The sequence below is a fragment of the Aythya marila genome, assembly GCF_965140915.1.
Source record: "Aythya marila genome assembly, chromosome: 1".
Lineage (NCBI taxonomy): Eukaryota > Metazoa > Chordata > Aves > Anseriformes > Anatidae > Aythya > Aythya marila.
In genome coordinates this window covers 158,657,883-158,802,061 of record NC_139042.1, presented here as the reverse complement: position 1 = coordinate 158,802,061, position 144,179 = coordinate 158,657,883, and the positions used below count along the sequence as shown (strand labels likewise).

The 144,179-nt window shown below is 36.2% G+C and overlaps 2 protein-coding genes and 1 long non-coding RNA gene across 3 annotated transcripts; 2 read left to right on the top strand and 1 right to left on the bottom strand.

The window, feature by feature from the left end:
• Positions 1-13,847: 13,847 nt before the first annotated feature.
• KERA (keratocan) lies at positions 13,848-19,234 on the top strand (the record flags this gene model as incomplete). The annotated part of the gene is made up of 2 exons (XM_082758738.1): positions 13,848-14,733; positions 19,062-19,234. The coding sequence occupies 2 exons, from the start codon at positions 13,848-13,850 to the stop codon at positions 19,232-19,234; spliced, it is 1,059 nt and encodes a 352-aa protein (XP_082614864.1).
• Positions 19,235-46,480: 27,246 nt separating this feature from the next.
• On the top strand, positions 46,481-67,119 carry EPYC (epiphycan; the record flags this gene model as incomplete). The annotated part of the gene is made up of 6 exons (XM_082753147.1): positions 46,481-46,648; positions 58,103-58,256; positions 61,992-62,150; positions 63,649-63,851; positions 65,397-65,492; positions 66,949-67,119. 6 exons carry the CDS (start codon positions 46,481-46,483, stop codon positions 67,117-67,119), a joined length of 951 nt encoding a protein of 316 aa, XP_082609273.1.
• A 1,868-nt stretch (positions 67,120-68,987) lies between these two features.
• On the bottom strand, positions 68,988-87,686 carry LOC309874704. Its single transcript, XR_014316890.1, has 4 exons — positions 87,625-87,686; positions 85,342-85,525; positions 83,060-83,137; positions 68,988-69,108 (listed from the first exon to the last, which is right to left on the bottom strand). It is a non-coding gene; the product is annotated as an uncharacterized lncRNA (long non-coding RNA).
• Positions 87,687-144,179: the final 56,493 nt, after the last annotated feature.

Below are 144,179 nucleotides of genomic sequence, written 5' to 3'. Positions count from 1 at the left end.
GCTCTTGTACTTGTGGGGGACTTCAACTTCCCTGACATATCCTGGAAGCACAACACAGCCCTGAGAAAGCAGTCTAGGAGGTTTCTGGAGAGCGTGGAAGATAGCTTCCTGACACAGCTGGTTAGTGAGCCTACCAGGGGTGGTGCCCCGCTAGACCTTCTCTTCACAAACAGAGAAGGACTGGTGGAGGATGTGATTGTCGGGAGCTGTCTTGGGCAGAATGACCACGAAATGGTGGAGTTCACTATTCTTGGCGAGGCCAGGAAGGGGACCAGTAAAACCGCTGTTTTGGACTTTCGGAGGGCTGACTTTGAGCTGCTCAGGACACTAGTTGGTGGAGTCCCTTGGGAGGCAGTTCTGAAGGGCAGAGGGGTCCAGGAAGGCTGGGCGCTCTTCAAGAGGGAAATCTTAATGGCGCAGGAACGGTCTGTCCCCAAGTGCCCAAAGATGAGCTGGCGGGGAAGAAGACCGGCCTGGCTCAACAGAGAATTGTGGCTTGATCTTAGGAGAAAAAAAGAGGGTTTATAATCTTTGGAAAAGTGGGCAGGCCACTAGGGAGGACTTTAAGGATGTAGCGAGGCTGTGCAGGGACAAAATTAGGAAGGCTAAAGCTCATCTGGAGCTCAATCTGGCTACTGCCGTTAAAGATAACAAAAAACGTTTCTATAAATACATCAACACAAAAAGGAGGACTAAGGAGAATCTCCATCCTTTACTGGATGCGGGGGGAAACTTAGTTACAAGAGATGAGGAAAAGGCGGAGGTGCTCAATGCCTTCTTTGCCTCAGTCTTTAGCGGCAATACCGGTTGTTCTCTGGATACTCAGTACCCTGAGCTGGTGGAAGGGGATGGAGCGCAGAATGTGGCCCTCACTCTCCATGAAGAACTGGTTGGTGACCTGCTACGGCACTTAGATGTGCACAAGTCGATGGGGCCGGATGGGATCCACCCAAGGGTACTGAGAGAACTGGCAGAGGAGCTGGCCAAGCCACTATCCATCATTTATCAGCAGTCCTGGCTATCGGGGGAGGTCCCAGTTGACTGGCAGCTAGCAAATGTGATGCCCATCTACAAGAAGGGCCGGAGGACTGACCCAGGAAACTACAGGCCTGTCAGTTTGACCTCAGTGCCAGGGAAGCTCATGGAGCAGATTCTCTTGAGAGTCATCACGCAGCACTTGCAGGGCAAGCAGGTGATCAGGCCCAGTCAGCATGGGTTTATGAAAGGCAGGTCCTGCTTGATGAACCTGATCTCCTTCTATGACAAAGTGACGCGCTGGGTGGATGAGGGAAAGGCTGTGGATGTGGTCTACCTTGACTTCAGCAAGGCTTTTGACACCGTCGCCCACAGCATTCTCCTCAAGAAACTGGCTGCCCTAGGCTTGGACTGGCACACGCTTCGTTGGGTTAGAAACTGGCTGGATAGCCGGGCCCAAAGAGTCGTGGTGAATGGAGCCAAGTCCAGTTGGAGGCCAGTCACTAGTGGCGTCCCCCAGGGCTCGGTGCTGGGGCCGGTCCTCTTTAATATCTTCATCAATGATCTGGACGAGGTCATTGAGTGCACCCTCAGTAAGTTTGCAGATGACACCAAGCTATGCGCGTGTGTCGATCTGCTTGAGGGTAGGAAAGCTCTGCAGGAGGATCTGGATAGGCTGCACCGATGGGCTGAGGTCAACTGCATGAAGTTCAACAAGGCCAAGTGCCGGGTCCTGCACCTGGGGCGCAATAACCCCAAGCAGAGCTACAGGCTGGGAGAGGAATGGTTGGAGAGCTGCCAGGCAGAGAAGGACCTGGGAGTGATGGTGGATAGTCGGCTGAATATGAGCCAGCAGTGTGCTCAGGTGGCCAAGAAGGCCAACGGCATCCTGGCTTGTATCAGGAACAGTGTGACCAGCAGGGCTAGGGAAGTGATTGTCCCCCTGTACTCAGCTCTGGTGAGGCCGCACCTCGAGTACTGTGTTCAGTTTTGGGCCCCTCGCTACAAGAAGGACATCGAGGTGCTTGAGCAGGTGCAGAGAAGGGCAACGAAGCTGCTGAGGGGCCTGGAGAACAAATCCTACGAGGAGTGGCTGAGGGAGCTGGGCTTGTTCAGCCTGGAGAAGAGGAGGCTCAGGGGCGACCTTATCGCTCTCTATAGGTACCTCAAGGGAGGCTGTAGCGAGGTGGGGGTTGGTCTGTTCTCCCACGTGCCTGGTGACAGGACGAGGGGGAATGGGCTTAAGTTGAGCCAGGGGAGTTTTAGGTTAGATGTTAGGAAGAACTTCTTCACTGAAAGGGTTGTGAGGCATTGGAACAGGCTGCCCAGGGAAGTGGTGGAGTCACCATCCCTGGAAGTCTTCAAAAGACGTTTAGATGTAGAGCTTAGGGATATGGTTTAGTGGGGACTGTTAGTGTTAGGTCAGAGGTTGGACTCGATGATCTTGAGGTCTCTTCCAACCTAGAAATTCTGTGATTCTGTGATTTATTTGGAAATATCCCAATACACTTGGCAGAAGGAATCAAATCTATCTGACTGCTTGTGGTTATTGTGACTTCTTTACGTTCTCTCAAGGTGTTATAACTTTGTGTACATTTCTACAGGTATGTACGATCTACCAGAAAACCCTCGGTTTTAACAAAAGGGGAATAAATGTCTGTTCAGCATAAACTAAATTATTTTGAAAAAATGGGGACAAGAAAGTAAAACATCTTTAAGAAAGGCAGCTTGAATTTTTGTACCTATAACTGCAATAAACATCCAGTGAAGAGGCTAGGAGCTGTGAGGTTGTAAAAATAAATAAATAAATAAATAAAATTCCAGTAGAGAGCCACTAAGACAGAAAGTGCCTGTAAGAATGTCCCTCAGTCTACTTTTTTTTTCTAAGCAATGTGAGTTCACTTCCCTTTGTATCCATGAATATACTATATACCTCAGACCAAGAATCTATTTCAGTCTTCCACTGGCAAAAGAACACTGTAGAACAATGGACCAGATTCAGGGGTGCACAAAGGACAAGAATGCAAAGGAAAAATTTCAAAAAGAGAAATTCAGGCTGGACAGATGAACAAATGCTTCAAAATGAGCGTATAAACACTGACATGGATTGCCCAGGGAGGCTGTGGACTCTCTGTCCTTGGAGGTTTTCATAACCTGTGTTGGCATTGCCCTGAGCTTTGAAGATGAGGTGGAGCTAAATGACCTCCAGAATTTCCTTCAAACATATTCTTATTGTATAAGAATATGTGATTCCAAGAATGATGGTAAATAATAGAGAAAAAATATCAATTTTAAGAATCATCACTACAGTTGAAGAGTTTTGTTTTAAATTCACGTGGAAAATTTATCATTTCACATTCCAGTCTATAATTCAAACTCCCCTGATACTTGCAAAATCATAACTCAGCTAACATTTGGATATATATTCCATAGGTAAGAACTGTGGAAACTTTCATTTGATAGCCAGATGCCTACATTTGGCTTGTACAAATCTGTTCCCATTCTGACACTTGTGAACTACTGAGCACTAGCAGTGAAGTCAGGGATCCAGGCTATCTAACTCTTACATGTGGGACAGCACTGTCAAAAATGCTTAGATGTATATACAAAATAATGTTGTGAGTCTTAAGAGCTACTGCCCCAATGGGCAAAGTGCTCATGGGAGACATTCCAACTGAACAAAAGGAAAAACCTCTTTACTGTGAGGGTGACAGAGCAGTGGCACAAGTTGCCCAGAGAGGATGTGGAGTCTCCTTCTCTGGAAATACTCAAAAGTTATCTAGACAAAATCCTAGGCAATGTACTCTAGGGAACCCCCTTTGAGAAGGGAGGTTGGACTAGATGATCTCCAGAGGTCCCTTCCAACCTCAATCATTCCGCGATTCTGTGACATTTTGGTTCTCACTTTTTTTGCAGATTTAGATTTTGGATAAAAAGACTCTCTATTGTAAGAAAATAACTTAATCAAGAAACTATATGAATTTCATGGATAAATCTTTCTTAAAGCTTTTCTACTTAATGTGAATAGTTGAATACTAGCTGACACAAGGGAAAAAAAGATGAGCTAAATCTGTGCTTCAGGGCATTCACCTTGAATGAAGGAATGTCAGATTGGATGCCTGGGGCATTTTATTATGGAAAGGAAAACAGTTTGCTGTTATGGGCTGTGACAGGAAACAATTTTGCCCATATGTCTACATGCTGCAACCAAAAGAAAGATTTCTCTCTGAGGCAAAAGGACCTTCCAAAATTGCCCAACTTGAGCAAGTTCAAGGTTGTTTTTTTCCCTGAATCACGTAAATACTTTGCCATGAATACTTCAGTTTGCATTCTTTAAATTCTTTCATTTAATCTTACTTTAATCTTACTTTGATAGCTTTTGTGGAACCCTAAGGTTCAAACTGTTTTTTTTTGTTTGTTTGTTTGTTTGGTTGGTTGGTTGTTTTTTTTGTTTGTTTGTTTTGTTTTGTTTTTTAAACATATATATATATATATTTTTTTTTTTTTTTTTGGCTGGTATTTACATGCCTTTGTCTAAATGTCCAGACAGATGTAGATATATAAACAAGAGAGGAAGCTTTATTTAAAAGCTTTATTTAAAGAAAAGTTATACTGTTCTTCTGGCAAAAGAAGGCAAATCATACTCATTGCACAAGGAAAATTATACATATCACAGAGTTTTTTATTTTCTCCAAGAAAACAATCATCAACAATGTTTTTAACGAGTGTCTAAATTCATCACTAAGACAATACTAATAATACTTTTAGCTGTTAATAAAAAAAAAAATACACATGACTTAAAATGGTTTATGAATGTTGCCTGTGCCTTCTGTCATATTTAGTCATAAGAGCTTAAGCAAACATAGATTATTCTGGTTATCATATAGGCCATGTTTTTATTGTTGCAGAAAACTACCTACTATAGAATCTCTGCAATGGAGGTTGGAAAAATCAAATATTTTTTCATACTCAGACTCTGTTAGTCTTTTTTGTTCCCAAGAGACAGGCACGAATTTTTATGAGGGAAAGCAGTAATGTCTAGGAAAACAATGAGAATGGCAGCACTATTTTTTTTATTACTTTTTTTTTTTTCCAGAAAACATAACCACCTCCTTAAAATGATATGACATTGGCTAACTTTAGGTTTCTATCATTCATTAGATGTGCAAAAACTCACATATCTTATATCTCTTAAGAATATCCCTTGAGGAGCTGCTTGCTAGCTGCATCTCTGAGGACAGTCTCATTGCCTGCAAGGTAGCACAACCTTCCTTTAATCATATATTTTCTTAATAGATAGACGGGCTCCTTGCAGCAGTTGTTCTGCCAGCACTCATCAGAGAAAGACACTACTATACTACAACATTACTGACCTAGACAGCTTCTGTTTCAGGAGCTGCTAGTATGGAAGTTGCAGCTCCTTGTATCATTTCCACTGTAGCTCTAACAGTTCTTGTATCACTTAGTAGCACAGCCACAGAGATTGGCACAGTTGTCAGGTAGCCTTTGGATATGCAAAGAAAATGGGCTGTTAGATTTAACTGTATGGACAGTTATGCTGTGCAAAAGAACATTTTTGGTGTCTCCTAGCATGGGATAAGTTGTGCAAGAGAGCAGTGTTATCTGATCAGCCTGACTAGAGAATACATTCCAAAAAAATTATAAAGACACTTTGGAATGTACTGTATAATATCTGTAAAAATATATTTCTATTGAAACATATATGAGATTACAGACAGAAGCACTGGAAGTTTTTATAAATTTCATACCCTGTAAAACAATTTATTAGTAAGATTAAGATATCTAGAAGATAAACAAGGCTGAGCAATGTCTTTTAATTTTTATTTTTTTTTTCATGAACTTTCCAGTACCTCGCCACGTGAATCTGTTGTACATCTTACTTTATAGACTGGTTTCCAAATGGAATAAAAAAAAATGTTTCGTGAACTTCACATTTAGTTTTCACCATGAGGACCATTTTACTGCCAAAGAAATAAACATCAAAACTAATAAGTTCTCAAAAGAATGCCAAAATTATATGCAACTCTGTGTTTATTCTGAAAAGGAATTGTGATTTTGTGTATAAAAATAAGATTGATTGATTGATTGATCGATTTATTTATTTATTTATTTATTTATTTATTTAATGCAGGTTCCTAAATGTGGGAAAGAAAATTCATCCCCTGCAGGATTTTTCAGTCCCACTCTAGATTCAGGATGACAGGTATCCAAAACCATGGCATGAGTTGCGTATACCTGTATAGTACAGAAAGAAACTAGTCAGTTAGCTCTGGACTTCACAGAAACTGTGTGATGAGTGGGAAATCAGCTAAGATAAAGAGTAGGCAATGATGGAACATGACCATGCTCCTTTATGATCTCTGGAATGCTGCAGCGTGCTTGGATAGTGAAGGATGCATTAATTCTGGCATGGAGCTGGGCTGTGCATCTTTCTTCAGAGAAGAAGATGTTGTTAATTGGCACCAAAGTACTTATTGAGGAATTTCATCTACAGTATATAGTTTCAACACATCTTGTCTGGAAGGATGATTAACAACTGGAGTGGTCATGGTGAGTGAGATTCTAACTTCAAGTTAGGACTCTGGAAGATAGCATGAATGCCTTTGGAAATGCCAGTTCTGGAAAATTACAATCATCATGACAGTTAATTTCAATATTTTCCAGGGAGTATCTACATTAAAAATTAGACCAAAATATGTTACAATTAATGGAATATAAAATTTGGGCTAGATTTTCATACAGCTTATACCATCTGGATTTTCTTTTTAAATGTTAAAAAATCACCTGATCCTTGAATTTCTAATTTGGCAAAATAAGTAGAGTATGGTTTTATTATAAGAGGACTACTATATATATACATATATATATATACATTTCAATAAGCTTTCTCAAAGAAAGATTTTTCTTTCTTTGAAACTCTTGTTATTCTTTTCAGAAGACAAATCTTTCTATAGGTCTAAGCTTCTCAGAATTAGGTTCCCTCTTGTGGGAAGCTAAACGTAGAAGAATTCAAACAATTTGCACTTCTTAAACAATAGAATTAAATAAGGAAATGAAAGAAACACTACTACAAAGATTCTCTATCTGTTTTCACTATCTATTTTCACTATCTTTGTGATACCTTCAAGTATTTAATCAATGATAGCTTACTTTTCAAAACTGGAGATATACAAAATAGTCATTGAGTGACTAATTCATGTTTTATTTTATCATTATTTTCCTATTAATCATTTAAAAAGTCATATGGAGGGCCAAGAACTCAGTGTATGTGTTTAACTAATAAATGTATAATTTGGGTACTCAATTTAAGATACACTTACCATAGTGTTGTACATCTAACATTTTAAAAATCAGGTTCCTGTTATTAATGTAGGATAGATTTGTCTCAGTATTGAAATTGATGAAAACTTGAAAACAAACTAAGGTAAGAGATTAACAAGTACTTTTACCTGGTAGGTAATCTAAATTTACCTAGCCAAGGTAAATACCAGATCTTGGCATTGTGTTGTGGAACTTTTGTTGTGTGACTGTGGTAAAGAGCTTAAAATATAGAGAGAAAAGCAACAGAGAGACAAATCATTCCTTAATGAAGCATATTCAGGAGAGCTTGATATTTTCAATAAAAGCTGAGCTACTGTGTTCTGAATTTTGCTGCTCTGCAAGGATCTCTTTAAACTGAAATATTCATTTCATAAGGAAGTGAGGGTGTGCAGAAAGTAAACCATCAAAATATTTTTCCAAACTTTTAGGATAAAACCAGATCTTCCTAAATCCCATATAAACCAAGAGTCAGGTGATATTTGCATTTCACAACATAAGCCAGCTCAACAGTTTTCCAGGATTCCCTTAACCAGTGCCTCCTATTTGAACCTGAGAGCTCACCAGGTAAACTTGGTGTAATTCATCTGAACATATATGCACAGAATGCCTGTTTAAACAAGAGACATATCTCCTAACTGAGAGGTCTAGGCAGGCAGTTCTAGGTTCTATTTAGCCTTTGGAGTTTGATCCTACCTTCTCTGTAGCTAGGAATGTAGGCACCAGTGCCCCAGCCTTCTCTTGAACCTCTGTACTGTTCAAGAAGGCTGTTTGAAGGACTGTTGCGGAGAGGAAAATTACGAAGTCTTGAAATTACTTTAAGAGAAGGATAGGGTCAGAGTTCCTGCTCCTAAATCTGTTTTTGATATATGTTTGGTTTTGGTTGTTTTTTTGTTGTTTGTTGTTGTGTTTTTTTTTTTCACCAGGAATGATGTGAATGATGTGAAGTACCATGTCTATAGGTGCTGGGTCTGGCCGCTTGGGCTAACTGCATTGTCCTTTGTGCTATACTGATGCCCTCACCCATCTTCTTTATTTTATACTGCTTGGTCTTGCCAACCTGACTGCATATCTTTTAAGATAAGTAGAAGCTATTATTAATTGCAATATATCATGCAGGGTAATCTTTTGTCCTTCTGACTCTGAGAACAGCCTGAAAATGAAAGCTTCTTCTCTATGTTTTAAGCAACAATGCAAAAAGAGAAATATATCACCACTAAGTGCCAATCTGCAGAAGTGAAAGAGGCAGAGTGAACCCTGAATAAATATAAACACCTGGATTAAATGGATCACACGGCTGTCTGGAACTGCAGAATATATGATGAAAGGTGCTTAAACTGTGCACAGACTTTGTTTCGGCAGATTTTGAATCATCACCATTTCTCCAGTCACCCTGAAGAGAGTTTAAGAGAATTTTGGGGAAGGCAAACTGATTTTCCTTTTAGACAAGAAACCTAAAATTTTAGTAAAGTAGTACTCAAATTAGGCACACGGGATTGCAGTCTTTGTTAAATGGAGCAGTCCACAGGGCTGGTGAATTAGCTCTGCTTGCAGTGTACTCCTGGGTTTGCTGGTAATGAACTATACACATGCTTGATGTTTAACAGACCTTGCTTCATACTAAATCTGAATCATATGGCAGCCATTATTGAAAGAAAGCAACGCATTTCTTCCCTGTCAGCAATGTTGATACTGAAACAGAGCAACTGTTCTTACAGCAGTCTCAGTTGTCCATGTCTCTTATTTGTGGGTCTTTCTAGTCTTTGACCTTTTAGCCATTCCAGTCTTTCTTAATCATATGGGCTATTCAATTCCCAAACAAGTACACCACTCTGTTCAAGGAGATTTTATTGCCCTCTGTGGTTATTGGTGTCCCTCAATCTCTGATTTTTTTTTGACAGTGACTCTTATGACATTGATTAGCAATGTGGACCAGTGGGAGAAATATGGAACAAAAATTCTGTAATAGTTTCAGACATTCTTCTTAAACTAGGATAATTTCAGCCATATTTTTTAAAAGACGTCTAGGATCCATGGAAAAGGTATTTTCAGGATTTTTATTATATTCATATTTGCACTTCCTTTTATTGTCATGCAATAACATTGCAAGCACAGGGGGTTGGACCCGACGATCTCTTGAGGTCCCTTCCAAACCCTACAATTCTGTGATGCTGAAATACAGTTTTAGAGATAGTTCACGATGTCAGAAACATTTTGTGATATTTGTCTTTGATTGCTCAGCTTTGCAACTTAAAAGTGACCTTGTTAACACAAAACTTTCAGTCCCCTCTTACTGAAAATAAGGCTCTGGAAAGTCTCTCAGGTTGGATACTCACATTGAAAAGCCTCCTAAACCATTAGTCATTTTTGGAAATCTTGGCTATGGCCTTTTATTAGTCTGTAAAACTTTATCACCATATATTTCACCCTTTAAATAATAAAGATGATGGAGAGCCATACAAAACAAATGCATGAAGGAGAATTTGTGGGTAATCTTAATGGCTTCATGGAAAGTAGGCTTTTCTGCAACATCTGCTTGGGCACCCAAACAGTCACATGTTCCTGAAGAGCTCTTTCCAAAACTTGGGAGTGCATGTGAGAATACATATTGCAGCCATCACATTCTTGATATATTCTTGAAAATATTATTGATCTTGAGGACTTTTGTCTCTATTTATTTATTTATTTATTTATTTATTTATTTATTTATTTATTTATTCCTACAGTTTGCATCAGTAAAAAAAATACACCTTATAAAGAATCTCTTAGCAAATGCTTTTGTTCTTTTCTTCTCCTAGTGAGGAACTGCATCTTTAAAAGGGATGGCAACATATGTGTTTGATAAGGATCAAATTTATGGTCTCCAGATCCACAAAGGTCTCATAGTGACCTGCTTCTCCTTTGCTAAACAGTAGTTCACTCAAATAATACCACCACCTGTCACAAGGTAAGGCAAAAGTCCCTTGTCCATGACTTCTGTGATAACATAATGAACATCTGTACATGATTAGCAGGTTAAAGGGTAAATTCAGACCCTCCTGAAGTATAAGATAAATTCTTTCTTTTTAAATGTGCAACATCTTGGAACTTGTATTTAAGTGTGTCACAGAAGATATCTGCCACCAGTACTCACTGTTTAAAACCTTTCAGTATAACATTTGTGAAGGTCTTGGATTGTTCTTTAATGGTGAACAGATCGCAGAAAGTCCATATCTTCACTATGTACTCCATGAAGATTTAGCACAAATACAAACCAGATTTGCATTGTACTGTCTGGCTTTGACAAGAATCATAGATACACTTTTCATGTTGAAGCCTCCTTAAATCATTTGTTACTGAACTCACAGCTATTGTAACATTAATACAGTAGCACTTTCTGCTTTTACCCACCTCTCTTCTGTGGAGTCTAGCTGACCATCTTTCTTGTAATTAATATGCAGCACCATGACTGCTGCAGGATGTCAAAGGTAACATTTTAAGGCCTAGGTGTTTAAAATGGCACACATAATGAAAAATGGAATGTTGTACATATAATTTTTTGTTTACAGGCATTGCATCGACTCAAAGATAGAAACTTTAATTTTGAGGTATAGGTGTAGATTGTTTTCATATAATTTAAGATTTTGAAATGTTCAGCATAGCACTCATGAAGGAATCAGTTTTATCCCTTACTTACAAGAAAGCCCTAATAATTTGTATGCTGTATGTTAGAAGTCTGGACTTCTAACAGGGTGGAACACATAAACACTTGTTTCGTTTTTAAGCACATACTTACATGTAAACTATGTAAAAATAACAGGTAATGAGGATGTATTTTATTCCTATACAAAGTAGCACAAATATTTACTCATGAACAAATTTTTGTTATGTGTTTAACATTAACCTTACTGAAGTCACTGGAAGCTGAACACATACTTAAGAGTTGATTTACACCTTTTTGTTTTGTTTTGTTTTTGCAAGATAACACAGAAGAGTGAGGATTAAAATGAAGATTATATTACTAGATATTTCTTTCTATTCTTAAATGTTGTTTTTTTAGACATTCTCAGGAATCAAAGTATTAAACATTATGATATAATTTGTTAGAGATTTTATTATTAAAATGAATTAGACTAAACTCTAATACATTATATGAATTTTATAACTAATATAAACATCAAAGTTATGAGGATATATTTTGTTTTTAGAGTATTTTCATTAGCTTTTTCCTTAAAATACTTAGGCTCTGTCTTTGAATGTCTAGTTTTTCTTATATTCATCTGTTACTTTAAGTTTGTACCAGAAAAGAAAATAAAGTACTTAACATCAGAAATATGTGTCTATGCTTTGGAAAGCAAGTTGGCTGGAAAGTGTTTACTTCAGATCGATGATAAAACAAGATAATTAATATGTGCCTTGATAATTAAAAACAGAGATCACTGCAGGAGGCACTGGAGAGCATGAAGTCTTTGAAGAAATATATGCAAAAATATCAAAAAAAAAAAAAAAAGCATGTTTTAATCCTTAGAGAAATAGAAATAGATGTTATTAAAAAATTCTTAACAAATGCTTTTGCTATCTTCTTCTCTTAATCAAGAATTATGTCTTTAAATGGCATGGCAGCATCTGCATTTGATCAAAATCAAATAAAAGATTTCCGTAGGAGCAGATGGCACTGTTTTTCATTCATTGTGGCCAGTTCAGGTATCATGAGAATGAATTATGATGCAAGCAAGCTTTGCATGTAAAGTATCATTTGACAAAAATGTTGAATAAAGGTACATTTTGTGTTACCTGTTTCATCTAGACCAGTTCCTCTCATCTGCTAAACTATAAAAATCAAACTACTTCAGCTCTGTGGCTGTTTGACATTAAAACCAGTATTTCCTGTCTTTTCTTGCTTAGGTGCTGAGGTGCCTTAGCTATTTTAGGGGTTAAAAGCTGTAGTCACTGATGCGTATATATTAGGCTGTATTCATAGAACACAGCTTGTAGCCTGAGTCAGGCTATTACGGTCTAACAACAGTGACCAATAGAAAGAAAAGAAGATCCAAGAAAGCTGAGGTAAGCCCAAATTCTGAAGCAATGTCAAATTAGAAACAATAGCTAATAAGGTGTGTATGGTAATGCAGCTGGGAATGTTAGCATTCATTTCAAGTTTTATATGCTATTAATTCTTAGAAGAACAGGAAGCAAAACACAGTGATTAGCAGCCAAAGGGAGCCAAACACTGATTTTTAACTGGCTTCAGATAGCTCCAAGAACTTGACTAACAAGGTAAATTACTTTATATTTCTTTTTTAAAATGTTATTAAAGTACTATTTCACTGTGTAACTTAAATATGCTATTCTTCAAATACTTGGAATATTTCCAGATAGCAGAATGTAGGGCTGGAAGATCTGTAGGATACTGCACTTGTTACTGGTAATAACAAAAATGAAAACTATTAAATGACTACATATGGTATGCAGAGATTAACTGAGCTATTAACCTTACTTTTTCATTAACCATATGAGAGAATTCCTTCTGTATTTAAATATTATTTTTGCTAAAACTAATCTCTTTATTTGACCAGAAATCTCAGCTCTCTCTTACCTCTTCATTGCAAAAAAAGAAAAAAAAAAAAAACAACAAACAACAGAGTTTGTGAAGCCTTTGTGCTGCATAGATATGTCCTGTTGTAGTAAATTATCATTGAAAATGTTGCTCATTTTTTAATGATAGAAGAGTATAAACAAAGCAAGTAATTAAGTAGGTAAAACTGATACAAGAAGCATGAATGTATATGATATACTTTCTTTAGGACTTACTTTTTCTGTAATTTAGATCAGGCATTTATTTTGGCTGTTTGCTTTAGAGAAAAAAAAAAAAAAAAAAGAAAAAAAACCAACAACAACAACAAAAAAAAACCTTTGGATTTGAAAGAGGGAGGGAGGGGAAGGGATTACTCCATATTCCGTCCAAGCTGTTTAAGAACATGCCCAACAAACAGCTGTTAAAACACTCTTTGATCTTTCACTTTTCTGTGATGACAAAAGACCTGGAAAATCTGATCCAGATGCCATTATAATTTAGGACAGAGGAAAAACAGAAAAAGATTTCATGATTAATTTTAAATGGAGTAACACTTACTACAAAGGCATAAAGATCATCATAGTATTGATAGCATTATTGAAAATAATACAGTTCCTTAACTAGCTTATGCAAAACAGCTCTGTATAGGAAAACTTAAATAAATTTATAAGAAGTAATGATTTATTGTCAGAGAAATGATCTGTGTTTCCAGATTCTTTGAAATTATATCTGAAAGAACATCTGTTAAATTGGTAGTAAATGTAAAAACTAAGTTGAATCAGGAAAATGTTTAACATTTAACACTTGTATTACTGTTAAATTTGTCCTGAACATGCTATACTAATTCCATAGGTAACTGAATTTGGCTGTTCATAAAGGAAATATTATTTGCAATGTAATACAGTTTTGTTAATCTGGTATATGGTTAGAGAATTGTGTTAAAACAACTAATTGTTTTTCTCCCCTTCCAAGGCAAAAGATGACTCTAAAAGTCTGTCCAAGCCTTTTGCTCTTATTCTTAGCCCATTCTGTGTGGACTCGAACTGTGAGACAAGTTTATGATGACCTGGATCCTGAACATTGGTCTCACTACACTTTTGAGTGTCCACAAGAATGTTTTTGTCCTCCTAGTTTCCCCAATGCATTATACTGTGATAACAAAGGTCTTAAAGAAATACCTGCAATCCCAGCAAGAATTTGGTACCTCTATCTTCAAAACAACCTAATTGAAACAATTTCAGATAAGCCTTTTGTGAATGCCACTCATCTGAGGTGGATAAATCTGAACAAGAATAAAATTACCAACAGTGGAATTGAGAGTGGTGTGCTGAGCAAGCTGAAAAGGCTGCTTTACTTGTTCCTTGAAGATAATGAATTGGAAGAGGTGCCTGCTCCATTACCAGTGGGCTTGGAACAGCTAAGGCTGGCTAGAAACAAAATCTCCAGAATCCCAGAAGGAGTCTTCAGCAACTTGGAAAACCTTACTATGTTAGATCTGCACCAGAACAATTTGTTGGACAGCGCTCTTCAAAGTGACACCTTCCAAGGACTCAACAGTCTTATGCAACTCAACATAGCAAAAAATTCTCTTAAAAAGATGCCTTTAAGCATTCCAGCTAACACACTGCAGCTGTTTTTAGACAACAACTCCATTGAAGTGATACCAGAAAACTACTTCAGTGCAATACCCAAAGTGACGTTCCTTAGGCTGAACTACAATAAGTTATCTGATGATGGTATTCCCCCAAATGGGTTTAATGTTTCATCTATTCTAGACTTACAGCTGTCTCATAACCAGCTCACTAAAATTCCACCTATCAATGCTCGTCTTGAGCACCTTCACCTTGATCACAACAGAATCAAAAGTAAGTGTGTATTGTCATTAACATTAATTCTTTGAAAATGACTGTTTAACTACAAAAATTACTATTTGAAAACAAAGAGTAAAAATGTGCCACAGGCTATAGGGAGATGAGCAAAAAACCTCCCATGGGCTAATTTTCAAGTCAGTTTTAAATATGACAACCAAATATATTTATGTAAGTAATACCACATTTGATTTGTTAATTCTGATACTGAAAATAAATAAATAAATAAAATAAAATACAAGCAGATCAGAAGGTCAGAAATACAGGTGGCTTAAGGAAATTTTTTCCCTTCACATTTTGATATATACATACATATATATATATATACATATATATACATACATATATATATACATATAGACTGCTAGTTTTCCAAAGCTCATGAGCATCTTAGAAGCTTCACTAAGCTAACAGAATCAAATATCAGCTGATTTGAACATCTCTCTTTTACCTGTTACCTAAACAAAAAAAAAGGAACCTAATGTGAGAGACCCTTAAAGCAGAATAAAATGTTATCTGCAGTCAAAATGGTCTTTTTCTAATAGAACATTGTGGCTATTGAATATTTCAAGCTTGAATATCCTACCCATGTTTTATTTTTTTTATGTATGAAATGCTGGTATTTATCATTAACCTTTCTTCCTGAAAATTCTTTTAACTAACTTTACAGAAACTTCATTCTACTAATGCTTATCTCCTCAAATGTCTTCTTTGTATAAATGACACAAGACTTTATTCTCAAGGCAATAGAAGCCCGTCATGACATAATTTTGCTTCTAGCAATGTTTCAGGCATTCATCCTTGTACAGCAAGAACATGGTAGTTAGGTATATAGGGTAGAGAGAGCATCTGCTCACAAGTTCTGCAGATCCTTATAAGATCCAAGTTCTTAAATCCCTTAGTTTACTTATCTGTGGTTGCCTTTTGCTAGGCAGTACAGTAAGCTGTTTCATGTCAAAATCAAAGTAATCACTTTCTAATCATCACTTCACAGAATATATTCACCTCTCCACATTTTTCATCTTGTTACACTGATTTAATTGAATAAATGGTTCCTTACTTCTCTGTTGTATTAACTTAGTTCACAAAGATACTAAAAATAACAATTTGGCTGCTCTATCAAAGAAAAACATACCAGAAGATAACTAATAATAATTTAATTGAATGCAGCAAATCAAATGTATGAAACCTCATAAAGACAAATAAATTTTGTACAACCCAAACATATTTAACTGGCCTGCAAAAAGCCTAACAGTTAATTAAAGTTAGGGCTCATGACATGCATTGTCACTGAACATGTTTCATTGCCGCCTTGGCAGCAAAGAGATTTAGCTTAATTGTTTCACTGAATGGCCTCAGGAGTAGACTTTATCTCCTGTCTCTTTAAATGGATACTAAATTAAGATCAATGGAATATAACTTGCCCAATTAAGATGTGTTTTGTGTCCAGGTAACACAGACCCTCTGAAAAACCTACCAAATTATTTTATTTTCTTTAATAAGATAAAAAATAGGTTAAAACCAGGAAAAGTCACCCATTGAGACTAATTTTCCAATTAGTCTGTCATAATAATTTTCTACAAGATTTACATTACTAAATGTGTTTACCACTTTTCAAAATGGGACATTCATTAACTGTTTAATCACTTTGAAAGGTTGCTCTTTTTTTTTTTTTTTTTTTTTTTTTCCAATGAGGATTTACTCTAAGTAGCTGTGTATAAAATGGTCAAATAAACTTTTTTAAAAAAGAAGTCTTTGGGCCAAGCAGCAATACTTTTCTATCAGAATCCATTATATAGTATTTGGAAGAAAATGATAAAATGGTTCAAGTTCTAGATTCTGACCTATTGTCAGACCCCTGAGCTATAACTGCTACTAGCTTCTTTGCTGAAAGAACCCAGAAACATACAATTTGCCATGTTTGTCCTTGGCTGCTGTAGTTAATATATAAGAAGGAAAAAGGAAGTCCAACTATTTGAGCTAGACCACAATGGGTGCAGCTGTAGGTTACAAGACTAAACCAGAAGCATCTTCCTGATCATATATGTCATAACAGATTAATCTTCTATATAAACTCATTTTCTAAATGTTGAGAGGCTATGAGTTTTATTGATAAAAAAAAAAAAATAAGATTCTTTCTGGTTCTTCAGCAGATACACAGTGTTGGTAAGTAATGAGGAAGCTTTCTTCTATAGCAGCTCCAGAACCTCATTTTTAAATATTCTACTTATCAATACTGTTGACCACGTATGGATTCATGTTATTTGAATAAATCATCCCAGATTATAGTATCTATTTTGAATTAGTCATACAGTCTTCCAACTTAGGAAATGGAAAGTGATACACAATTCCAGAGGGAAATTCAATCCATCTTAGGGAGATCTGAATCACCTTTTGAATGTATCCATCTTTCCAAAGTTTATAAACAGAGTCGAATGATTTGCTTAGGCTGACACTATTGTCTGCATAGATCAGTTTAGGTGGATGCATTCCATACAACTGGATTGCCCTGTCCCTCTTGCGTCTGCTGGTAAAATTTATCAATATACCTATGAACCCCAAGTTTGAACGAGAAGAAAGAGAGACTTTTACTCTTCTGATAATTTGGCAGGATTTGTTACTTACAGGAGGAAAACAGTAAAAGACCAAACCTCTTCATACCACACACCATCAAGAAATCATTTCACAGGTTGCTTGTTACATAATTTCTTGCTCACATTAAGGTTGGAGTAATTAACCCAGTGAAGACTATTATACTGAGATATTCTCTAGATCAGAGAACACAGAGGTTTAGAGTTCATTTGAAGCCATCTTGTTTCCTAGGGACAGCATTTTGACTTGAGAAGATGTATTTTCTGCTACATAATGTTGATTCATTTGTAAAACTTGGAAATACCATGTAAATATCATTTCCATAATGATAGTCTCAAGCTTCCTGCTTCATTTTCACACATGAAAAAAAAGTTGTACCTTGTTTCTTCCAAGAATATCAAATGCCTTCCCAAAATATCTGATGAATTAATAAAATTTCACAACATAGGCAAAGAGGATTTGATATAATGTTTCTGATAAAATATTCAGTCCTTGCCTGAATAGATGTATTTATCTAGTTTCCATGACAAAGATAATGTTTGTTTCCAAGATGTTGCAAACATCTGTACTATGTTATTCAGAAATATTATTTTTCTTTTGATCAAATCAAATCAAATCAAATCATGTTTTATTTTAAATGAATTTTGGGGTTTGTAATCAGATATTGTGGATATACTATTATTGATATAATATGTGGATATTATTATTACTAAATACATGTATAAGGGAGAAAAAATGCAAAAAGCTTTTCTTTTTCTATTTCTAGGGTACTCAGAAAAAAAAATAAAAATCTGTTACATTCTCTATTCAAGTAGTTTTTGCAGGTGGTCTGGCGCCAACAAGATCTTCATGCAGTCAGATTAATCACTAAAGACTGTAATTTGGTCCAAGGAATTTGACATCTTTAATAAGCAAACACCGCCAGTATTTTCTAGAATAAGGCTGAAATAGGTCAGCTGTGCTATACAATAACTGAAGACAAGATGTGAAAAACATTTTTGTTAAGTGATGGAAGTAATTTAGGAGAGACAATGTAAAGAATCCAATCTATTTAACCCATATGAATATAAGCAAATTCAAATTATTGTTTTATTATTATTTTATGAATGTTAATATATGTGTGATTCATAAAGAATTTTAAGCATGTCTTGGCTTTTAAATTAGGAAAAAGTATATTCCGTTGCACATTTTATTACTGCAATTAAAGAGAACTGTACTGAGGAATTTGAAAGAACAGGAAAATACAGACATATGAACAGGTCCTCTGATTCAATATTGTTATCAGTTTGAATATGACATCTTCAGTGAAGTATATCTGCTAAAAATTGTGCAGTATAATTGCAGTAAGAGGTTTGAAATTCCTCAGCATTAGCCTTGTTTTGGTCCCTCTGAGGTCAAAGAGCTATGTCTCAATAAATACAGACAGTTGTCTAAGCTAGTCTCTGTCAAAGAAAAATCTCTGTCCAAGAAAAAATTATGTATCTAGTACCTTTTAGTCATAATTACAGAACATTAAATATACAATTCACTGTTCTGGATTACGTTATTTAACATGTTTTATTACATTAACAACAAAGTAGTTAATTGTTAATTCTGTGTTTTTCCAACTCTGACAACAAGTGACTCCCATAAAAATACTGGTGAAAGGCTGTCATATTTGTCTTCTAAACACATTTTATCTTCATGAATCCTTCCCGTGGAAATTACCTAACATGTTTAATCTATATTTTCAGGTGTCAATGGTACTCAGATATGCCCAGTCTCAATTACTGTAGCAGAAGACTATGGTTTTTATGGTAACATTCCTCGCCTCCGCTATCTACGCTTGGATGGAAATGAAATTCAGCCTCCAATTCCATTGGACATCATGATATGTTTCCGACTACTGCAGGCTGTTGTCATATAAACATATTTCAGTGTCAGTCTTGTGCTGTGAGATCTCTAAGATACAAGTTTTGCTGGAATGAAACTTGTTCCAACTCATAAATCAAGAAGTAACAGTTTTATTTTGACTTTAATTTGTTCTTTGCTTGCATCTTTTCTACAGCTGAAAAGATTGTTCTTCTTTTAGAAGAGATTTTGGATCTACATAAGACATGCTTAATACTTTACCTAAGAATTCCTAATGCAAATATGTTGAAAAACATCTGTAGTACTATTCAAAATATTCCAAAAAGAATTCTTACCTACTCTATCTCTCTTGTCAAAACCTGTGATATCTAACCTATTAACATCATTATATCTCCATGTAGTTGTTACCTAGTAACTAGCATGAAGAATGTGGATACACTTGGCTAAATATTTGATAGAATAATCATGTTTTACATGAACACTATCTATCAAAACTGTCAGTCTTTAGGATAGTCACTGTCTAACAATGAACAGCTACTTATCATGTAAATAATTCATAAATTGTTGTCATCCCTTGAAGATGGGAAGACTGATATTGGTATTTTAAGACATGAAATGTGTGAGATGTAGGCCCCAAAACAATATACCAAATATATATTGATATATGACTTATTCAGTGTGTGATTTCAAAATTGAAATACACTTATCCAGCTCAAATCCTTACAAGGGAATATGACATGAAATCTTACTCTATCAAAGTGACAATTTTGTGCTGTTTCTTTCTTCGGTATTCCATTTCTAACGTTGACATAATTTCTTTCTTCAGTTTTAGGACTGTCATTGAGTATTTGGTTTATATTTTGTTTCCCTAGAGATAAAACCAAGTAAAGTAATGATTCCCTATCACAGAGTAGGTTCTTCACAGAAATTAAAATGTCAAGTTAATATAACAGTAATAAATATAAAATTAGGAAATTAAGAGAAAACATTCCCTTCCCCAGCTACTCACAACTTACTTTCTGAACTAACCAAATATTTGTATAGGAAGAGTGTCAGTTTAAGCAAATACAACAAACTCAGAGCAGTATTTAATTATCATATATATGTACATAACACTGGATTTTGGAGAAGTATTTATCACAGCAGAATTTTGGAGAGGTATTTATCACAGCAAATTCACAACTCACTAACAAGAGAGATATAAGCAGACACCTTTATTATTATTATTAATTATTATTATTATTATTATTATTAATTTTCTTCTCTGTTAGGTTTATGGTTTTTTGTTTGTTTGTTTTGTGTTTTTTTATTATTATTATTTTGTTTTGTTTTCTAAGATATACTGGGATTATATACTGAAATTTTAATACATATTTTAATACATATCTCAAATATTTGACTTAACTGTTCACTGGGACAATATGACATTTTTGTTATTTCTGATAGCCAGCATAATAGACTATCCATCAGTCATATTATTTCAGTCTTCTTGCATTTGTAGATAGGAACAATTAGTTGCTCTTCAACATCTTGCGTATATTTTTAACATTTCAAGACTGGCCTTTATAACAAACATTTTAAACTATGCATGTGGTATACTTTTTCTTTGAAGATAAAACATTTACTTAAAAGTAGGTCCTTAAAAGTGCTGAGAATTGCAACTTTCAGAGTCTTTTTTTTTTTTTTTTTTCCCCCCAAAGGCCTTTCAGAGGCCTCAGGCCTTGTTCTCCTCCAGTGCACTTCTGTATATAATCCAGTATAGAAACCCAACATAGAAATAATCTCTTTTTCTGAAATCCTGTTATGAAAACCTTTATTATTGCGGTTCATTTTATGTGATTTCTGGGAAACTTCTGCCATTTTAGCAAAATATTTTCTGTTCCTCTATGTTCAATCTATATGAAAAAATACAGAAGATTTAAAAATTCTCTACAGTATATATGCATGTTTACCTATGTTCTTTAATTTAGTAATAACATAGTAATTTATTTTTTGAAAAGAAAATTTTGTGTGACAGTGTTACTAATTAAATTATAACGATCATCTGCTTGTACTTGGAAATTAATTTCTACTTACAACAAATAAAAAATATACATATTACAGTGTGGGTATTTAGAGGTATATATGCACATTGTTATAAGTCCTAATGGGCAATATCGGAAAGCATCCTAAAGTTCCAGCCAAAGATTATGACACTTTAGACACTATCTGGTTTTAAAACCAACCAACAAACAAAAAAGACTAACCCTTCTCCAAAGAGATTTCAAAATTATCTATTAGATAATTTAATCTATTAGAACTAAAAACATTCAGGGACAATGGAATGTGAATGTACTGAGTTTTCTTGGTAGGGACATTATGTTTTCTATAATAAAATTGTTGTTAATGGTTGCTTTCCCTCAGCTGGGTTGATATCAACAGATTTTTTTCCAATTGATGACATATGACTGTAGGATGGATAGCCTTATGAATTCTTCAAAGGTCTTTGTCTGTCTTTGGAACAATCTTTGTACATATGCGGATTGATCCTAAGGACTTTTAATTGGCAAATCCCAGTTAGTCTCAATGAAGACAAAAGTTCACGATACTTCCTTGGACAAATTTATTAAGTTGAAGAGCTGTTCTTACCAACTGCTTTATGTCTTACACCTTTGATACAACCAGCTGACTTCATATCTGGAAACAGTTTAACAAAAAGAAAACCCCAAGTATCCCCATTTAGGCTAATTTGTCCCATCTTGATTGCATAGTAGAATGAAAAATATCTATAGAATTAAATAATTCAATGTAAAATGAAAAATAGGTTTGTTACTGCACTGATCTTCACAAGATAAATCAACCTTAGTTGAGGGTTGAGCAGTTTTATTGCATTCATAACTCTATTTGCAATGGTCTTGATGTTCTAAATATTCTGGGAAAGTTGGTGAAATTCCCTCTCAGATTCCAATAACAGGCCTAAATCACATCATTTTTGAATCACATGACTATATTCATGCTCAAATCTTTCTGCTACCACAGATGAATCAAACAATATAAAGGAAATGGGAAACTAAATGATGTAGGCTTTCAGCCACATCTCACCTTATTCATTTGTCATGCCAGAAGACTATAAATGAAACAGTAAAACACACTGCCTTTTTCCCTATGAAGAGGATCTCTAAAACAATGTAAAAAGCATCATTGTGCTTGAAAGTCTGATGTTAATTTTTCCTAACCCATGGTTCCTTTAACTCTCACCACTGATATTTTATGGTTCAGAAAAAGTGCAGCCTCTTCCACTGCAAGGAGGGAGGAGCAGACCACTCATCTGTCCAGTCTGAATGCACAACTACCATCATAAAGTTGACATGTGTTTCACTTAATTACCAAAGTGCATTACAAACTGATTTGAACGGATTATCATGTATAGAAGCAACTATGTCTAGAAGAAGTATGTAAAACAGAATAAGTCAAGTCACCTTAATAACACTGCAACTATGGTCAATAGCTAACCAAGCCACAAATACCTAGTGCTTTGCCAGAAATGCATATTAGGTATGAGTTAATTTTGAAATGATGACAGTTAACACAGATGTGTTAACACCTCAGCTCAGCGTATGGATGGTTGCACTGTAAAGAAAAGCATTAAAAAAAGTGAGGCTCAAGAAATGAGAAGTACCCAGACATTTCTGACATATCTGCCAACTTGATTGAAGTTTGCATTATGACTTCATCAAAAGCCTGTAAGTGTTTTTTAATGTATCTGGCTCTGCAGAAATAAAAATCCTTTATAGACGCTGCCAGCATAATTTAAAAAAAAACAAAAAAACAAAAAAACAAAAAACAAAAAACGAATAGTTGACCAGCTTCATAAACTTCTCTAGCATTTTCTGTTTCTTTCTCACTATTCCAAGCAGTTTGTTACCACTTTCTTCTTCTTCATTTTTAATGAAAAACACCACAACAACAATCATCTGCAGAGATTCCAGTGACCACAGAAGCTTGTATGAAGCTAGAAGGAAAAAATACAAACAATAAGAGGTAAATTTTTTGAAGATGACTAGCAAGCCAATTTGCATGTTTGTGATTACAAATTCCAAGACATATCCAGTGTTATGCCTGCATTCAGTGTGCCTTGCTGCACCCAAATGGTTTCCAATTTTTGTCACATATACTTGCTCTCTTTTTTCAGCCTAGAAAATATATTTCCTAATATTATGCTGTAGTTAGTTACATTATCTATCTGGAATTCTATTACTCTAACATATAAATTGCTATGTTGGGTGTTGAACAACTAATATCCTATTTCTGCAATGTGTGACAAAGAATCTTTGGCATTGTTGAAGTCAGCGAGTAAATATCTTCCTCTTCTCTGAAAGTCTCCTCCATAAGTTTTTGTTTGTTTGTTTGTTTTTGTTTGTTTTTGTTTTTGTTTTGCTTTCCCCAGAATCACTTTGGGGAGTAAGGAAGGGTAAGTCTACATGCCAAAACCCTGTGTGAATAATGATACACAGAAGCATTGCTAGCCATTTCACGTCAAGCATCTGAAGCAATATAATCCCATCTGCATAATATTCTGCCTTAGCTAATTTACTTTCTTCCTCATTAGTACAGTTAGCATTATTATCCTAAGCAAGCATACTCTATGCTTGCTCTGTCAGTGCTAGTTCAAACAAATCTATACTGCAATGAATTTTAAGAGTTTATCAATACAGTTGTTTCTCACATCCTTGCACTGTTACAAATAGCATGGGTATTCTTGCTGTTTTTGTCTTGCTTTCTGTAGCATATACATTTGACCAGCCTACCTGCCTCTTGATCAGCTAGATACAGTATTGTTTCCTCGGTGTTTTTTAGGTTAAACATGTTTATGCATGCTGCAGTAGTGGCTGTTCTGATTTTGCCTGGTTCCTGGCAGCTCAGTCATATCTGTTTTTCTCTAGGGGAAGCACTTTTTTGACTGCTGCTCATGTTCCACTGCACAGCAACATGCCCTACTGCTCACAGTACTCACACCTCCTCCTACACACATGCACGAACCCAGGCTGATGCTGTCATGCAGAGAGAGTATATCTGGAAATGTCATTTCCAAGGCTTTTGTTCCCCCCAGTCTTTTTCTTTTATAGGAAAAATTGTGAAGAAACTGGAATCACATCTTCCACAAACAGATCTGTTCCTAATTAGGGACTGGGGCAATAAAAGTCATACATGCAATCAGCAATGCTCAGTGAAACCAGGCTTTTCCAATAAAGCATTTACTCATGAAAATATCAGTTTTTCTGAATTATTAGTGAATTCATAAAAAATACACAAATAGCCACAGGGAAAAAATATAACAGTGTTCATGCTTCTCAATAATCCTCTAATGAGACACTAAAATAGCATGCTAGTGCCCTTCTCTAGGTAATAAAACCCTGGAATTTGCCTTAAATTTTCCTCCTACTACTAGGAAGCTTATTTTCAAGAAGGGTGATCTCCTTGTGATTCTCTGCATTGTTTCAGGACTTGAAATAATCCACTGAAACTCTACACTGGCAATGAGGATAGCCTTCATGGTATTATAGGATCTAGGCTCAAATCCACCAGAGAGTGAACTGGAGTGTAGATTTTTTTTTTTCTCTGAGGAGGCTGTTTTGATCACCAGACAGGAGGTTCACTATTTTATGAATCTGAGCATTTGCTTCTTTTAACAGATGGAACTGCACCAATTGAAAAGGAATGATAGCAGTCCTTCTAGATACAGCCCAGCAGCATGAAAAGCAGGAGCTACTCTGCTCGAATACACCTAAAATTCCTTGTCTGAGAAAGTGGCCAGGCACAGGACCCCTACAACCCCTGTCTCTGACTTACTGGACAAAAGAAAAAGCTGTTGGTGAAGCTTTTATCTGAGAATGAAAGTGTTTTGGATCCTTTAAAAAGCTAGTAATTTTTGTGTTTGAACTGACTCGATACAAGTTCCTAAACACTGATTTAAAGTGCAACATAAAAACATGGTGTGAGGTTTATTTTCTGGTTCAACAAAGAAAAAGAAAAAAAAAAAAAAAGATGAAAATGTTTAATTCTTAGTCAAATAATTTTTTTTTATTGGTCTGACCATCAAATAAATCAACTGAAAGAAAAAAAAAAAAAAACAAGCAACAACAAAAACTGTTCCCTACACAGGATTTCTGTGCTTTCTTTTTCTTTTTTTTTTTTTTCTTTCATTGTTATTTTTAACATTTTCTTTTTGTCTGAGATCCCATAACAGACTTTTCAGGTGTTGAAGAACATTGAGAATGATTTCTAGCAGCAATATTATGCATGCTTCTTATTCTTCTCAAGGCACTAATATGAATTATGCCCGTATTTTCCTACTTTTATGAGCTCTGCATACATATCCCCCTTTGTGTGCTGTTTCAACTGTCATTGGTGTCAATGTTTGTGCAAGATGTCTGCATTGGAAACTGAGTATTTCCAGGATTCAAGGCTGCCTGTGGTGCCTGTTTTTTCCATATCCATATTTTACTTCTTTGTTCTGTTAAATACACTCTCTTCCTTGCTGTGGACTGTACATTATAAACATTACAAAGAATAATGTGAAGAGACCTTGTTTTCCTAACATTACTTGATACCTTTCTTACTCAAGCTGTCACAATGTTGTTGTACCCACAAGAAGGGCTTCTGTTCTTCAGGCATACAAGTTAGTTGCCCGCTACCTCCTCCAAGCAGATCTCTTTTACAACTTGTGCTCTTGTAATAGGTGATGGATAAGAATAATAACTGTCTTTATCAGAGATCCTCCACCTACTTCCTGAAGCCTTGGTAGCCCCTTATTCCAAGTTTAATATTATCTCTATACTGGGATTTTTCTCAGTGTTGGTATTATGAAGGATGGAGCACAATAAGTCCCGTTGCTACTGGGCAGTGTCTAACATGGGCAAACTGGGCTTATGGAGTAATATCAGCCCGTGAGCCTTGTGTCTGAGGAGCCCAAGGTGACTAGCAGCTCAGGGTTATAAATAAGTTGAATCAAGTGGTAGGAATCAAGGCAAGAAATTAGTTCTGCTGTTAAATGAAGTCTCTTTTATCACACTCAGAGCAGAAAATAATCTAGTGCAAGACAGGTTGAGACAAAGATGTAATTGAGTCAAACTGTCAGACAAAAATACATGTAATTACTTGTATAAGTGAAAAACAGACAACAATTAGGTCTGTCTAGCATAGAATCAACACTGATTAAAAAAAAAAAAAAAAAGTTTTTAAATTTATTTCAAGCTCTAGGAGCTTGGAGGATCCTAACACTAAAGTTAACAAGCCAACCTGATACATTCTGCTTGGCACGTTACACCTCTATAACTACTTTATCTAATAAAATAAATAAATAAATAAATAAAAATAAAAGAAAGCCTGGTATATCTGTACTGCTTTCTGTTAGCAGTTATACAGAACTATTCCCGGAAATACATTATCTTTTACAATAGATCTTAATGTGCTAAGAAGAGGAAATTAGTAGACAACTCCACTGCCTCATCTATACAAATATCAGCAAATAGTCACATTTAGGTGGAAGCTGTATACATTTTGGAGAGCAAATATACTTCTAAGGTAAGTGCCTCACACGTTTTCATATTTCCTTCAAGGAGCTGCCCACACAGATTGAACCAAATTGTAGTTTAACCCAGTAAATCAAATCCTCTAGAGGTACACATCACAATTCCCCATCCTTCCACATTACTCAGCAAGTGCATCCAGATCCTTGAGCAAAAGCAATCCCACAGATTCCAAGACAGGAATAACCCAGTCTGTCTCTCCTAGAATGTTCTTTTTGTGCACTATGCAGACTTACCACCTTTTACAGTATGTAGGGTTTTTGATTTGTTGGGGCTAGCTCAAATGGCAGATTCCCTAGTGTTGACTAACCAGGTGGCCTTTGCCAAAAGTGTATCCCAATGCTAGAATGTCCCAGAACCCATTGCTCTCAGTGTAGTCTTTAACAGCTCATTGTATTGTTTGTTTTTCACAGAGGTTGATGTATGATGGGGGATGTGATATACCTACTCGATGCTATGATCTTTGGTCCAAATGTCTATGAGGTTGTTTTGGAAATGAGTCCCCTTGCCTGACTCAGTTCTTTATGGGGTGCCATGTCACTATTTTGTCTTATAAATTTGTCTTTTAAGACCCAGATAGTGTTTTGGGTAGTGGCATAGGGTATGTTTCCAGCCATCTGGCAGTTGCTTCTGCCATTGTAAGCACAAGGCACTCGCTTTGGCATGTTTGTGCGGGTGTGATATAATCAATCTGCCAGACCTCACCATATTGGTATTTCAGCCATTCTACTCCAAACCAGAAAGGCTTTAACTGCTTGTCTTGCTTGATTGCAACATGTTTCACAATCATGGATAACCTGTTCAATAGTGTCCACGGTCAAGCCCACGCCTCAATGATGCATTTATATGCCCATCTGTATGTTGCATCTGTTCCATGATGGCATGAAGTGTCATTGACCAGGGGTGAGTTTGTGGCATTTTTTTTTCATACTGACCATTATGATCAGGACTAAATAATCATCAATCAACTCTTCCAAATCTACAGAAATTGTTTAAACATAATAGCTCAGACACAGACCAGCAATTAAGTCTCACTGAAAGCTCAAGTAAGCATCTGTTGTTAAAAATAATAATAATAATAAGTAAAATAAAATAAATCTCTTCTTTGAAAGCTGTTACTCTTTTCAAGGGAAATATGTCAAATGCTCTTACAGATTTACAGTTTTTAATTATCTTTTTTAATCATTTCAGAAAGAATTTCCAAAATAGTTTTGATTAATTCATTTGCCTTATTTAAAAGAAAATAAACTTTGAGCAAGTCTGTCTTATCATTAACAATTTAAAATGTTTTAGATTAATCTTGTCTGTGAATATATTAGTAGCAACATTTCACATTCAATATTTTCATCCCATTGAAAGGAAAACACGTAAAATTTATATCCCTGATCCATGTATGTGTAGAGAGACATATTTTAATTTTAAGATTGGTTTGAAATTCAACAAAATGTATGATGAACTGGGAATCACCTGAGCTAGTGACCTCAGTCTATTTGTTTGCTGGGAATGGAAATTCCTAGCCTTTCAAGAGAGTAAGCCCTTTGAACAAAATGTCTTATAAGAAAAGTTCTGTCTATCCTCTTTCAGTGGTAAGAACAGAGCAAAGAGTTTTCCAAGCTGAAACTATTTTCAGAAATGAAAATAAGTTAAAGAGGAAATACAAAGTGACATATCACTTTCCCCAAAAGTTCATAAACTGACAGTAGAAATGTATGTGATGTTGGACAATGAAGCTCATTCAAATGATTTTCTAATGCATACATTTACTCTAGAGAATTCCTACATTGATTTTGGAAAGTTCCCCAAAAAAAAGAAAGTGAAGGTAACTCAGAATTTAGTATATTACTGAAATAAGTTAAGGTACAGGAAGCCTTCCTCTAAAGTAAGAACTAAAACCAAGTATTTTAAGTGAGTTATTTTTGATGGCTTTATGGCAGAAGAAGACAAAAAGACAATTTTTGGCAGAAGAAAAAAATTGTAGTGGAAAAAAAAGCTGTCTGTTTATGGATAATTCTTAGAGATCTCTAAAATCTGTGCAGTTATTTCAGGCATAGTTGGTAGCAGTATAACCAGTACTCCCAATTATATGAAAAGGCTTTTGTTATGGCTGACTGTATTTGTTATGTATGTATGAATATAACCACAGCTTGAAAGGAAAGGAAAGACAAGATGTCAAATACTAGATGAGAGAAATGAAAAAGAAGACTAAGGAAGAAAAAGAAGAGAAGGTGTTTAAGAGAAGGAGAGCAATAGAGTGAGAAGGAAAATAAGATTATTTGGAACAGAAAAAAAGCTTGAGAGATGCCTACTTGGGCATCCACTTTGCATAAAAATAAAAATAATAATAATAATAAAAAAAAAAAAGCAGGAGGGAAGAAGGCACAAAGAGCTCAGATGCTTTCTGGAATGACAACCAAGAGCCTGGAAGCTTGGAAGCTCCTGCTCCGCAAGGACTTCTGTAGTGGTTCTGTGGTCTTTCCTAAAACCTAAGACTCACAATGTCTCAGTGTAGTCTATCTTTACTTCTTTGAGAAGTAAGGCAAGAGCAATAGCTTTCAGTAACAGTGTCTCATATTTGCAATAATGTCTAAAATTCTGTGATTAATATGTAATCCAACATTTGAGCCCTGTACAAACACAAAGAAACTGTGCCGATTTGAAAATGACACCTCTGAGCTTTCTTCAGATCATGCATTACTATATTCTGTGTATTGTTTCATGCTGATGTGGAATTGTCTTTTAGAATGAATTCCAGAAGGAATATGGTAATATGCCACAACTATGAATTTTGCTAAAGACTTGTTGGAAACCACGGGAGGAAGCAATGTCAGCTGGCAAATCAACTCCGCAGTGCTCTCTGGCTTAGCCCTTATTCTGTAAACCATATGCTTCTCCATGTGCTTCGTTTTATCAGCTAATGTTTCAGACACTGGCTGATACAAGATTCACAGTCTACTAATTTTCAGTGGCCCTCTAACGTTTTTTACAGGAGTGCTTTGGCCCTTTAAATGCTTTCAGGTGCTGAATCAAGGCTGAGATGTACTACAAGCTGTAAAGAAACATTTTGCTTCTTGCTGGTCTCTGCTTAACAACACGCAGTGGAAAACTCCTCATTTTTTTTTTTCTAGGAATATCAGAGGGAAAAAAAAGTTTCATGTTGAATGGGAAAAGTCAACGTTGGATAGCTACACAAGAAATGTGTAAAGAAGTTCTAGGTACAGACGCAACATTAGTTAATCACAAAATTTTGGGCATCTCTACTCTTGTAAATAGGATAGATTTGTAAATTTATCTTAATCATGAAAGGCAAATAATTGGGTAGTTAAGCTTGACTAATATGGATCAAATTCAAAATGAAATTTAGATTGCAGAATATCAGAAATTCCTCTTGAATATTTATTTATTTATTTATATGTTTATTTATTTTCACTAGAGGACTGGTTAGCTTTTCAGATAAATATTTTTCAGGCTTTATTTATTTATTTATTTATTATCAGTCAATAAACCTATGTTCTTACATCTTTGAGGGTTTCAGGAATCTAAAAGTGAATTGCTTGTTGCATGGATAGGTGGAGTTTTCACAGCAGTGCTGTGAAATGGCCAGAACAGCAATAGCAACAAAATATCTGTTCTGTCACCCGGGACTATGAAGTCAGTGAAGGAGTCATTCCCAGATAGTGAGCATGACCTTATGGGGTCCTGTTAAAGCATGAAGGGAAAATAAACGGGTAAAAGGAAAATCATGTGAATTTCCCTAGGTCCCTTTCTCCTTTAGCAATATCTACAACTTTACTGAATTTCAGTGTCAAACAGGAGTGAAAAATTGAGAAGAATGGACTCATCAGATCTCATATCAAACCTCTCTCTACCCATGGTATTACTTTTTGGCTCTGCCTTAATGCAACAGCATTTTTATTTCAATACTTAATCTAGTTAAGGGGAAAAAATGTTCTGGATCATGCATTCTCTCTTCATATCTACAAATCTGATTGCCAGAATCCTACAGTGGTAAGGTTGTTCTTTGTGTCGATAGCACATAATAGAGATATGCATATGCTCATTTTAGTATGTTATCTAATTATCTATATGTCTAGTACACAAACTGCATACATATAAGACAAATGGTAGAGGAAAAAGAACAACAATAAGTATGAAATGGAGGTTTTCATCAAACTGGTTTTACTTAGAGAAAGAAAAAAAAAAAAAAGCTTTTAACTATAATAAATGCTTCAAGCTATTCCTGGAATAATCCAAGAGAAATGAAATGAAAATGAGGTACATGAAAGCTTCTGGGTTTGCAATAGTAACAGCTGTGTCTCAAGAACCTGGGCAAAGGGGTTTGTTATTCAAGTACGTCTGTTTTAAATAGCATTTTCAATTCAAGCATACATCATTCTCCATTAAAACAAAGAAAAAATCCAGGGTTATGCACACAGTACAAACACTATATGATCTTCACTAGACAGTCTTATAATCAAACACCATGTAATTAGTTTAATAATTGACTGCCAAAAATATGCTGTGATTCTATTAAATGTACCCTTACAGATTTGTGAAAAAGAATAAATATTCTAGGACCAATGCCCATTTACCCTGTTCTGTTCCACATGAAATAAATTATATTAAATCAACTGAATATCTGGAAAGAATTAAATCATCATCCCTTGTTGGCAAGCCTAAAGGAAAAAGCACAAGAAAGCAGTTTTATATAATAAAAGTTCTCATGTTTCATGGAGTAAAAAAAAAAAAAAAAAAACTGCCAAAGGGAAAGGGGTTTTTGTTGCTTTTGGTTATTTTTCTTTTCAGATAATATATTATGGATTTCTCTTTTGTTCCCTTTTATTATCTTTATTCAAAGTTACAAACATAGTACCCAAATTTATTTAAATTAAAATAGTTCAAACTCTGTCACAGAAAGTTCTATAGGAACAAACTTTTCTCACAAGCAGCTGATACAGTGACAGTCACTGGCATTGCACAGTAGCAATCTAAACAGAATGGCCCCCTCAGCAGGACTCTTTTTAATGACAGAAATGTCTAGAGTTTTTACTACTCTCAAGGTCTGTTTAAAGTAGCATGTGGGTCGAAATCTGCCTTTGTTAATGGTGTTTCAGAGGTGTAAATGAAAAGACTTTCTCCAACAGACCAAACTCACCACTGTCTTTAAATGATTTACCTCAGAGCTGCCTTTGGTTCAGTGCTGGAGTGTTACAAGCCTCATGACACTGTGTTTTAATTTATATTTAGTTTTGGTATAAGATTCTTGTATATTAGCTATTATCATTGAACTCCCATAAAATGTTCAACTCCCAAATCTCATTTAATCTGTACTCTGATGTGATAACATGTTGACTTTCACCAGCTAAGGCTGTGTCCTTCAGCTTTTACTAAGGAGAAACCATAAACTATGAATGCTATAGATTACAGATGAGATGTATATATCCACATAACAGATAGTAACTTAAAATTCTAGTTGCTCACAGAAAATCTCATTTCTGGTCTTTAGCAACTCCATTCATTCATGGGACTCCTCTTACATCTCATGTCCTTCTTCAGCAGGTTTTAGTGCTTCTCTCAGTCTCTTCTATGTCCTGCTAATCTCCCATTGCTCTTTTTCATTAAATAAATCAATTTGTTCACACAGAGGTTTTTAACCTCTGTGGTGAGGATTCCCCAACCTTCTACTGAAGGCTGCATTAAAGAAACCTCACTTTGAAATGGAAAAATATGGAACTTTTCCTTTTGTAATTCTCCACTGTGCTATATATACTTGTTCCTTCCTGCTGTTCACTTCTCCCCAGTTCTGTTTTAGGGCCCCTCCTTTCTCCTGCTGTGATCTGAATTTTGTCACCATATCATAGAATATCCAAATTGGAACGGACCCATGAGGATCATCGAGTCCAGCTCCTGGGTCCCCAAAGGACCGCCCACAAAATCAAATCTTGTGTCTGAGAACGTTGTCCAAATGTTTCTTGAACTCTGGCATGCCATATTATTTCCTATGTTTCTTGAACTATTACTCTTATGCATAAGTTGTGTAAGGATCTTTGTAAAGCTCATTATTAGAATATCTTCCTTCTGATCTCCTTGACAGAAATTCCATGGTTTTTTGTTTTGTTTTGTTTTGTTTTTTCTCCCTTCTATCTCTTGACACACATGATCATTTGCATGTCCTCATGCACTAAAAATTTAGAGTTTCAAATCATCTTCCTTGCCTATTATTTTGAACACATCACACTGTATTTGATTGTTTTTACTGACTCCCTTTCCCTAGTTGATAGAATTCAAGATTCTGATCTTCAGGTAGGGCTAATTTATTTGAACCAAAAGCCACAGCTACATGATCAAATTCATATATTTCTGTGATTTTGTGCTAAAAACTAGGAAAGATTTTTATCTCATGTTTCACTGGACAGTTCCTTCATAATCTATTTCTCTTACAGTTAGAAAACTTTGACGTTTCCACCTGAATTTAAACATGGCCTATTTAGGCTCATTTGCTATGGTGCTAGCTTTTTTTTTTTTTTTTTTTTTTTTTTTTTTTTTTTTCCCCTAGTTATTTACAGTGAATCCTCTGACTACCAAAAAGAATCAGCAAAATAGCTGTGGGCATCTGGGCAAACAGCACTGTAATCACCACATTGCTCATCAAAGGACAGAAACAGAAAGAAAGCACACAATTTGTACAATGCAATTTGACACTGTTTCCCTTGTGCTTGCATGGAGAATTTTCCTCTGCACCAGAGATGGAATAATTCCCTCAGTTTAAAGCTGGATGAATCTGGATTAATCTGGGTTTCCTGACTTCAGGAAACTTGCACAAGCTGAAACTTCCCCATGAATGATTCCTTTACACATTCATCAGCACAGCTTTTTGTGAAAACAGAACATTACTGATCTTGAAACAGCACTGAGTCACACTACCTCTGCAGTTACTTTGAACACTGAATTATTCCTTTTCCCTTCCATGTCTAATCTACAGTTTGTGCACTTACCCAACACTTGGCACACTTGCTTAGATGTGTTGTTTAAGTTCAGGTTTGTCTCTTTTGGACAAAAGACAGTACTAAAATTCCGTTCAATGAAGAACATTACCTGAATTTTAGCTGTGTTGGTTATGCTCGATAAAAGGTCATTTATCAGTTAATCCAGATCCTGCTTCTGTTAATGGTAACACAGAGATGACAGAGCTCATGCAGCTAAGACCACATGGTAACTTGTTGCAGATGGTGGGCTGAGCAACTACTGACTGAGGTTTAATTTTAAGCGGTGAGAGTCACTGACACGTTGTGCAGGCAATGAAGGAAAACAAACAAACAAAAGCCCCTCAAAAGACTATCCTGTAAATCAAACTTCTAAAAGACTTCTGATTGCACAAACTTGAAATTCTGTCAAGCTACTGGGATCCCATATGTGCATGTCTAAGTCTGCAAGAGTCTCGGTGTGGCACATAAAATAGACTTTTGGAAAATGCCACATACGTTTCAAATAGAAAGTGAAAAGCAATGTTTTCATACATCTGTTCAACCAAAAAATAACCAAAAATATTAATGTAGTGTTTGTTTTTCTTTCTTTATTATTTTTTTTTTGGGGGGGAGAGGGTGAAAGGAATATTCCCCTTTAAGCATATGACTAATACCTGACCTTTAAAATGGTAGAGAAATTCAAAAGTCACTCTTCAACCAATATTAGTTTCTTTTACTGCCATGCTAATAGCAATCTGCACTTTTGCTGAACTGTTATCTGGGCTGATATTTCTGAAAACTAATTTTTTTTAAGATGTTTTCCAAATATTTCATTAATAGAAACAGAGGTCTGACTAACATATTTCTTCTTGTTTACAGCTACATTATTTTGCAGATAATTTATAAATCACCATGCTAATTATAACAGCTAAAGAAAATTAATATTTCCCTTAGAGTCTATGAGAAAAATCTTGTGTGATACACTAAATTCTCACATTCTTTGTGCATTAGTGTCTCACAGGACATGTTCCCAAGTCTGCTCAGAAAACAAACAGTTTAAAAGAGAAATTAAAAAACAAATAAACAGAAATATTGGCTGACGGGTGGTGCGTCTCTCATTTGCAGTGCCAGAGGTCCTGGAGTCAGGCTGTGGCTAGCCGCATCACAGCCTGGCTATGTCTGTCTCATTTTGCACAGTTGGCTCAGTTGCTTCTGACCTGCACTCCCAGCCACAGCACCCATGGGGAGCCCATGCTCCCCACTGAACACTGCCATGCCTCCTCCTGTACCTCTCAACCCAGCTGCCTGGCAGCTGTCAGCTGGGACCAGGCACCCAGAAGCAGATGAGAACCTGCAACTGTTTGTTGTAGTCTGAGTGGATCATCAAACAGGACCCATGGTCTTTCTGAAGTTCTATGAGGAAATAAATCTTTAGTTATAGCCTGGTCAGTCCCTCATCAGATGACCTAATGAAGGTGTTGATATATGCATTGTGTCACTCAAGCCACCTGCACGCATCTGTCAAGCAGCATGGTCTTGTCTCTGTCCACAAACCAACCTGTGAATACTGTCTTTTGCTAGGGAGAGCTGTAAGGAGGGCTACTAAAGCTGGTGTATCCCCTTGCTTACCCTGTTCCCTTTTCCTGGTGCTGTTGGTCATCCCAGGGACCATGGAGGAGAAGCTGTTACCTTTCTCTACAGACTGCCTAAAACTCCTAGTGCTATTTTATTATATGACTATAGACGGGACCTGCCAGTGAATTGTTCTGATGTAAAATTTGAGATACTGCAAGTAATTAATACTCATGCATTTTCCTGCAAATTCAGTGAAAGCAGAGATTGTTTTCATGTTACAAGCAGAGTTACATAACAACATTCAAATGCAAATAATCAAACAATTATTCTATTCTACTTTCAAGCATATTTTAGAAGCATATTTACAATTTCATATCCAAATATCATAGGAAAAGGGGTTAAATTTATGCTAATCAGGGGAAAAAACTTAAATCATAGAATCATAGAATATCCTGAGTTGGAAGGGACCCTTAAGGATCATCAAGTCCAACTCTTGACACCTCACAGGTCTACCCAAAAGTTCAGACCATGTGCCTAAGTTCACAGTCCAATCTCTTCTTAAATTCAGACAGGCTCGGTGCAGTGACCACTTCCCTGGGGAGCCTGTTCCAGTGTGCGACCACCCTCTCTGTGAAGAACCCCCTCCTGACGTCCAGCCTAAATTTCCCCTGCCTCAGCTTAACCCCGTTCCCGCGGGTCCTGTCACTGGTGTTAATGGAGAAAAGGTCTCCTGCCTCTCGACACCCCCTTACGAAGAAGTTGTAGACTGTGATGAGGTCTCCCCTCAGCCTCCTCTTCTCCAGGCTGAACAGGCCCAGTGACCTCAGCCGTTCCTCGTACGAAATGTTCTCAATTTCAAATTTGCTCAGGATATTGAGGACAATATGACACCCATTCTGCTATATAAAATCTTTTACTATTTTTATACATGACTTAAGTACAGTATGATAGTTTTTGTCATTTCTTTTGAATAAATGGGTAAATCAACATTTAATACATAATACAAATACATAATACAAAGCCTCTGCTCTACTGAAATCCAAATCTTTCTCTTATTGAGCCTTGTTTCTGGTTTATTTTTCCATCCCAAGCAAAACATTATGCATCTTTTAGTGATAAATATGATAACCCAACTCTGAACTGTACTTGTTTAGCCAAGCAAAAACATTCTAAAGTTTTCCATCTCTGTGGCCAGGAACAGACTTTTCCTGAAAGGGTCTAACACCACCAGTCCACAGGCTGGGTTGGAACAGCAGACAATAGCTTGGATGTTAATAAAAAACATTCTGCTACACCACATGCTTGCATACTCAGCAGTGCTATCTTATGTTCAACTATGATTAAAGAAAGAACAGAGATTTCTTTCCCAACCCCTCCTCAAAACTGATGAAAATTATACCTCTTAAAGAGCAAACTGTAAGTTTGGTTTTAGAAGAAAGGCAGCCTATCTAATGTGAATAGAATATAACCCAAGTATGTCAGTCTGAAGCTCTGACTCCAGCCTTTGGGCTCGGCAGGATTTTCTGAGACTGTTTTCATTAGTGAACTGCATTATACTCTTCATTTGACTGTATGCTTACATGTAACTGATAGAGAAACTAAGCACAACAAGCACTGTTGTCATCACCTAATTAATTTTAAAAGCACAAAGAGATTAGTAACAGGTTAAAAAACCCTAAACCATTATGATTTATCCAGCAAAGTCTTCAGAAAATGCATCTCTCCACCTCTCTTAAAGTTTCCATGGTGCAGTTATCTTAGGCACCAATCTCAATATAGATTACGTTTCAGCATTACTTGCCAGTTGTGTCCAAACTGAAATTATTAAATATCCTGAAAAATATATATTCTCTTGAGACTTGTGAGTCAAATAAGGGGAAGAAATGCAAAATACAAAATTTATCATAAAGCTTATTTCAGACCTGTTTTAGCTGAGTTTGAATAATCAGAGCTTTCTCATTTCTAAGTGCTTTTCTAAGTTAACCATATGGTTTATTCACATATAATATACAGTAATAATCTGACAAGCTTTTCATCTCCTTGAAAAATTATAGCATACAGAAAGATGGAATAGCATATTGTGATGGATTTAACTTATGGGCTGATTGTACGAACAAATGTCAAAAAGGTAAAATTGGAAATGGAATTAATGGACAAACTTTGAATTTTACAGGAGAGTCATGCAAACAAGCCAGCTTAAAGATGATTAAAACTAATAGGTTTTGGACCATGCTTATAGTTTTCAAGAACATTTAATGATTTCAGAATTAGATATTGCAGGTTCTAAATCATCCTTTCCAATAGAAAAGTGTGAACCATTCATTATAATTATGGATTTAGTGTTTAATTTTACAGTAAATGTGCATAGTCCCTGTTAAAGCCAGTTTATAACTAGGAAATTCTAGGTCTAAATAGATATGATATTTACATGTGCAATAAAACCATATTCTGGGTTCTCATTTAGACAAGCATCATAGTTTGGCAGACCAGACTGCATGAAAATGTTCAGAGATCTAACTAGTAACAATCAATGCTACCCATATTTGGTATACAAGTGACAACTTTCAAATAGACGTGATATTTTTATTTTTATGGAAGTTATATGAAAAGGAAAACAACAACAACAACAACAACAGGACAGGCTGTACAAAATAGTGAAAATTAAGATTTGAATGACAGGAAGAAGCTACATGATGTGACACTTTAATCTGCCTACATCAAGCACAGAATTAAGAGATGACAATAAAAGTAACTTCAAAGGAAGAGACTAGCAACTGTCATAGAGCATGTAACTTGAAAGAAAATTTGAATCAAATTTTGACCAAAAATGAGGAATGATGAAGTGAGAAATAATACATTTACATTAATACATATATAATGGGTATTTAGTTGTATCTATGACTCATTAAAAAGTTATTTCCTTTCCTGCATGGACTGTTTATGCAGAAATAATTAAAACTAAACAGGACTTTACTAGCAAAAACAATTGTAGCTATCTTACATTTTATGTATAACTCTATTTTCCCTCATGTTTATCGTGATTTCCACAAAGGATGAAATATTTGGAGCACTCTAAATCCTTCTTTTGTACTCTGTTTAACTTTGATGAGCAAAATGGAAATGCTAATCCCTTCTGCAGACACATGATTTCCTTCCTTTCTCCTTCTCTCTTAGACATTTGTTTTTCTGTGCTCCAGCCTTTGTTCTCTAGTCCCAGTGAGGTTCATACGATGCACTCTTTTTCCCAGGGTCCTAGGGTGAATGAGGTTCCACAGTACAGCAATTCATGAAATTCAAGTGATACTGAGACAGGCAAAGGATGTGTCAAAACAGCTTCCTACCTCTCCATCCTCCCCCTATGCCTTTGGAACAAACAAACAAAAAGGACAGCCAGGGCATTCAAAACGTCATGAATGAACACTCTAAAAAGAAAAATGGGCTGAATTTTAGCTCTGCCTTTGACTGCAGCTAGCTTCAATGATTCCAGGATTTCATGCTGTGGTCTTCCTTTGATCTATATAATTCTGACCACATATTTAGAATTTGAAAATAAACAACAAACAAATATTCAGGAAATAAAAATGTCATATACAAGAACAAGAAGAGGAAAACATTTGTTTGGACATGAAGCAGACTGTCTAGTACAGTATGCACCTTAGTAAAGTTCTTCATGAACGTTCAGTGGAAACAAAATGTAGTGCCAAATACTACTTTCATTTAGAAAATTAAAACCTGTCTAATTGGATTTTGTTGAGGTATATATAAGCAGGTTAGAGGGCATTGGTTGAGAAATCATATTATGAATTTTAAAATATATATTTTTAAAGTTCACAATAACAGCTGTCTTTCCAAATAATCTGGAGTGCATGTAGAAGGAATTACACCAATTTATGGTCTCTTCTCTATACAGAAATTAAAGAGAACAAGCAATCACTGGGGGCATTTTATTATAAAGGGTACATGTGCTACCAAATAATCTGAAACCTGACATAAATATGTAACAGTTTACAGTTATTTTAAAACAGACTGAGAAGTTCAAACATAAAGCTTAATATATAAATCAGTAATTAAAGTGATACACTGTGTAATATTTTATTACTTCAATCATTACTTCTCTTTTAGTACATGAAAAGTAAGCTACATATTAGACAGAACTTTTAGGGAACTAATGTAAACTTGTGTTTTTGTTGTTGTTGTTGTTTATTGTGTTTTTTTTGTTGTTGTTTGTTTGTTTGTTTGTTTTGTTGTTTGTTTTAGGAAAAGAAAAAAAGAAAAAAAGCATAGGTTCAAATATATAAAGAATCTGCCAAAGAGATCAATTTTAAAGTTTAAGACCAATGTTTTCCATATCCACTGAGGTGACATACTTGTAACTTTATTTAGAAAAGATGTCTCTTGCCTTTGCTTGGCTACCCTATAGCCTTTGTCTTAGACCTAGTGCTCAACATCATTCAACCTGATTTTTTATTTATTTGTTATTTTTTCTGCTTTCTTTTGTAAGGGCCATACAGTCCCTTCCTTATACTAATGTTAATGTTAGCAATCTAGTGCTAACGTTAACATGCTAATGTTACCTGCATTTTGATCACTTAACATAGCATATCCTGTGAAATTAATGTCTATGGACCTTCCACACATGAGTAAAACACAAGTGTCTCCCTTGACATAAATAAGCATGTGCTTACCACATAATGCAAGTGACCCGGATTTATTCATGTGGCTGATGCACTTCTGATCACAGAAAATGATCACATGGAAGAGTTGAGGGAAAACCAGTATGTCTTTTTGAGAGACTGTGTACCCTGAGCTGTTGAAGTTACTGTTAACAGTATATAAACACTCACGTAATTCCTCTCCTGTATGTAGACTAGTCCCTGACCCAAAGGAAGGTGGCCTTTCAATTTAGTACGATTGTTTTTTATGAAGGTACATAAACATCTTCATTGACTGTTCTTACTCTATTGTTTCATACTGGGAGTATCTTTTAGTCAGGAACTAAGTAGAAGCAATCAAATGAATGACTCATTTTGGGACTCTTGTGTCACTCCTTCCAAAGCTGGACATCCTTCCCTCCTTGTTTAAAATCAACAAAAGATTTTACCAGAATTGAAGTAACAGACTAAAGATCTGTACTTCTGTCTAGGCTGGCAGACTGAAAACATGATGATAGAGAATCTTAGTACTATAGATAAACTCTGTTTCTGAGGAAAAGTTAGGATTTTTCATTCCATGGAGAAGCTACTATTTTTCTCCCACACATTCTTCATTATCACAAGTTTCTGGGGATGAATCTGTGAGGCCCAAAGCAAAGCAAAGAAAAAAAAAAATACATTTATAGTAAATGGATGTTGACTGTCTGAATCAAAGGCTTTATAATCAAGGTTTTGGAAAAACAAGAGTAGGACAACCCTGAGGCTTTGGCACTGAGTTCAAGAACACAGTTAGGAGTCATTGCACCTCCAAGAGCTGGGAGAACTGAAATGGAAACAAAGCAGTCTCAAAAAACCAAGGGAATAAATTAATTCATTTAGCATTGCCAGCAATTATTCAATGGGAATGCATTTTAGCTGGGAATGTGTTAGGCAATGACTGCAGCTGGATATGCTTCTAGCTCAAGTCATGCTTCAAAAACTACTGAATGCAATGGAACTCTTCATTAACTTTAGTGAGCTTTTAATTAAGCCCAATTTACTAAGTCAGACAGAAAGATTTAGAGACAATCGGATAAGTTTGCAAGACAGTAACTTAAACTGCACAATGAGGCCAGAGGATCTGGAGAAAAAACAAATGTCTGTGAAGCAACTAATGAAAGGACATGTGAAGATCACTCCCAAATGTTCTTCAGTCAGACTCAGGAATTTCAATATCTTCTGTGATAACAGAAATCAGAAATCACCAGGCAGTGATCTGAATCAATAGATATGCCACTCAGTCTCCAAATATTGGTTCTTTAAATCATAAATTGTGTTCCTCCTGAAAAACAAACCCAAGCTTTTTTTTTTTTTTTTTTTTTAATTTTTATTTTTGATCCTTTTATTTTAATTTACCAAACTTGAAAAAAAAAAAAAAAAAAGAAGCAAAAATTTGCAAAGGATTAATTTGCAACATTTGTTCAGAACTTTGCTGTATGGTTTGTATGAAATGTCACCATCTTCAAGTAAGCTTCTATTACTCTAACAAAAAAAAATAGCAATAGCAATAACAATATTTATAAATTAGCATTTGCCTTCAAATTCATTTTATTTGCTTATTTGAATCCTTTTTTTTTCTAGAAAAAACAACCAGCAAAGCATATTGTAGTCTGATAAGAATACAGGAAGACATAAATAATCAGATTAAGTTAAGATCTGTTAAGTCCAAGTGGTGTGAACTTTATTGGTTTAAATAATAAATAAATAAATAAGTAAAACTACAAACCAAAAGATGCAAAAGTTTCAGGCCCTAGATTATGATATGTCTAAATCAACTTAGTTATGTAAGGGATTGAGAAAAAAACAACCAAACAAACAAAAAACATTAATATAGACCTGAAGTTGCTTCAGGTAAGATAATTTTTCTTCAGCAAAAATATAAGATTGGAGTCTTTTGTACAAGAGTAATCAATGCACACTCAGCCTATACAGTCAATATATTTTGCAAATTAAAAAGACAAATTGAAAAGGAGTATTTAAAAAGTAAATCTTTTTTATACTTTTAGCATCTTATTTGTTGCTGTACTTCATCATTTAAAAGATTTACTTTCTAAATGCTGGCTCTCAATGTCTTTTTCATTTACAAAATATATCCTGTCTATGTGCAGAAGCATAAAAATTACCAGTAGTAATAAGAAGATGAAATGATGCATTTTACTGCAGAAGGTATAACTATTTATTTTGTTGCGAGGAAGGAATATACATCAGCTCTGAAAACAACTTGGTCATTAACTTCAGGAGTAAAGTACAGTACCTTTAGTAGCTACCTCAAGAGCTACCTCAAAGGTATTGACATGAAGAAAAATAGCAACAGGAAACAGTACTGTGATATTCCTGCTGTACTTATTGGAGGAAAGAATGTGAAGAAGGAAATGAAAGATATCTGATTTAATGATTTGAGGCCCAACTTTTTATTGAATCATGTCATAATGAATCTGTCATCCAGGAGTAGTCATAGTATTATAAGGTACTGCAGACTTGGCTCAATTGACAAAACAACAAATAATACTTAGTGCCTCACTATATACTCACATGGCCTAAAATATCACAACATCTATAATTATCTGCTGACAGAGGTGTTACTCTTCTACAGATTCTTTGACCTATCTGCTAAACACTTCAAATGTCTCAGATTGCCTAGACTAGCATCAGAAGTTTGATGTTGGACATTCAAATTATTGAGAGATTGCTTAAAATTTTAATCATGTTTTCCGTGTCTCATACAAATTTGGGTTTTCAGGTTAGTCTTATTTGAAATATGCATGTATATATGTATATGCGGTGGAAGTTGAAGAATATATGTGGTGAAAGCAAAGGCAATAAGGTTTCCTTAGTACATTGAAATCTTCTACATTACCATTACATTCCTCCATAGATAAGCAATGTTTTCTAGCTTTTCTGAACTTCTAGTATATATAGTATATATCTATATGCTAATGTTATATGTATATCTATATATACATATATAGATATATATTAATATATCTATATATGTATATAGATATATACATATCTATATATGTGTTATAGGATAATGTTATAATGTCTATCTATATGCTAATGCTAGTATATATCTAGGATATTGATAACATTAGAAGGTACATTTAAAAGAAGACATGGAAGAATGATGAAAAACTTCAGATGAGTATGTTGTACAAATTAACAGTAATACAAAAGTAAGCACAGCATCAAGCAGTAAGCGATAATATATAAAACACAAGCAATATAGAAAAGAGGTAGATAACTTAACTTTTGCTAAGATTGTAAAGCCTACCCTGGTGTAATAAAGTGCATGCTACTACAATACATACTTATTATTTACAGTATATTATAGCTGTTTGTACCAATTAAGGAAGTGTTATTTTCCCTTCAAAATAAAAAACATACTGGAAAGTGTAGATCATGTAAGTATTGCCTCAGAAGTACTTAGAAAAGGAAGAAAAAAAAAGTAAAAAAAAAAAAAGTACCTCTAAATACATATTACCAACAGCATATGGAAATACATTAAACTATCATATTCAAAAAATGCCATAAAAATATATATATTTCATATTTGATTCAGTTTGTTCAAATCTTAATTTTGGAAGTTGGAAAATGTATATTTTTAGATGATCAGGACACCCGGAAGATTGTTTCTGGAATGCAATTAAGAGTGTTATTTTTAATATTTTAAGTAACAGTGTGTTTTTCTAGCTAACAAAAGGCTAAAGGTCAGCCTTGATGAAACTACCATAAATTCATGAAAGTTAAATTGGGAGTTGTCTCAAAGTCTCAAAGTTCTGTATTGATTTTCTTACCAATTGGTTACATTCCTTTATACTGCCAGTTTTATCCTGTGCTTATTGTTTACATCTGCATACTGAGACTGCAATAAAGAAACTAACCGTAAATATATACAGTTCTTCTTTGTCTAAGCATTTTATTGCAAACTTTTTAATGTATTAAAACATCCCATCTATTCTGAGCGTTGATCATACATTGCACATATGTTCTTCATCCTTCCTGTTATTACAGAATCTATAATGGATGAAAATGGATGAATTAAAAACAAACAAACAAACAAAAATATTTCTTCTTTTTAGTCAGGTTTTTGAAGATACTGGTAGAAGCAGTGAGAAATTTTAGTGGAAGAGGTAAAAATCTGTGATGTGAAACAAATGTTATTTGCATACAATAGATCTTTGTTTGATCTCACTAAAATTCAGTTCGGCAGAATTAAATAGAAAGGTGTTTAAAGCCTGAGAAACTATCTGGGCTGAGGTCCCCAGTTGAGGGTAGAAGCTGTACCACCTCCCACAACCCCAGAATGCCACTGTCATTGGTCAGGGTCTAATACCTCTGGCTCTGCATTCTGCGTAACTCCATGTCATTTGAGAGATTGGAAGGAAAAGGTAAGTTTTGGTACTTCTTTCTTAGAACAGTTAATTGGATTTTTAAGTTTGGAAATAATTTTATAGTATTTGTTTGAATTTATCATGTAAAATACAGATTCAAATGCTGCAGACTGAGGAGACTATTTGTTTTTCCCTGGATATGTTCCTTCCTGTGAGGATGGAACACAATCTTCATCAAAATATTTGATCTTACAGCTACTGCAGATGCCAATATCATTACAGCATGTTCCAATATATTACACATAAGGGAAGTAGAGAGAGACACTAAAATTGCTCAAGTTAATGCAGATACTACAGGTGTACATACATAGCAATATTTTTTACAGAGATTAATATTAAGTTTGCTGATTTTGTCTATATTTATAAAATTATATACTTATAAAGCCATGTGCCCTTTAAAATCTTTTATTCCAAGGAAATGTAAAATGTAAACAATTTTGAATAATGGATAATTTTATATTCAGGGTTTGTTCAGAGAAAAATTACACTGAATACGTTATTGTTATATTTTGGAATTAATATCATTTATATGATATTTATATGATCGTTTGAGTTAAATGACATGTAAAAAGGAAACAAGACTAAAAACATTCCTGTCAAAAATAGGCAGAAGAAAATATAGATAAATGTATGTGTATATATATATGTATATATATATCAGTATGTTTCAGAGATTGGATGTATTTTATTTTATTTTATTGTAAGGAAACAGAAAACCTTTAATAATCTTGGAAGCTAATACTGAAAGGTGCAATTCAGCTAAGTCTGCTCAAAGACAAGCCAATGTGATTCAAACTACTCCCAGCAGCAACTGAAAAGTCTTTTTGAATAAAGCAAACGAGGGAAAAATGAACGTCTTGTGTTGCTGACCATCCCCAGAGGAATTTCATATCCTCATGCCTAAACCAGATTCATAAAGACCTCTTTTCACAAAGCTAAAATTCAGGCTCTTGCTCAGCACACATTTCAAAAAAATGTCTCACGCATTTCTTAATCTCTTTTAAGTTTTAAAATGAAATATTTATGTATGTGTATAATGGCATCACAACAGGACTACAGTTTATGAGACATGCACTGCTTATTTTCATTGTCTGCACTTTTGGTGAAATTAGGATAAATCAAGGTGTAAGTAAAGAATGTTGAATAGACCCTTGTGTCAGGCAGCTTATATGATATACATCACTTATATGGAAAAGAGTGCATGAACAATAATATGTGTGATTAGTGTGATTTTTTTATTTTATTTTTTTGCTATTTTACTAAACTACGGAGCATCTTAATGGGTGACAATTCATTTTTGTAGTTCTGGCCTCCAAGGAGAACAGGTGACTGTACTATGCTGCCATTACTCACTACTTTAAAAATTATGTTGATTCAATGAAAGAAGGAAGGCTACTCTCAATTATAGGGATGGCAAGAAAAGTGACTACTTTTGATTTTCTTTCCCAAACCTTTGCAGAGGTCATGTTCCAAATATGTCACATCTTCTCAACACATAAAGTGATATTCTGGCAGAACAGCTATTGGGTGAAAACATACTTTGATTATGCTCATCCAGAGGCAGCAAGGAAAGAGGTACTGATGTCTTCTAACATTTTGGTAGAGGAGAAAGACAAAATTATACTGGACATTTCAAAGGATGGTTTATTGTGATAGAGAGAAGAAAATATGTCTAGCTAAACTTTGGCTAGGTTCTCAAAAGGTCTTTTCTCATCATGCATATGAAATAGTTGAAGAGGAAAGGGGAAAGTGGAAAAAGATCAATATACCTTTTACCTTTTCATATCCTTTCTCACTGAGGCCAGTTTATTTTTATACTGTTCTGATATAGCAAAATTCTATAGGTCCTTCCTCAGTTTTCTAAATGGTAGTATGACAAAATTCATCTGCAGAAATTCTCTTATCCAGGGACTCTTCATGAAACAAACAAGAATAATCATTTGAGTTATCATGAATAAATATGAACATCAAAATCATTGTTGAATGCATACATGCATACAAAATCATGTTGCAAGCATTGCAATTGTAAGAATAAATTTTCATAGATTCCTTGCAATTACCACTTTACCCACGTTTTGTCCATTTTCTTCTCATTCAGGAAAGAAAGCAGAATGAAAACCTTCATAAATATTTTTATGGGATTTTTTATCTTTGAGACTGTTGGAGCTGTGCCTATCACGGACACTGTAATTTATGATTCTGAGTTCTATGATGTGTCACTTGGAGAGCTGCCTCACCCATTTGTCTATGTTGAAAATGAGCAGTCTGACCAATCAGAGGTAATCATATATATATATATATTTTTTTTTCTATTCTTCCAAAGTGCATAAATGCAGTGGCTACTGATGACTTTTGTTGTCCTTAAAAACATTTATCAGACAAACCTACTCATGAAGTTACTATTGCCATTTGTTAATCAACAGTTAACAAATAACACACTTTAGCAGTACTTTACATACTTTTATAACATACTTTTAACAGTACAAATAACACACTTTAGCCCATTCATAGTTTCTCCAGCCTACAAATGTGAACAAATTATTTTCTGGTTTGTGTGTGTGGTAACCTTTAAGAGAGCAGAAAAAGCTTCCCTCTGATCTCCTTGCTTTGCCACAAATTGTGTTAGAGACTGTCCCTGTGATTTATTTGTCTGGATGAAGGACTGAGGCAGCTGACTTACGACATCCAGGAATTCCCATGAAATGCTGTTTCCTGAGGCTATTTCTCATAATAATAAATATGTTAAATGCATATTTATTTCAGTCTATAAACACCAGTGATTTCTATTTCTATTAGGAAAGTGGGCAAAAGAAAGTAGGAAAGGAAAAGGGAAGGAACTTGAATTGAAAAACAAGAATAGAAGAGAGATTACTGAAGAAAAACCATTGAAATTTTGTTGTACTCTAAGACAGTGGAGCCTCTAAAAGGAAATGACTCAATTTATTGAGTTTAATGCTCTTTTCCCCTCCCAGATTCTTGTATTTCTCTACATTACTAAAAAGCTCAATAAATGCCAATCTCACTCTGCTTCTTAAACATGCGTAAAACGTCCGAGAAAATGATTTATGCACTGTGTGGTTCTGGACTGAGTGGGAAGAGGATGTTCATAATAGAGTGAAAAATATTTCATTTTAATAATAAAAATAAGGGGGGGGGGGGTGTTTGTTTTGTTTTTGTTTTTACAAATAGTATTTTTGTAGTCACTCACGTAACAGTACATAAATTGTGAAAATGTGCTCCTCTGAGTGATTCATCAAGGTGAGTGTTTCATCAATGTGAGCTCAACATTGTGCAGTAGCCTTGAAATCAAAGTATTAAGAGGGCATTTAAGAGTGAACATGTCCCAAAAGAACTGGAAAAATAAAAATCATCTCAAAGGCTGCATTAAGATCAGAACTTCACTCTTCAGGGGAAATATATTTTCTAATCTTAGAAAGACTATGAAGAACTCCAGACCAGAGGAATGATTGTGCCTTTGGTCTGCTTCCCAGTGACATGCAGAATCAAACACATTAATACATCTGGGCTTTCCTCACTGAAACTGTCACCTTTTGTCAATGTATGCTTGTGCTTTAATTTTTTTAGAGACAGTGATTAAGTAAGAGTTCCCAGGCTTTTCTTTCTATTTGAAAATGAACCCTGTCCTATGGATTTTTCAGTAATATATTGAATATTAGGTGTTATTATCCTGTGCTCTCTCTGTGAGATTCTGACACTGAGGGAAGGTATGGCCCGAGTTTCTTGAGGGACAGTATGGCCTAAGTTACTTAGAGAAGGATAGAGATAAGGCAAGTTTTCTGTGGTTCTCTTCCAGTTGAAAGGAAATTCAAGATGATCAATATTACACCCAAAAAGATACATCAGGTCTTATCTAAGGTTGCTTTATTTAGGAAAATACAGAAATGGAACAAGATTAATAAATAAATAAATATTTAATTTATCTTGTAAATTTCTTTTCCTGAGGAGGATTTTCTCCCATTGCTGAGCTTTTTAGCCAGCCTTCTTAAAATTCTTCAAATGAAGGTCATCCATCATAGCAGTAGGAAGGAATGTTACTTTCCAGATGAATGGACCTCCCTGTGAGAGCTTTTTTTTTTTTTTTTCCCAGATCTTTAGCCAAAATCTTTCTTTGCTTACATTCCTTTTAGTATGTACCACCCAAAAGAAGCCTAAGCATTCATAATTTCCCAAAACCCAAAGGAGAATTCAGAGTGGTCAGTGTTGTAGAGATCATGCAGCTTTTATTAATTTTCATGCCAGTGTTTAAAGTGATATTTCAGACACTCTAAACAGTATTGCTCTCACTTATTTTAAACACAATATATTTGATTTCTCGATCATTGTTACAACTTTCCTCCCTATGATCCTGTTACTATAAAGATACAAAAGTCTGGTCCCTATGTGTAGCTCTATGTAAAAAAAATCAGTATTTATGCAAGGTCAGAGTTAATTTTTGTTATGCATAGTTTAAATGATGAGCAATACCACAGAGACCCAGAAAAATAGCAAGCCTTCATTTGCTCCAACTGCTCTGTAGTAACTCTTTAGCATCTGATTTGCATTTTGTTTTAGAGATCTCTGAATCAAGTCTTTAGCTTGCCAAAATAACGGAGAAAGGCTGAAATAACATTTTCTGTCATTGCTAACTGAATTTTAAGATTTTAAATTGAAGACATGCAAACATAAATCATTCTGTATAACAGATTTTTAGACTCACAGAACTGCAAACTTTTCCTAACACATTTTTAAACTCATAACAGAATTGCAAACTTACCAAGCTCATGTCCAACTGGTATGTTTCATAGGAGACATACCAGTGTTTGGACTTCAAATGAGTTCTATGAGCTTCTGTTTATTTCAGAGAAGTGAGACGCCTATGTATCTCAAAGAATTGAACTAAAGTGATGTCATTTACGTCCTTTCCAGAATATTATCCGGTGGGTCCTGTAATCCAACACAAGATGTTCAACCAGCAAAATGAAAGAGGTAGTTAGGAAAGGATTCCTCTCACTCATTCTGTGTGGTTAAAATTATATGTTGCAACCCAACACCACCCTTCAAGATACAGATAAATCATTTTTTTCAGGATATCTATCTTGGTCATCTAACTTTAGATGAACCCTAGGTACCTGTCTCAGGTTGAGCTCTGAAAATTTAAATTAATAAAGTTAGGTGAGAGTGATTTTGGGTTCATGACTTCTTTTATATTTCTGACACACTGAAAGTTTTTTTCTTATGAAATATATATGCCAAAACTAAAGTCTATGTGTATGTATATACACACAGACTTCATTGGCTTGTGAACAGGTATCTGAGCATACTTTATTGAGATAATGGTTGTTTGCATTTTTCCACATGAAATCTGCCTGTGTCTCTTTTGCTCATAAATTTTGCATCAGCTTTAGGGTTTGGAAAAATTATACTTAACAATGTAAATCAGAGGTTCTCTAGCACTGCTTGTCAACATCAGCATGTCTATTTCTTTCAGTCTTATCATTATATACAATATATATACAGGGAACACAATTTTTAGTGCAAAGAGTTTGCAAAGGGAAAGTGCTTGCAGATGGGAATTAGTTAGAAGACTTGTATTGAATCCTGAATCAAAGTTATGCATTGACATCATTATCATGTATTAGATACATCAAATTTAGGCTACGAAATCTGTGGTTTCCAAGTTTCTAGCTTAGTGAGATATGGAAGTCCTAGCCAACACTTTGCAGCCAAAGAGCATTTGTTACCAAGAAAACCTTAGAAACACATCACTTGGAAAGAAAATTTTTATAAAGACTTTAAGGAGAAAAGTATCAACCATATCAACCACAGATAATGAAAAAAAAAAAAAAAAAAAAAAAAAAAAGAGTATAATAAGTAAATAAATAGATCTATATAAATAAATAGATCTATTACCAAGGTCCTGAAGGAGAAAGGGACTGCAAAGGCACATCATCACTGTAAGGTTATGTACAAGCGTTATGTTGGATTTATCTTCTGAAATTGACAGTTACAACTGCATAAATATGAGTTTCTGTTTTGCCCCTTTCCTTCATAGTATTTTTTTAAAATTATTATCAATGAATATTTATATCATGATTGGATCCAGGTATCTGATTAAATAAGAGACTTAAGAGTATCCACTTTTATAAAGTATATGCTATATCTTTGAGGAACACATCATATAGTCTTTTTAAATAATTATGAATTTGTAAAATTAAGGTATAATAAGCTAATAGCAAAGCTTGTAAGGGAATTAAATTTGAAGCTTTATCCAAATATAGGAAATTGTCTACTTTCTGAAAAGTTTTGAATACAGCTCTTACTTTTACTCAGCTGTTTATAACTGATTACATACATGTCTATGGAGATATTTCCACAACAGATAAAATTTTCTGTGGATTAATTATTATGAAATACCTAAGTATTTTGCCATATAGCAAAAGCAAAGAGCAAAAATAACACAAGACAAGAAGGAAGGATTTGAAATATTATAATAATTCCTAAGTTCTACCACAACAGCCCACAAAGAGCTAGTCTCACCTGGTTAGCTACATGAAAAGATATAAATATCTGGTATACTAGCTAAAATATCAAGTACTTAACATTTTAATAACGGACATGCTAATAGTTATCACTAACATGGCTAAACTGAGAAACTGCATCCTTTCTCTTGTCTCAGACTGGGTGAGATTCTCAAAGTAGTTGTCCTGGTCTGAAGACACCTAATTTGGCCAACTTGGAGTCATTACTTAAACATAACTATCACCACATTTGAAATTTCTGTGTGAGAGGTGTCAGCTGAAAGATCACAGTGATATTATACCTTTTACAATAGATGTTTGCTACCTTGATATCTTTGATCACTTAAACATTTTCCCCCAGACATCCAGCCTCATGGCTTCTGGCTTTCTCTACAGCTTGAACCAGCCTCCAGTTTCTGCTTTTCAACTTCCGGTCCCAAATTAATTTTTATTAATAAAAGGGGAAATAGTAGCTGTGGGTAAAACAGTGGCAGCAATTGATGCTGGATATAGAGCTCAGACTACAAGTTCAAGCAGAAGTAGGAAATATATATTTTTAAAAAATGTGCAGAAAAGAAAAAAAAAAAAGGGAAAGAAAAAAAAAAGTTCTCTATTCTCTTTTTGACATTGGTGTCCCTTATTTTTAGAGTTATGTAGCAATAACTATTGCTATCATGTAGAATGTCCCTCTGAATGGCAGGGAATGCATAACTGCTGTGCCTTTCTCCTCAGCACTTTACATATTCTTTACATATTCTTTACAGCATATTCTTGTTCTAAACATGTCACTAAATGATCGTTAGCTGATTTTGCATACAACAGGACATTCTTATATAGATGCACTTGAACAATTAGAAACTTTTATAGATTTGAAGATGCAGCAGCTTGTGAGCATTGCATCTGTATCACTGTGGGTGGGCTACATGCAAGTACCAGTTTGAAGATATTCAGATGAAATGTCTTAGCATTGTAAGCTGTAGGAATGAGAGGAAGCACAAATCTGACACCAGACTTTGGCTCTGATATCTGCTAAAAAGTATGACTGTCTCTATAAGGTCTCCTGTGCAGCCAAAGGAAGATGGACAGGCACTTCAGGAAGTTGGTCCATGATATATGTGGGCTGAACCACACTTTGGTTGTGATTCTCCTTTCACTGTTTACACAGGGAGTTTAAGGAGACAGCTAAATCAGCTAAACCAGACATTTTAATTCTACTTCTGAAGTGGAGAGAATACAATCCTTGTTAATAAAAGCAATCACAGTGCATTTAGGAAAAGCCAGGCCGGTGAATTGAACAAAAGCATGCTCAGCTCCAGCAGTGCCTGATCTTCCTGAAATGCATGAGGCAATGTGCTTGAAATGCTGAACCCTCTCCATGACAGGCAGCTCTGGAAGTCAGGCTGAGGTAGCTTCTCACCACAGGTCCAAGAGTTGACAACATTCCTAGTAGAAACTTCGACTGTCTGAGAGACCTCCTACTTTATTTGTATGTGTTTTGGGTCAGCAGGATCTCCTACGGAAGACTTCATTAAGCAGCTGGGACTAGTTTTCAGATCTTTTGTGCCTTTTAATAGTGCAATGAGTCCTGTTCTGATTTCTAAAACTGGCATTACATTTCCCTGCATTTTTATTTGTCTTGCAAAATTTCAGCACTGTTCCAAAGAATAATGTCTGCTGCAGGTTAGCTTAGGAATCTCATAGCTTTCAAACCAGAAAGGTAAAATAAAATCTAATTTCAAACAGTGTTGGAAAGAAAGTTTGACAATTCATACTAATGGAAATCCAGATTACTTCCATTTATAAATTTCTGCCTTCTCAGACAACAGAGTTGGTAAGTAAAATCCCTGTACTAATGCTGTGCAGCATGAATATTTTACTCACTTAAAATCAGACATAGCATAGCTACACTTGCTACTGATACAAGAAGTTTTAGGATACTCTGTGGTTAAAATGATAATAAGGTTACTTTTCCTTCTAAGATTAATTAAAAGAGCCTGAGAGACTACCTACATTTTCCAGGACAAAAGCCATAGGTATAAATTTCTATATAACTGGGTTACAAGTGCAGAGCTCTATAACTTAGTTATTGACTTTTCTGAACAAAGTATGAATAGAAATGCATGTGTGTATGTGCATATGTGCATGTAAACCTCACTAGACAACAAAAATACTTTTTTTTTTTTTTTTTTTTTTAAATAAAAGGGAAAAAAGAAAAGGTTAAGGGTTTAAAAGAATGGCCTGCATTGATAATGAAAGATATTGTACCAGACTATACCAGTTCCAGAACCCTGTTACAAGCAGCAAAACTGAGAATGTGTTTTTTATAGCGAGACTGAAGGTCCTGCACTCTGATAACACTGCAGTACAGACAACCTCCCAGTGAAGACCAGCAGTAGGCAGGAAATAACGTCTTAGAATATAACATACTATTCTTTTCCATGTTAGCCATCACGAAAACACATTAAAAATGAGGAAAACAGGCAGTCTGCAGCAACCTGGCATAAGATTCTTTGGTGGTCTCACATCCAAGATGATAAGGTAAAAGACTGCCCCATAACAGTTGACTCTTAAAGGAGTCACAAAGGTTAGTTTTCAATGCTGGTCAAGAAGAACATTGGCATGATGAGGAATCAATAGCTTGTGTCCCTTGTTTTCTGTGTGGAACAAAGTGACCCTGGCCAGACCACTCAGCATAACCATATAACCATGCAAGTGATTAAAATCTGAGGGAATGAATGTGAGCAAGTAAAATCCATTTACTTAGAAATTTTGTAAACAAATGTCCCCTTCCCTGGATCTCACACAGATTTCTGTTACAATAATTTCCCCAACCTAACTGTTATCTCTGAAGTTCTGTAAGAGAAAATGATAATTTATCTGAGCTGCAGAATTTGCAACCTAAATAGTTATCACAGCAAAATCTCACAGATTTATCTTTAATATAGAACAACATAAGAAAAGAAGGCCTTAAATGGAAAATTCATAAAGAAACAATTATGAGCTATTTTTGGAAAGAAAAACAAACCAATAACCTCTTCCATAATTAAGGCATTTTCTTGTAAGCATTTGGTAGTTTCAGTGGGGGAACTAGTTCCTTTTGGTGGACCAATGTGTGGTACAACAGTCCCTTCAAGGCTATAATGTCCTTTTTAAGCTAGGAACTTCAATTTGTGCTTTTAAGCATATTTTCTGCAGTTAAAACTAAAGCACTGAAACAGGACAAACTTCAGATTCTCCAGTGGGTTTAAGCTTATTACATGCAATACATCAACTTTGATCTTAAAAAAAATTATCAAAATCTTTCATAGGCATAAAACGATAGACAAAACTTCAGAAGTAAAATGTGGTAACTGATGGCTTACAGCCTTGCTGTCTGCCTCATTAAATCTCTATAATCTTCTTTATTTTGGTACATTGTGGATTTGGATTATATGGATCCACAGTTCTCATATAGCTTACTCATCTACATTTCCACTCTGTTCCAAACCTTCTGACTAATACTACACAGACTATTACCCCTGCCCTGAAATGTTATCATATAATTCAGCCTTCTAAGCCTTTTCTAATCTTTAAAGCTTTACATTTTTTCTCACCTCGTCCTTACACAAAGGCGTACCTACAGAACCTATCCCAAAATAAGTATCTGTGATTGGTGGCTGTAGCTCCTCTTCAAAGTTTTTTTCTCTGCAGACTGTGAAAGGAAGCTAGCTCAGACAAGATATCTATCTCATGGATGACTGGTTACATGAGTTAACTTTTACCAATTGTATTTTATTACTCATTGGTATTTTCAGATCCTTTTTTGCTTTTGATTTTTCATAATTTCCTGATCTGAAAGTGCCTATAAGTTGGCCATCTACTTTAAGCAGTTTCATTTGCAAATGTAGCCACATTCAATAAATATAGGAGGAAAAGGTGATATCTTAGTAAAGATATAACTTTGATATCTTAGTAAAGATATAACTTTGCTGATAGCATACTTTGTACCTAATATTCTGTACTGGTATTCACTAAATCCACTAAATCTCTTGATGGATTCCAAAGGCAGGGTAGGATAAAAATGTACCACATAGTTAGATGGCTAAAAGCAGGTGAAGTGATTGTTTTCAGTTTTCTTGTGGCATGTGTTATATCTATCTTAGAAGGATAATTATGATTTGAAGGCTTTCACATACTGACAAAGAGAAACATCCTTTAATTCTCTAGAATATTCTTCCTGTTTTGTGATTCTTCAGAAGATATATTATTTAGAGTAGCAAAGGAAAGACAAAACAAAACAAAACAAAATAAAACAACAACAACAACAGCAAAAAAGGAGAATAATTCCATTAAATGCTCTATAAATGTTTCTCTTTCTAATTTTTTTCATAAAGTGTATGCTGCCAAAAACAAACAAACATCTGGAAGACAAAGGACCATTCTGTACAATATATAGTTGATGAAACATCTTTGTCTTGTTACAATCTTGCGTGATTTATCAAATATGTAAAAGATAGAAAACTGCATGAATCAGATGACCAATAATAGGAAACAGACTTTTAGCTCTAGGTTACTGGTTCAAGTTCAACCTATATAGACCAAGAAAATATTGCTCATGTGCTTGGATTGGTTAACACATATATACTAGCAAACTCCTGTTCTGTTACCAGTGTAAAAATGGCAACGTCATTAAATTCCCTGTAATAGTTGGTATTTTTATGACAGTCACAACAAATGCAGGAGACTGAATAGATGTAATTTTTAACTGCTCAGAATAGTACATCTAGAAGTGTGGTGAGACTTTCATCTGTGCATCTCCAAAATGAGATAATGTCCTATAAGGAAAGAGTGTGAGAGAACAATCCAGAAACAGAATTACTAGAAGTTAATATCTCTGCCTATCCAACAGCTACAGTGACTAACCTACTAAGCAGCAAAAGTCAGAGAAAGCATAAAGTAAATTACAAATTCTAAGCTAGTATGTTCCATAAAGTAAACCCTCACATATTTAGAGAAGTGTCAGTCAGTGTAGATGACCCAAATCCCATGACAAGTGAAAGGAACATTTTCTTACATCTATAGGCTATTTGTGAATTCTTTTTTGAAAAGCTTGCTGTCCAGAATGGTGTTTTCAGCTGAACAGCCACAAAAGACGTATACAAAGCTGTTTAGTAGGTCTGAAAATGTATGGATTGTGTTCAGGGCAGAGTCTTAACCGACTTCCCTAGAACTGGTGAAGAAGTAGAGAGCATATGCAAGCACTTTATTGCAGTATGAGCCTGGGTCAATAAAAGTCTGGAATGTATCTCTCCCTCTAGGCTTTCTCCATTCAGAGACCATCTGCCCCATTTCCTTTGTTCCCGAAGTCTTCTTTTGATTTGTCCCCAAGTCCATTCCTGGTTAAGCTGTCTTACTGTCAGTGATACAGATTGGAACATTCTGTCTGTGCAAAGCAACAAGGTACAACCTACTCTTATTTACACTGACAGGTCATAGTTCAGTTGAAGTTCATCTTGCTCACTTGATGACGATGCATTTTACAAAATTATGATCCTAATATCTATATTAGGGCATACTTATACGTAAATTTGGCTTATTGGAATATAAGTAAAGAATTTACAGAGACACTAATGTTTTTTCAGTCCAAATCTAACTGATACAGGTGTAATATAGCAAAAGCTTTGTTCATGCTTGTAACCCAGACCTAGTGTCTCATGTGTGTTAGTTCCTTTAGCTTGTACAGCCTAATTTAAAAAATCCTAAGGAGCTGCCCAGTTTGGAAGCAATCTACATCTGTCTTTACAACTAGAATTTATGAGCACTAGTGTGAGCGATTTAACAACCAGTTCCCCACTGGACAGCAAAGCCAGCAGTAAGCAGGGGCTGGTCTAGAAAACTGAGAGGTTTGGTCAGGTGAAAAACTTAGATTTCAATAGCTTTATGGCACTATTGTGCTAGAAAGCTGCAGTGAAGAAAAATCTTTTATAAAAATTAATGTTATGCTTCAATGCTTTTGTACATCAGAGAAAGATGTTGTGATAAAAATCCTATAACTGCAGCAGAGGGGTGCAACACTCACAGGAGTGGATGCATTAACTAACTTTTAAACAACACCTCAGATGTTCAAAGCACTATAAGGACATTAATTAATTGTCCTAGATTTTAAAATTCTCAATGGAAAGCCTAGAGAAATCAAGATATAGCAGTACAGTAATGTGCAAAGGTTGCACAACTGTGCTGCATTTTCAGTGGCCGGGTCCTAACAGGAAACTGCTCTGCTTCTTTGCAAATGTAGGCCCCTCTGCAACAAGCCTGCCAAGTCTGCAATGCTCTTTTTATTAGTTGATATAACACAAGAAAATTGCTACATTTTTATCCTGAAGTCATCATAAAGCAAAATCAACAGAACGTGGCTTCAAAATTAGAATTAACACAATAAACATAACTAATTACACTAATAGAATGAACGATTTGAAACAAAAAATTGTTTCTTGTCCCATGAGGGGATCTGCCAAATTTATAGACTTTTTCCAAATCAAGATTTTATCCAACATTTTTACATATATGCTTAATTCTTCCTCCTACCGAATGCATCAACAGATGAATGAAGATAACCACAGACTTCAGTTATTCAGATTGAGAAAAGACAGAATACTGACAAAGTACTAACAACATACTAGCAACTACTGTGGGCACTTTGTGAATTCTTGGATAATATTTTAAAAGTATGTTAGTGTTTTGTTTTTGTTTGTTTGTTTGCTTGTTTGTTGTGCAAATCCCGTACAACTACATTGCATTTGGATTTATGCTGGTACAATTTACAATTTTATGGCCAAAGGTCTTTTTTTTTTTTTTTTTTTTTTATGCTGTACAGCAAATTTCCATTTGTCATCACACAGGACATATCCAGTTTTATTTATAAATGATTTGTTCAAATAAAAGTGGGAAAAAATTTTAGTACATGTTCTTATTTAAGAACTATATGCAGTTTGCATTCATGTGTGTATACAACAAAACGTTTAACAATTGAGATAAAAATCATGACAAAAATCATAAGCATGTTAGAGTTTCATGTACTGTTTACACAACACCAGAATTCACTGTAGCTGACGGATAAAATGCAGCTTGAGTACTAAACTTCAGAATTTATGTGACCTCTAGTGGCAGTTTATGAATAACTGGAAGAGAGCTGTCAGTGAACATAAACAGTAACATTTCTTTCTTAATTTTTCCCAGGCAGAGATTGGTACAGCATTACCTTCTATAAATCAGGAGAGTTATTCTTCTGCACCATTGACAGAAGAACCTGAAGAAGAAGCATCAATGCCAAAATTAATTGATGTGTCTTCAGCACAAGGGTCTGGGGTTCTTGGGCCCCAAATTCAAGACGGTTAGTCAGAAAGAGAAACAAACATTGCATGCACAGCTTTGCTTTTGAGTGTGCCCACTTCACCTGCTTATGGATGTCTACCTCTCTTATTGAAAGGGAGATAAATAATTTCTGTACCTCTGTTACTAAACAGAGGTATATTATGGCCTATCTTGAAGTCAGATATATGCCTAGTCAAAATGTTACCACCCTATTTCACTATTAAAATGGCTGTGCATTGATTAAGATTTTTTTTTAAAATATATTTTTCATAAAAAAAAAAAAAAGTGAATTGGCAAACGTTACCAGTATTTATTTATTGACAAATTTCAACATAATTACCAACTATGTTCATTTTATGATGACTTGTTACACATTTTTGATAAATCGAAGAATCATAGAATATCTTCTGTTGGAAGGGACCCACAAGGATCATTGAATCCAACTCTTGGCTCCACGCAGAACCACATAAAAATCAGACCACATCTCTGAGAGCATTGTCACTTCTTGAATTCTGGCAGGCTCAGTGCTGTGATCACTTCCCTGGGGATCCTGTCCCAGTGCCCAACCACCCTCTAGGTGCAGAACCTTTCCCCAACACCCAGCCTGACCCTCCCCTGTCCCAGTTCCATGTCATTCCCTTGGGTCTTGTTGCTGTCCCCACAGAGCAGAGCTCAGCGCCTGCCCCTTCGCTCCCCTCATGAGGGAGCTGCAGGCCGCCATGAGGCCTACCCTCAGTGTCCTCCTCTATAGGTTAATGAACCAAGTGACTTCAGCCACTCCTCATATGTCTTCACTCTTCAACATTTTTGAAGCCCTCCTTTGGACACTCCCTAATAGTTTTATACATTTCTTACATTACAATAGTTTTATGCATTTCTTACATTGTGGCACCCAAAACTGCACACAGCACTCGAGGTGAAGCCACATCAACACAAAGCAGAGCAGGATAATCACCTCCCTCAACTGGCTAGCAATGTCACGATTGATATACCACAGGATATGGTTGTCCCTTTTGGCTTCCAGGATACACTGTTGACTCGTATTCAACTTGCTGTCAACCAAAACTCCCAGATCCCTTTCCACAGGGCTGTTCTCTGTCCCCTAGTCTGTACATACAGCCAGGGTTGCTCTGTCCCAGGTGCAGAATCTGGCACTTGTTCTTGTTAAACTTCATATTGTTGCTGATTGCCTAGCTCTCTAATTTCTCAACATCTCCCTGCAAGGCTTCTCTACTCTCCAGGGAGTCAACAGCTACTCAAAATTTAGTGGCATATGTTTTTATACAAAATATAATTAAAAAGTTAAAGAATTTTTGACCATGAAAACTATAAACTTAAGAGAACAGTTTAGAAATTTCCAGTGAAGCTAATTTTCTGATCTTCTGAGTAGGTCTAGACAAAGAAGAGCTTTACACATCTCACTGAGGAATTTAAATTATAAAACAATCTGTCTCTCTCCCACACCTGCATTGTGATGCTAATAATTGGGATTTGTTAGCAGCTACTCTAAACTCGTAGTTGATGAGTACTAGAGTTATTCACTCCTGTGATTAGTCTGTATTGCATGGTGATCAACACAAAAACAATACAGATAACACATAATTCCTAAACACTTTTACTATGCTTAAAGTATAACTTTGTACCATAGAAGATAACTGAAAATAAAATGGAGTTCATGCTTCCAAAATAATTGTGTGTTCAATGAGGAAATATGAATCATTCCTAAGTCTGTTTTTTATACGTATTTCTAGTGAGCACTGACCAGACAAACAAAATTATACTGATGTCAAAACAAATAAAAATGGAAATGAGAATTTCCCAGGAGGGTACTGAAAAACCCACACAATTTCCTTCAAATTTCAAAACTGTAGGATGTTACACAACATTTCAAGTAAATATTGCATATTATGAGTCAACCTTTTTGAGCACTGAATGCAAACCAACTAATGCATCAACCGAAGCTATGCATGGGAGGCTAGAGGCTGTAACATATCAAATCAGATTATTTTGTGTTTTTACTTTTTTAGCAACCTATTTTCCTACCAGATGTTGTTGCTGTTCTTGGCTTCATACTGGATAGAAGACTACAGTGCTCAGGAACAGCAAGACAATTTAATTTTTCTTTTTGGCATAATTTTGAATCCTCCCCATATCCATGTCCTTTTTCAGCTTATGTCATCCAGTGACAAGTATTACCCCTTTAGGATAAAAAAGGGGACACAAGAAGGAATTTTCTTCCTGTACTCTGTTATGATTTGAAAAAATAAATAAATAAATAAAATTCAGCCATACTAAACTTTATATTTATCATTGTTGGAATGGTTCAAGGTGTGAGAATTTATTTTCTCCCTGTGTGAGGTTTATTCCTGTAGCCAATTTACATTGTCCTGTGGAGGCAGTAAGGGAAAGTACATAAAGAGTCTCATCTTTCCAGAAATATTTTCCCTGGATGCCCAAGTAAAGATTCTCAAACAAAAGAGTATTCTGGTCTTAAATTCTTTAATCTTGCCTGAAAAGACACCACATATATAGCCTGCCTTTCAGCTAGTTACTGCTTATTGTTGTTAAATGACACATATTATTAAAGCAAATCTTCTATGTAGCCACAACTGAGCTGGAGAAAAAAAACTCTTCTGAAACAAAAACATTTTCATACTCATTAATTATGCTACTATTTTTTAACTAATCAGAACAAACATCCATCTGCTACAAGGAGGGGAAAAACTTTAAACAGGAGTATTTCTATGGCAGTAAAAGATGAGAAACAGATACACTAATTTACACCATAAAAAAAATAAATATATATTAAAAATGCAACACTTATTTCAACTAGCAACTTTTTCTACTCATAATGGCTTTCAGACAATCCAGTCAATGTTAAAATTCTCACTAAATATGAACAGTATTATCAGGAAAAACTTCTGACTACACTGCCTTCATACAGGTCTATGATTAAGATGAAATGGCCTGCTTTTTTAATTTTTATGAACTTCTGGTGATAACAAAATGTTTCGTTAACACAGTCTTCAAGCTACCTTAACTCAGACTGATAGAAAGATATTTCTTCCTGATGTTAATTTTCTGAATCAGAAAACATAAATAAAAAGCATGAAGAAGAAACTGAAGTTTTTCTCCATAATTCTGTAGGAAAATATTAATTTCCATACAAATTACTTATAAGTACTATTTACAGAACCAATTTCAGTCAATACCTGTTATTTCTCCACCTAGATGGAAGTAAATTCTTGCCGTATTATGGGGAAATTGAACTTTGGCTGGCTGCTGTGACCTAATATTCTATTATTATACTCTGAGAAACACAGCATCAGAAGAAGAAAGCTAAGACTTAAAACACCTTCTAATAGGCAATTAATAATAATAATAATAATAATAATAATAATAATAATAATAATAATAATAATAAAAGTGATTACTTTTAAGAGAGAATTTAAACACTTTGTTGCATTTATATGTTGTGGTGATCAGGACAGAATAAGAATTTATCATCAATAAAATCCTTTAAGTACTTAGGTGAACATTTCATGGGCAGCCTGCTCTGTGGAACCTGCTTTGGCAAGGGGGTTGGACCTGATGATCTTTTGAGGTCCCTTCCAACCCCTACAGTTCTGTGATTCTGTGATTCTGTGATTCTGTGATTCTGTGATTCTGTGATTCTGTGATTCATTGCATTAATTTACATATCATTTTGTACATTTTCTTGTAACAAACTGTTTTCTTCTAAATTCTTTCATAGGCCTTCCCACATGCCTTTTGTGTACATGTTTAGGGACAACAGTCTATTGTGATGATCACGAGCTTGATGCTGTTCCACCATTGCCTAAGAAAACAATGTATTTCTACTCACGCTACAATCGAATCAAGAAGATCAACAAAAATGACTTTGCTAACTTAAGTATGGATAACAGTAATGTTCCAATTAGCCTTAATTTCTATAATTTTTTGCTCATACAGATCTAAACCATAATGATTCATTTTACACTATGTTTGATGCTACTAAGACTACACACATAAATGAACATTTGGAAAAGTGCTTTGCTTTGCCTAGAGATCAGTATTTCAAATACAGGTTCTCTGTCAAAATTCTGAATTAGTAGAAATAATAAAGTTCATCAATGTTTTTGCTATTAGTTGTTAACTTCAGATGGGCAGAAAAAACAACCCTTATGGAATATTTGCACTATATCAGAAAGTACTTTTTTTTTTTTTCTAAATAAGATAGATATATGTACTCCCAGATAGATGTACATTCAAATATTATCAAAGTATCTGTGTGAAAGGGATTTTATTTTTAAATAAATATATATTCATATGTTCCCTCCATCAATATCTAGAAAATTCTTCAGTAAATGAAACTTGCTAATAGAAAATCTTTTGTGGCCTAAACTATCCAAAATTAGTGATATTTTATTTTCATGTTTCTTTTTTTGAGATATCTTAAAGATACCTGATTTATTTTTATTTATTTTTCAGAAAATATTAAGAATATCCTGACTTAATATAGTCAGGACCTGCTATACCCTCACCAGTCTGAATATCAAAATATTTTGTCTATTTTGTGTTTCTGACCTAACTTATATAATGTGTTTATATAACGAGAAGGGACACAATTACCATATATAAATAAAACATGGGGAATAAACACTAAGAGAGAAAAGTAATTTAAGTCAAAATATACAGCTGGAAAAAGAACAAAATAGAGAAAAAAAATAATAATTAAAAATGATGAAAAATGTTCTGGATGAAAATCACAATTAAGCCATAGATTAATGGTCTTAAAACTAATGTATATTAATGCACTGATTATATATATATATATATATATATATATATATGTTTTTCTGTTTTACCAAAAGTAAACTTAATTTTCTTGTATTTTTTCCATTGGAAAAAGTTTAAAGTTTGAGTGTATTTCAGAAAACATTCAATGTGTACAACTTCTTACTTTACATTCTGGTAGGAAAATATTGAAACTAGAAAGCATGCAGAACTATATGTTCATTTCTCTTTAAATGTTTGTGTTTTTTTTTTGTTTTTTTTTTTTTTTGTTTTGTTTTTTTTTTTTTTTCCCCAAAGGATAACCATTTAAAAGTTTTCAAGAACACACATATATTTTAAAATTATTGATTTCAAAATCCTTCACTGAAAGACACTGTGTACAATGACACAGACAATTTTAAACAAGATGAGGGAGATGTTGATCCCCTTCCTTCAGAGAACCATTTGAATGTGTATCATTGCAATATATAAAGAGAAAAGGTTATCACATAGTCAGGAATTAGTCTGATTCAAGACTCTTCACTTGTAATTTAAATTACCTGTTTGCCTTTTCTTTTTCGAAACTTTCAAGCAATACATTTTGAAATTATTGTTGCATCTTCTTTCTCTACCAGACAATTTAAAGAGGATTGATTTGACTGCAAACTTTATATCAGAGATCCATGAAGATGCCTTCCGGAGACTTCCCCAACTTGAGGAACTGGTGCTCTGTGACAATAGGATAAGGCAACTTCCTGAGTTACCAGCTACCCTGACATTCATTGACATTAGTAACAACAGGCTTGGCCGCAATGGAATACGTAATGAGGCATTTAAAGTAAGTCTAGGTTTTATGGGAAAATCTTTTCTTCCTTTCTCCAAACTAAAATAGGATGTATTCCAAAAAGCATCCAAAGTGTTCCTTTTACAGTGGTAAATCTGTTAAGATTATAGGCATCATGACCTTGCTGGTTGTCAGGCAAGCAATAAAGATAGAACAAGGTGAATGAGCCTTATCAACTGGACATGAAAACCTTATTTCTTATTGTTTTACAAAGATCCACACAAGATGTGACAGCATGCTATGTTTGTTATCTATCAACCATCTACCCACATTACTAATACTTAGGGAGAACAGACTGGAATGTTGTTTTATCTCCTCTTGCAAGCAGGCAAGAGGGAAGGGCAAAGCTATGGATGCCACTGCTCCAAACTTACCTATCTACTTATCTATCTTGTATCTACATGTTAACTTATTAGAGTATTTATTACTTCCATGTACATACTTTCTTCACACCTTGAAAAGAAGGGAAATTGGAACCTTGGAATGATCATCCTTTGACAAGAATTTTGGTGGGCTGATGTAGTGCCCCTACTTGCATGTGAAATCTGAAGTTTTTAGTCTGTGTTGGAAATACCAAATATAATACAGACTAGCTTCACATGCCAGAAATCTACTTGTGGAATATTCATTTGTCTCTAAGAAGCTAGTTTTAACCAGACATCTCAATGCCTCCTTTGGAGGACAGCTTCTAAATGTAGCAACCAAGAGCACTTACTGAATTAAATATTTTCTCCTAGTCCAACATAAGGAAAGTATTGGGAATAGGAATGATGAGCAAATATTAGTCCCTGGAATTGAGACTGTGGCCTAGCAGATTTTCTTCTCACTCTGCATGTGGGGTCCTAGCATTTATCTTTCACATTTACCAAGCACCTTTACCCTGATATCTTAAAGAACTGTGTCAAAAGGAATTAAACTCCAATACTGAACTTAAAGAAGTAATTAGGTACTGTAACTCATGTGCAAAATGGGGCAAAATGAGAGCATTCTATTGAGCTTTATTGGCTACCAAGACAACTTTATAACTTACTATTATAGTTACCAGATAAAGCTGCTTCTTCCACTAAGCTGTGTGAAGAAAAAAAAAAAATCAAGTGGAATGAGAATTTTATTTTTAGCTTAAGCATTTTTTACGCATTTATATTTTTCTTTAACACCAATAAGCTTCTGCAAAATTGAATAAGCTTATCACAAAAGCAAGAAAACAGAATAGGAAGCCTTTCTGCATAATGACTGGGAGAAGTGGTATTTTGACGCTAGAACAACATCACTGAAATGAAGTCTCTAATTAAAGACATTTCAAAGACATTTTTCCTTTATTTTATCCAAACAGCTTATCTTTAACAATAATAGCTCTCAGCCTGTACAAAAGGAAGTCTTTGACTGTCTTCGAATTTATCTCTTTTCATCCATATCACGCTGAAACAAAAGGAGTTCATATCTAATGGTGCTAATTGTGGTGATAGACTTAAAAATTACATGCTAATGATTTTCAGAAGTGTCTAACATTTTCCTCTGCCTTTATTCTTCATCTTCCAGGATCTGCATGAACTGCAGCATCTTTACATCACTGACAATAGTTTGGATCATATTCCATTGCCACTTCCTGAAAGTCTCCAAGCACTTCATCTTCAGGTAGGCTACAAAAGTCAAATGTAGTGGTTCCATGCATCATGTTAGCAAGTAAAACTGGAGTTTTAAGTATTATTATTATTATTATTATTATTATTATTATTATTATTATTATTATTATTATTATTTGTTTGTTTGGTTTTTATTCTATTTACCCAAAAGTATATGTACTTGAACTAAAAAAACTTTTGAAAACATAAAAATAATAACTTTATCAAAGTTTGGTTTAAGGAGTCAAGAGAAAAATTGGTCTAAACTAGTAAAAGAGACAGAAATCCCTCAGACTGCTCTTGGAAATCTTTTTTTGTAAGAATGGAATGCTTTTTATTCCTAAAGGAAGTTACATACTGTTTGTATCTACACATGGTATATTTCATTCTCTTAATAAAGGTCATTCACAGATTATATCATTATTTCAGTCCTTCATTTTCCAAACTCTTTCATTTGACTATGTTGGAATATCTCATTCACCATCCTTCTGTATTTTTAATTTTTGTATTTGATATTATTTGTACCTTTGTTTCTGCCTTCTTCCTTTTAACACTTTCATCTCTGCTTCTTTCTCTTTATTTCCTCTTGTACCAATGACCAATTTTGTTTATCAGATATATTTATTTTTATTCTAGAAAGCTTTGGATACATGTCCTGCTTTACCATAAGTAATTTGACTTCTATCTTTCAATAAGTAGATCTGAAGAAATATTCTGCCTGTTAGCTGACTATTGTTTTCACCTTCACATGCCAGTAAATTAAATATTCTGAGCTATCTGTTATCTGAGTTATCTGTCCAAAGCTAGTGAGCTGCATTCTTTTCACACCAGTTTCTGACTAGAAAAGTAATATAGAAAGGAAGAATTTTCAGCTTGTCCTCATTTTAAAGGTGACTTTTTTTAGTCACAATTTCCAGAAAATCTTGGATTCTAGCAATTTGTTGTTGAAAATGGTTCACTTAAAGAGATGATGTTCAGTGAAGAAAAGGTATATAAGACGAACTCACAACAAAGGAATAAAACCTAAAGGATTCATTTTTCCCTGTATGTGGGTTAAGCTAATGTGAGAGGGCCTGAGGGAAAGTAAGTTGTCACAGATCAAACTCCAGATTTGTGCCTTTACAAGCAGAGGCACATCAAGATGGTAATTATGGTTCTGTGATTTTTGAACTGTCCTGTGCTGTTTCCAAGTTGCATTAATAAGGTGGTTCATTATGATTCTTGAAATTAAAATGCTCTATTCTACCATTAAAAAACTGTCTTTGCTACATGATTTGAGTTATGAGTTTTGAAACTTTGCACTGGCCAAGGGATTTTACCATCTCTTGTGACATTTCTCGGCTGCCGACACAATTCTGGATTCAAATCTCTCTCTGGGCACTGCAAATACATCTATAACTTTTTATTCAAAGATTAAAAGTGTATTTTCAAGCAACTATTCTGATAGATATTTGGCTTTTCTTTTTTAGAACAACAACATTCAAGAGATGCATGAAGATACTTTCTGCAAAATGAAAGATTTTACTTATGTACGTAGGGCTCTTGAAGACATCAGACTAGATGGTAATCCCATTAACCTGAGCAAAACACCTTATGCATATATGTGCCTACCCCGTTTGCCTGTTGGTAACCTCATCTAAACTGTGACAGAAAGTAATACTTACATATGTTACAAGACTTTTTAAGACAAGTGATTAACTCACTGCTACACTAAGCAAGATAATTTTTTTACTTTTTTTTTTTTTTTTTTTTCCCAAACCTCATTAATTTTGGAAATATTTCTAATAATAATGAAATTGATTAATAAGGTACAAAGGATAATATGGAATGTTAAAAGACAAATCTATTATCTACTTAACTGCAATTTGTATAGTAATATCAAGAAAAGTATTTTAGTAAAAAGTGTGATGAAAACAATAAATGATCAATGTAAATGCAAAATTTTATGCTAAGTTTTAAAGTTAAATAATTTTATATGTTAAACCTGTAACATAGAAAACAAAGAATTAAAAAGAAAATATACGTACACAATTGAATATTTATCCCCATTTCATTTAAAGCAATATTTATTCCCATGGAGACACCCATATTTTTCTCCTTTATTACACCGTACATTCTAGAAAGCTTTGAATAAATGTCCTGCAATAGAGACACCCATATTTTTCTGCTTTCTTACCTGAAACATCCCTTCATTTTGAAAGAGTAAAAACAGTATTCCAAAAGGCATATTTTCTTTAGAAAACATCTTTCTTTTCATTAGTAATGAAATGTAGAGATTTAGTTTGTGTCAGGTTACAGAAAAAGTATATTAAATAGTTATTGTCTGCAGAAATAATTTGTCTTTATAAAGCTGATAAGGTCTGATGCTGTCTTCTTTATCTTTGATAAACTGACTTATCAGTTTATCTAGCAAATAAAAATCTCACATTAAATGGCTTATTTGAGAAATACTGAGCTTTATTCTGCATGGAAAGTGGGGAATAAATAAATAAATAAAAGGCCCTTGATGACCTACAGTCACACAAAATATTGCAGCTGAATGTATTAAGGACCAGAATTCAGAAACACAAGTCATAATGGAAGCAAATATACTTGAAGAGCCATGGATTGGTTTCCAATTATTACTGAGCTTCTCTGCTTTGCTGTTTGAAAGCACTACTAGTTAAAGTTTAGGAAATTCTCTTCCTTTGGATAGTCTGAACAACTATTCTCCTGTTGGGGGGGTAGGAGGGAACAACACAAAACTTTAACATATTTTTCTAGCGAAAAAGTCCCCAGAAATGATTCACAGGGTACAGTGTAAGTGCTTGATCATTCCATTCTACTGTGAAGAGCAGCAAATAATACCTGCACATCTTTGATGATAAATGCTTGATTTCAGACCAAAAATCTCAATAAAACAAAACAAACCCTTCCACTTACGCAAGCTGGCATTTGTTTAATATCAAACTTTTCTTTCATCTAAGTGAAAACGCAAGTGCAAATGACATGTTATATTTCTGTTGGGCCAGGCAATAGAAAGTTTGCACAGGGACCACATTCTTCACCCTCACCCTTATGTTTTGGGAATGTGTACAACAAATTTAGACAAGCTAAAATCAGAGTTGAAGAAATACAGCAGGCTACAATGACTATGCCTTTACGACTATGACACAAACAAATTGGCAGTCTTATTTGAAATCCAATAGGCAGCAAAACTACCAAACAAACAAACAAACAAATCAACCAAAAAAACTGGTAATAGCTGGATGCTTCACTTCAGTTTAAAGCAATTTTTCTTTGTTTTCTGACACAGAACAAATTGTAGAACAGCTCTCTTCATGTTAGTATTTCCATCCAAAGACATGAGTTTTTATTATATATTTGCTCTTAGAGTTGAGGCAATATTTATTTTTCCACCTCTCAGTCCTCTTCTTTAAAAGTAGCTGAAAAATGAATGATTATAAATAAATAAATAAATAAATTGAAATCTCAGCTACAGACTTTGCTTCAGGTCTAATATCTGACCCGTTTTTATTGTTCAAAAGGACAACATAGAATACATTTTTTAAATATTCAGAAATTATACTGGTTTGTTCTGTAGCTATTTCTTCTTGCCTTTGGGACTCAGCTTCCCCGTTCTTGTCAATCTGTATGTAAATAAAGACCACTTTTAGATTGTTTTGTGAATCAAGTGAAAACTAAAATAGAGGAGGAAAAAGATTGTATGTTCTATTGGACACTGACTACAGGGAGTGATACTTTAATGTTAGAGATTAAGCTACACTGGAATGGTACAATAAGTTTTGTAACACTCTTGCTTAAAATCTCTGTAACATGCTGTTATTCTTGTTAACTGTAGTTATGAAAGAAAATGTGTGTTTTGCTGCCCAAAAAGCAGAGTCCAGCAGAACAGTAGAATAGTGGAAAAAAAGCAAAAATTTTTGAGTAATAGAGCATGAAGTCTGAAGTCAGGACGAAGTCCTGAGAACATGAGACATTGCCTTTTTTTCCTCATTGAACACACCACCATATCTTGCAATTTATTTTCTTCCTGTTTTATTTTTCTATTAAAATAAAATATTAAATTTACATCAACTGAGATGACTTAGACACAAATACAAATCAGCTACACAAATAAGGGATGGAGCAGGGGATGAATCTGGGAGGAAGGTGGTGAGGTAAGCCAAGGACAGGATATGGAGTGACATGATGAAGCCAGAGGGGGAGAAAGCAGAGTTGAGAGCAGAGAGAGTTCTGCTTCTGGTTCTTTCTTGTCTTGCTGAAAGGTGGAGGGTGAACAGCTAACCCCCAGAAGTCTTAGCTGCATCTATTTTTATGCTAAAGATATTCTAGCCATTCATGTCATTCAAAACGTAGGTCATCCATCCTCATGCCATCAGCAGCTCTTCACATTCCCAGTGGAGCATGTGCTCCAGGAAAAGATGAAAATTCAAAGGCTGGTGGTGAAGTGAAGGACAGTACTAAAGCCCCTTTCACAGTTGCTGCAATAGGCTGCATCTGTCCCCTGAGGGGTCAAGCAGGGGTCAAGCACCCACTTTGCTGCCTGCACCCACTTTTCTGTCCACACCCACTGATCACAGCAAGTCTCTCTTGATCACAGCAAGTCTTTCTTAATCACAGCAAGACACATATCAGTTGGTGAGGAAAACCCTTGCTAATCATGACAAGTGTGATGCACCCCATATATAGAAAATAATGGGGGATATGGGTGTTCAGTTACCTTTCCCAAACATATTTTATAGCTTGTACCTGCAGTTTGATGATGTTTTTGCAAACTGTTCTCAAATCAAGTACAGAGAAGGAAATGTATGTTGAGGAAAAAATAAATAAATACATAAATAAATAAATAAGAGCAGAAATTGCCATGGTAGATAAAAATCAACTATTGTACTTCCAGAAGTCAAGAAATACTACACAGAACATAATCTCTTTAAACTCTGTCTTGGAAAAAACCTCAAAAACTACAGAGAAGAGCCCTATCCTTTGTATAGTGGTCAGCTATACTAATCGAATGCAGACCTTAACCAGTTGCAGAAATCTAGCCAGGGAGTCCACAGTTTCTGTGCATATATTTCTCTTTTTGTGTGGTTTCTCTGAACTTTTTTCCCACTTTTTCCCACTTTATAAATCAGACTTTTCCCACTTTATAAATTAGACTGAGCCTAATGGAGCTCAACTGTGACGCTCAGGTTAAGACCCACTTCATGTGAACAGATCTTCTGAAGCTCACTACCAAGTTTCATTCTTCAGAGGTCCAGAAGTGCTCAGCATGCAGAGGGCATGTGCCACCTTGGCTTCTCTTCCTCTGAAGTTCAGTATCCCACAACAGCATTGCCAAACATAAAGTCTGTGCTCGTCTTTCAAACAGTCTTGCAACTTCTCCATTCAAATATATGCCATACATATGCCTGCATCAGGGAAATGTTCTGATTTTTGCAATCATGAATATGTGATTCAGGCAAAAAGTCAATGTGATTTTTCACCAAAAGGAGAACTTGTATCAGAACTGCACCAAAAGAAAAGCAGACAAAACTCTACAATGTGTCCTTTGGTTAGAAATGTGATGCTTGGCATTCACCAGTAATAAAAAGATAATGCTGAAGATGCAGAAAGTAGACAACTCTATTCATGTCAACTTATTTTCCCAATGACTGTGAAGACTCACAGGGAATATGATCAAAGCCGTGAGTAGCACCACAGCTACTATTTTCCACTGACTTTTGTAAGATAAAAGTTTGTAGAAAATTTCTACTTGAGATATCTTCACCCTGCCTTCACAAAACAAATGTGCATGAATCTAACTGATTTCAGCAAAAGATAGATAAAAACAGAAGAACTAAGAGTCTTTAAAAAACTGTGTAATGTAAAACTCAGCATTAGACACTGAGGATAAAATCCCAGTTATAAAAATGTTAATGGCAAAATGCCTGCTGAGTCCAAGAAAAGTAAGTATTCCTCCTTAGAAATTTTCTGCTTTCAGTGCTGTGCTCATACTATCAAGCCATGCCTTCTAGGGGGTGAATAAAGCTACATTTTATTCATTACATATATAGAACGCCTCTTGTGATCTCCTTTATTGTTGTGAATGGATACATTAATGTAAAAATAGTAATGTTTTCTGCTTTCTGCCACTGAATCCTTTCACCTTTTATTTTATTGACACCTGCAAAAACATTATCCATATTCTTATTTGGTGGCATTTAAAAACAATGTTTGTATGAATTTCTGTAATTATTTCAAGAGCAACATATATGAGATCTAGGGATTTATTAAAAAGAAGGGAGGGTGAATCCAAATTTCAAGCAATAATATAGAAAACTTACAGCAGGTAAAAAGAAAAGTCTCAGATATTAATTTAGGATATTTTTTCAACTATGAATGTAACAAATAGAATAAACCAATAGATTAAAATTTATACTCAGCAGATACACTGGTGCTCAAGTCTGACAAACAAAATGTTATAGTAGAAAACAGCTTTCCTTTTGTCTTGCTCTACAAGATAGCAAAATCTCCTGTAATGATCCCCAAAATGGTGGCAATACGATACTGTGTCACAGTGAATTCTCTCTCCAAAGAGATATCCTCTCCTAAGCAGAGGAAGGGTTGAGACACCAACATTCAGTAACCAAAGCTCCCAGATTCTGACAAAGTTTTTGGTGTGTAAGAAGAAAAATAGAAAACTGAGTTCAAGTATGATTTTAAGACTTGTTGAATTGTCCAAACCAACAAGATCTGAGCCTCACTTCAGAGTCACCACAGAAAAGGTCAGAAAACTTATTCCTCCAAAATGGCTTTTTTCATTGCTTTTCCCAGTTTTACACAAAAGAATAAATCATCCTTTGAAACTAATTACCAGGATGGGGAACTAAATATATGGCCTGAGAATCGTGCAGGTATTACAGAAATAGATTTCTTTTTTTAATCCACAGTATAATCTGCAGTATAATCCTTACACCTGAACTATACATATGATTGTTTTAACAGTTAATGTATGCAATCTTTAAAATAAAAGATCATAGCAAGTCAGTGTAGGAGAATAGAGAACAGAGGGTGGATTTGAAAAAGTAAGGAAGCAGGAGGGACAGAATAACAGGAAAGAATCTTATTTCTCTGAAGCTGAAAATTCAAACATTCTTGTCAGCATCTGAATCAGACAAAGTTTTTAGGAACAGACACAGACCTAGACCACCCTAGCATCAACTAATTACTTCAAAATGAATTCATGGAATACAAAGGGGTATATTTTCAACACGGGAAGAAAGGTGTACTGTTTTTTTTTTGAGCAAAACAACAATAACATTTAAATTCTCTGCCACCTCAGACTGAAAAGCATATACATTATTTGTATGCAGAGCCTAAGTACTTGAGAATCGAATGGAAGATACTAGGTTCTCTTTGCCAAATACTCAATCTTGTGGCAAGAACCTGTAAAGTCTATTAAGAATGAAGAAGCGAATCCAAAAAAACAGTGATTCCCAGCTATTCTGCAACCTGTAGTTGAAGAAATCGGCTGTGCTTCGCTGAATTCAGTTTCTTACCTATCTCCATTGGCCTTCTGTGCACAATTTTACTCTAAAAACACAAAATTTGGGTGCCTGCAGATAACACCTGAAGTGTCTGAGCTGCTGGCTGCAGGGAAAGACACCAAGCAAGGTATCATTCCTTCCACACTGCAGGACCTTGTGCCAGGGAATGTAAAACAGCTGCAGCTCCTGACAGACAGTTAACGAGACCAGGAGCATGGCAGCCAGCCTTCAGACCTGCCTTAACCTATTTTCCAGGTTGTAGGATGGTATTTCCACTCATTCTGCATTCACAGTCTGAAAGCCAGTATTCCATCAGAATTCCTGAACTGACTAGGCCTTACACTACCCTTACTATCAGAGGTAAAGGAGTTGATATTATTCCCACTTGAGAAAATAGTTCAGAGATTAGCACTAATAGTGCCAAGGCTATGAGTTTGAGTTGTGTGCACAGTCTGTTCTGTTGCTGTTTTCCACCACACCTGCAAGTGGATAGAATCATTTCTTTTAAGGCTAATTGCCACAAGTTCCTCAGTGCTAGGAGGTCCATGCTCTTAGGAAAATAAATAAATAAAATAAAATAATTAAAAAATAAAATGAGAGATGGCTTTAAAAGAAAAAAAGAAAAAAAAGATTGCTGTTACATTTTATAGACTGTTCAGTGCAGCAGTTGTGTGTTTGACATCTTCTCAGAACATCTGCTGCAAGGACTGCTGTGAGAGGAATGTATAACTTGTGAATCTTGTCTTTGCCTGGGGGAAGGAACTGTGCTGGGGGAATTTCAGATGTCTGAAACTGTAGCTATGCTACTCTTGTGCCCTTCTCAGTAAATCCTGTTAACTTGAGCTTTTTGCGGTGATGTAGCTATTTCTGCTGCTAAATTCTGGAACTACAATGACACGCACTTGTCTCAGTAACAACCCATTGATGAGAACATAGGTGCTTTAAGCCACAGGACCAATCTGTCTCAGTTTGGCAGACCCATAGGAATCTCAACTGTTCAACACTGTGCAACCACTTCAAGTTACAGGGAGTTTGTGTTAAATGTCTGGTTTCTACTTAAGAGCTCATCCAAAGGGAATCCATGTAGACACATTCTTCAGAAAGGCTGAAGATATCAGTGTTCACAAAGAAGATAAGTAATGACATCAAATCAAATTAAATCAATCAATGTGAGTATTAAATTACTTTTGCATGTCTAAAAGACTTTTCCTTGACATATTGAAGGTGAAGCAACAACAGAGCTTGGAAAAGTTGTATTTGCTCAGTCAATGTAAGACATCTCTACATCTGCCCTCCTAGCACCTTTGATCCCTTTCTCAAAACTGATTACAGATAAGGGGACACTATTAACTGGCTTAGCTGCCAAGTAATCTTCGTTTTAATTTGAGAAGGCCCCCTAACTGCTGAAATCAGACCCAGAGATAAAGAATAACAGAATATTCAGAACCTTCTATAGCTGACGGTAAGACAGAGAAAGATTTCAAAAAAGTCACTGTGGTTAATAACATCATCAGACTGCAACTATATACAGTGAGACTGAGATCGCAAGCTATATCTGGAGTAACAGAGACACTTTGATTAAACAAAATCTATGAATCTTCATTTTCTTTTTCAGTCTTCCATGGAGCTGAGCTCAGTAAGGGTCAAGATTCATAAAGAAAAGTTGTAGCTATCTGTAGAAAAAATGCATGAGGGATTGTTTAGTAACATACATTATCAGTTAATCATCTCATGTACTACTACTGCCATCATGCGTTGATAAATGGTAACACTGGACATTATACCAAAGCCTAACCTTAAGGATAGGTGTACCTCTTCACCTCTTCTTTGTTTATGTTTCCTAAGCTTGATGCTATGCACTTTTTTACCTTACATCTTTAATAAATGCTGAAGGAAGGGGAAGTTCTTCCAAGAGGAAAATAATTAAAAAAAAAAAAGTACTTTTTTTTTTTTTTTATAATCGTACTAGGAAAAAAGCAAGAAAAAAATCATTTTCTCTGGAATATTACATAAAAATATTTTACATATTAAAAATATGCTATTATTTTTTATTTTGTATATAAATAAGTAGAATATAAATGTCATCAGAGCAATTTATGTCTCAGGGTATATTGTACAGATATTGCAGTCATTAAGTATTAAAATTAAAATCATTTCAAGTCCTTGACAACATCTCTCAGCAAAAGATGGACACAGAACCTTATGTAAATGTGCATTTGCATCTCATAATACAAAAACATGAGTCTGACCTGTCACTATTAGTGGGTAGAGAAGGGGGCTAAAGCAATACATACCCACTTCTTCCCAGCTGCATGAGCCTTTAGGACTTTCACAGAGACAAACACAGGAAAAAATATATATATAAAAAAAAATCTGAGCAAACAAAAAGCCTTATCTTTGTGTGGTGAGAATAAGGACACAATACTTGTTTTCCCAGAAATAAATGTATTGTTTAACACCTGTCTTCAACCTAACTTTTATAAGGCTTTGTCTCGCACCATAACAGAGACCTTTATTTGTTTATTTCCTCTGCACTCAGTGAAGCCAACAAAAGGAATACTACACGGAGTGCTTGGAGTGTTATAAATATAATATGTACAGGGAATGAATCTTGAGATAGGCCTGCTATGTATCTTGCTTCCTTTCACTATGAAAGGACAGGAAATACTTTCAACAGGTGTTGTGAAGGACTGCATGAAGGATTTGCAGCCAGGAGAGCAAGAATGATGTTTTGGTGGACTTCTGTTAGACTTGTGAAAGTTATTTAGTCCTTCTGCGTCTTTCTCTGCCACTTGGCAAGAGTAATGTTCATTCACTTTATGAGGTGCTTTGAAGGAAGGAAAAATTAGGACTAACATTAAAGCTAGACCTGGTTTTCTGCCTGGGCATGCATGGGAGGGCTGTGGAAATGCGCCCTGCCCTCGCCAAGCTGACCAGATGTGAGGTCACAGAGGGAGACGCTCCTGTCATTGGTGTCACCTAGTGACACAGACACACCCCAACAGTGCCACCAGGAGGGTCTGTCATTTTTCCCCCAGGCCACTCCAGATGAAAACCTCTGGGCACAGTGCAGTGGGAGTGCAGGCTGCCAGGATGGGGCAGAAGAGGCAAAGGGCTCCCTCATGGGCCTGCCAACCAAAGACCACCCCTAGGGACTGGGACGCCATCCTCATTACAAGGCAGGGCCCTGGTGGGAGAGGAGGCTGCCCCTGGCACTTCTTGGCCAGCTGCACCATGCTGCTGGCCACAGCCAACTGGCAGCAGCACCATGAGGCCCAGCAAGGCAAGGGTGGTGGTGACAGGCGAGGGCAGATGTGGGAGCAGATGGACATGTGGGGCTTGTTCTGGCTGTGCAGGAAGGCTGGTAGAGGCAGAAGATGGCGGCAGAGGCACAGAAGGAAACATTTTTTTAACCGAGAGACAAAGATAAGGAATCCAAGGAAAGAGAAGTACCACAGGGAACAGGACCACTCTGTGTCTTCTTCAAATGGCAGCTGGGTGCAGGAGGGACCACACAATTCTCCCACACAGAGACTGTGGCACAAGAGGTCTGGGGGGGCACACTGGTGGCATGACAGCAGGAGGAGGAGGAGACACCACCGCTGCATGAAGCCTCTCCAAGAAGCCAGGGCAGGTGGGCAGAGCAGCCCCAGAGAGGCTTTGCAGCACAGGCCTCCCCCAAGAAATCAACAGCCTCAGACCATCCATATTGCCCGCAAGTGTTACCACAGTTTCTCCTTGGGAGTGCAGCAGCCCTGTGAGCCAGCAGCGGGCAGTGATGGTAGAGTCTCGTGCAGTCCCCCACTCTGGAATGTGAAGAAGCACTGCGGGTCAGACAGGTCCCACATTCCTCCTGAGCTGCTGCAAGAGATGACTAGGTACCTCTACCCCATGAACATGGCAGGGTACTGCCTGCCGGGGATGTGTGCGCCCCACAACACCAGCCAGTACATTATGGATCAACATCTGGACGCATGGAAAAATGAGCAGGAAGAAGCAGTGGCAATGTCCAGAGAGAACAGTATTGACAGCATCATGGATGAGAACTCTCTCACAGCCCCTCTCCCTTCCATAGCCCAGAATGAAGGAGACATCTCTACAAAGGAAGAGGAGGACAAGGAGGAGAAGAGCATGCAGCTCACCTACGAAGACTGGAAGTGCAAAGCTGATATCCACCATGAAACCTAAACTGGGGTGACAATGCAAGGAAAGTGTCTAACTTGTAACATCATCAGCTATTAAGAGCCAATAAGCTTTTGACATTCAGCTCCCTAAATAAATATATATAATCACTTCTAATCTTGCTGCATACTGCCTAGTGATTCACATACACCGAGATAGGGCTTGCAAAATAAGAGCCAAAAAAAAAAGCCTAGTATTGTATATGACAAAGCAGTCAAAACAGCTGTCTTGAAGAGTTATCTTTTAGAGACTCTATTCCCCTCAGGTGCATATATCCCATTCAGGATGGCTTTTAAGTACATTATTATGTCCTACTGAAATAAGAGGCCTTACACATATGATTAAAAAAATGAATATATGTAAACACAGATTAGAATGGAGGCTTAATTTGGACATTAAAAGGGAGAAAACTGACACTAAAGCCTGCTTAACCATGGCTAAAGTGTGTATTTGCGTATATACATAAATACATTGTATAATAAATGCAGCTCAAAATTAGGACAAAAAGAACAAAATAATGATAAAAATTTAAAAAAATGGGGGTACAACAGCCCAGTCACAGTGCACACACCTTGACCTGTCATGAGCGCTCATATCATTTTCATGTTACCAAAGGTCAGGAAGAGAATGAAGTTTGTTTATATATATTCACTTCATTTTTCAAGCTGCCTCAAAGTGTAGTCATGGGAACCATCACAAACATACTAGTATTTTTGTATCAAGGTGAAAGAGACATTAGCCTTATGTGTCCACTTGCTATTGGGAGAAAAAAAATATATTCAAAAGAGAAAAGCGGCATTCAAAAACTTCTCTTGGTTGCTGCTTAAGAGAGAATGATGCTTATGTGGGTTGGGTATTTAACAAGGTGAAAACAAATATCTTGTCTCTGACACAGATATTTGTGGACAGACAAAGATAGAATAAAGTGACATAAGCCTTTTCCAACTATGGTCTGAGCTGAGACAAGGTCTAAAATGCAGCTGGTTGTTGAAGAACTCATTTTTTGTATTTCTAGCAAAGCAGCCCCCTAACAACCAACAAGAGAAATAAAATCAATATTAATCAGAATTTTCCTATATATTTCAATATTTTTTCCGCGTAAAATAACCATGTATATGTATAGAGCTGTATGTATAAATATGCTTTTTTTTTTTTTTTTAATGTAGAATTAAGTGTTAAAGTAGCTATATACTCTCTAAAAGGTTAGAACTTGAAAAGTATGCAAATCACTCATATGGCAAAAATCTTCATTTTTAGCTCCATAGCTTGAGATGGCTAATGTGCTATTATGGACTCTAATGGGTGAGGATGATGTAGAGGGAGTAAAGCCAGAAGAAAAAATTTGGTATGTCATAAATGAACTGACAGAAATTTCTACTTCATAGCAGACTTCTCAAACCCTGACTTATTTGAAAACTATAAAATTCTTCCCAAGTAAATGTAATTTTCCATTTTTTACTGTCTATAAAAATGAGTTGAAGCAGTGCTAACCATGAAGAAAACTGTTTGAATAAGTGTAAGGTTTGTAGCCTCACTGTTTGTATCCCTTACTGCTATATTTCTGACTTTGAAAGACAATAAAAGCTTGACAAAAACAAACAAACACACAAACAAACAAACAAAAAAACCTCCAGTGTATTTCAGATTTAGTTCTTAAGTATTTTCAGTCTCATTAAGAACATTTCTATATAAAGCTTTTATTTTTTTTTTTAATTGGAGACTAATATAGAAATCTTCCCCCTCCTCCCCCCCCCCCTTGTGGATGAGAAGAGGTTTCTCTGATTATTAAAAAAGAAAAAAAAAAAGAAAAAAAAAAAAAAAAAAAAAAAAGCACATTTTCCCTATGAAGATGATTTCTAAAACTGTCTGAAATTTGAAGAGAAAAATGGTTTTCTTCTTCCCTACTCCTAATTTTTAGTTGGGTGTCTGGATATGTCTGGAGAAATACTTCGACAAATTACAATTAACATGACATAGCAAACACTCAAAAAAGATACTACAACTTAGTTGCACACACTGCCAACATGTAGAAGAGTGATGTCCATGAAATGAATATCATTTAATTCAAGAGCACAAAGAAAAAATTAATTTTGAATTTACTCCACCGGAGAAAGAAAAAAAAAAAAAAAAAGAAAGAAAGAAAATAGAAAACGGAAGCTCTTCTTACAACAGCAAAGAGCGTTGGTAAGTTTTTGCTAAAGGATTTTAACTACATGTTGTCTCAAGAAGTTAAGAGCCAAACATAGGGAACTCATAGTAAGAAGCAGTAGGTTTTCTGTTTGTTTGTTTGTTTAAAGTGGGGTAATGTAGCAAGATATTTTTCTCTTAAGTGCTCTCACAGGTAAGAAGGGAGCAACACTAACTTTATGGCAACATTTGGATTTGATCTTGCTTGTCAAACTACAAGTTCTCTAGACAAGCGATACCTAATAATTTCAAGCTGATGTATGTGCTTTCAAATATGTCAAGCATATCAACAGAATGAGGATATGAAACATCTACAAGTATAGTATTTTTAAGTGACTAAAGAAAAATAAATCCTTCTGAAATACAAATTTTCTAAAACATGGGATATCTTAATAAGCATTTCTGATGTCAGTGCCAAGCTGATTTTCATGTACCTCCAAGTGTCACAGAAAGGCTTGGGCTGGAAGTGACCTTAAAGACCATATAGTTCCAACCTCCCTCCCATGGGCAGGGATACCACCCACAACCTGATCTGGAATACCAGATCAGGTTGCCCAAGGCCTCATCCAGACTGGTCATAAATATCTCCAGGGACATCCGCAGCTTCTCTGGGCAGTTCGGTGCCTCACCACCCACTAAGTGAAGAATTTCTTCTTAACATCTAATCAAAATCTCCTCTCTTTTACTTTAGAACTGTTCCCCCTTGTCCTATCAGTATTTCCCCTCATTAAAGGTCACAAGGGCAGAGCAGAGGGGGACAATCACCTCCCTTGACCTGCTGGCCACTCTGTTGATGCAGCCCAGGATGCAGTTGGGCTTCTTCACTGCAAGCACAAGCTGCTGGCTCATGTTGATCTTTTTGTCCACTAGAACCCCCAAATCCTTCTCCGCAGGGCTGCTCTCAGCCTTATCTTCTCCCAGTCTGTACTCATGTCTGGGTTTGCCCTGACCCAGGTGCAGCACTTTGCTCCAGCAGATGCAAGGGTCCAGTCTTCCTTGTCTTGTGAGTCAGGGTTAGAAGCCATTTTACCTTCCCCTTCCAAGGACATAAGGCAGGGCTGTCACTCAGCCTGGTCAGTCCACAATCAATATCATACATCAATCTCTCGCTCAGATTCTTGGACACTACACTGCCTAGTCAGCTCCTCCCACAGGCAACTTGGTTTAACAGTTCGCCTAGCTGGTCATTCTTGTACCCACAATACCCATCTCTGCCTGCAGGCCGTAAGGGGACTTCCAGATTCTGGTGTTTCCTGAAACTGAGGATCTGGGCAGCTTTTTTTTTTTTTTTTGTCCTCAGGAGGTCTATTTGAGAATAGGTGTCTGCCTGGGGAGGTTGTGGCCCCTCTGCCTGGGTTTCAGCCTCAGCCCAGCAGTTGCGATGGACACTGTTTTTCTTTCAGTAGAAGGCTGCTTCTTCTTGCTCCAAGAATAGAGAAAAGCAGCTCGCCTGCTGCCCTCCTGCGCAAACTGCTGTGCAAACTGCAGAGCCATGCCCTGGCTGCCCTGTTCCTGGCTGCTCAGTGCTCTCTAGGGGCTGCTTTTGTACATATCATTTACATAAAAAACTCATTATGTAAAAATCTAAATCACTAATATTTTTAGAGGGTATAATTAAGTACATATTCAGCTTGGTAAATGAGGACAACAGGGTATTGTTATGAATGCCATTAATAGCACAACACAGACCTGCCAATATCTTTATTATAGTTTAATGAAGCAGCAAGGCAATTCTTACTATTTATTTTCTGATAGCAGAGCTAGAAGAAAAAATCCCATTCTTCATATCCTGAATATGAGATTCCCAGAACTGTGAGATTCACAGAACTAATTATGACCTTCTGTTTCTTCTCCCTGGGAATGTATCATACAAGCAGCACAGATATGCAGCCTCTGTCCCATGTTCTCGTGTGCCAGGGACAAGAGATCTGTGTTTCATTTTAGGTATTTTATGCAAACAAGGACCAAAAATAATCGGAGAACAACCTCACAGCTGCTAGTTTAGAGTATTATCTCCCTGGGAGATAAGATATTTGGATTCCTCTCCCCACTCCAGTGTGCAATTTATGTTACTACAAATTCATATAGACTCAAGAGAACAGATTAAGGCCACACTGTCTGGTCTCCAAATCCTTTTGAGCTGATTTTCTAGATGGTTGAAAATAGAAATTCAGACTTATTTAGGTAAAGGAAGAATGAACACTCAGGTGTCCTGAATCCTAAGTAGGTATTTAAATCACTGAGCTATTACACATTGAAGAAACAGCATCATCCTCACCTTTAGAAACTTTGAGAATCTCCTCTTTGAATTTTTGTAGCATAACCATATTAGAAACAGAGTGTATACCATGTATAGGACAGGGTTGGCAACAGATGTATTAATGTAAAATACCTTTGATTTTATTGAAGATCATACAACAATTCAGTCACTATATACTTAGTATTTTCATTATTCTTAACAAAATGTGGCATTGTTGCAATTTATGACTATAGCAAATTTCTGAATTTCTATGAAATTTCATACCTACAAAATAGAGGAAGGATTAGACAATAAAAATTGCTGCTTGTTATTGACATCCTGAGCTTTCCTGAACTAAAAAGGCCTATTTTTGAGAATTATGGAGAAACATGATTTTGTTATGAGATGAACATAATTATTTGTCTAGACAGTTAGTAAATTCTGTAAGGACAAAAATCTACATTAAAAGTTTGTCACCAGTGAATAGGCCTAACTTATTTGCACATATGTACTGGAAACCAGTTGCAGCCTTTGACAGTGCATGCCAAATTACCAAAGCTAACATTAAATTTTATTTATACTGACCACCAAGATTCATAATCTTTGCTTTTTCTTTCAAAAATGTATGGTCCCTAAAGGTGCAGATCTTCCACTTTTTTCTTCAAAGACCACATGCTAGTTAAACCTAAACACCTTTTAAACCAGGTTACCCTAACAAATTAAGGACCTGTCAGATTTTCTCTCTGAACAATCTCAGTAATGGAAAAAGGTTCATAAAATACTCCATATAACTAGAAAAGATACTGGAATATTTTTTGTGCTCTATACTCAAATTGATTCATAATAAATCTAGATTACTGATAGTTGGTTTCTTCAATAGCTATGACCATAGCTATTGACAGGTTCAGAGAGATAGTTAGCTAATTCTTAAATAAGGCTATGACATCATTGGGGATAATTCAGCTAAGCATGATGTCTCCTTCACAGGTAGTTTATCCTACAGCTCTAATATCATGGTGACAGTTGAAGTCTCATTGCTGCTGTGGGCCTCAGTTTCTTAGACACCGAGTTGTGACAAGTGGATGACTCTATGGTGGGTATGAGAATGGCTCTCTGAAGGGCCTTCCAGATCCCTTGAGAAAACCGCTAAGGAAAATTGAATAGGACTATCATGAGAGCCTGTTAAAGAGAAAGAGCAGGCTGTACACATCCTCACTCCATTTCCACAGCAGTCTGAGATTTAAAACAAAAAAAAAGCTGTTGAGACAAAAGTCAGACTAAGCTAAGTCTGAAGATATAAATACTGGAAAGAGTGCAGTAAAGAGCCATGAAGATGATTAAGGGATTGAAGCCTGTGACTTATAACAAGTGGCTGAGAGACATGGCACTGTTCAGCTTGGAGCAGAGAAGGCTGAGGGATATCTTATCAATGTGTATAAATACCTGATGAAGGGTGTGAAGAAGGCAGTCAGGCTCTTCTCAGTGGTGTCCAGTGAATGGACAAGAAACAATGGATACAAACTGAAATACAAACAATTCCATTTCAAAATCTTTCACAGCAAAGTAGTCAAACAGTTGAACAGGTTGCCCAGAGAGGCTGTCAAGTCTCCATCTTTGGATCTTCAAAATCTGACTGAACATGGTACTGAGCAACCTGCTCTAGCTGACCTTCTTCTGAGCAGGAGGGTTAGACTTAACAACCTCCAAAGGGGCTTTCCAAACTCAGACATTGTGTGATTCTGTAAGCAGTTTACCTTGGCTGTTTTATTCTTCTCAGGCAATGCAACATTGCTGTGGACCTCTACTTTGATAAAAAAGTGATTCTACTGAAAACACAGTTCCATACCTTTAATGATTTGTATAAAAATGCTCCTTTGCATTTACCAGCCTAACGATGATAAATGAACTTTCTGAAAATCAAGAAAGTTTCTACATTAGTTACCATTTAAATGGGATGTTGGGCTAAAAATATATACATCTGAAATGTAAACATTGGACAATACTTGTAATTATTTCAAATTAAGACACATAAATCTAAGAAATTTGAAGCTTGGGAATTTGCTTAAAAGAAATAATAATAAAAAAGTAATAAAATTAGTTGTCAAATGAGACAACCAAATGATTTATTTTCCCTTATATATTGATATCATTACAAAAATACAGAAATGCAACATCCTTCAAAGTCTGTGAAATCTAATCTGGGACTGCAAGCAGTAGGCTGATTATCATTCTGTGTTTGCTGTCTGCTGTTATTGCTGCACTTGAAGAGAGATTTGGGCACCTTGCTCTGACAGATGTTTGGGAGATGAGAATGCAGTGTTTGAAAATGATATAGCTGTTTACAAATACTGCAATTGAATTACTTTGTGATTCCAGCTTTCCCCATCCAGAAGCTCTTCATTCATGGTAAGCACTTTGTCTAAAGCCAGCTCTCTCTGTCTTTCCTCTAATGTTCCCAGACTGAAATTGAACATTTTCCCTGTTCCCACCTCAATCCCTCCATAAAACTTCATGTAAACCAGAAAACTAAAGTGCTCAGGGGACTATTGTACAACTGTCCTTACCATTAACACTGAGCCTGGCATCATTTAGGACTGAAGCAACTAATGCTCTTCCAAGCAATGCCCAGAGTGAGCATGGTCTAGAGACCACTCAAAACAAACAAAAAGCAGTCTGGATGTGGTCAACATACATGTATTTTGGGTGGAAAGGGATTTGAACTAGATAGATATAAACCATGACATGTCAGTTGGTTGCAAGGCCAGAGAACAATCCAAGCCCCTTTTTATCTATTCTGTAGATCCTTCTTTCTTCTTTGATACATCTTTTCTCTCCTCTAGATTCAAATTAAATATTTTTTTCTTCAGAGGAAAGAATAAGATCTCCTTAGACCTTAGCCCCAACAAAGCCTGAAATGGATCAGAGGTGCCCAAATCCCTTTGAACCCTTAGAAGGATCTAACCCCACATTGGAATATCTGCTTTTATGTATGCACACAGGTGAATAGCTTGGAGGGCACATAAGCTCAGAGCAGCTGGAATCCTGAGACAATCAAACTTTTAGAAGTCTTTTTTTTTTTTTTTTTTTTTTTTCATTCACAACAGAAGAGGTATGCCCTAAAACAAAGTCACTCTTTAGTTAAACAAGTTCCTGCTCTAAAGCAGGGGCAGTTGAAAAAGGTTCATAATGATTTTTAACAGGAAAATGACTCTTTTTCATATTTTTCTTCTTAGAAACAGCTAAAAGGAATTTGGTTAATCTTTCAGGTTAAACCTGAAGAATAATCCAGCAGAAAATTTCAGTTCCATGCTTAAAATCTGGAAGTTACAAACACCTGAAGACCAGGTGTTACAATGAGAATTACCATTAATAACAGGCAGTGTTACTAGGTGTGCTTTGAAATATACAAAAAAAATGGTGAACTCCCCTTCCAGACCCTCTTTTTTCCCCCCCAAAGGCAGAAAAAGCAACTGTTCCCCCATTAACTTATACCTGAAGAAAAGTATATTCTGAAGAACAAAACAGTGTACCAGATGGAATTGAGAAACTTTGGTCTGTGGCAAAGCTTTTATACCGATAGCTGAGACAGGAATCATCCTTCAGACACCTGCACAGTCAGTTGTCCCCTACAGAGACTCTATGACAAGGCTCTGACATAAAGGGAAGGAAAAACGAGCCTTAGCCCAGGCAAGTACACGATGCTCACACTGAGCTCAGCTTCTTACCTCAGTCACAACCTGGCCAGATTTGGCCCTGAGAGCCAAAGATGATTTCTGAGGCATTACACAGTTCAGTTTGGTGCAACATTTTTGCAGACATGTATTTGGAGATCTGAGCAGTATACAGTCTTCACATATCCACTCCTCAAGATACTCATGGAAAATTTCGGTCATGTAGGTAAGAACAAACCTGGAGAGCAAACAACAGAAAGCCAAGGTTTAAAACATTTCCAGTCAGAGGGCTTAACTGGTGTTTTACCTGCAGTGGTGGTCCTTTTGCAGAAACACAATTTATTCTGGATTGCACCTTTGCACCAGACCCATGCTTTTGTTCCTCGCACTGAACCCCTTCTCCATTTAGCAGAGCTTTTTGCACCAAGTGAGAGTAATTTAAAACAACCAGGTTACAACTTCAAGATATCTTTCCAGTTTCACTAACAAATGACATCTGAGCACTACTGTTGTTTTGGCACTTAAGGGATAGTCATCTTAGGATGAGTCCTATGCAGTTTAAGAGCCTCAATAGTTTGCTACTTTTAAGAGACTAAATAGTTCAGGAAAGCATGGATAATATGCTATATGCTAACAGCCACATAAAAACCTGAGCTTTCATCTGTACTCAAGTCCTGGCATTCTGAATGATAATTTAGCTGCCTGATAGGCAGCTGATTCTGACATTGATCTTTTACTTGATATTAGTAGATGTGCACTTGATCCATTCACAAATTGCTTAGAAAAATCTGTTTGCACTCTGCAAAAGAAATATGTGTCTCTGTATCTTTTGGTCATCCCACCTCTTATTTGGGATGGGATGTATTTTTAACTGTTACTAAGAAGCAAGAACAAAAACAAACAAACAAACAAACAAACAAACAAAAAAGAGTCTGGTTTCAGTCCCAAAGGGCCTTAAGGGTTGAGAGTGGGAGACAAAAAAAAAAAAAAAAAAAAAAAAAAAAAGCTAGTTAAAGTTCCTGGTAAGTAAAAAACATCAAAAGCATCAATCCCCTGAATCCCACTGCTGGTGGGAGTACTAGAAGTAGTTTTCCATCTGCTCAGCCCTAATATGTAGAGGTAGGGAAAAAGTCCAACAGAGCAGTTCCCTTCTGACAACACAGTTTGTCAAAACTGAAACAGTTCAGGGTCACAATTTCAAATTGTCATCATTTTAAAAAATAACAATGGTGGCAGAAGGGAGATTCTGCTAAAAACAAAATTGAACATTTTTGTTTCCAAATATATATGTATTTTAATTTCTATTAGTATGAATCTGGTGAAATTGAATTGTCTATATATGGTAAGACTGGGATGAAATGGCATCATATGGACCAGAAGACTGCTCAAAAAGTCCATTATATCCCACTGCTATGTCTTCTGAAGATACCACAAAGAGTGCATAAAATCACTTTAGAAATGTTTTAATAAGACATAAAAATCTCCGTACAGATTTTTTTTTTTTTTTTTAATGTTACTGCCTGTACAGAATAGAATTTGAAGGCACAAAACGATCCTGAATATGAAGTATAGTGGTTATTTTACATACAGAGTTTGAAACAAAACAAATAAACAAACCAAAAACATTGGAATATGTTTATGGAGGGCCCTACTGTTGATGCAATATGACACTGAGTTTACCAAAGCTGCACGCAAAAATAAATAAATAAATAAATAATTTGTTACCACTCTAAGGCTGAATTTTCTCCCCTCTAGCCACAGTTAGAGTTAGGGTTATCCAGGTTAGGGTTGTCTCTGCTCTTAAAGGTAGAAGGAGAAGACCTTCTTCTAATCAGTTGTCTGAGGAGACAGAGGTATTCTGAGATATTGTAAATGGTGTTTTGTGGTGCCCAGTAAGAAAACTCACAAGGTTACAAAAGATGCATGAGGCTTTCATGCACTGACTGGTGGAATGCAGAACCAAATAAACCTACCTATTCTCCTTGGAAGTTTTTCTCTTCATAAATTTGCTCTTTTTCTAACTAACCAGGCTCACACAGACTTTTTAAAGACTAACAAATTATCCAGTCTGCTGTCCAGCACAATGGAAGGTGCAACAAAATTATTCTCCTAAGACTGTTTCAGTGGTTCCATTGGGAGATCCTCTAACTGCCTGGGGATTGAACTGCCCAGCTATTTATATTGCAGCTTCTCATTCATGATAGCAGGTAAGTAAATTGTTTGTTAGATAAATTATATTAACCCCACACACGTCAAACCTAATTCTCAGGCTGTATTAGTAAGTGAGTCCTTTAAATCCACTGGGCTCTATCACTTCATAAAAAATGTATATCTCACCCATGTTATTTGAAATCCAGAGAGATTCTTCTTGAATTTGTTTTCACCAAGTGTCTCTGCCTCCTTGCCTAATTACCAAAGAGATGTCTTGCCTCTAGAGGCAAAGTAATTTAATATGTTTTTCTAGTTGCTACAGTAGCTGAGTCATAATACAGGGTTTGTGAAATTACATCCTTTCTTTGGCTACAGGCAATAAGATACACAGAGCTGCATGAATTAGTGTATATGAAGGAGAGATTCAAAGAGATAGATTTTGAAAGCATAAAGTCTACTTTTAATCCACAAAAGTATCTCTAGTGTAGAAAATAAGACTAAAAAACCCACTGGCATCTAACAGTTTTGGCAGAACATTTATTCTGAAATAAATGTGAATTGTGGTGTGAATTGTCTCTAAAAAAAAATCCTCAGATAATATATTAAAATAAAGTAGCTTGAAAGTACTTCTCATGCATTTTTCACATTCCTAAGCAAATTCTTTGTTAAATCATATTAAAAAAAAATAAAAAATAGTTTCTTGAACAAGAAGATGGCTAATTAAAACTGACATGTCCAGAAATTACATAACTTCTGCAATATACTGAGAAGAGATCTACTAGGGAAAGATTTTTTTTTTCTTTTGTAGCATTTCATCTTTTTAATAAATGCACATACTGGTTTAATTGGTAGCTACCTTGGCCAATTTTTTTGATTAATTAGATGTAAACCTCTTCATTATTTGGAAGTATTTTATGACTAAAATTCATTCCTTCAGTGCTCAAAAATGAGGGTTCAGCAGGGCAGAATACTGTTTGGATTATCATTTTTCTGAGAATAATTCATTTTAAAATGAGGATTACATGATGGATCTCTCTTTATCTCAAGAATAAAAACAAAAAAATACTCTCCTTCTCCCTCCCTCTCACCCTCCCCCCTCTCCCCACCAAAAAATAAAAGAGGGAAGACACCAAATAAGATAAGTATCCTCATAAAATGTCAGAATAAAATGCCTTGGAGAAGGAATTAACAAAGCAATCAAACAGACAGCACAACTGAAGAGAGCCATGTGACTGGAGGCCCTTCTAATGCCACACATGTTCCTACCAGTCAGCATTTCTTTTGAAAGCTGGAACACCCTTGTTTGCTCTTTAGTGACAGATTAAGCACAGATGGCAATTCAACAGCCTTGTCTGTGCATGTTGGCCCAGAGAACGTGACCTGCATCTGTTTTAAGCAACAGACTAATGTGTTTGCTCAAGACAGCAGCAGGCATTGCTGAGTAATCCTGGAATTCACAAGAGCCTCTTTTCTTGCGTTTGAGACTTTTCCAACGTGGAAGAGCAGGTGTTCACATGTGCTTGATCTAGGATGAAAGATGGCTTTCTGGAACACTTCTGAACTTTCTATTTCGACAGATTTTTGTGGAGAACATGAAAATGAGCACATTATGTTTCAGAGAAAGGTTAGTGGAGTGCTATGCCACAAAAATTTCATTCTTAATATGTTAAGGCAGCAGGCCATAATTCAAATGTGGGTTTAAAATAAAAAATCAAAATATTTGACACAAGTCTGAAAGCATTTACCATACAAATGTATAGCATTTCCTGCAGAACAAAAATTATTTATTTAATTATTTGGTGAAGTAAACACAATTCTATATATTACAAGTTTGTCATGTGTATTCTTACCTCAAAAAAAAAAAAAAAAAAAGCTAAAAGTCAATTTCTGGTACTTTGGTGTATGTTTAAGGCAATATCCTGCTTGTTATAAGCAGGCCATAACCTGGTACAATACCTCCACCTCCATATTGATCTTAATGTTTTTTACCCTTGAAGCTAGGCTGCTCCAAAGACCTAAAAGCCTTTTTTGAAAGTCTAGGAAGTACACTATCCAATTTCCCCATCCCAGTTTTCCTGTTAGACACAACTCTGGGGATATTACTTTGAGGGCAGACATTTAGAGGTCCAGGCAACGCATACTGGGATCCATCTGTGCTGCACTTGTGGACATGTTCCCACACACAGAGTAAGGATCAGACTCCCATGTTGATGTGATAATTGCACTCATACCAGTGCCTACATGCACTTATGGGAGTATTGCTCACAAGTGTTTCTGCACTAGAGGCGAGTGTTGAGACTTCTCCAAAATATCAGGTTTTCTGAAAATGTGCTTTTAATTCAACATGAATGTTTGTGGGTTTATTTGTTTGTTTTGTTTGTTTGTTTTTCTTTAAAATCCAAGAAAAGTTTTCTTTTTGCATAGCTTTCTCTTTGGTGGTGGAAAAACCTTGGCACATAACCTGTCTTTCATTCAAAAAACTGATAAAATATAATTAATGCAGAAAATAAGGATTTTCTAGGTAGAATCCTAAGGTACTACCCACGGGTTTGGTACAACACTGAGATCCTAATGGCCAAATTCAGCTTTATTTTTTTTTAAGCTACATGAAATATTCACCCTCTGTGCCATGACTTTTTACGCAGTCAAATTTTGTAAAGTTAAATGGTCAAACTTATTAGTAGGGAGTTCCACCTGCTTGTGTCACAAGGTACATTTTTCCAAAATCATGTTCCTTCATCCTTTTTCATTGTGACTGTGTTGCACTAGAGCAAAACAATCATGGAATGTAAAGGAACAACTAAACATAACGTAGAGACAATGGTAATTTCCACGCACTTCTGTGGTCACACTATTTATTTAAGGCAAAAAAAATTCCAACTCTCAGATAGTTCAGGTAGCATAATCTGTAATTTAGTAGTTAATTTTAACAACAATATAACTTTACTTGTTTAAGTCAGTTCATAAAACTCTTTAAACTCACAAACAATATTAACTTGAAGTTCAGCTTTAAGAAACGCTTTTTTTTTTTTTTTTGCAATTCTTCCAACTCATTACACTATTATTATTATTATTTTTTTTTTTACACTATGGATCTTTTCACTATGGATCTTTTTGCTACTGCTTTATAAGGAGAATAGGATAAATTTTCTAAATACTAAGGAACTGAAGACAGGAGGATTTGGAAGTAGGATATTAAATCACTTCTTAATACAAAACTCCTGAAGCACATCCTCACACTCCAGTGAATGTCTCAGTAGACAATACTCCTAAAAACATGACAAAGCAATTTTTTGTCAATTATCAGCACTCAAAATTGCTGTTTATGAAATATTTTTGAAAATAATAAAGTAAAAAAAAAAAAAAAAAAAAAAAGGTATTCATTTTATTCATTTTTACATGCATTTTTTCTTCAGCAAAAACTTCAGGAAATTTGAACTATAAAGTTTAAGATCATATCATTAAATAATAATTAAAAAATATTTTAAAAGAAATACAAGTAATAGTTGCTGAATGTCTCTGCATCATCCTTGTCTTAATAATACTTGAGGGACTAAAAAGGAATCAAGCAATCCCCATCTAACACATACCATTACTTGTAACAGATGGAGCATATGAATACATTTTTTAGTATATGAAAAATAAAAATAAAGGATCCTGTGAGGACATATTTCAACTTTTTTTAGCCTTCTCAGAATTGGCCAAATTAATGGGTAGCATTAACATGATAGAGATTTTGAGAACTGATACTACTTTTTGAGCTGTCGATGCTATAAATAATTATTTTCCTGCTAATTTATAGCTTGTTGTTTTCCATTCCACTCCATGAATTCTAATTTACTTTTTCATTACTTTAAAAAGAAACCTGTGTTATGCATTATGTGAAAAATAACACCTTGCTCTAGCAAATGATTTTCACAAGTGGTGTCACATACAATATCAATGTATGCATCAGAGATATTCTTAGATAATACAAACTGCCAAATCCAATCAAGTCAGTGTTGCTAGAGCTGTTTATTTCACCTGGGGACACGCATTCCACAGAGATTTCTACTTTCAAGTTATCAGTAACCAGTGTCACACTGAATACACTGATTAGTTATTAGAGCTTTAACACAGACTGTTGTCCCTTTAATTAAAAATAATAATAATAAAAAATAAACAAGCAAACAAACAAAAAAAACCAAACACTGAAAAAACAAAATGCTGCTACTCAGAACTACCCCAATACTGATGTCTTTTTCTTATTTCTTTCTCTCTCTCTTTTTTTTTTTTTTTTATTTTTATTTTTTTTCCATGAACACAGATAAAAAAATCTGTTCAAAACCAAACTGGTAGGAACCTGTGTATATCACCTGTGTATATCAGAGCAGGCCAGACCTGCTGACAGAACTAAATGTTTTGAAACTGCTATTAAGACTACATTCTTTTTCTGCTCCTCTCCTATTATTTATTTATTAATCCTGAACTGCTCATCAACCATCATGTTTATAATATAGGAGAAATTCAAGACAAGAAATGTGTCGTGGACAATCTCTCCCAGCCACATGCCTTAGCTGGACCCAGCCAGCAGCCTTTGCAAACCTGTGTCAGATGTCCAAGAAAGTGTCTCTGTGACAGATATGCCCAGGACCTGCAGCCCAGCACCTGAAGACCTGCCCTTCTAACCTGCTGGTGTTGCCCTCCACCAAGCCTGCCACCATGGTGGTGCTGAGGCTCATGGCAGAGAGCTATCAAGAAGGTCAATCTGGTACATGTTGGCCATCGCCAGAAGAGCTCTCACAATTTCCACACACCCATCAGTTTGCAGGAGAACTCAGCAAGGCATGCAGACATCTGAAATACCACAACCTCTCCTTGTGCAGGACCTCATGACCCCGATATAGCAGGAATGGGCCCTTACAAAGCCAGAAACAATACACCAGGGCTGTGCCACAGCTGGCAGTTTGCTAGTTGTTGGGACTTCATATTCAGACACAGAGGTCAACAGCAATACTCCCAGCTATATCTTGGTACTGTATCCCTCTCCTAAAATTGAATTTATGATTGAATTTATGAAGTGCACAGGACCCTGCAGGTCAAGCTTTCAATGTCTGGAATTAAGAAACCTGAAAGAGAATTGCTCCCCTGAGCATTCAGACCTTGATCAAATTCCCATAGAACTGCAAACAGGAAAAATAAATACACTTAAAACATTCTGGAGAGACAAGGAAAAGCCAGGTAGGTAATGTTGACTGATATCTATTTAAGGCACACAAACTGAAACTGCAGCAAGTTTTAACTACTCCAGGAGAACTAAAAGAGAGATTGGTATGACGTCTTTTTAACTAAAGATGACTTGGGAAACAAAGTATTAAAAGACTTACAAAAAAAAAAATCAAATAAAGAGACATTCAAAGGTGGAAAAAATAATCAATGTGAAAAATGTTATAATTGAATTCCTGAAATTATTGGATATATTAAAAGGAAAACTCAGTTCAAAGTACACACATTTTAGGCATCTTCTTAACAATTCAGTACTGCAGAAAAATCTGGATTATAGCAGTGATATCCTGACTTTACTGGATAATTACATTTGGAAAATATCCAAAGAAAGATTTAGATGTTTTCCAAATCTTTCCCTCAAAATTCTGATCCCTTCATTTCTTCCTACTTTTTTGATAGCACTAGTGCCTCTGTAGCTTTCGTCCTCATCAACAGCATTTTTGTACAGTATTTAATCTTGTACATCTAGATTGGGTCTTAATCCCCTCCCCCCCTTTTTTTTTCTCCTAAAGAATATCTGAAAGATTTATTGGTGTGCTTGTCTTCTTGTATCCAAATAGGTATCTTCAATAACAGAATAAAAGATTTAACTTTCTATAAATACGTTGCTAGAGGAACATCAGCTGTATCTATGGCAATAAACTAAAAATTACATGGAGTTATTCCCAGGCCCTGAAGTGATCAGTTTATAATACTAAATTGTCAGAACAGGTCCTGTGATGATTTAGCCCAACTCAGCTAGCACTGCTCCAACCTCTTCCTGGATGCTACTCAGGAGTTAGCAAGGGTTGAATACCATTCTCATCAGGCAGTTACAAGGCCAATCTGCTTAGAAGAGAGTTTTGCAGGTCAGAATGGTCCTATTCAGCTCATTCATGTAGATGGATGCTTACATCTACAGTCTTTGCATCAGTCAAAGTCTAATATAGTCTAAAAGTCTGATATATATCCTGAAAGGCTATATCTATATATCTGAGTCTTTCCTTCAAGACTCAAGCTCTTTGCCAATTTTTATTTTGTCTTGTCAGAAATAAATAAATAAATAATGAAGTAAGCAAATTTCATGTGACCCAAAAATTATTAAATTCAGGCTCACTTAGAACAGAGAATTTCATGGAACCTTCTATTTTCCTCTCCTTAACTGAACCAGAGGCATCACTGTCTCAAATGGTTTTTTTTTTCATCCGCAAGGTTAATAAGCTAAGTAAAAGAACATGACTAAAATTAGTTTGCAGATTAAGACACCTACACTTTCTGTTTACACACTGACATCTAAACTCTCAGTGTAAAACAAATCTCCCCAGTACAATGACAGCCTAAAAGCCTTGTTCAATGTATCTGAGAAAGTCTACTTGAAGATTCCTGAATTATGTGTCACAACCTACAAACTGAATCTCACTCAACCCCGTATCTCTACAAATCCAAAATGAATTTGAGATTTATTTTTTTTTTCTCCTTTGACCTTATGTTGATCTAACCATGTTTAAAGAACATGGCTAAATGAGTCCAGTTGAGCAGCCACTAAAAAGTGCAGTTATGAAGTAAGGCTCAAATATAAACAAAGTTAAAAATAAAGGTCTTTCCTCTACTTTAATATGGCAATTAGCAAGAAATTTGTCATCTTCATATTTCATACTCTAGTTAATTTACCGTTTTATTTTGGCTTTGATTTCCGTTCAAAGATATTCTGTCAACATTTTGGAGAATCTCAATTGATCTCCCTGATATAGGATCAAATCAAGCCTGACAGAAAAAAGCAATTGATTTTTGGTGTTATCATTAAAATACTTTCCTCCTTTTTCTTGTTTCTCTGAAGTATTGATCCATGAGAGATATGGCTTTAAATATATGCCTCAGAAAAGCAGTGAATATCTGTAGTTCATTAGTTCCACTATGTCTTCAGAGAGATTTGAAGTATCTTTACAGACAGTTCTTGTGATAATTCTTCCTAATGCACCTGCCTACATTTATAGAATAAAATATCAACTATCACTGGAACTTGACCCAGTACAACTTGAAACATCATGTAAATATAACAATAGCAAGGACTGTGAGTTGGACTGCACACATAAAATGACTGAAAAACATCTGTTTTCCTTTGGCAACATGTTTTCAAATCCTGGCAAAATACCAAACATAGCACATGTCTGCTAGAAAGGCACAATGAACAACAAAATGTCTGTAAAAGTGTTCTTTCAAATAGCTCTTTTTTCTGCAATAAGATTTATATGAGGAGTTTAACGTGGTCATCAGTAGAAGACAGCTGAAAAGATAACAAGCATTGACAGTACCTTAATGTAATTGAATAGGTAACGCATCTACATGAAACTAAAATACTTCTTCCTTGAGTTCACACCAATCAGTTGAGCTTTTAAAACTGTCAAGCAAGACGTATTTTTCTGAGGTGGTCCATAAGTTATAGCAAGTGCTCTTGGTCAAGAGATTGGAAAGTTTCCAAGCACTGTATTCCAAATGACACCACCAGGGTAATCACTTTCAGCCCTCAGACACAGAACTGCCTGCACAAGTGTCTCTTTGTAGAATTCACTGCTCTAAACCTTTACTTAGTCACAAAACACATCTGCCACATATTCCTATTGTATTCATATGGTTTGGAAAGATTAGTCCCTTCATAAAGTAGCTCAAAAATAAAATATTTTTAAGTATTGGTATGCATACTTACTGGTATGCAGTAAGACTATAGCAACTGCAGCCCTGAGCTTACAGATATATGAAGAAATTGTGACTTTGTTTCATTCCAGGAGCCTCTAGAAAATCTATGAAAGTTGAAAAATAGCATTGACCTTGACCTGTATAAAATAGAAACACCCTTAGGTCACCATACTCTGTGCTATTAGTGATTAAGTGGAAAGAACAAGGAATAACACTTCAACATTTTTTTGTTAAAATAAGAAATTAAAAAACAGTGGTAGTCAGCAATTCAAGATACATTCTGTGAAATACTGAAAATCCCTTCACAGCCCTTAATAAAGTTTCTATGACCTCTTATATTCCTTGTCTGAAAACCATCACTTCTCACCACATCCCTTGATTACATTTGAGAATGGGATTTAAATGCCACAGGGCATTTAAAGTCAAGCAGCTTTCCTAAGAGGCTAATAGATTTGATTCCTACATATTTATTTATTTTTTTTTTAGAAATACTTATAATTATCTTGATATGTATTTTGAATAGAAAGAGGAAATTAATTTAAAGCAGATCTTGTAGCTTGCTTAACACATACATTTATACTTTCCATAAATCAAAGAAGAGAAGATGCTTTGTGTACTTAAAAAGGGGAAAAAAAAAATGAATCGCTTTAAAAATAATAATAATAAAAAAAAAATCTAAAAAGCATCTCCTTTATGACCTCCTGCATTTTTAGACTTCCAATGTACACGTAGAAATTCTCCAGCAGCTCTGACAGAGCTCTTTGACAGACACGCTCTCTCAATTCATGGGCATTACCCTAGCTTTTCAGTTCATCTTTTTTTCTGTTGCACAAAAGGCTTTGAGAGTAATTCATATTTCAAGTTGGTGGCAACATTTTTTTTTTTTTAAATGTTGTGTTGTAAAACTAAAACGAATTCTCTTAGTTTCCAAAGTGCTTGAAACCTTTTAAACTTATTTTCAGCTTTTCTCTCATATTTTCAAATTCTAAATAAAAAACCCTCAAAACTGACTCATTCTAAAGATAACAACAACAACGTTATGACATTTCTGAAATTTTCCACTGTCCAATTCTGTTCTATTTCAGGATGAGCTAAAAAAAAAAAATCTTCACTGTCTGAGAGGGCAACGTGCTGTCTGACATAGACCTTGAACTTTTCCCCTTGTTTGGTGGAGAGGATGTACCTCCTTTTCCAAACCTTTCCCCAAATTAAATGTTATTAAAGAAACGACTACACTTTGATGTATATGACAAATTTACTTTTGAACTGTAATTTGTAGAAATTTATCACATGCAAATGAGTGGTTGGCCTTTTAATCCTCTCTAAAAATAGCAGAAAACAAAACAAAACAAAAAAAAAAAAAAGAGGAAACTTTCCTTATTGTTTTTGACCAACCATTTGTCATCTAACTATCTCACTGTATCTACTTTTCACTGTTGACTGTATCTACTTTTATCTGTTCTTTTTGTTCTTTTCTTGCTACTGATAACTATGAATTATGTACAATAGCACAACTCCTTTCCATATTCTTGTCTCCCCTCTAGGAGCTCATAGTGCTCAAACATTAGAAAACTGAGCTATAAAAGAGATTTTGTAAAGTTGAGAATTCATCTCATATATCCAATAATTTATGTATGTTTAAAATCTCTCTAAAACTTCTAATTTTTGCATTACTTGCTTGTAGTGTACTAAATAAGGGTACCATGGTAGCTGTGGCTGCTAGCTAATAAGATGATTATTTTTATCTTCTATAGCAGTTAATTGGAGTGGGTCATATACCTGTAGGCAATCAAAAAAAAGAAATCAAGAGGACCAAATTAATCAGGTTTGAATTTAAAATGTCTGCAGGAAGATTCTTTCAAATATCAGAAGCTAGCTTTGAAGAAAGTGCCATGAAACAAATATAACTCTTTAGAGAAGGAAAAAAGTTTTCAGTCTAAAACCTGGAATATAAAAGGAACATCTCATAGGAAGAATATTTAAGTCTTTTATTCATAAAGTTACATCTCAGTTTCATTTCCTTCCTCACTGAAAAGTGTTTTTCCTGCTTAGTACATGCATCTGAAATAAATGAGACCAACAGGAGTCTTGCCAAGACTTAGCTTTCACACTAAATGCTTTACATGTGAAAAGACTTTTTTTTTTTTTTTTTTTTTTTAAATAGCAGTCTTGACTGCAAGAGAGTTCTTTATCTTAGCTAGGTTTGATGATTCTCGGACTTTTCTGCTTGCACATTAACAAAAAGAAAGGTAGATTCACAGGAAAAGAAACTGAGTAATTAAACTTTCAGCCTCTATATTTCATTGCATTTGAGACACAACAGCAAGAGGGTAACTCAGTACTGTTGTGAAGTACAAAAATGGTTTACCTTTTTGAAGAATGCTTTTGAGTGCAGAAGTTTTCTGTGTTATTTACCTGTAAATTATTTATTGGAGGTCACTCCTCATACCATCTCAAAGCACAGTTTGATATTAGCTTCAAAAATACAAACTTTGGCCTGTTTCCTCTTCTCCTCTCCTCTTGATTTCAGGAATTTAAGGTGCTCTAACAGCTGGTAGAGCTGTATGTTAACTCCAGTACTGTTGTTCCATGAGAGAAGCTCCTTGTATCTTGTTCTCCTTTCAACCAACATACAAGTGCTTCAGAATATCAGTGTTTAAAACTGTTCCAGAAATCATAACGGTGCAGAGAGAGGGAATACTTTTGTGCTGAAAGACAGCAATTCTGCAACCGGAGATTCTAGTCTCTTAATTTGACGCAAGAGGCTTGGACACAGCTAGGATCCACATAAACCACTTCTGGCAGATCAGACCTATTACCAGACATAATCTCTGATAACTAGTTGTAACTCAGAAACTTACAGTCTCAAAATACATCACATGGAGGCCCCTTCTTTTCTCAATCAATATGTCCTCTATTGCTACGGATTTTATCATGGAAAGCCTGAAGAAGCTTTGCTTTCCTTTTTTAGTCTTCGATTTTCTGTGATTGACAGTTTCTCTTTCCAAAGCCTTCCTCAATATAGTCTTCCTCCACAGAATTCTCTTCTGAGAAACCAGCTGCTGCTATTTTGCCTGGAATAATTAAGTTCTTAAGTAGCTATTTCTAATAATCTGCTTGAACACAGCAGAGGATAATTAAACCATTTATACTTTCTGGGCGGCTGCTTCACTTGGGCATGTTTATGCTCTATCACAATTTCCATGTGTGTCTCGTGAGGCTCTGTGGTTTCCTAAATTCCAGTCAATACGCATTGCCTACAGATGTCTTGTTCATTCCTTAAGACATTGTGGTTTATCAAGTGTATCATTCAGTAATCACCATGCTATGTACAGAAAAGCTAACATCTTACATTCTTCAGCCAGTTCTTTCAGCAGCAATAGTACACCTAGTATTGGTCAGAAAGCAGTATCAAACCTGAAACATTAAAACTTCGATCATCAATAAAAAATCTTTATAAATAATCATTCAACCCTTACAGAAACTATCTGTGTATTAGGTATCTGAATGAAACTGATTTAGGAAGCAGACTTAGTAGCCTTAGATAAGCAGCTAGAAAGACCACACTAATAAATATTCTTTTTTCTTTCAGCTTTATTAAAATTATATATAATTATATATATATTGAAATTATATATATATATGTATTATATTTATATTGAAATTATATATCAAAGTTAGGTGTGAAGCTCTGGTTCACTGAAATCAGTGGCCAAGTCTCCATTTAATTTCACTGAGGACAAATTTTACACACTATCCCAACATTACGTTCAGTCCAAAAGAGGAACATACATGTTTTCAAATTCTGAGCCTCCTATGATTAGTTTTTATTGTCAAATCATAGACATGTCTGACCTTGTTCTCATAAACCCACTCAGCTCACAGTCATCTTTGAAACTTTAACGGGAAAATATTAATGAGTATTTTAGACACATTGCAGAAGATGTATATAAATGTGTGTGTACATATATATAAATGTAATGACGAAAGTAAAGAATGGAAATATATATTATAAAATAAAGAAACATGAAGACAGGAGACACTATATTTTGTCTCTGTGTATTTTTTTTTTTTTGACACTATGTATTTTTTTTGACACTATGTATTTGAGACACTATAAGTTGCCAGAATCTAACTCTGCTAACTAGCCCACCAGATAAATTTGAAAATCAAAGACGAAGTCACCATTTTCATAGATTCATGCTGTGTCAGTTTAAAGTGGCACCCTTTCCTGCCTCCCTAGTTATCTGCTCTGTTCTTGCTAGAAGGAAAAGGGCAGAAGGTCCTTTCTTAACTACCATACATTATAGACTGCTGTGTCAACATGAAGTACAGTTGTTGGTGATTTAAGAGAATATGCCAGGCTGTGATACACAGTGGCTAAGCAGTAGCAGAAGGATGGACAGAAGGTGGATCCAGAAACCTAAGCAGTCTCCACAGGTGAAATATTAGAGATTGTGAGGACTCCTCACAGTCTGAGGAGTGAAATTTACAAATGAACTATAGTCACAGAGGTCCTTCATGTAGAGTGAATTAAATACTTAGGAATATATGAAATACATCACTAGCATGAACACCTTACATACAAGAGGTCTGAGAGCACTGCAATGTTCCAAGACGGAAATTGAAGGTACGGTGACATTTACCCTATATGAAACAAACTCATATTACTCTATGTGAAACAAACTCATATTCCAGTCTCTGCATGAGACTGGACAGCAAAGAGCATGCCAACCTAGTTTAAATTGGACATTTTTTCCTAACAAAAGGAATAGCTGATGAAATACATTGAGGCTGAAAAAAAAAAACAAAACCAAAAACAAAACAAACCAACCAACCAACCAAACAACAACAACAAAAACGCAATATGTTAAGGGATGGGAGACACTGGATTCTGCACATGTACACTAATGCTGCTATGTCACATGGTTATACACACTCGGTAACTCCCTGTTACTTGTGTATTGAGGTCAGACAAGGTCCAGGGTTAGGTATGTTGCAAAACAATTCTGGTGCATCATTCATACCAGTGATCCAAAGGGTAGGCCTTCCTAGCTATACTGTCATAGCACCAACTGCATATTGGCTGACTGGGAAATTAAAATGAAAATAAAACTCTCCTAGCTCACAGTTCATTAACACAGAAAGAAGAACTATTTTATTACTATTATTATTATTTTTTATTTTATTTATTATTGTTATTATTTTCCCCTCTGGAGAAAAAGTTCAGAATTTCTTTCTTTAGTCACACAAATGTAGTTTCTAATCGATCCTCCGGGGCACTGGCAGCAGTTTCAGCCAGTCAGGGAAATGCCACAGTAGAAAACAATCAACTTTGAAATGCAAAAGTATGTTTGTAGACAGGCAGGGGGACCAGATAGTTTGCACAAGCTGCAATTAAAAGTTCACAGATTTGCTAAAGCTAATTTCTGAATGCTGAGCTGACGTGGATCAGAGCCACAAGGTGCTTGACATTTTGATACTGTTTCAGAGACCTTTAATGAATATATAAAGTCACAGAACAAATCGTGTAATAATAAATATATAAAATCACAGAACACATAGTGGAATTTTATTGAAGAATGAAGCTACATAGCAAACAGGAGACAGCCATGAAATGTGCCCTCCAAGAGTAATGGAAAGAAATCAACAAAGGGATGTTGACTGGATTTAAAAACAATGATTGCCTGTAAGAAATCACGATCACAGTCATGTTTTTAAAGATGGGCACTTTTCTAGGAAGACACATCAAGTGCCTAACTGTGATGGTACCAACCAAAAAAAAAAAAGTATTTAAACGTTTTAAATACGAACAGGTGGTTGTTCTGAAAATACATACACATTGCCCTAGCATTAGTTCTCCTTTTGGAACAATTCTGCCTGATTAGGCAGACCCTCACTGAAGAACTGCTACTTGTTCATGGCTGGTGGTGGAAGACAGAGGAGAAATGGGAAGGAAGAGAACAGGAGACTGCAGTTGGTTGTCATTATTGTTGCTACTCTCCGTGCTACCCCAGCCCAAGAGACAACATCGATTGGCTGCCTGGTAGTCTGCTCCCCAAGCAGGGACACCAGAGACGGACACACACATGTCTAGCTCAAGTGCCAATTTATTGCTGCATAGCATAGCTTCTTACACCCGTACACGCAACTGCCCCAGATCCCCGTGACCCTCTGTTCCACCCATGGTCCCTCCCAATCCTCCCCTCACATCTCCCCCCACAGCCATCCCCCAGACAGCCACCCCACAGTACTTGTCCAGCATGACGCCAGACAGTACAGAATACCCCTTTGGCCAGTTGGGGTCAGCTGTCCTGCTTCTGTCCCCTCCCAGCTCCTACTGCACACCCAGCCTCCTTGCTGGCAGGGCAGTGTGAGAAGCTGACATCCTTGGCTTAGTGTAAGTACAGCTCTGCAGCCAGTCAAACAGCAGCATTTTATCAATATTATTCTCATCCTAAATCCAAAGCACAGCACCCTACCAGCTACTAAAAGGAAAATTAGCTGTATCCTAGCTGAAAATAGGGCACAGCACATCACAAGGCATGGAATGTGATGGTGAGGCAATCGGCTACGGTCAGACACATTCTGCAGGGGAGCGGGAGATCGGACAGGCAGGGCTATTTTTTCCAGCGTCAAGCCCACTTGAGGGAGCTGCCAGGACACGGCAGCACTCACGAGGGAGGCTGACAAGGCATAGGCGGAGCCAGCAGCGCCCCCTCCCGGCCGTTCAAAAGCTGCCCCTAGGGAGCGTGAGAGACCGGGAGCACGGCAAACACAGCATGGTGCGTCAGTAGGGAGTGGCGCAGAAGTTCGCGTGGGTAGGTCAAGTAGGAAGGGCAGAGCATCCCCCCCCGCCCATATGAACAACTCTTCTAATGGCGGTCTACCGTTAGCTAAGTTGCAGTGGTCTCCACCACTCTCTAGGAAGTCTGTACACACCCAGACTGACTGCCTGCTCAAAAATGCAGCAGTTCAGGTCTCTGGATCCAGGGAGTGCCTGAGCCTTTTGCTACCACCTGCAGGGGGCTGAGAGACTGTGTGCGTGAGGTGAGAGCAGGTGGATGACCTGGTCTGCCTGGTGGCAAAACTCAAGGAGGAAATCGAGAGGTTGATGGATATCATGGAGTGTGAGCAGGAGATACACTTGTGGAGCAACTCCCTGCAGGGCCTTAAGGACAAGTACCGTGGTAAGACACCCCAAATGGGGGTGGACCCCCTGCTCTGTTGCTGTCGGGCAGAGGGAGGGGACCTAGGAGTTGAGGAGGAATGGAAATAGGTCCCTGCTCGACATCGCAGGCAATGCCCCCCCCCTACCGGCCCCACCTTCCCAGGTGCCCTTACACAACAGGTTTGAGGCCCTCGAGCTTGAGAGACCAGTAGCTGAGGAAGAGGTAGAAAGTCTACCCAGGAGGATGCTGTTATATATGTGGAGGTTGCAGTGGGATTGCTCGGCACCTGGCAAGCAATCTCTGAGGCCTTAAAGAGCCATGTGGGACCACAGTCAGAAACGTGTGGTTTGCCAGATAGTGAAGGTGCTGCGGGCTCGTTTACTGATCTGACTGCTACTCCATCAACCCCGCCACCGCTACTGCCATCACAGGCCTTTGCAGTTTGGCCCCCTGGTAACCTGAACATGCCTTTTGACCCAGGCCCTATTGGCCTTGAAAAGGACATGTATATGTTTCCCTTTGATCCAGGAAGAATCGGATACATAAGGCCCGAAGACCAAGTTGCTTGACAACTTAAAGTGAGACATATTGTTCCCACGACTAGCCCTGGAATTCTCCGGTGTTTGTAATCAATAAAAGGAATGGAAAATGGAGACTGTTAAGTCATGGAACTTAAAGGATTGTTTGTTACCTTTTCTGATTGTACATATGTATAGATGCACTTGGGTTTAGTATGTAAAAGCAATGTTCTGTATATTTAGAATGTTCAGTGTTCGTGTGTGTGTGTTGGTAGAGCATACATGTAGACTCTCCGTGCACCAAGCACTGTTTAATTGTCTTTTATAAATATTCCTTTTATAAATATTACTAAATTCAGACTGAGTTGAGACTTCATTTGTAACAATGACTAGGGCGAGGAAGTTGACTCCACGCCACAGGACTGCCTCCACCAGGACAGAAAGAAGGGTGATTGTTGTGGGAAACTCCCTTCTCAGGGGAACAGAGGGACTGATTTGTCAAACAGACTCTACCCATAAGGAAGTCTGCTGCCTCCCTGGGGCCAGGGTCAGGGACATTGCCAGAAAGCTTCCCAACCTGGTTCGTTCCTCTGACTATTGTCCTCTTTAAATAGTCCAGGCTGGCAGGGATGACATTGAAGAGAGAAACCTGAGGACCATCAAACTTCCCAGACTTTAGGGGACTGGGATGGTTAGTGGATGGAGCGGGAGTACAGGTGGTGTTTTTGTCCATCCCTACAGTGGCAGGGAGGGGTACAGAGAGGACTCGGAAAGCCCACCTGATAAACATGTGGCTCAGAGGCTGGTGCCAACACAGAAACTTTGTTTTTTTCTTGACGATAGGGTGCTTTACTTGGCACTTGGCCTGATGGCTGCAGACGGGTCCCTATCTCTAAGAGGAAAATGGATCCTAGGCCAGGAGCTGGCGGGGCTCATTGAGAGGGCTTTAAGCTAGGTAAGAAGGGGGACAGGGCTGAAACAAGGCTTGTTGGAGCTGTGCTAGGGGGAAAAATGGCAAGGCTGGGAGAGAAGGCAATAGCCCAACTGAAGTGCATCTACACTAATGCACGCAGCATGGGTAACAAACAGGAGGAGCTGGAAGCCATCGTGCGGCAGGCAAGCTATGACTTGGTTGCCATCACGGAGACGTGGTGGGACCACTCTCCTGACTGGAGTGCTGCAATGTCTGGCTATAGGCTCTTCAGAAGGGACAGGCAGCATGGAAGGGGTGGTGGTATGGCTCTCTATATCAGAAAGAGTTTTGATGTCGTGGAACTTGAGGCTGAGAATGATAAGGTTGAGTCCTTATGGGTTAGGATCAGCGGGAAGGCCTACAAGGAAAGCATCCTGGTGGGGGTCTGTTATAGACCACCGAACCAGGATGAGGAGACTGATGAGGAGTTCTACAGGTAGCTGACAGAAGTTGCAAAATCGTCAGTGCTTGTTCTTGTGGGGGACTTCAACTTCCCAGATATATCCTGGAAGCACAACACAGCTCAGAGAAAGCAGTCTAGGACGTTTCTGGAGAGTGTAGAAGATAGCTTTCTGACACAGCTGGTTAGTGAGCCTACCAGGGGAGGTGCCCCGCTAGACCTTCTCTTCAGAAACAGAGAAGGACTGGTGGGAGATGTGGTGGTTGGAAACTGTCTTGGGCAGAGTGACCATGAAATGGTAGAGTTCTCCATTCTTGGAGAAGCCAGGAAGGGGACCAGTAAAACCGCTGTATTGGACTTCCGGAGGGCCGACTTTGAGCTGTTCAGGTCACTGGTTGGCAGAGTCCCTTGGGAGGCGGTTCTGAAGGGCAGAGGAGTGCAGAAAGGCTGTGCGCTCCTCAAGAAGGAAACCTGATCTTCTATGACAAAGTGACGCGCTGGGTGGATGAGGGAAGGGCTGTGGATGTGGTCTACCTTGACTTTAGCAAGGCTTTTGACATTGTTCCCCACAACATTCTCCTCAAGAAACTGGCTGCTTGTGGCTTGGACTGGCATACGCTTCGTTGGGTTAAAAACTGGCTGGATAGCCAGTGACACACCCTGTGGCAGTTTTAACTCCAGAAAGAAACTGGAGAGGTGGGAGGGTTATTCATCTAGATGTCTACATTCAGGATAAAATGCACCCCTTTGCCAAGAAACACTAGTTTTATTTATAGAAAATAATAATATTTATAGAAAATTCTAACATAACAGGCACAATCAGCTCTCTAAAAAAGGTCAGAGTGAATCCTAGGCTTGTAGCCTTGCAAAAAGATCTGCCATCCTGACCATCAAGTTGGAATAAATAAAACTTGTGGTAATGTGTTATCATATGTGTCATACCATGTAACCATCAAGCCCCTGGAGATGGATGATTTTTCTCCTTCATTGTGCTACGAAAGGTTTCCATGTTAATAGAGCAATCAGCCTTTTTTATTTTTTTAAGCATAAATTGGAATCTCTAAGCTACTCAGTGTGGGTGAACACTGTCACTACTGCTTTTTATTTATTTATTTATTTATTTTTCCAGCCGCAGGAGACTGTGGAGTGAATGAATAAATGCTTATTTCTAACGTCCTCTTCCTCCTTGAATCTAACATCTGTCACTGAATGAATCAGGGAAGTCAAGCACCATTGCCTTCCTCTTAATCCTTTCATGCATCTATAGCTCACACACTTCTTTTCAGTCAGCAGCTGAATTCATTAGATATTCTTCTAGAGATGTTTTGATCATAGAATTTCATTCCTGTAGCAGAAGCTTCCTTTATGAATAATAATAATAATGACAAAAGCATTATCAACATCAACCCAACAAGCCAAAAGACATAAGAAATGAAAACACTAATTGATGATCCATCATGAGTCTTTCAGGCACTAAATGTGAAGATGAGTTCATGAAACATGTCTAGTATTAAAAAGGATATTCCATCATAGTGTTTAGAAATGGAATCAAGACTTCACTAACATAATGAAAACATAATTCAGTGAGTGAATTTGGAGGGTTCAGGTTCACCTTAAAATCAAATCAGTTCTGATCCAATTCTTAATCAATCCTGAGAGATCAGGAGGGCAGGTGTTATGAGTTAGCACAGCCTTTTTTGAACAACATGGGGGGAAAAAAGGATTTGGTCTCCTATTGAGCATTGCAGAAATGCAAATATCACGTAAAGGCACTGCCTGGAATGGAAAGCACAGACAAGCTAACAAGTTGCCCTTAGAAATTTGGACATAAGTGCTTTTTCAAGCTAGGTCAGTCCTTTCCTCTTTGAAATGTCAGCAAACCGTTTTTCGTGCCTTCCCTCACACACCTTACTGCAAAGTCCCTAACTCAAAAGAAACAAGATACTTCTTCCAAACTTGTGATTTCTTAGGCACACAATCAAGTACACTCCACTAGACAGCAAGACTTCTTGCTGTGGGGAGGACTCTTTCTTTTAAGTCAGCCTGGTATAGATGAGTTGGCAGGGAAGATCAGACTTACCTTCCACAGAAAAACACTGTAAAAACACTTTTTTTTTTTTTTTTTTTTTTTTTGTCTACAACAAAAATCCTCTTCCTCTTAATAGGTCAGGCTATAACAAGCCTCTAACACAGTGGCCGCACTGCTCATCTGTTTTCTCCTGACACCATGTGGGTCTTTGAACTCTTACCCAAATCATGATTTTTCAAGTTCTGAACCATGGTGGTACACCCGCCCCTACCCCTTTGTTTGATCTCCTCCATACAAGTTACAGGCTGTTGGCTTTTCCAGGCAGTAGTCTTCCTTTTGTATGAACTGTTTTGATGATGTTTTCATGTGAAAGTTTGGGAAAAGCAGAGTGGATCAGTGGGTACTGAGTATCTAGCATTAGGCCAGGGCAGGGGAACACAGAGGATGAGAACACAAAGGGCTAGGTGACTGTTTGCTTTGTGCAAGCACAGGCAGTGTTACTTGGAGAGACCAGAGGTCTAGTTATGGATCCTCTATGCAAGGACTGTAGGCCTTGGGATCTTGATGGTCTATCTGGAAGTAGAAAAGGTCTAGTCACTCTCTGGCTAAAGCATTTGTGCCAAAGGCCTAAGCATGTGTAGGAGGGCCTTGACTGGGCAGACGGGAAGGGGCTGGAAAAGCAGCTCTTGGCTCAGTGCAGGGAGGGAAGTTTTCATGGTGGTGGCCTTCTGCAAGGCCCTCATCAGGCACCTTTGCTCCCTGCCTCCCCTGCTCTTACTCATTTCACTGTTCTGAACCTTGAGAACTGCTTACAGAACGACTTTCTGCCCTGCCTCCTCCCCTTCCCTTTGTCTCTCATCATTTCCTAGCAAACCAACCAACAAGCAAACCCACATAACAAAAACCTAAAGGGTAGAGGGAGTCAGAGGAGTTGTAATTTGAACAGCAAGGCCTGCCCATAAGGGACTGTGGGTTGTCTGTCACTGCGCGGTTGGTGGGTGAAGCAGGAAGGCATTAGAGAATTCAGGAAAATCTGAAGATACCTCAGATCATTTTAGAGAAGGGAGGTAAAAGATGGTAGCAACATACATTGGGAATCTATTCCTGTTTATTCTTCTCTTGATTTGTTCCATTGTTTGTTCTCTCTTTTAGTTAAGGGAAATGATCCTTTAAAGCAATTTCTGTCACTCTGTTCTCCTAAGTTTCCAAAGAAAGCACCTCATTCCATCCCTTATTTTTTTTCTACCGGTGGTTAGGTTCTTCACTAAGTCACTGAAATTCAGTATTCCTTCTAGAAGAAAATATTTTTTTTTTGCAGAAAGCAAGATGTTCAGCGGCCTTTGGCACAATGTCTCAGATGTTCTAATCCACAAAAGACAGGTTTCGTAATTCGATACAAACATATAAAGTCAGTTCACAGCATATTTTTAAAAGCCTGTGGTAATTTTGTTTGATTGCTTTGGGGTTGTTTCATAAAATGATTTCTGGCAAATGTACTCTTCTATTCATGGTACAAGATATAGTCATAACCATGCATCAAGTTATTTGTGGCTTTTCTGAAGTGAAGCCCATCACATATTTAAGTTATTTTATAACTTTTTTATTTTATAACTTTTTTTTTTTTTTTCCCCTCAAAGAATGAGGCAATAAGAAATATTCATTAGTTTGGTTTGGTTTGGTTTAGTTTTTGTTGTTCTTTTGTTAAACCTGGCTTTGTATTCTAAAATAATTACTCCTCATGGAGTACTTCTCATCTGCTTATTAGATCGTGCAGGTCATCCTTTTATTATAACAAAAAGTATTATTTAGTGTTTCTGCCTTCTTTTCTTGATATATAGGTTCTCTGCAGATATTTTTAATTTTTCAATTATTTCAGAATCTTTTTTTTTTTTTATCTTTACCATCACAATTCCATCCCACCATCCTATGATCCCTTTCTTCTTTTTTTTTTTTTTTTCACTTATTTGATAAGCAGTTCAGATATTTCATTTTCAGTTCTTATATGTATTCATGGTGTTATTCTTATTTTAACACGATTTTTTTGTTGCTTTTTTTGTTTGCTTTTGTTGTTGTGTTTTTTTTTTTTTTTTTGTTTGTTTGTTTGTTTTTGCTTTCATCCATTAATGTTAAATACTTTCATTCTCCACTTGATAACTGGAACATTTTTTTTTCTTTTTTTTTGCTTCTAAAATGCGCATCTCCTCTGCATATGTCTAGTACAACTGTACGAGATGCTTCAAGGGGCATATATGTACATTTTATTTTCAGAAAATCACAGAATCATTAAGTATCCTGAGTTGGAAGAGACACACAAAGATCACCTAGTCCAGCTCCTAGGTCTGCACAGGACCACCCAAAAATCAGATCACATGTCTGAAAGGTTTGTCAATTCTTGAACTCCAGCAGGCTGGGTGTCATGACCATTTCCCTGGGCAGTCTCTTCGAGCACCCAGCCACCTTCCTAGTGAAGAACTTTTTCCTAATATCCAGCCTGAACATCCTCTAACACAGCTTCATGCTGTTGCCATGGGTCCTGTTGCTGGTCACCAGAGGAGAGATCAGCATCTGCCCCTCCTCTCTTCCTTATGAGGAAGCTGTAGGCTGTCATGAGGTCTCCCATCAGGAGAGCCTCTTCTCCAGGCTGAACAATCCAAGTGACTTCAGCCGCTCCTTATACATCTTGCCCTCTACACCCTTTACCATCTTTGTAGCCCTCTTTTGGATGCTCTCTAATATTTTTATGTCCTTATTGTTTCTTATACGGTGGTGCCCCAGACTGCATACAGTACTTGAGGTGAGGTTGCACCAGCACAGAGTAGAGCAGGACAATCACTTCCCATGACTGGATAGCTATTTTGAATTTACCAGCAATCTAGATGAAGCACAACATTTTTAACCCATATACTTGCATTACTATATCACCTTGGCACATATAACCTGATTTTCTCAAATTTTGAACAAATTATACTTGCAGTTTTTCTTCTATGCTTATTACTCATAAAGAGTCTAGTCATTTTACTAAGCTACAAATTAGGAGTAAATTGTCATTTTCTTTCATAGAGAAAAAAAATCAGGATGCAATTTTATGGTACCTCTAGGTTATTTGAAAATCATATCTTTTAACATCTCCCTTAACAAAGTTCACAACAGGAAAGCTCATTTCCATGAAAGTGTAGAGTTTCAGTGGAAAAATACGTTTAAACGAATTGTTTTCATGAGCCTTTCTTCATTTTCTCCAAAAGAAGATAACACATTGGGATTGTTTTCCCAATGTCTTCATTTGTGTAGTTATTTATACCTCAACATACTGAGTGGAAATAAGGGCTTTCTTCATACCTCATTTCTTCCTCTAGCCAATAGAAAACGGAAGTATTGCTCTCCTCAATGCAGAGGCCTTTAGAACTGCAGATGGGATGAACACAATATTCACTAAAAGATAAATATACTGCATAGTAAAGGAAAGTAGGATTAGGTTAAGAAGTTTGACTGACAACAAAATCATCTTTTGTCTGACAAGATACATGAAATTAGTTTTATTCAAGAAACATGTATTAGTATAGACACATTCCCTTTCTGGTAAACAAATTGCCTTTTTTGCTCTCCTTTTTTGCAAACTAAAAGCCATGACCACAGTCAATTTCCTCAGCTTTACTGAAATTTTCTAAAAACATCTGTGGGAGAAAAATACAGCTTTAGATCGGATCACTTTAAATACTACTTGCAGTTAGTGGCACTTCAGGGACTAAGGTAGGTAATAAAGAAAATGACCTGATGTGAATTACCTGCTTACCAAGAATCAACCTAGAGCAAGTAAATATATGCTGTTTTCACTAGTGTTTGCTGTCAATGGAAGTACTCTTTTGTACTCTAAAATAATTCTGAAATAATCAGTTAATAGCTGATATATAGCTCCAGTGACTGATAAAAGAATATACAAACTTTTGGCAAATTCTTTTATAGATAACTCATGACTGTTATTTTATCAATGCTTCTGGTTGCATTTCTGAAATCAATTGTTTGTTTTTTTGCAAACAAATCCCCCCATTTCAAACCTGTCCAGTGACCAGTGAACTGTCCTACAGTATGGCCCATTCTTTCTCTACTGGGTTGAATTACCACATCAGTTATTCTTTTGCTTAGTGTTACTTCAACTGTGCATGACTCTTAATTCTTTTCCATAAACTTATTAGAAAGTTATGTTAAGGAAAATGTGAAACAAACAAGCAAAAAGTAGTAGCTATGAACCTGGAGCCATCTTGTGATGTGTTTATGGCCACATGGCCCAGCCTGCTGCTCTGGAGCCAGGCAGTTTGGCAGCTGAGCAGTTCATCACTGTGTACAGGGAGGTTTTCAGAGCCAGAGAAACCCCAGGGTAACAGAGAGGCCTGCCAGGAGCCAGCAGCTCTCACAAGGTGCTGGCAAGGCTTGGGCATCCAACCCCAAGGATTTGGTAGATCAGGTTGATGGTCGTGAACGTTTTGATTATTCGATGATCTTGAATGTTTTTTTTTAAAACTTAGATGGTTTTATGGTAATATCTCTGAAGTTCACAAGTTAATGAAGATGTCCTAGAACAATACCAACAGCCAAGTTAATGCACCATTCTGACTTATACTAAGGTTTGTTGTTGTTTGTTTGTTTTCCAGAGCAAGGAAGACATCACTCTTTTTTTTTTTTTTTTTTTTTTTTTTTTTTTTTTTTTGATATATGAGCTACAAAGATGTACTCTTTACATCAGTTGAGAGTATAGTTTAGGATGTGTTTTAGCCTTTAGTAAGCATTCTTTATGTACATCCTTATGTTTGGGGAATTCTAACTGGTAACATATTTCATACTTTTTCTGAAATTCTTGAGAATATATATGGAAGATAACACAATTGACACTCTTACCCTTAAGTCACCATAGCAGTCTGCGTTAAAAAAGAAAAATCAATTCCTTCACTGACTAGAGGATTAGGATAGGTTTATGGGCTGACATCTGCTTGACAGAGAAAGTACTGATGCATCAGCTGTAGAACTTTTTCTTTTCCAAAGCTGATGAATAGAAAATATTTCTTCTTAGCTTAAACCATGTGCTAAAATAAGTGACTAAGTGCAAATAGCTGTATGAATGCTTAACTTGCATTTTGATGTTGAAGTACTAAACAATAGTTCCAGTGTTCATAGAGGTCTTTAAAATATGCTTGAGAGATTACATATCTTTACTCTAGGCAATGATCAATGTTTGATGTCAATTCTTTTGAAAACTAGCTTTCTGGTTTGACTTAAACTCACCAGTGAGATCTGAAAAAGAATCTAGATAATGCCATGTGTTTAAAAGTCATTGCAATCTCTAGATGTCTAGAAGATTGATTGCTTTTTATTTTGTTGCTCTTTCATTAGTGCTTTTAGAATGGAGGTTGTTAACTGTCATATATCAGCTATCATGGCTATTTTGAATATTGCTCAGACTGTGAGCTTTGTGACATAGCCAATGGCACATTATCACAGATCTACATATTAAAAGGAATATTCTTGAACCTACACAAGTTTCAATCTTCAAGCTTGCATATACCTGACCTTAACTTCATTTGTTTGTCAAGTACAGTACTTCTGAGTTCACATCTTAACTAAATTGTGAAATTGTGAGTATTAACCTAAATACCATGAAAAGTAGTGTTGTCAGGATTGAGTCCAGATGGATCTAGGTATGTTTATGTCTTATTAGCTTTATTTATTTATTTATTTTATTGTGGTGGAGGTAAATTAACATGCAGGATAAAAGACTGCATCATTAAAATATATCCTATAGCTTATGTATGCTGCAAACAAATGTTGAACATGTGATTTTCATATATTCTCATATATTTCCTCATATCAACCTACTCTGTTACCATGAGTGATGATCCACACCCAAACTGAACAACAAATTTCTAATTGATGCCTGCATTCACTAGATAGTAGATTATTAAAGAAGCAGGCTGTATGTGAAAATAAGATTTCATATTCTTAGCAAATGCGCAGGATCTTACACATGTTGACATTTTAAGCAGAACATTTTGAAGAACATTCCGCCTTCTTATAAGCAAGAAAAAATAATATTTTTGTTTTGTATTTTCTTTACAGCTTTGTATTTTATAGTGGATTCATAGAGCTTATTAATAGTAGAAGTAGTAATTCTTATTATATGGAGAATTCTCACTAGCATGTGAGCTGGCTAGTGATCTGTGTTGCAAAATCCTATGTGTATGGCTGATCAGGTCTTTCCTGACAACTAGTTACATGGTGGCTTTATTATCTTAGGATATGACTGGTGGGAATTAGATAATTCATATTTTGTTTTCACTCAGCATTAATGTGAAAACATAAAATCACATTTGCAGAAAGGATTTTTTAAGGCACCAAACCATGAGAGTCACATATATTTCCTTCTTCCAAAGAAAAACTTTTTGTTATTTCAGTTTTGATACATGGATGAGATTTAAATGTGTTCATTTAACCAGTTGTGATAAATATTATAAAACTTGTGAGTCAGCAGCATTGTCTTGGTTAGTGTGATAATTCTATTATCAATCTTTAGGCTTAACTTATTATTTTTTAAAGCATATTTTTGGCATTTTTGAATCAGTGTTGGAGCAGGAAGAATCAGAAGAGAAGGAAGAGAAAATGTGTAAAGGTGTTTTGCATTGAATTGTTTACATACACTCTTTCATCCAATCTCACTTTAAGTATCTAACTGATGTGATTAAGATACTGGCATAATAATTATAAAATAAATGGAGAGGGAATATTAGCATACCTAGCATTTACATTGGTATCTTATTTGACTAAGTGAGTATTCATGTACAATATGCAAATGCATGCCTCATTTGGGTGCCTGAAGCTACATAGAGTTAAACAGATGATGCAGGTCAGACCCGCAGTGAATTAAACAGAGACATGAGACATACTAAATTTAAAGGAAAGACTCCTTAAATGCACTAAGTTTCAGTTCACTGCTTTCTGTGAGAACCTAATCAGAAATAGGAACACCAGGTTAAAAACAATACGGATGAATAGATATTTCATCCTATTTATTTTAACTCTTTATCTTAATTAATGATCTCTTATCTTAATTTATCTTTTTTATCTTTATTTCTTGCCACCTTTGAATAAGGGTGAAGAATTCAGGCTGGGGATTTTAGGATCATTTATGAATAAAATTTGTCCTTCAAATATTCATGTTTAAGATTTATATTATATATGTGTGTGTGGATGTCCTTTTAACTCTCGTTTTTTGTTGTTTAGTGAAGAGAGACTGCAAATATGCAGTTGTCAAAAATAGTTTTGCTGGATCAGACACATCCTCAATTGTGTGTGTTGTTTTAAGACTTAAATATAGTTTACTGGGTTCCACACAGGAGCTGTAACAAGAGTAAGTGTTTCCAAATTAAGCTTCCACGAGAAAATGGACTTTGCTTAAAAACAACAATGGTCTCCCCACAGAGATGCTAATTCTGCAAACACCTATGATGTGTCCTTTACACAACAGCAAAGCTGGTTCAAGCAGTGTCCAACGGGACTTCAAAAGTTCCAACAAACTCAGGAATTACTTGATAGTGTGACTTGGGGGAGGACATATGCGTATGTAAAGTTTCAGGAAGACACATTAGGGGAGACACACGTTGAAGAAAACAATTATTCTCATACTGTGATCAGAACACCATCGTGTTTGACTTCTGTGGTTTGGGACAACTTTGCCTTCTATACTCTTCTGTCTGCTTCTCTATTAAGTGACTGAAGCTTAAGAAGGACACAGTAGCTAGCAATGAGATTAACAGACCCATGTTTGTAAACTGGCACAGATTGATCACAACTCACGTTTCCCCCCTTAGAACGCAGACTACTCATTGTCATTCTGAGTTCCACCTTCCCGTAAACACTCTCAGACCTTGTTTGGCAAGAATAAAGGAGCCTAGGAGAGACAGAGATTCCACATCTTTGTAGAGAATGAAAGCACTTTATGAAAGCAGACATGCTGACTGCTGGTACATTTCTTAAAAACAAACAAACAAACAAACAAACAAAAAAACGTGTTTTGCGAGAATTAGCTCTTACACAAAGAGCTAGTGGAGGGGGCTTTAGCTGAAAATTCAGCACTGGTGGAAAAGGAGATGACAATGCCCATTTTATGAAAATTGGGTAAATAATTGTCTGGTATTAATGCAGAAAAAAAGCTTAATCCCAACTCTTCTCCAGTAAATTCCTGCCTGGCACTCTAGCACTTGAGACTTATTTTGAAGGCTTAAATGCTGCCAGTCTCCCTGAAGAGAAAATGACACTTATAAATATAGAACAAAGCCACTCTTGAAGGACCTGGATCAATGAATCTCATATACTTACTCGACTCACATGGATAGTCAGTGGACTCCCTCCTGTCAGAAGGGAATCAGGTACACAAATCTCTGCAGGTCTGGGTTTAATTCAGCTAAATGCAGCTTGCTTTTCCTTTTTTTTTTTTTTTTTTCTTTTTTTTTTTTTTCTTTTCCCTGCAGCATAGTATCATTAAGTTCATTTTATCATATTGTCTACTATTTCTGTCTGAGTTTTACCACAATGTAATTCTGATTTGAACTTCACATCTCATTGTTAGTAAATTCATACTTTTTCACCTGTGTTTCTTGTTTAATGGTGTCGGCAACTGCTGCAAAAGAAAATATAAAGATCTTGAAAATAACAGATTGCCTGAAGTTAAAAAAAGCAGCAAAAGTAAAGGCATTGTGACAGCTTTTCCTCATTGATATATTGAAAAGTGGTAGTGCTGTTATTCATGCCTTCGATCTGGTCAGACATTCATAGATAAATACCATCTCATTTCACTCAGGTGCATTGTAATTTTCTTTGTTAGTGAAGACTAACTGTGTTAAGACTTAGTGCTTAAGTAATATCTCGTGGTCTTTATTATATACTTATTAATGTATTCATGTTTATTTTGATCTGATTTTTCTAGCTGATAGCTAGACATAGCTGATAGCTATGAGCACAAATCTACCTGCATAGATATGAAATAAATACCACCAAAAAATCATTTATCTCTAAGTATTCAAGAAATACCACCAATAAGAAGGTAGTCTGTATAAACATAGAATCATAGAATACCCTGAGTTGGAAGGAACCCACAAGAATCATCAAATCCAATTAATGTACATTAGGGAACTTTCATAATTTCACAAAAAAAAAAAAAAAAAAAAAAAATGAAGGCAAATTAAAATGAAGGTAAATGAAGGCAAATTATTTCTCCACAATGACAATACCATTATAAATTCTAAGCAATGACCAAAACAACATCCAAATACAAAGTCTGCCTAAAATTAAGTCATCCGTTTCTCATCTTCAGCAGCTATAGGGACACATTGAAGATTTGTCATCCTGTGTCTACCTAGTACACTTATTCAGAGGTGGACTGAAATTTCTCATCTTTAATTTATTATAAAAGGAATCTGATAATTATTTAGATGGTTTAGGTGCAGTGGATAACCAGCTATATGTATCAAAGATAAGCTTTTTATTCTTGTGTTCTTTCACCAAAGGACAACACGGTAAAAGTACCCATTACTGAATTCATGAGTAACAAGAATGGTCTAGTGAATTAGCTGACAAGCTAAGCATCCTTCTATTCTCGCACAAATATACACAAAAATACAGCAATAGTATACAGACACCATTCTCATTCAGCTACTGTTAAGACATACACCGAACATCTTGCTTTCCTAGATTTTGCAAATTTCCAAGAAATATTCTGTGCTATTACTTCTTAAAACTGATGACCAGTTTGAGGTTTAAATATGCCGGTTATCGGTCAACTGTGCCTTGCTTATTTATACTCAGAATAAAACAACTTCTTTATTCTCTTGCTTTATAACTAATGCATAAAATCATTGGAATGAATGATTATGACCTGCTGGTTCCACAGTAAGAATTCAGGACTGTTGGGGAAGACTATTCTTGAATACCCTAATTAAAAGGCTCAGTCAATTTCCTCCAAATTGCTTTTGCAAAATAAAAACAGAGACCTGCATTAAATATGGAAAAGTGCTGTGAATTCCCTCTATCTCAGAAAGAGCTTTCTGAGTTACTGTTGCTATGGCATCCTTTCCTTACTTCATTCCCACTACTGCAGGAGATACAACAAAATCCTTATGCAGACAAGCAGGTGCTTTGACTCTGGAACTGCTCACGGTCTTTAAATTAGACCCCTGCAGAAAGGCTTTGCTGAACAAGACCTTCTGTGTTGTTTTGCTTATCTCTTCGGTATGCAAGAAAACTATACAATAAATGTTCTTCGTACAAATGGTTCACAAGTAATAGTTTCTGTTTTATAGGCTGGATTTTACTGTTCCTAGCCATGCTGTTTATGGAGTAAACAGTAAGTGTGAACCTTGTGTCAAGAATGCATTGGCTCAGAATGCATTGTATACATTCAGAATTCCTGTGTTACTATGAAAATATAGAAAATCACTGTGTCACAGAGCCTAAGGCCATGGTTTTGTAAGCCAAAATAGTAAATAGCAATAGCAGTTCAAAGTGAATTTACTTTTAAAAACTCAATTCTCAATTTTCAAAGACTTTTGTTTGTTTCAGGTTTCCGTGTGTTTGTTCAAAGTATGGCCATACAAACATACAAAATATGGCTGTCTAATCTGGGACTGAGAGACAGGAAGGAGAAAGAAAGGGCAATAAGTGGAGCAGAAATGCATTGAGGTAATACCTTTGAAGGTAAATTTTTGAAATCATACGCTAAAGGACACAGAAAACCTATGAATGTCACTGAGTCTACCCCCTTTGTAAAGATAGGATTGTGGCTGACAGATGTCTGTCTGATCTTTCTTAAAGATTTCAAGTGGTAGAAATTTTTGAGATTGGTCTAAGCACTGGATTTCTGAAATTATCTTTCTCTTTATGTAAATACTGACAAATACTAATATACATAAAACAGCAAACAATAGAGCAAACAATATAATGGAGCTAAAGCCTCATAAAAAGTATTATGAGCTTTAGAAATATTTCACTTGATTTAAGACCAGCCATTTGTATCTTGCCTATAAAGCATGTAACTACTCTTACTGTTCTGTATACTGATACCTTTCATCTCCAGTCTCCATCCCATATTAAGATTCTTCAGCAGTAACTGCCATGTTTGATTCTTCTTCCTGGTACTGGCAGTATTCACTGTGGCATTAATGGGAGCTTGCATCTCTCTTTCTATTTCTTTGTGTTAAGAAAAAACAAATATCTGGAGGAAGTGTCCAAACACTAAATTATGTAATCATAAATAATCTACAAAAACAGGTGAGAAACTGTCATGTCTCATTTCTTAGGACAGTAGTTAGGCCTATGCCAAGAAAACATCTATCTCATAACTTCCTTAAAACATTTTGTCTATAAATTCTGAAAAAAGTATTTTCTGTCAGAGGTTTGGAAATCCCAGTGGGCAATTCTGACCGACTAGTGTACATATCATCCTTGCCAGCACTGAGGAAATAAGGACTATCTATTTTAATGCATCTTTTAAAGAATGAATAAAACCTCTGAAGCTCTTGGAAGCATTGGACAAAGCATCATGTCAGAGTGTTTTAGTGGTTGGCAGTTGTCCTTAATGATTGGATACCTGTCAGCTTGATATTCAGTCATGAACTGTGTTATAGCTCAGAAAATTGGGCTACCCTAGGGATTAATAACACTCTATAGAATGAGTGTAGAAACATGGTCAGTTGTCCAAATAAACATGTTAATTGTACCAGCTGCTTGGTGCCTGTCAATTTGAAGAACTGGCCATAACAGAAGCAATTTAATGTGAATAAAAGTATATGAAACTCAGAAAATGTTCTCCAAAGTCAGATCTAGGTAAGTTCTCTAAACTCAGATCTAGGTAAGTTACAGGAGAACATCTGAAATATGTAGTTAAAGTAGTCATTTTTAGGATGTTTTTGACATTATCATCATGATCCCTGATCACAGCTTGGGATTCACAGGATTTAAAAAAGTCATTTTTTGGGGATGTGATTAATATGACTTTGTCAAATTTCACTTCTGTGACACAGCTGGGAAACGAATTATAGAGAAAAGTATAAAAATAATGTGTAAAATTCGTGTTGCACACAGGTTTTATTTACAATTTCCAATGAGCTGTCACCCACTTTCTTCTTCACTTTTATTTCTATATATTCTTTTCTTTCTAAGATAGTTTAATTTTCACCATGCTTGACATACAATAAAAGGCAAGATCTGTTTTGCTATAGGTGGCAGCACTAGCTTATTAATGTTGGTGTAGTACCCTCTTTTGAAGGAAATAGTTATAAGGATACCTGGGCAGAATATGATTTATATGTAAAGTAATTGTGTTTCAAATGTAGATATAAAAAATATAAGTGATTTTTTTTTTCCCCCTTTCTATAATGAAGGTAATTGTATTATTTCTATCATGTATGTTTTCTAATGCCTAGTTAGGGGTGATTAAACTGAAACCATAGCTGCAGTATTGGGTGAATTCATTATAAAAAATAACTAATCCAAAGACACAGATCCACCATAAATTAGACTACGTTCATGGGTTTGTAGAAATATTTGTGTTTCTAAGAAGAACTTCTAAACTCAACTTCCAGAGCATCAGTTTCTAGAATGCTGAGATCCTGCCCTGCTGATACTAATGTTCTTTATGGTTTTGCTGGTTTGTTTGTTTGTTTGTTTGTTTTTCTGGAATTCAGTGGTATATTTTTGGTGCAGTTTTTCAGGTCACCCAAACAAATTCTACTAAAGAAATCCAGTCTCTGGTCCCTATTTTGTTTTGAACTTTGTCACAACAACACAACCTTTCCTCTAAGTGTCCTTGCCTAGTAATGTATGAAAGGCTCTTAATTTTATTAGAAGATATTTTCATGTAATTAAGGCATTAGCTTTTTTGCTGTTGTTATCCTATACCACCCAAATACTTACATTCCTCCTTAGGTATTTTAAGTAAGAAGTACACTGGAATCTTTAACTTTCAATAAATACAGGACATCCTGAAATATACACCGTACCACACCAGTGGCCACTGCTTTGTGAACATTCAGTGTGAAATAATTCCTAGCAAACCCCTGCCAAACACATAGTAAGATATTGCTGTCACAAGATTTCCTACAAAAATTCACAAGAGAGGATTATACATCTAAAAGATGAGGATTTCAAAATTTAATGTTAGTTGCTAGGTTTCTGTATGCTTATTTAGGTTTCCTGCCTGTTTTTTCAAAAACTGCTGACCACCTATAACTCCAATTAACCTCAATTAGAGTCGTGAAAGATCTCCATTGTTCCCTAAAGGAACAAGACTTTTTCCAGGAGGATCTCTGCCATTTCAGATATTTTTTAGGTTGCTTTTGTGACTCTCAGTTGCATGTAATTTGCACGTTATCAGCTCCTATGGAATTTCTAAATATGATGATAAAAGGTGACGAAAGAAGCAGATGAAATTCAAATGTTCCCCGTTTTCTCCTCTCACTTCTTTTGCTGTATTTTTTTTCAGAGATTAATGATAAGAAACCAAGCAGGCACTTTAGGTGTTCGTTTGAAAATTCATCCAAAGACTTGCAGCTTTTCTTGCAAAACAATGGCCCTATTTTCACTTCAAAGAAGATAGGCTTTTTTTTTTTTTTTTTTTTTAGGCTTTTTTTGTTTGTTTGTCCCTGTATATGGATGTGGTGCATGCAAGTTTTGCTATTAAAATCTGAAATGGAAAAATTTTAGAACATTCGGATTTATGGTAGCCCTTGCCAAAATTGTACTTCGCAGTTCTGTACCAAGCTGCTGCTGGATAAATCTTCATCTTGTCTTCTTTCAGAGGGTCTATACTGTACCAACTACACCCACTAAGTCACTTGACTCTGCCCACCACTGTGACAGTTTTGTTAATGGCCTTTTAAGCTTGAAGCAACTTTTATCCTCCAGAAAGTTTAACCATGACTTTATCTTTTCTTCTATATTTGTCCTAAAAATCTGTCTCCAGTCTCCTCTAGTAATTCCTTGAACAAATGAGAGCTAAATTTAGAAAATTATCATTATGATTATTAGCTAAGGCTTTGCTTAGGGAAGCAGGATGTTGGGAAGAGGTGAAATAGAACATTGCCAAGAATCAGTTAATTAAAAGTTGACTAAAAATTATGCTAAGGCTAACATGCAATTGCAGTTTAGATCACAAGTAAAAATATGTTGAATCTCATTCTAGCATGTCATAGCTGCAGTGTTTTTTCAGCTGCAGTGTTTTGGTGCAGGAGCTCTGTGAAACATTTTCTTGACAATGATCAAAATGTAATGCTGGAGATTTGGGAGTAAATTAATTCTTCTTGCCTTTCTATATGTATTCTAATTGAGGTTAGAAGCCCTTGGAGACAAGAATCCCTGATATCTAATATTTCTGTCTTAACTAATATTTGGCTTTATGGTACTGTAAATATTATAATCCTATGGAGATGCCTGTAGAGTGATTTCTTCAAAGAAGCACAGTTGGGGCTATATATTTTGACATGCCATTACAAAGTTCCATGTAAGCAACTTTGCTCTCTCGCCCATCTTTCCTCTTTCTCTTGTAAGCTCATAATAGGCTGGAGTTCACCCACTTTGTGATTGCGCTTGTCCATACCACCTTGTATACATTTCTAGAGGACTCAGAGAGAGGGGTGCTTGCTTCCATCGGGAAACTGTGCACCACAATTCTCCCTCATACCAACTGCTGAGACTGGAAACTGTCCCCGTGTTGATATTTTTTCTTACTTGTCAAAGGAGGAAAACTTACCGCTCTGGCAACCTGGGTGCCTTTTTAAACTTGGTATCTTGTTACTATCTCCATATTCCAAAATAATATAATTCTTGTCCCACTTATATCTGAAATTTTAGTAAAAAGCCTTAATCACAGCAAAAATAATAGTAAAACTTATTTTCTTCAGTGGAGTCAGGGTACTATCTTGTATCTAAACAAATATATAAGTCAATGAACCATCAGTAGTTTGTTTGGTCTGGAGAAACTAACTTCTCTTAGCTGATGACCACCTTTAGAGACTTGGGCTGTCATACTGGTGCATCAGTACTGGAGAATTTCAGTTAAGATCCTACGTTGATCCAAGCGTGATCCAAGAATGCATCTGTCTTAGTGCATTCCAAGGGCTTTCACAGGGTCACAGAATGGTTTAGGTTGGAAAGGACCTCTGCAGGTCATCTGGTCCAACCCCCCTGCTCAAGCAGGGATACCTAGAGCAGGTTGTTCAGGACCATGTCCAGACAGCTTTTGAAGAGTTCCAAGGAGAGAGACTCCACTACCACTTTGGGTGCAAAGGTTTCATGTTTGTTAACTTTCCTGATGTTACACTAGATATTCATCATTGTGATAAGCTTTAACTCACAGTTTATTTAATTGTAACATACAAGCAGTAACCCTGACAGCTGTGGAGAGTTTTCTGATCACTTTTACAATGTCTGTAGAAAAAGGAAGAGATTTGTATTTTTCTAGTGCAATATACAGTGTGACACAGTGTATGGATTTAGGTTTTCCTTTTCTTTCTAGCCTTGTTCAGTCTGTTATCTGACCTCAAACACCTTCTGTCTACTTTACCTGTGAGTAGGGTATAGATAAACAATAGGCTAGCCTATTGGTGGTAGATGGATAAATCCAAATCAGATGAGTGAATTTCTGAGATTGATGCATTCTTGAATAGGTCTACAGAGGGTATATTGTCAATGTGGTAAAGAGAGGACCAATCAAAATTAATAAATTACATATTTTGATCAGCTGTTGAGATTAAAGAATTGTCTGAAAAACTGCCATGTAAAGAAGGAGGTTTCACCAGGCATTTCAGAAAGACCTTCTAGTCTGACGGCTTCCCTGACTGCAGGAAAGGGTAACAAGTGGAGAGAGAGGGTCACGTAAGGAGGGTGATTCTGTACATTCTGGAAGATCTTTTGACAAAGACTCCTACAGGACTAGGAGTCCTGTAAAAAAAAATAATTAAAAAGAGGGTGCATAGTTTTTCTGATCTATTTCTGTTCTGGCTATAATTGTGAAAAAAACAGTATAACTTGTTGAGATAATTGCTTTTCCTGAGCTTCAGTTAATCTGTATCCTTGCAGAGGTATATTCCAAATCACAATAATTACATGACTGGACTTTCTGGAAATGAGTGTCTTCAAGCTACATGTCCAGAAGAGAAGTGTTAGACATAAGACTTTAGCAGTCAGGTAAGAAATTCCTAGTCCTCAAGAGTGATATTATGCAGAGGCCTTGAAGACACTGTTGTTAAAAACACAAAGACAGAGTCAGTGTTTGGACTTCACTGAGACAAAAAAAAAAAAAAATTCACATGTGTTTTGTGGGAGAGAATGATCAACAAAAGCTGCTCATTGCGGCATTGGGCAAAATGATGCAGGCAGATATCTTTAAAGAAAAGCACAATGACAGAAACATTACTTTAGAGGAAAAAGCAGCAGCTCAGCCCATGACAAAATAACAAAGCCCTTAAACTTGGGCAGACACCAAAGACTCTCGATTCATTTTTGGGTTGTCTTCATCATCTTTACTGTACAACCAGCCTGTCTTGTTTCTCCATTTCAGCCACAGCTATTTTTAAAATTGTCTCTCATAAATCTCTTCCTGCTATCTATTTTTGCTCCCCTCCTTCCCTGCCTGCAGTGTTATAGAGAACACTTTCTTCAACTCATTATGTAAAATAAAGAAATAAAAACAGCGTGTTTTTTGTTTGTTTTTAATTGATCACTAGTGAACGTATATTTTCAGCATGAAGTAACATCTTTTATAAGATTACACTTTTCCCCTCTATCTATCTCTCATATAACAGTGTCAATTTTGGTGATAATATAAAATGATGGAAAGCAGCCAAGCAGAAAGATCATAAATAAATGTAAATCATTAAAAAAAAAAAAAAAGTGTTTACACTAAAGCACTGGTTGCATGACCTTTGTAAATGGTTACATTTCTCCCTCATGTCAGTGTGATTGATGTCTGTTGGATGAATTGTAATGTCAGGGAACTGTGAGTGTTGGGGGCACCCTAGAGCCAGGGTACCAGGAGAGATTGTCCAGGGACAATCAGGGCTGGTAGTGCCCTCAGGTCCCTGACAAGTAAGCCGGATCAAGATACAGATCCAGCTAAAACTTAATTTGACCACAGGGAAAAAAGAAAAAAAAAATCAAAATAAGCAGTTCTTTTTAAGTGTTTATGTTTCTATGCCCTTAGTATTTTTTTTTATACAGTTTTAAAATTTGTCTTTGGAATATGCTGTTGGTGCAGCATATGCATATATATTCTATAGACAAATACACAGTTGAAACATATTTTGAGGCACTTAGAACCTGCAAGAAACATGTGTTTTTGTGTTTTGGAAAGGATAAATAAATAAAGTTAAGTTATGATATATAGATGATAAACTTTGAAAGACCAGGAGATTCAAAGAAGTGCCTAACAGTCTGACTGACTGTGCTTAAAACAAAAAATAAACATAAAAAAATAAGCATTTAATTATTTCTGTCAAGTAACTACTCTTGGATGTCTCACTGGAACAGGCTTTCTCCTATATTTCAGTATTTGCTGGTTTAATTCAATCAGAACAATTCAGTGACAGATTCATTTCCATTTGACAACTGCTTGTGGCTCTTTCAAAAAGCAGAAAGTACTGCAAAGGCAGGTAAATGACAAATAAAATAAAAACTCAAAACATACACAAGTTTCTCTAACCTCTGAAAAGGTTTGGGGTTACAGTTACGTTAATTGCATGGATTTTCCTAGCCCAGGGGATAATTCCTTTAAAAGCTTTTAATGTGAAATAAAGATTCAGCAGACCATTTTAATTTAGGATGAGGAATTTTCAAGGCAAATATCAGAGCTATTTGTACAAGCTAAGCAAATATTAGAACGTATGAGAAGTAAACCCAAGGGAATCAAAGCTAATGTCACGAACCATTACAAATCTGAAAGGAGTAATGAGGGAAAATCTACAAAATCTAGTCAAAGCTAAAAGTCCTCTGAATGTAATTCTGTTGGACCCTAATTAATTTAGGATCTTTCAAAATACTATCATCAAGATACTGTAAAGAACCAAAAGTTTAAAATATCAGAATGATTAAAAAAATGCAAAGTGCTTGTTCAAAATCTAACTTACTGATAGTGTGAGTTGGAAGTGCCTGTGCCCCAGATTTCACCAGAATCTCATTTTTTTACTAAACCACTAAGAGCTGGGTCTATGTTAATCTTCAAAGAGGAGATGACAGCTGCAGTTATGCAAGTCAGAAAGACACTATGAGTATTTAAATGTTGGATGTAATTGTTGTTATTGTCTTTCTAGAGTGATTATACCTTACATTCCCCTCAACATTCACTAGCTGGATTTTGGATCAGCCACAGAAGGGACCATAACCACAGAACCCTTTTGTGACTTGACCAGGCCTATTTTCAGACTCTGGGAGGTGGTCATTAGCGTCCCCTTTGAAATAACAATTTGAGGAGCCTGAACCTGGTGAATCGCACATAAGATGGCACTAGGTGTATATTCAGGATTTTCTAAATGCTGAGTAGGTGGCCATATTTGCATCCACACGTGAGTCATATAGACAAAGTAGTACACAACACACACAATGCAGGCTGTGCCAGTAGAGCTCAAGATCACAGCAGACATCTCAGTGCTTGGTGTCAGATCTGAAAGATTTTGCAGCTGAACTGAAAGACTCCAGCATCCCCAGGTGACAGAGTTCAGGATTTAGGCTTCAGCTGAAGGAACTGGGAGCACAAGACTCATTTTCTGTTATTTTTAGGGCTCTAGACTGACTTGAGCTGCTTTTTGGATTAGGGCAGAGTAGTATCCACATGCACCTCTGTCCTCTCCAGGATTTCACTTCATCTGTAGGACAACTTAAATTCTGGACTTGGAGGTATCCCTTCCATCTGCGTTTTGATTACTGAATTTACATACTTCCTTTACCTTTCCTCTTCAACATAAGAAAAGACATTTTGTTTATTTTAAGGGTGGGCTTAGACACGGCCAGCTCTGAGAAGACAAAGGGAGTTATAGCTGTATTAAATGCTGACTAGTGGCAAACAACCACATACATATTGCCAAATTTCAGGTCCTGGAAAACAGAGCTGATTGTCACTGCAGTTGAGAATCAAAACACATGTTGTGGCAGCCGTTACGGGAGAGGAGAGAGAAGCCCCTTTCAGAAGCAGAAGTCATTGTCTTCTTCTCCACCCTCCCCCCATCCCACCTCCAGCAGGTTCAGGATCTCTAAACAAATTGCTCACACCTTTATTTCTTCCATTCTCTTGTGCATCCTTGGTAGAGAGGCCCAAATTCTGTCAGATAGCAAAATTTAGCCCTGGATACTCTTTTGAGAAGCCTTGGACTACCTTGGAATTCACTGTTTTTGCCATGTAAATGATTGGTCTAAGACATTATCTTGTCTTTCTTTGAGTTCAACAGAAATAAGCCATTACAGACCTTCTATCCTGAGCCCCACCCTGGGAATGCTCTGTGGGTAATCCCTTCCCAGGTTCATGGAATTGCAGACTAATTTAGGTTGAAAAGGACCAGAAAAAGCCATCTGGTATGACTCCCGGCTAAAAGTGGAATTGGCTTTCACATTAGGTCCAGTTTCTGTAGGCTTCATCGTGCAGAATTTTTGAGCATCTCCAAGATGATGTCTATGTGGAAGGAAAGTGCTATTCTCTGTTCTGAATTTAGAAGGATCCCAGACAGTTACCTCAGACTGTATGATTTCAAATAGCTAAAATATGAAAAATTTCATTTCAGATGTCAAACTATTGTTCTGTAACCACCTTTCTGGCTGAGGCATTGCCCCTGAACAACAAAGAATAAAAATATGACCTAGAAAAGCAAGCAGTAAAGACACTAATTTGTAACATAACTACAGAAAAAAAGATAACGAGTAGGTCCTGTGTATCCAAATGTAGCGCCAATAGGGAAGATTAGAAGGTCTTTTCATAAAAGGGTTTGGCTTTGGGCAATGCTCTAACACTGAGGCTGCTAGATGAAAGGAGATCACCTTATCCTACAACCTCTTTTGAAGGTGAACAGTGTAGCTGATTCAGTTATTTGAAGGATTTTTTGGAGTCATTTACACTGGTTACAGGCTCAAAGCTTAGGATCTTTATCAGGAGTTAGCATTTTTCTTTAGTTCCGCCTCAGTTGTAAAAGGCAAGATTTCAGCCACAGTTAGCATTTCCCAACGCTTCACTCTGGGCAGATTTCATCTCAGGATTTTAGGACTGCCATTTTCAAGAGCCTGCCTCTTCCTATTCACTTTGTAGAGGGCCCTGGACACTTAATTCTGGGATCAGGATACTGCTCAGGGGCATTGCAGCATCGACCTGCAGAGATGCTGAAGTCTTATTATATCTTGCCCTTGACTATAAAAGATTATAATCTTCAATCCTTAACTATCTGTTTGAAACAACACCTAAGTTTTATCAGGAACTCAAACAGTTTTACACTGCTAACATTGTTTTATTATTTCAGAGATTTGTAAAAACCTTTAATGCTATGGCAATGGACAATGTATTTTATTCTCTGTTAATGATTGGCTTACGTCTTTACCAAAGCTCAAGCCAGCTAGTAAGCATTACAGTATTTTCTACTAATCTGTTCCTTTAACTTTGAAGTAATTAGCTGAGTTGGGCAACAAAATTGAATGTTTCCTCCAAGGGTCAGTAAATGGACTCTGTGTAAGTGCAAAAGTTGATTACTTTGATATAAAGAGGGATAGTGTTCTTTGTACCCCTGGAAAGCTGCCTAACTTGAAAGCCTTATAATCTGATTTTCGTAAATCCTATTTAACACATTATTATTTTCTTTTTAACAGGCTATATCACTCTTTTCTGATGTCACCCCTTCTTTTTCATAACAGAATCACATAGCTCTACTTACGCATAATTTGTGAAATTGTCACCCAAATGGTATCTTATATCCAGTCTTTTTACATTCATTTTCACTAAAAAATAATTAAAATCAAATGGCACACAGTTTACATTTTACAGTCATACTGACTCACATGTGTGTCAGATTTTAAGGTTCTTGCTCCAGAAGAAAAACAATTCATTTCCAACAGTTCATGCCTCAATAAGATTTGGGGAAGTTTAATCTTTGACCTAAACGGGCATAATAGGGAAAGGAAAGAGAGAGAAACAGTTTAACATTTAATTTCAGCAAAGTCCAGTGAACTATGTTGCAGTCAGTATGCAAAAGACAGGGAAGACAGAAAAATAAAATAAACACACATTAAATATAGAGATTGTAAATAAGTCTTACATGCAATTCAAAAGGAGCATTTTCTCCCAGTTGAAGAATATTTATCTGAACAGAAATCCATCCTGAAAAACAGTTTCCAGTGAATAGCTCCCAGTGGTACTTTATCCAGCAGCATTTTTAATACCATAAGCAAATGCATTTCCCCAACTTAAATTTGGGACTGTTATACAGCCTAATGAAAATTAATTCTAGCAAGTCCCCCTTTATACTTGGCATGAAAGTCCTTTGCTAAACAAATGCAGAGTTCTGTATAGGACTCACAAAATCTTCTAGTCCAGCATTTTGTCCAGCTTTCCATTTTCAAAGACTTCACATAATTTCACTCATAAATATATCAAGCTTCACCTTGAAAAGACTAGACCCACAGAAGTAGGGCTGCTACTCTGATTGAAGGTTATTTGGAAATCTTGTCTCATCTTTAGCTTTGTTCTTCTTTCCAGATCTGTTTATTAGCATTTGCTGTGCCAACATTGTTCTCGAGGCATGTTCTTTTCTCTCTCATGGGTGTTTACCTTGCTGCAGTGTTTTTGTTAAAGTAAGCAAGCACAGTTTTTCCAAGCATGTGGTTCTGAATCTGTTTTTTTTTTTTTTTTTTTTTTTTTTTTTCCTCCTGGCTAATTAAGCAGCCACTCACGTGGCACTTTGTCTACACTAATGCAATCTATCAGAGACTTGTTGGCAGTGGACTATTTTAGGCTGAGCACTCTGTTAGGCATCATCCACTGGAGAGAGATAGACTGACAGAGAGACAGAGGGATAGGATAGACTTCAGCTGACAAGTTTTGAAAGTGAACAGAAGTCCTCTGGTCTTTAACTCTCCTCATATGGCCTAAAGCACCTCTCCTACACCACCCCACCACCCCACCGTCCTTACACCCCTTCCGTTTTTTCATCTTTATTTGAGAAATTTTCAGACTACTCCTTGATTTATTTTTATGCCTGCTTGTGAAAAAAAAATATGCCTGTGCCGAAAAAACAGAAAGTATTTTCTCCTATGATAAAAAAACGGAACAGACATGCAGTGATGTTTTGACACAATGTCTGGATTTGAACACAAAACCAGAAGTTTTAATGATATTACATTAGAGCTGATAGTGTTTGTTACTGTTCCCCGCCTTCATATATTTTTATGATAGTTTCCTCACACTATACAACTTGTTGCACAGACTGAAAATTCTGTGGGATTTATCCATGTATTCGAGAGGACTTCTCATGAACTGAAGATTGCAGTTTTCTAGGAACTTGTTCATTAGAAGATGGAGCTGTAGATAGGTTCCTGGGAAACAAACAAACAAACAAAAAGGTTGTGGTGAAGGTTCTCCTCTAGGTTCTTATGACTTGTGAGGTATGCTGACCTCACATTTGTTATATGCTCACATGAGACCATATGTATGATTAGCACAGAGGACTTACCTTCTGTGCAGTCGCAAAGCCTTCTTATTCCTCTTCATTGCAGAATAGCCAAACAGTTGTTTTTCTGTAAATACTAAAACTCTGTCATTGCCCTTTTTTGAAACGTAATTATTCACTAAAAAGTAAATATAACCATTATTAACTTACAGTACTGTTTTAAACTCTACTTTTTAAACTTTTCAAGTTTGCTTTTTAAAAAATGTATATATATATTTAATCTTATTCCCTGCTCATGCTAAGACCAAATTAACACTAGTACTGGTTTGTTAACACTAGTACAGGGTGGGCTGGAAGATGACTGATTGTGTCATAGCAGATATTTCACTATTCACCTTCATCACATGCAATGATGGAGTAGAGGATTAAACTTCTCAGCTGTGAAAATAAGAACTTAAAAGTCTGAAGGGTGAAGGATGTGGGAAAGCATATACTTTTTGATTCAAACAAGTGTAATTCCCCTGGCTGTATTCAGTGGCATTATGTCCTTTAACCAGCAGAGTAAAAGATGGCTGCTCTCTTTTACAGCCTGTATCCCATAATACCTCTTTATTTACGGGAACTCAGTATTCCCTATTCACTTCACTCACCTGATGAAGAATGCAATTGTTCACATACAGAAATAATTTATGAAGAGAAGTTTGTATGCTAATTGAGAAAAATAAGTGGAAAACACACCAAAGTAATATTTAAGGTAAACTCTAAAGCTCTGAGTGTTTTATCTTTGAGAAAGAGGTGAATAATCTTTCTTGATCTTCAAAAATATGCAGGTTGTGTAACAGCCATGCTATACTTGCCTGTGCCCAGCTTCTTCAGTGAGTTGATTTCAGAACAAAAAGCAAGCATTTGTCTTACTCCCACCTTTTTTTTTTTTTTTTTTTTTTTTTTGATACCTACAGGTATTTAGTGCCTCCTCCATTTGCTGTTTAGTTAGTGACATTCATCTAGTCGCTCCAGTTCTTTAATGTTAATCTCTTTTTAATCAAATCAGCCCATATGTCAATTATTTATCAACTCTTTAAATCTTCTTCTGAGCCCCCTCTAATTTTTAATTCTTTTCAATTAGGAGGATTTTTGTAGGCGGCTTGAAATAATTACACTTGTATTCACCAGTTATATTCCTAATTAGTAATGATTCCTTTTCTAAGGTTTATGGATGACATGTTGCTGAGTACAACAGCTTTCACATTTAATAAGAAAAAGGAGTCACTAAAGTTTAACAGATTTTAGGTTGTTTCTTTTTTTTTTTTCCTTCTCTCTCTCTTTTTTTTTTTTTTTTCTTTTGTGATATGTTATCGGAGCAGACTTTATTTCCATTTTCCATCCAGCTCTAGTATCTGTAACATCTGGAGTTGCATACTGTCTTTTGTATACACGAGGATAAATTTATTTCTGTGACTTAAGCTACTTATGTGCATCTATCTGCAGCCTGGAAAATTTAGATATATACTACTAAGATTTATAATTAAAATTTGGAAAAAAAAAAAAAAAAAAAAGTGGAATGCAAATTTATATAAAGCATTCAATTTTTTTACAATGCTTTTTCAGGAAATTGTTTTACTTTGATGATTAAATGTGGTGTATAAAAGACAATGCCTGTTATTCAGAAGAAAAAAAAAAATGTTTAAAGAGAAAGGATTGTGAAACTCCCCTGAAATATTTGCCTTTTATCGCACCTGGACTTTTCTAACTTCAACTTCCAGTGACTGAAGTCTTTTTATTATTATTTACTTATTTTTATTTGTTTTTGTTTTGTTTTGTTGTTGTTTTTTAATTTGCTAGATTTTCATTTTCATCTGTACATTTATTTAGACCTTGAGATCATCCTTCTCCAAGTATAGTTACTCCAGAAATCCCTTCAGAGCATGTATTTCAATGCTATTACCATTTTGCGGCTAAAGTTAGAAAGCCCACTAGCTTTTTCACCATTTTTCTTGAATTTAAGAAGCAATGCAGAGCTAGGTACAGAGTACTAACTGCTTTTGAGTACTAACTCAAAAGCAAGATAGTATAGCTTCTCTAGTCTCTCTTAGTAACAACTTGTAAATTCAAGGTTTATCTGAGCCCTTTTGCTCCTGCCTTACATTGGTAGCTCATATTGAAGTGATTATAAAATCATAGAATCATTTAATTTGGATCATCAAGTCCAACCATTATGAAACAATGGAAGACATTTGCCTGGATAGAGTCTGCCGGGATGGTTACACAGCCCGCCTTTAGAAGACTGGTGTGTACAGAAACATCTGTTAATGTGGGAATGTGTGTGTGAATGCAATGTCCAACACTGCCTGGGGGATTGTTTACCCAAAAGTAACTAACTACACAGAAGAGCAAGAGAACATCAGCTAGGTTAAAAAGTAACCAGGGAATTACAAAGTGACTTCTGAAAGGAAGGAGCCAGCTTCTACTGAAAATATGCAGCAGTTGTTCAACAATGAGATGTCATTTTGCTGTTACTGCTCCTGGGTGCATGGCTTTACATGTGTGTGCATTTAAAGTCATGTTATCTTCTTTCATTAAAGCAACAGGAAGATGCAGCTTCTTTCCTTTTTAGAAAAGGTCTGGTCAGTTATCCTTTTTATTATTTTCCCTAGAGCATATTAGTTTTCAAACATCTGAAGATAAAGTTTGTTTACATTCTGGGAAAATGAAACCAAAATCTACTGTAGAAAATATGGTAATTTATAATTGTTTTCCTTCAAGTGGCAGACTTCTAAAAGATTCTGAAATCAACTGCCACTTGGCAAGTAAGCAGAGATTTATTAGTTTATCTGAAGTTACTAAGTAAATTCCTACATGAATTTATCCCCTCTCCACTATATGAGCTCTGTTTACTTTCTCTGGCTTGAATTTTTTGTTGTTCTTCTTTCTTGTGTGCTTGGACAGCATTCTCCCAGTGACTTCTCATGCTTTTCTCACAAAGCAGCTGCAAACGCAGATGTTCTGCAAAGCATCCCATCTGTAGAGATCTTGGGGCAGATCCTCAGTTGCTGCAAATTGCCCTAGTACCACTTAAATGTAGAGTACTTGTCTTATTCACACCATCTGGCCTTTTGAGCCACTCTGTGTTTATTTGCATAATTGAGCATATTGTTTCAGGCTCATGCTATTTAAGTGTAAGATTTCCTGGCCAGAGGCTTTTGTAACAGCAGACTGTACAGTAAATTCAAAAAGCTATGTAAATAATGATTCTAATTATCCATTTTCTTTTACCAATTCCTAAAACTGTCCCCAAAGAGCTAAGCTTTCTGTAGCTGATGCTAGGTAAGACAGGCTTTGGGCAAGTTCGTGGGAAAACTAAGCATAAGCTATTTCCAATGGAGTGCCAAATGGAGCTTCTATAGACAACAGAGTTAATACTGAAAGACCAACACTGAGGTTATTGACATTTTTTGTTACACTTCATACTTTGCTGTTATCTTTCCTATTCATTGTCATTAGATCATTAATTTACTGGACTGTGTCACCATCATTATCTTTATTTTTTCTATGGGGCTTCAGAAAGATCTTACCACCCAGTACAAAATGAAAAAAGAATATAGTCCATCACCATTAGCTGCTACAGTCAACAGCCCCCACCCTAGATCTAGGAAACATAAACATACTAGTCCCACTGACTTTTTTATACCAGATGAAAAAGCTTTCTGCTTTTGCTTCTATTGATTAAATGCCATTTTATTTGCTTGGCTTCCCATGAGGCACCCTGAACCTTGAATTCATGTATTCATTCCTCTCTAATGCCCTGTGGCAACATAAGGTGATGAAAAGTCACTTCACATTGCACAGTAGCAGTCAGACTGGTAAGATAAAGTTACGAGAATCAGCAAGTTTCTTCTCAATCTATATTAAAATATTTTAAAGTACCTTTAATATATAAGGTATAGAAGAAATAAAGAACTGTGAGAAACACTTCGTAGCCAATAACTTAGGCTCAGGCGAGGATCACAGTGAAGTAGTAATTTATTCGCGATTGCAATGGCGGGCGCCCCACAAGCAGGAGAGAGCGCATCTACTAGTTCCAAAACACAGTTTATATACCTTTTGATGGCAGGACCCTCCCCTGTTTCCCCACTGAGTGGGTAATCCAGATTCACAATCTATCTGATGCTTCACAAACAATGCATGGCCTTCAGTCGCCGGCCTGTTAAATTTCAAATTTCTTTTGACATTTTTACTGCTTGAAGTGGTAATGTTTCTTCACTTATCTGACTTGACTTGACACCATGATTTTCACCTAATTGTCCTAAGGAGTCTGATTGTCTGCATTTTACAAGGTCGCCTGCTAAACTTTCTTATCACTGTAAGCATATCTCAGTACCACATTCCCTCCTTCTAAACAATGTAACTGCAAAAACAACATTTCTATTCCCACAGAACATCTGTGTATTTGCCAGCAAACTTTAAGCTGGACCAGGCAGTGAGTAACAGGCACCTTGGATCCAGGCCGGGGTATCAGGCAGACAGGGGAGCTGTGCTGGTACGCCCAGGGGGACCTGCGAATGCGGTGTGCATGAGGGACGAGTCTGTGAGTGCTGCACGTGTGCAGCAGATTTCAGGCTGGAGCAGCCAGTAGGCCACCTTTAAAGTGGGTAAGCAGGCCCAGAATCCAGTCATGGGTGCTAGACAGACTGAGCAGCCATGCCAGTACTTGAAGGATCCACACCTGTGTGCCTGTGAACCTGGAGAGTGCTGTGAGTGTGCCTGCACCAGGGACCTTCTGTGTCTACCAGTTGGAGAGGAGGAGCAGGCCTCATCTGTGTGTCTGTGTTTTACATGAGGCCTGTGTGTAAGTGCTGCTGAAGGCAGCCCGTGTGTCTCTAAATATGTGCTCAGCTTTGCTGCTGGTAGGACCTGCAAAGAGGAAGGCAGCAGCCGCATTCTCAGCCTGGGCTGAGACCCTGTGACCCCAGGCACTGGGCTGGGCCCCAGCAGCCTGACAGGAGCGGCACTGGGCTAGAGCAGCTGGAGGAGGCGGCCACACTCGTCACCCTTCACCTCCCTTAACATTTATAAGTAGAGCTGTGATTTTCCAATAATACGTATTTATATGTACACATGTATTTTAAATATTTATTTTCACATAGTGTCAAGATGAGAAAAATGAGAGCAATATAAAATTATTTGTAAGTACATTTAAAATAAAACTAAGTCTCAAAACAAAGTATTTCTGAACTTTTAAAAATCAAGGTATTTCAGAAATCTTTTTTTTTTTTTTTTTTTTTTCCATAATTTTCCCCCAAAAGCTACACATCACAAAAGATAAGAATGGTGACATTTTTGTTTTTCAGTAGCATAGGAAAGTCTTCTAATCCAACAAATTTGGCAAATGTAAGTAGAGATTCATCAAATATTTGTTTTGATTTTGTTTGGTTGTTTGTTTGTTTTGTTTTTTTTTTTTTTTTTTTGTTTGGTTGGTTGTTTTTTCCAACAGATGTTTTGGTCAAAATTATTTTTCCCAGGTCAGCCCAGCATCCCATATTAAAATCACAAATCCTAGTATTATAAGAATACATGTCTGTAATATGTGAATAGTCTTACAGCTTTCAAAAGATCTTGTTTCCTGCGCTTCTGGTATGTAGATGTCTGCAGGACTTGAAGACAGTCAAAAAAAAAAAGGGTTTATTTCCCAGGATAATTCATTCATATAGAATGAATTATATGAATGAATGAATATAGAATAAAATGTTATTTTCTGTGCTAGTGAGGCAAATACAGGGTAGTATGATAAAACTGTATATTCCAGACAACAGAGACAAAAATGTTCTTCCATCTCTTTATAATCAATGTTCCACACTGCACATGGCAATTGCATCTCATTCCTTAAGCTTTTCTCATGTGCTACATTTTGTTTTAAATAACTCTAAACATAAGTGATTTGCAAATACTAACCTGCAATTCCATTCTTTTCCCAGTTACATCCATTCCTTACTAATTTTGGACATGACCAAGGAATACTGGAGAGAATACTCAAAAGGACACAATTCCAAGTGTGTTTTTCTTAGCGCATCCATGACATGCATGAGGAATAGCAGAGTCCTGCCACAATTTCTTACAATTTTGCATATGTAGAGAAAGAAGATATAAATCATATTTCCATGGGTAACTAGTACAGTTTTGAGTTTAAAGGTGAAATCTTTCTGTTACAATCCTTCGGAGCCAAGATTTCAATGTTTTAGTTGTGCCATAAAGGTTTTTTTTATTGTCCCATAAAGGCCTAGTCCTACATATTGGGGTCCTATAGAAAGATTTCCAGAAACAGCTTTTCTTGAAGTGGAAGAAAGCAGTGATTTTGTTTATTGGGTAGAAGAACCAATGCCCTGTGAATAGCTCTGTCTCTGCAGGCTGCTGCAGAGGATGGTCACAGCAGGCGTCCTTCAGATCACTGCCCCTTTTGGACATCTTGTCATTCATACTCCATTTCAACATTTTGTTTTTGTGGTAATTCTTCTAATTTTCTATGTTCAGTACTGTCAAATGATGTAGACTATAAAACTGTGGGATTACTCCTCAATCCTATCACCTTTGTGCTTAATGCTACAAGATACTAATGTTTAAGTGGTGGTAGCTGTCACCTCAAGGGCAAATTGCTGTTTCTCTTTTTCCCAGATAAATGGAATTAGGATGCAAGCCCCCAAAAGGCTCAGAGAAATACATTATTGCACAAAATCTAAGAGCTGTCATTCCTACAGTTAGTGGAGAGGAGAGGTGAAATTCTCCAAATCTCTTACAGGTCCAGGGCTTACTAATAAGCAAACTAGACTTAGTGCCTAATGGTAAAACAAAGAAAAAGGATTTGTCCACTTCAGAGTTTATGCTTGGATGTGGATCACAATAAAGCAAATATCCTGGCTGTTTCAACTTGCTGGTCTCAGGTTCTTATTACAGGGAGCCCTCAGAGTGGATGAAATGGGATCCTTTTGGGTAAAACCAAGACAGAAAGTGCCTCCCTGGAGTGCATCTAAAGCTCTGCAGCTGTTGAGGACACTCAGTGCATGGGACCAGTGCGTTATGACACCAAGCTGAGTGGTGCAATCGATACAATGGATGCCATCCAAAGGGACCTGGACAAGCTTGAGAAGTGGGCCAAAGTGAAGTTAATGAGGTTCAACAAGTCAAAGTGCAAGGTGTTGCACCTGGGTCAGGGTAATCCTAGACATGAGCACAGACTGGGTGAAGAACTCATTGAGAACAACCCTGCAGAGAAGGACTTGGGCATTCTGGTGGATGAAAAGCTAGATGTGAGCCTGCAGCATGCACTTGTAGCAGGAGAACTGCATCCTGAGCTGCATCAACAGATGAGTAGTGAAGAGAGATGATTGTGTCTCTCTACTCTGTCCTTGTGAGGCCACAGTTGGAGTGCTGTGTCCAGCTCAGGGGCCCCCAGCACAAGAAGAATGTGGCTCTGTTAGAGTGGGTCAAGAGAATACCCACAAAGATGATCAGAGGGCTGGAGCACCTCTCCTAAATATAACTGAGGCTGTTCAGCCTGGCAAAGGGAAGGTTCTGGGGTGACCTCATTGTAGTCTTTCAGTACTTAAAGGGGGCTTATAAGAAAGATGGAGAGCAACTCTGCTCGGTCAGATAATGACAGGACAAGTGGAAATGGTTTTCAACTAAAAGAGGCGAGATACACATTAGAGGTTAGGAGGAAATTCTTCACTAAGAGAATAGTGAGATACTAGAACAGGTTGCCCAGAGAGGTTATGGGCATGACGTTCCTCATCCCTGGAAGTTATGGGCATGAGGTTCCTCAGCCTTGGAAGTGTTTAAGACCAGGTTAGATGAAGCCCTGGGCAACCTGGGTGCCATCCCTGCCTATGGCAGGGGGGTTGGAAGTAGATGAAGTAGATGATCTTTGAGGTCCCTTCCAACCCAAGCAATCCTATAATTCTATGATCATATTGGAGTCAGTTCAAGGCAAAGCATCCTGAAACATATGCTTTATGGACATAAGATCCTCAGCACCATCAGGTGATTTCTACAGCTGTTCCCAATACTTATTAATGAAGACAGAACTAATGAAATATCATCTGGGCCTCTCCTGTGCTTCAATAAAAATAAAAATAAAAATAAATTAAAAAAAAAAAAAACACAAAACTTGTTTATTTTAACCTCTTACTTTCTTGTTTAGCGATATCTAATATAACTGAGGAAATATTGCTAGGCGTTTGTATATATTATTTCTGTATTTCTCTTCTCTTTTTTTTTCATATCAGAAAAAAGAAGATAATCTTTAAGAAAAAGCCATGTCTGCAAGGCAGGATGTACAGATTCTAGTCATAGAACTGTAATATTTTTTAGGTGAGTGACCAACTTGTTTGACAGCACTGAAGTTTTTCATTTATTATAAGGATTATAATACTTGTCTACCCTATAACAATACTGGGAAGATGAATAAATGAATGTTGAAATGACTATAATGAGAGAAACAGAAAGCTCACACAAAATCAAAATTTAGATTTTATATTTATCTTTCATTGTGTGTATTTAGCTGAACTTGAATAAGGAAATTTCTATTTGCAGAAATTAGAAATTAGAAATTTCTATATGCAGATTAGAAGAAATCAGATTATTAGATGATGTGAGTTTCAAAGAGAAGAACCACTTTAGTTAATTCATTATGTAGAGAGAATAGTTAGAGATCCACAAAATGAGGGATGTTCTGGAATTTATGAATATAGAACTAACTGTATTACACACACACACACACACAAAAAAAAAAAAAAAAAAAAGTGAACACTGCTTAGATATTTCTATGAATAAGTATCTCTACCTCCATAGACAGACATGGGTTCTAAAATTGCATGGCATGAAAGTGTTTACCTCTGTCTTTCCTAAGCACTGGAATTTCAGGCACAGCTCTTGTTGTATTTTACTATTACAATGAGTAGGGTTATTCCACCATGAGGGGCCTAATGTTTCCTAAGCATATGACATATGAGAGATGACCTCGTGCAATCAGTAGCTCATTCTCTCCAGTTACATTCTGATGGTGAGACAGAAAACAGCACTGTTGAAGCAACATTCAACAGGGTTTGCATGATGCTGTACACTCTGCAGAGCTCAGAACTTGGCTGAAGGGAATAGCTGACTGTCTTCAGTAGAGGTACCCGTGCATAGATACCATACAGGTTTTTGATCCTTCTGTGGGCCACACTCTTGAAAGCTAGGCACAGTGATGTCCAACAAGTACTTTACTACGTTTTTTATGAGACCTAGCTGATGAATGCTTAAGAAAATATACCCTCTTAAAAGAATGCCTTGCCAGCATTAAGAGGTTAGCAATTAGTACTGGTTGGAGCACAATTGTGTTGAGCTTTTTGGGGAGTATAGAGTATCTCGTCTTTTGAAAAGAAGATGCATTTATTGCATGGTAATATATGACGGATGTTGTGTTTCTGATGGCTTCAACATTAAGACAATCTTAAAAGAATTTCTTCTGGGTGGATTTTCTTATATTGTTGAAGAAGTTGAACTAATGTTCCTACTGTGATACTGAGAAACACCCTTACTTATAAATAGGCTTATTAGTAACCTCCTTTCCCTTCTTTTATGACTGTCAGTATAGTTTCCTGTGTTTCATTCTGGGAAGGAGACAGAGTACATTTCATAACCATGCTAACCTGAAGAACACAGTTCTGTAATACTTTCCTTTTATAGATCCCTTAGGTGATAGCCTCTGTTGGCATAAAGTCCCCACAGGGTTAGCAATGAGTGTTGTAATGTGCTGGAGGCTATGTTATGTTACAGGATTTGTATCAATCCATGTACAGACGGAAACACTCAAGATCAGGTCCAGATCAGGGGAAGCCTGGAAATACAGGATAGCGTCTTTTGAAAAACTAATAAAAGTTTTTAAGTCATGTTATTAAGAAGTCTTTACTGATGTTGTAAGATATTAGTTCAACTGTCTGTTACTCTACAGCTGAGCAAATCTAGCTCTATAACAGGCAGGAAAGAAAGGCAGTAAGAATGTCTTATTGCCCTCTGAAGTACATTAAGGCCTTCATTTAAATATATGTATATTGCAGGCGGATCCTACTTTGCAACTCTGAAGACTGAGTACCAACAAAACTTGAAATGGAATAAAGATAGTGATGCTCCACTATCCCCACCCCAACCACACACACTCAAAAACTTTTCTAACTGTTTAAGAAGGGATGTATTACTGATTCCCAGGATCATCTGTGTATTCAATTTGTTGTAATGCAGGGCTTTCAGTTTCCTACTTTGTTTTTAGTGAAGTGCATACTGACCTAAACAGCATTTGTATCTTGTGGGTCTTGAAAATTCCACCCAGAAATGATCCCGAACAGCATATAATAAACTCTGATAAAATTAATTGGTAGATGTTAACTACTGTAAATCAGAATAAATCTTGTTTTTACTGTTAACTAGTTTTGAATTTATGTCACAAACTTATTTCTTTATTACAAATTCAATTTTACAATAGGTGTAGTGCTCTGACCTGCTGGTATTTGGCACCCCATGTCAATTTAGCAATGTTGCTGATTTTGACATGCAATCACATGGACAGTACAAGATGAATGTATTGACTCCCAGAAGTTTGTAGTGTTTTATTCTGATAACTTCAATACATTTTAAGTGTCAGTCTTCACAGGAAAACCACTACAATATGTATTTGATTTAAAAAATTGAAAGATTTGCTTTCCTTGCAGCATGAATTAATAAAGTTGTCCTGTTCTCTGTGGTGACCTTTAAGAATTAGATACCTTTATTACCTAGAAAAAAAAACAGATAGGTTCTTACAATAATATCCACCAGAGAACAAAACAAAACAAACAAACAAAAAAACATGAGATTTGGAATCTACAGATCAACATCTTGGACTACTTATGGATTTTGTTTGCTTCTGTTTCTTTGAACAGACAAGAAGTTAAAGGACATACCGCAAAAAGTATTTAAATGCCAGTACTTTTTTTGATGATATTAAGGTAACAGATAGCAAATGAAAGTTGTGTTTGTTTAAATTTTATCTTAAAGCAATTCTAGAGATGAGATTCAGAGAATAGTGTGGAAAGCCTGTTAAAAAGGATAAAGAACTAAAGCTGTTTTTCAGCCAGTGTTACAAAATAATTATTTTTAAATTGCCCAGTTTATGACGATAAGAAATATGCCCTTCATTCTTTTCCACATTGAGAATGTGTTGATTATAGTTTCATGAAAATAAAAAGAGCCTAAATGTGTGATAAGACCCAAAGTGTTGGGTTTTTATTGTTTAATAATGTGAAATGAATCTGAAGGAATAAGAGAATTCAGGTCTTGCTCTTTATGTCATGCTGTTATTGAAAAAGAATGAATTAGCAGAGGATCCTTGTATTTAGATGTAGCCTTATACCAGATGCCACATAATTAAAGATGTAGACATACCAGACATACCTAATGTAATTATTTAATATCTAATATTACAGTATAATACTATTAAAATATCTCAGGCTGAAAATCCTTCAATTCTTTAATAGGGTAAATAATTCTTTAATAAGTACTGGTTGGGAGATGAATAAGGAGTCCTTTTCCACCATTTTTATCCCCAGAAAAAAAATATTGGAAGTGTAAAATCATTCACCAGATGTCACTCTTATCTTTATGAACCTGCTGATAGATAGTTCCAGCATGGCAGGAGACAACATTCCCTGCTGGAAATGCCATCTAGTAGCTAGAATGTAAGGCCATATCCCCGGTTACTTGCAATCATTAAAAAAAAAAAAAAAAAAAAAAAAAAGCACACCCTTTTTCAAATGAGCAGGAACATTGTTAACCAGAGAAAACTACAAGATGGCATACTTTCATTCTTGATTACTTATTTTTCTATATTTTAGACTAAATGTTATTCACTGTGTTCATTCTGAAACCAATGTGGGCATACACAATCACCTGCACTATTCCTCACCCAAAGACACCCATTTTTATTGATTAAAAAGCCTACATCAAAAGATAGTACTGAAAATAATGTAAAAAAAATCAGTAGAATATAATTGTTCTCTTAAGGTTTCATCCCAACCCAGACACACACACGTAAGAAAATATGTCAGCTCAGTATTCACCAAAGTCCCACAGGAGGAGGTGGTCTTAATTTAACTAGTAGGTCCATTCTAAGGGACTTAATTCACCACAGGGGAGACCCATCTCAGTCTCCCACCTTTCAGAAAAAAAATGTATTAGTTTTCACTGTCTTCACCAGAGCTGTTCCTCTTTGCCCAACTCTACAGTGAGTATTTCTCTGCCTCAGTTTCTAGAGCCATTATAAGAAAGGTGTGTTCCAGTCTGTTCTCAAATGAACCTATGAACATTGCAAGCAAGACTGAGAAAAAAAAAAAAAATCCCCAAACTTACCCATCCACTAATTAAGAAATGTTTGGGCATTTTGGGCTCCAGTCTCCTCAAGTACAGTTGAGAATTCACAACTGTGAATGTCAATAAGGACTGATCACCTCTGCTCCTTTTCTGTAAATTTAGCCTTTTGTTTATTTGGCCAATATTAGAAGGATTCCAAAATGAAATATTTTTCCCTGTAATTTTCATCCAAAAGCTTGCAAGAGAAATGATCAGTTTATTTATCTCTTTATATATATATATATATATACACAGATGCATATATATATATATATAAAGCAAGATAAAGACACATTCAGCTTGATGATAAGGCTGTCTCTTGAATTATTCATGAGACTTCAGACATAATATACAGCCTTATATTTTTCCACTTTTAAATTGTGATATGCATTGGATGATTTTTGCACTGAGAAAAGAGATTTATACTATTTTTTCTTTATTTTTTTTTCAGTTTTAGTTTATTACTTTGCCTAATCATGGTTCATGTTCCATTCCTGTGATTGGAAACAGATTTGTGGAAGAAAGCAATCTACATAATAATCAAGGTAAGACAGTATTACAGGAAACCACATGGTTATTTCTAGAAGTCTTCAAATAACATGGCTGCATTATTGATTCTATTGAGATAGTATCCACAGATCATCATAAAGATTTATGTTTCAGTCTTCTGTTTGCTGCAAAAGCTTAGTAAGATATGAATCTTATTCCCAAATGCTTAAAATCTATGACAAGCTTAAAGGGAGAAAAGGACAGAAAGGTAAAGGTTCAGAATGATGATGGCCACATGTCAGCTTAATTCTGGCTTCTCTTTATTCTTTTAGGACATGCCTTCAAGTCAACAAATGAAAATGTAAAGACCTATAGTTAGAGTATTTTTTCTGCTCAAATACATCTGAATGTTGTAATGTGTTTATCCTATTCGTGTTTTTCCTTTTTTACTGTTTAATGTCACACCACTGTTATGACCACCAAATATTCTTCCTGTTGCCTGAAAGTTTCTTTAGAAACAAGTAGTACAGCAATAATCCAGGGAAAAAAAAAAAAAAAAAAAAAAAAAAAAAGTACTTTTTCTATTTCCACCTGTTAAAATGAATATATTTTAGTCTCTTAAGAGCTGGTTGAAGAGATTTCCATAGGAAGAGAAGCCAAATCCCAGGAAATGAAGAGGAAGGAGGAGATAGGAAAGTTCTGTTGCTATGTAGCTCTGAAAACTCTAAACTTCAGATATGAGTGAAATGGATGATGTACATGCAAAGGATTCAAGTCTTGCTGGATGATGGACTTCTTAGAGTAGTGGAGTGATACAAAGAAGCTGATGAGCCTAGCACGGTACAGGGTGAATCACATCAGTCTGATTCCCTTCAGAGATCCCCTTTCATAATTAATTTGAGAATATCATCATTAAAGTTTTGCATAACTGCATCAATAATTCCTCATTTAATTAGATCATCAGTAAGTTCCAAGCTATGTGTCTCTGTAAAATCTGCATTGCTGAGCAGCAGGTCTCTGAAATATAGAATGTGAAGTCCAAATTTGTTTAAACAAATTTGTTTAAACAAAAAATTTTGAAAGTTTATTTCAAATCTAATGTAAAAGATCTTTTAAAATAGCTCAGTCAGTTTTATATCTTTCTGTAGGATCCTGGAATCAAGGAAAGTGGAAACAACAACTTTACATGTATCCAGTTTCTTCCTCTTTCCTGTTAAGCTCAATATGAGCCAACAATATGTCCTGGTGGCCAGAAGGACCAACAATATCCTGTAGTACATTAAGCTCAGTACAGCTATTGGAAAAAAAGTCATTGTCCTACCGTACTCGGCACTGGTACAGCACTCAGTACCTTGAGTACTATTTCGGTCTGTCCAAAGGAGGGCAACAAAAATGATGAAAGAACTAGAGGGTTTGACTTACAAGGAGCAGCTGAGCACAATTGGTTTGTTCAGCTTAGAGAAGATGAGCCTTAGGGGTAACCTCATTGCTGTCTACAGCTTCCTCATGAGAGAGAGCAAAGAGGGAGGTGCAGATCTCTCCTCTCTGGTGGTCCATGATAGGCCCAAGGGAATGGCTTAAAATTTCATCAAGGGAAGTTCAGATTTTATATTTGCTTCAAAAGTTCTTCACTGACAGGGTGGTCAGGCACTGAAGCAAAGTCTTCATGGAAGTGGTCATGGCCCCAGGCATGTTGGTATTCATGAAGTCTGGAGATGGACTCAGTCCTTGTGGGTCCCTTCCAACTCAGGATATTTTGTGGTTCTATGACTGAACATTTACAACTGAAAAAAAAAAAAAAGGATTTTTGTACCATTACTTCAGTTATTATTCTGATCCTAGAAAACAAATTACATACTAATACTTTCCAGGAATTCAAATCTGTCTTTTGCAAAAGGCATTTAAAAACTGAGAACCTGTATTAATCAGCTGCAACTTACAATTTAATTTCAGTGGATGCTTTGGTAAGAAATAATCATTTCAGAAATGATTGAGAATCTAATTTCAGACACCACAAAATAATATTAAGAAGATGATGAGCACTAAAATTCATTAAAGCAAAACTTTTCTTTTTCTTGTCTGTAATCAGTAACTTTGAAATCTTACCCAGAGACTTTTAAGACAACCTTATCCTCTGATCA